Raw genomic sequence first — 118,473 nt, 5'->3', positions numbered from 1 at the left:
TGGAGGATGGACTTGACCTGAGCTGATGGAACCAGGTTTTGGCACAAGGAATGTGAGGTGCTGCATGGGTGAGTGTGTGGTTCTTGTGAGTGTGTGTACAGGTGCAGGCACAGGCTGTGGGTTAGCAAGCAGACACCAGCCACGTGTGTGTGTGCCTGAGATCACACATGCATGACAGGCGATGTCTCTCACCTTGTAGCATGCCCAATCCTCCAGTTGAGCAAACAGAGGCACAGAGAAGCTAAGCGACTTTCCCAAAGCCACACAGCTGCTGGGCAGCGGGGCCAGCACCTGAGCCCTACAACTCTGATGTAGCAGATAGTACACATTCTGTCTGCGGGATTTATTGGGAATGTGCATGGTTAGTGTGTGTTTGTGAGATGACAGTGGGCTGTGGGACTGAGCCCCAGAGCCTGTGTGTCTGTGCTTGTCAGTGTATGCATGGGGCCAATAGGGGGCCCAGCTGTCACCTGCCTTGGAGTTCTGACATGTCTCCACCTGTTTTGCCTGGCAGAATTCCCTCCGCCGAACCCTAGCCGTAGTTGGGGGCTGGGTGTGTGAGATCCCCCCCGCCCCCCAGGACCTTTAAGGTCAATAGTCAAGATTCAGTGCTCAACAGCTCTTCCCAACCACACCACCCAGGTTCCTGTCCACTCACCCACCCCGGTCTCCCCCATCCTCCGCTTAGAGTAGGGTTGGCAGGTCTGGCCCTGTCTCGAGCTCCTACCCAGGTCGCATGGCCAACCATGACCTTTTCCTTGAGAGACTTCTCGCCTGTTTTCTCATGAACCTGGGGCCATGGGAGAAAGGTAGTCCAGCAGACACAGCCCAGGGGGAGGCAGTCTGCAGCAGGGGTGATTCCTGGACTCGTGCGTCTCCCCTTGCTTGTTCAGCTGTAGGCTCCGTGCGTGGGGCTTGTGTTTCGTGAAGTCAACCTCACAGATCACCGCCCCATCTTGACAAGATGGACCCCAGCAGGAGTGGACTCTGTTCTATAAAGTCTCAGTATCTGCTGACAAGAGTCCTGGACAGGATTCGAAACCAGGAGTCAACATCCCCTGTTATCTTGGGCCAGCAGGCCTGATGGGAGCTGGCAGCAGGCAGATAAGAAGGGCAGGGCAGGGCAGGGCAGGGGCAGAGGCAGAAGAGAAGCAGGTTTGGGCACAGAGAGTAGAGTGGGGAAGAAGGGAGTGAGCAGAAAGGAGGAAGGAAACGGGAGAAGGAAAGGGAATGGGTGACATCTTGGTGTGTTGGGGATTTTTCACACACACCCTGTCCCCCCCCCGCCCCCCACAGCTTAGCTTCGGAGCACAGCCTCAGCGTGACTGGAAACCTTTAACATACAATTTTGTCCTCAGTGTGAATTCTTCCAAAGGGTCTCCTCTACAGGGATTTTATTACACAACAAAGTGTCATGAAATCTTGGCTCATTTCTCCCCCCCCCCCCCCACGTTTTTCTCACACAACAGCTCCAACGTAGCCCATCTAGACCATCTGCTCCCCACCTTTACCCGCTTCTCCTCTGGGCACTTTCCCCCTACCCCATGCCCTGACATCACCCACTTCTCCTTTGGGAGCCCCTCTCCCCTCAGCCTTTCTCCTTCTAAGACCCCAGTTCTTGGCCATTTTATGCACCAAGTGGTTAAGGAGAGAGCAAGATGAGCCTGTCGATGACCCACAAACATGACACCTTCAATGAAATGGACAGATTCCTGGATATCCCGCCAAAATGGACCCAAGAAGAAGTAGAAAGCCCGAATAGAAGTATAACAGATACAGACACTGAGTTATCAATAACATGTTTAAATTATCCACAAAGAAAAGCTCAGGCCCAGCCGGCATCACTGGCGATTCTGACAAACATAAGACTTAACACCACAAAACAACAATACTTTATAAAATATCAAGGATTCATGAGGGAGGGGCAGCAGGTGGGAGGGGAAAAATGAGGAGCTGATACCAAGGTAGAAAGCAAATGGTTTGAGAATGATGAGGGCAACAAATGTGCTTGACACGATGGATGGATGGATGGATGGATTGTGATAAGAGTTGTACAAGCCCCCAGTAAAATGATTTAAAATGAAAGACTTCATACCAAAGGGAAGAGCACATCTTAGTTTATTCTAGAAGGCTGTACTACCCTGACATTTCAACCAGGGATGACATCTGGGGAAAACGACAAATATCCCTGATAAAGATAGACACACAATCCTCAACAAGTCACTAGCAAATAAGACCCGTTGATATATAAAAAGAATCAGACACTTGGACCAGCTGGGATCTTTTCGAGGAATGAATGCTGGGTTTAAAATTCCAAAATTCAGTGATTGCAATGTATCCTACTGATAAGATAAAGGTGAAAAATTATATGCTCATCTCAATAGAAGAAAAAGGGGTAGTTAATAAAATGTAATTCCTTTCATGATAAATACACTCAACAAAGTAAGAATAGAAGGGAATTAACTTCCCCAACTGGATAAAGGGCATCTATGAAAAGCCCATCCCTAATGTACTAGTGGATTAACCAAAAACAAGTCTCCATAAATTGATGGAACACCAACTGAAATGTTTTAACAAGCTGATGAAGCACTCACTCTCCTATGCCAGAAATTTGGAAGAGAGGTACTTGACCAACTGACTGGAAGAGATCCATATTTGTACCCACTCTAGAGAAAGGTGACCCTAAATAATGCAGAAAGTATCAAACAACATCATTAATATCATATGCAAGTAAAATTTTGCTGAAGATTATCTAACAATGGTTGCAGCAGTACATTGGCAGGGAGTTGCCAGAGGTTCAGGCCAGATTCAGAAGAGGACTTCATTGCTGATGTCAGACGAATCTTGGCTGAGAGCAGAGAATACCAGAAAGATGTTTACTTGTGTTTTATTGACTATGACAAGGCATTCAACTGTATGGGTCCTAAAAAGCTATGGAGAGTCTTGAGAAGAAAGGGAATTCCCCCCTGCTTGCTTCCCATCTCTCCTTTACAAGACATCAAAGGAGAGCGAAGCCAGCAGGCAGAGAGGATGCTGACTCTGATCAGCAAGCAAGGAACCCAAATTCACTGCCATTGCTCTTAGCAACCCCCACCTACCCCCCTGCCCCCCCGTGGTTTTCTGAGACTGCTTAAGGGAGTAGAAAGCCCAGTCTTTTTCCTGTGGAGCTGCTGGTGGTTTCAAACTGCCCGCCATGCAGATTTCACCCAACGCATAACCACTACGCCACCAGGCTCCTAGGAGACAATCATTTCCTTTGAAGCCAAGATTCCTGCCCTGGAAATATTTTTGACTCAGTAAAACGTGAATGCCCAGACATGGAGATCTCCGAGGAATGCAGGCACCTCAGATGTTGAAAAGAGATCAGTGCTTTCTACAGCCAACCTGTTGAACTTTATTTTTTTAAACAGCCACGTCTACATTTCTTTGTCCTATACCTCATCAAGGAAGACAGAATAAAGTTCTCTTTGTAAAGCCAAAAAAAAAAAAAGAAGAAGAAGAAGAAGAAAGGGAATTCCAGAACACTTCATTGTGCTCAGGAGAAAATGGTCCACGGATGGAAAGGCAGTTGTTGGAACTGAACAAGGGAATACTGCATGGTTTAAAATCAGGAACGGTGCACGACAGGGTTGTGTCTTCTCCCCAAAGTTGTTCAATCTGTGTGCTGAGCAAATGATCAGCCTGGAGTCCACAAAGAAGAGTGCGGCCTCAGTATTGGAGGCAGGCTTTGGAACAACCTGTGATTTGCAGATGATGCAAGCTTGCTCGCTCAAAGTGAGGAGGAATTGAAGCACTTGCTGATGAAGTTCAAGGATTGCAGCCCTCCGTATGGATTGTAACTCAATGCATGGAAGCCCAAAATTCTCACAAGTGGACCAATGGGTCACATCATGATAAATGGAGCAAAGGTTGAAATTGTCAAGGATTTTGTCTTGCTTGGATCCACGATCAATGTTCATGGAAGCAGCAGTCAAAATATCAAATGATGCATTGCATTGGGTCAATCTTCACAGAGCTCTTTAAAGTGTTGAAGAGCAAGGATTTCACTTTAAGGACTAAGGTGCACCTGACCTGCACCATGGCACTATCAATTGCCTCCTAGGTGTGTGAAAGTTGGACATTGAATAAGAAGACCAAAGAAGAGTCAATGCATTGGAATTGTGGAGCTGGCAAAGAATAACCATGGACTGCCTAAAAAACAAACAAATCTATCATGGAAGACATATGGCCAGTTGACTCCTCAGAGGCAAGGATGGCTGGACTTTGACTCAAGTACTTTGGACATATTGTCAGGAAAGATCAATCCCAGGAGCAGGCATATGGGGATAACTGAAGCATAGACACCTTGATAATGAGGTAGAAACTGAGAGCTCGGAAATAAACTGGTGCAAGATGGTCACTGATTTTCTGCAAAGGCGCTGTGGCCACCCATGAACAAAATGTCACATTTTCAACAAAGAGTACTGGGAAAAATGATACATATAAAATACTGCACATGAAATCATGAAATTGGATCCCAACCTCAAATAATACAAAACTAATGAACTAAAAATGAATCATAGAAATTAACACAAGAGTTAAAGCTATAAATGTCTTAGAAGAAAATATAAGAGTAACTTGGACCTTGAGTTCCAAAATAGCTTCTTAGCTAAACACCAAAAATACCTGAAACAAATGAAAATAGATCATTTGGCCTACACAAAATTAAAAACTTTGTGTTGGAAATAATACCATCAAAGGGTGAAAATGAACGTACAGATTAGAAGAAAATGTTTACAAGTCCTGCACCTCACGAGGGACCTGCAAGATGCTCAAGAGTTATCATTTCGGTGCATGCAAATCACAGCCACGACATGATGCACCTCCGATGAGCCATGGTGACAACACTAAAAGCAGGGTAATAACGAGTGCTCATGAAGATGTGGAAACATGCAACCTTCAGGATTGCGCCTTGAGGTCTGCATGTTGCCTTCAATTCTTTCAGCTCAGAAGTGTGGAATGTGTTCTTCCCTTGCTGTTTTCTAACTCTGGGTCTTTGCACGTTTCATTATCATGCTTTACTTTGCTTGAGCTGCTCGCAACACCGTCTGATCAGGCCTTGACTTCATCATCGCTTCCATTGACTTTTGTGTGGAGGAGGTGGAGGTGGAGGTGGTGGAGGTGGAGGTGGAGGTGGAGGTGGAGGTGGTGGTGGTGGTGGTGGAGGTGTGGAGGTGGTGTTGGAGGTGGAGGTGGAAGTGGTGGAGATGGTGGAGGTGGTGGAGGTGGTGGAGGTGGAGGTGGTGGTGGAGGTGGTGGTAGTGGAGGTGGAGATGGAGATGGAGGTGGTGGAGGTGGAGGTGGTGGAGGTGGAGGTGGAGGTGGAGGTGGTGGTGGTGGAGGTGGAGGTGGAGGTGGAGGTGGTGGTGGTGGTGGTGGAGGTGTGGAGGTGGTGTTGGAGGTGGAGGTGGAAGTGGTGGAGATGGTGGAGGTGGTGGAGGTGGTGGAGGTGGAGGTGGTGGTGGAGGTGGTGGTAGTGGAGGTGGAGATGGAGATGGAGGTGGTGGAGGTGGAGGTGGTGGAGGTGGAGGTGGAGGTGGAGGTGGTGGTGGTGGAGGTGGAGGTGGAGGTGGTGGTGGAGGTGGTGGTAGTGGAGGTGGAGATGGAGGTGGAGGGTGGTGGAGGTGGAGGTGGAGGAGGTGGAGGTGGAGGTGGTGGTGAAGGTGGTGGAGGAAGTGGAGGTGGAGGTGGTGGTGGAGGTGGAGGTGGAAGTGGTGGAGATGGTGGAGGTGGTGGAGGTAGTGGAGGTGGAAGAGGTGGAGATGATGGAGGTGGTGGTGGAGGTGGTGGTGAAGGTGGTGTAGGAGGTGGTGGAGGAGGTGGAGGTGGTGGTGTAGGTGGAGGTTAAGGTGGAGGTGGAGGTGAAGGTGGAGGTGGAGGTGAAGTGGTGGAGATGGTGGAGGTGGTGGAGGTGGAGGTGGTGGTGGTGGAGATGGAGGTGGTGGTGGAGGTGGAGATGGAGGTGGAGATGGTGGAGGTGGAGGTGGAGGTGGTGGAGGTGGAGGTGGAGGTGGTGGTGAAGGTGGTGGAGGAAGTGGAGGTGGAGGTGGTGGTGGAGGTGGAGGTGGAAGTGGTGGAGATGGTGAAGGTGGTGGAGGAAGTGGAGGTGGAGGTGGTGGTGGAGGTGGAGGTGTAGGTGGTGGAGGTGGAGGTGGAGGTGAAGTTGGTGGTGGTGGAGGTGGTGTTAGTGGAGGTGGAGATGGAGGTGGAAGTGGTGGAGATGGTGGAGATGGTGGAGGTGGTGGAAGTGGAGGTGGAGGTGGAGGTGGTGGTGAAGGTGGTGGAGGAAGTGGAGGTGGAGGGGATGGTGGAGGTGGAAGTGGTGGAGATTGTGGAGGTGGTGGTGGAGGTGGAGGTGGAAGAGGTGGAGATGGTGGAGGTGGTGCAGGTGGTGGAGGTGGAGATGGAGGTGGGGGAGGTGGAGGTCGAGGTGGAGGTGGAGGTGGAGGTGAAGGTGGAGGTGGAGGTGAAGGTGGAAGTGGTGGAGATGGTGGAGGTGGTGGAGGTGGTGGAGGTGGAGGTGGAGGTGGTGGAGGTGGAGGTGGAGGTGGAAGTGGTGGAGGTGGAGATGGAGGTGGAGGTGGAGGTGGAGGTGGAGGTGGAGGTGGTGGTGAAGGTGGTGGAGGAAGTGGAGGTGGAGGTGGAGGTGGAGGGAGTGGAGGTGGAGGTGGAGGTGGTGGTGAAGGTGGTGGAGGAGGTGGTGGAGGAGGTGGAGGTGGTGGTGGAGGTGGAGGTGAAGGTGGAAGTGGTGGAGATGGTGGAGGTGGTGGAGGTGGAGGTGGTGGTGGTGGAGGTGGAGATGGACGTGGAGGTGGTGGAGGTGGAGGTGGAGGTGCAGGTGGTGGTGAAGGTGGTGGAGGAAGTGGATGTGGAGGTGGTGGTGGACGTGGAGGTGGAAGTGGTGGAGATGGTGGAGGTGGTGGAGGTGGAGGTGGTGGTGGTGGAGGTGGAGGTGGAGGTGCTGGTGGAGGTGGTGGTAGTGGAGGTGGAGATGGAGGTGGAGGTGGTGGAGGTGGAGGTGGTGGAGGTGGAGGTGGTTGTGGACGTGGAGGTGGAAGTGGTGGAGATGGTGGAGGTGGTGGAGGTGGAGGTGGTGGTGGTGGAGGTGGAGGTGCTGGTGGAGGTGGTGGAGGAAGTGGACGTGGAGATGGTGGTGGAGTTGGAGGTGGAAGTGGTGGATATGGTGGAGGTGGTGGAGGTAGTGGAGGTGGAAGAGGTGTAGATGATGGAGGTGGAGGTGGAGGTGGTGGAGGTGGAGATGGAGGTGGAGGTGGAGGTGGAGGTGGTGGAGGTGGAGGTGGAGATGGTGGAGGTGGAGGTGGTGGTGCAGGTGGTGGAGGAAGTGGAGGTGGAGGTGGAAGTGGTGTAGATGGTGGAGGTGGAGGTGGTGGTTGTGGAGGTGGAGATGGATGTGGAGGTGGAGGTGGAGGTGGAGGGGGTGGACGTGGAGGTGGAGGTGGTGGTGAAGGTGGTGGAGGAGGTGGAGGTGGTTGTGGAGGTGGAGGTGAAGTTGGAGGTGGAGGTCAAGGTGGAAGTGGTGGAGATGGTGGAGGTGGTGGAGGTGGAGGTGGTGGTGGTGGAGGTGGAGGTGGTGGTGGTGGTGTGGTAGTGGAGGTGGAGATGGAGGTGGAGGTGGTGGAGGTGGAGGTGGAGGTGGTGGAGGTGGTGGTGGAGGGTGGTGAAAGTGGTGGAGGAAGTGGAGTGGGAAGAGGTGGAGATGATGGAGGTGGTGGAGGTGGAGGTGGTGGTGGAGGTGGAGGTGGAAGTGGTGAGATGGTGGACGTGGTGGAGGTAGTGGAGGTGGAAGAGGTGGAGATGGAGGTGGTGGAGGTGGAGGTGGTGGTGAAGGTGGTGGAGGAAGTGGAGGTGGAGGTGGTGGTGGAGGTGGAGGTGGAGGTGAAGTTGGTGGTGGTGGAGGTGGTGTTAGTGGAGGTGGAGATGGAGGTGGAAGTGGTGGAGATGGTGGAGATGGTGGAGGTGGTGGAGGTGGAGGTGATGGTGGTGGAGGTGATGGTGGAGGTGGAGGAGGTGGAGGTAGAGGTGGTGGAGGTGGAGATGATGGTGGAGGTGGAGGTGGAGGTGGAGGAGGTGGAGGTGGATGTCGAGGTGAAGGTGGAGGTGGTGGATGTGGAGGTGGAGGTGGAGGAGATGGTGGAGGTGGAGGTGGTGGAGGTGGAGTTGGAGGTGGTGGAAGTGGAGGTGGAGGTGGTGGAGGTGGCGGTAGCGGTAGAGGAGATGGTGGAGGTGGTGGTGGAGGTGGAGGTAGTGGAGGTGGAGGTGGAGGTGGTGGTGGAGGTGGAGGTGGTAGAGGTGGAGGTGGTGGTGGAGGTGGAGGTGGTGGAGGTGGAGTTGGAGGTGGTGATGGAGGTGGAGGTGGTAGAGGTGGTGGTGGAGGTGGTAGAGGTGGAGGTGGAGGTGGAGGTGGATGTGGTGGTGGCAGTGGCGGTGGAGGAGATGGTGGAGGTGGTGGTGGAGGTGGAGGTGGTGGTGGAGGTGGAGGTGGAGGTGGTAGAGGTGGAGGTGGAGGTGGAGGTGGTGGAGGTGGTAGAGGTGGTGGTGGAGGTGGTAGAGGTGGAGGTGGAGGTGGAGGTGGTGGTGGCAGTGGCGGTGGAGGAGATGGTGGAGGTGGACGTTGTGGAGGTGGTGGTGGTGGTGGAGGTGGAGGTGGAGGTGGTGGAGGTGGAGGTGGAGGTGGAGGTGGAGGTGGTGGAGGTGGAGGTGGTGGTGGAGGTGGAGGTGGAGGTGGAGGTGGAGGTGGAGGTGGAGGTGGTGGAGGTGGTGGTAGGTGGAGGTGGAGGTGGAGGTGGAGGTGGAGGTGGAGGTGGTGGAGGTGGAGGTGGAGGTGGAGGTGGAGGTGGTGGAGGTGGAGGTGGTGGTGGAGGTGGAGGTGGTAGAGGTGGAGGTGGAGGTGGTAGAGGTGGAGGTGGAGGTGGCGGTGGCGGTGGCGGTGGTGTGTCATTGCATTGGTCTGGATCCATTGAGACACTGTGTACAGCAGAGGGAAACAGGAGCTCCGGCCCAGTCCTGCGCCCTCCTCCCAGTTCTTCCTGGTCCTGAGCCCATGGTTGTGGCCTCAGTGACTATCCATCTCCTGAGGACCTTCCTCTTTTCACTGCCCTCCACTTAGCGAGCATGATGTTCTTCTCGGGGACTGGTGTCTCCTGACAGCAAAGTATGTAAGACAAGTGTTGTCATCCTTGCCTCTTAGGAGCACTCTGGCCATTTTTCTTCTAAGACAGATGTGTGTCCTTTTGGCAGTCTGTGGTACAGCCCCACAATTCACATGCATCGATTCTTCTTCAGTCTTCCGTATTCAATGTCCAACTTTCACCTGCAGAGGAGGCCATTGAAAACACCATGGCTCGGGTCAGGCTCATCTTAGTCCTCAAAGTAACACCCTCACTTTGCAGTACTCTAAATAGATCTTGTGTGGCAGGTCTTACAAAATTCCGTGATATGACCTCCAGTTTTGTTTTAACCACCAAGGCCACATATTCCATCTACTTATCTTTCCTCTTTGTTTCCAACTTTCACATTCCTATCACCAGTAATTATCAATGCATCTTGCCTGCAAGTGTGATCAATTTCCGACTGAAGAAGCTGGTAGAGTTCTTCCATTTGCCAAGCACTGGCTTTAGTGGTTGGTTTGTAAATGGGAACAGTGGTTAAAGTAGCTGGGGCCCCTTGGAGGTACGTAGGCATTCCTTTGTCACGGACAGCATTGCGCTTCAATTCCACTTGGGTGTGTCCCTCCCACATGATCGTCCCACTCAGAATTGCCAATACCGGTCCACTTGAGCTCACGAGTGCCTAGGATACTCATCTCGATGCAGCCCATCGAACCTTTGACAGCCTCCAATGTGCCTAGGTTCGTATTCTACACTTTCCAGGTCCGGGTGATGCAGGAGCCTTGCAGGGACTCCCGCTCATTTTCAGCAGTGACCAGTGGCAAGTGAGGGTCCTTTCCATCCACATCATTAAGGTTGATTCTACTTTGAGGAGGCAGTTCTTCTCCAGTGTGTCCCCCACCCCAATGAGCATTAAAAAGTTTCTAGAAAAATCCCATTATTTTTAAAAAATACTTTTATTGGGGCGCTTACATCTCTTATCACAATTCATACATTCCTCCAGTGTGTCAAGCACATTTGTACATATCCTGCCATCATTTTCAAAGCATTCTCTTCCCACTTGAGCCCCTGATATCCGCTCCCCATTTCTTCCCACTGCCCCCGCCCGCCCTCCCTCATGAACCCTTGATGAGTTATAGATCATTTTCCCACCCATTATCTTTTAAGTCCCATTTTCTCATGACATTTTTGAAGCCCCTACCTTCCAATGTCTATATGTGCACACATGCACACACATCTATGTATACATAGGCTCACATAGTATGTGCAAGTAAAGGGGGTACCCCCCAAACCTGGATTTCTCTCCCCTCCACCACCCCAAAGCTATGCATTTAATTTTTTTTAACAAAACAACCTTATCACCTTCAAAGTACTCTCCATTACACTTTATACATTTGTCGAATCTGTTTCTATTCTTGGAAACCCTTTTCAAACTCATCTGTTTGGATGGCTGACAGCGCCTCCCTGTTTTTTCTTCACCTCTTTTACTCCGTCAATTCGCTGCTCTTTCTGTCCCTCTTCATTTGCAGAAACAAAATGAAGTTGCACGGAGTGAGGTCAGGTGAGTAAGGTGCATGGGGCAAGAGAGGCATGCTGCTTTTTTGCAAAAAACTGGGTACTGAGATGGCTGCGTGAACAGGTGCATTGTCATGGTGGCAAAACCATCCCCTGTCTGCCACAAATCAGGCCTTTCTTGTCACACACTGTTATTCATTTGTTTCAGAACCTCTAAATAGAAAACTTGACTAATAGTCTGACTTAGTGGCATGAACTCCAAATGCACTATGAGTTGACATTTTCGTACTTTCAGGAAGTTGACAGATGTCCAGAATGAGGCTTATCATCAATCAACTTTTCACCTTTTTTGAAATGAGAAAACCACTCATATACTTGCATTTTCCCCATAGCGCTGTCCTTGTAAGCAGTGTTCAACATCACAACAGTTTCTGCAGCATTTTTCCTAAGCAGGAAACAACATTTCACTGCCACATGCTCTTCTCTTAAGTCAGTCATCACAGAAAACAGTGTTCGAGCAAAACTACTTTTATGGAAAAAAAAATCATTGTGAACCGAGAGAACCTTCCCAGATGAGGCCACTGGGTACACTCAGTGCACGGTGCTTGATGCTTGCCTAGCAGGAAAGACATGTACTATGAATGCCCCATTCTGCCTCACACAATTCCGGTTTTTTGGGGGTATCCCCTTGTGTATTTTTTGGTTCGTTTATCTTTTAGTCTACAGGGTCTGGTACAGGAAGGGCCCCAGGGAGGAGGCCATGATGGCTGCACTGGGTGAAACCAGCCTTTGTGCCAGGCATGTCTGAGAGCCTCCACCCCGAGAGTCTCCTCTCGAAGCACTGCGTATCAGAATGTATCTCTCTGCTGTTCCCCAGGTTGCATCAGGCAGTCCATGGCCAATGTCTTCCTCCTGGTCTGTGCTTGTCAGGAAGTCCCACTGAGACCTGCCACCCTGAGTGACCGGGGTTTCCGTTTCCAGCATTACAGAAAGATGCAAGCCAGCTTAGTACAACCAGCTGGCACAGGCGTGGTCTTTTGACCAGAGACAGGTGACTAGTGAGTTTCCAAACAAAACAGAGAAAGCCATCCAGCCTGCAATCTAAGGAATGATTCTCTGTATCGGGACCTTGAAGGCTGCAAATCAGAGGCCCCACCTGCAGAGGCCCATAAAACGCCCCACCTTGCCACCTCCAAGAACTGGGGCCTCCTACCCAGCACCTAGTGGGTGGGAGTTCGGAACCGCCTTAGGTCAGGTTAATCATTACCCAGGCAGGGGGAACGCCTTTACTGTGCAGGTGGCTCGGAGCACTGGGGGGTGTCTATTGAGGAAGGGCTGCCTCCTCCCTCCTGCCCCAGCTACCTGGTTAGGTGCACAGAGAACCATGAGCCCCTCCCCTAGGAGTCCACACAACTGAATCCCCTCTTCAGAGAGGCTGGCTGGGCCACCTGCCAGAGACACCCCTCCTTCCCACACTTCCATCTTCAACCTGCCACCACGGACACTCAGGCCCCAGGCAAGCGCTCCACCTGGGGGCCCAAAGTGCCCCTCCGACTGGTCAGTGCCTTGGGTCCGTGTGAAGGGCCAAAGAGCACTCCGTACTTCTGCCAAACCTGGAGCTGCCCACCTCGTCCAGCTCCCCAGGAGCCCGCACCCCACAGTGGGCTGCCTGGTGCCCGTCTGGCCCTGGGACCGGTGGCCATGCCTCCTGTGAGGATAGGGTCTCTGCAGGGGTCATTGATCGGACTCCTGGTCTCTGGAAAGGAACGCAGCCCGATCCCTGTTGCTGTGGCTGCCATGTCGTGGTGCTCGGTCCTAGTGGCCCTGGGACATGCCTGCAGACCGGGGGTGGGGGGGTGGGGGTGGAGAATAGACACAGTAAATAAGTAAATGGCACAGCGGGTTGAACGGGGACAGACAAGGGCCAGGGACAAAGTCCTGTAGAAGGGAGTGAGTGAAAGTGAGAGAGAGAGACAGGGTGGAGACAGAGGGGGAAGAGAGAGGCAGACACAGAGACTGATATACAGAGTGTGCTTCCAAATGGGAGTGGGGGCATGGGGCAGTAAGATTAAGGGCCAGGGCACAGTTCCCAGAGAAGGTTTCTCAGTCCAAGGTTCCTCAGGAGGTTCAGGGAAATAGTTCAGGGCAGGGAGAAGGTGGGTGCCCAGGTGAGAGCTGCAGGGTCAGATAGGTGAGGACAAGAATGGGTCACCATCTGATATACGAGGGGGGTAGCCCACCCAAGACTGGGATTTTTTTGTCAAAGCTATGTGTATTAATCTGGGTTGGCTAGAGAAACAAATTCATACACACTCATGTGTGTGTAAGAGAGCTTTATATCAAAGAGCAATTGTACATTAAGAAAACATCCCAGCCCAGTCCAGGTTAAGTCCATAAATCTGATATTCACCCATATTCCATTCCAGTCTATAAATTCTTCTTCAGACTCATGTAGCACATGCAATGACACCAAATGCAGGAAAAAAGATCACAGACCAGTGGGTGGAGAGTCTTGTGGATTCAGTGGTGGTGGAAGCAGCTCAGCCCTGGTGTGGGTCTGCATGCAGCCCCATCAGCTAACTCCATGTGGCTTGTCAACAGGAATGTCTGGCAGGAAGAGTGTATCTGGCCTCCAGTGAGCTATTTATTTCCTTCTGGTCCCCAAATGAAGTCATCAAGCTGTGACCTGATTAACAGGCTAGACTCCACCCCTTCATAAGTTGACAGGAGATTCTGTAACTGCCATACTATATATTTAAATACTTTACAAAACAACCTTATCACCTTCAAAATACTTTCCATTACACTTAATACATTTCTCAACTCTTCAATTCCATTCTTGGAAACCTTTTTCAGACTCATCTGTTTGGTTGGCTGACAGCACCGCCCTCGTTTTCTCTTTACCTCCTCTACGTCATCAAATCACTGTCCTTACATATCCCTCTGCATTCACAAAAACAAAAGGACGTCACACAGAGCAAGGTCTGGTGAGTGAGGCATGTGGGGCAAGAGAGCACGCTGCTTTTTGCCAAAAACTGTGGCACTGAGATGGTGGCATGAGCAGGCGCATTGTCGTGGTGGCAAAATCAGGCCTTTTTTGTTGCACACTGTTATGCAAGCTTTTCAGAACCTCTAACTAGAAAGCTTAATTACTGTCTGACCTGGTGGGATGAGCTCGAAATGTACTATTTCCTTCACATAAAAAAAATTTTTTTTAAGAGCATCATCTTGATCTTTGATTTCACTTGACGAGATTTTTTGGACGAGGTGACGATGGCGTCTTCCACTGGCTTGATTGATGTTTGCTTTCTTGGCTGTAAGAATAGCACCATGTCTGTCACCAGTAGTGACCTTGGGAAAAAGTCTGGGTTGCTTTGGAGCTGTTCTTTCAAAGCACGGAATGTTTCCACTCAATGCTCTTTCTCCAGTTCAGTCAGAACCCGAGGCACAAAATTCCCAAATCTTCCATTAAAGTTCCCTGAACCGAGCTCCAAGATAGTCCAGGTAACTCCCCATCTCTTCATTGGTCCGTTGCTGGTCTTCAGAAGTACATGGATTTTGTGGATACTTTTGTCCTTCTGGAATTTGACGGACATCCCAAACGAAGTTTGTCATCAATCAACATTTCACTTTTTTTGAAACAAGAAAACCACTCGTACATTTGAGTTTTCCCCACATTGCTGCCCTTGTAAGCTGTGTTCAACATAACAACAGTTTCCGTGGCATTTTTCCCAAGTAAGAAACAACATTTCACAGCTGAAAACTGCTCTCTTAATCAGCCACCACCAAAAACGAGCTTCTAGAGAAACTGCTTTTATGAAAAAATTCACTGTGACCAGAGAGAACCTCCCCAGGTGAGGCCGCCGGGTGCACCAACTCAGAATGAGTTGCTCTATGCTCGCCTAGTAGGGAAAATGTGTATGATGAAAGTTCTCCCTAGCAGAGCTTCTTTCTATTTTGAGGGGGTATCCCCTCATATTTAGGAGGTGAAGGAACAATCTTGACCTGTACATTGGCAGTGAGTATTAGAGGGAGAGGATCGGGGTGTCGACTCCCCTCTAGACAGGACTAGCACACCCTTGTCCCTGTGTCTCACCCACAGTCCAACCCCTCCAGGCCATACGGCCCGGTGCCTGGGGAATATGTATGCTTAAAGGACTGAATTAGACTTCCTGCCATGATATTGTTTTTGCTTGCTTGCCGACACTGAAGAGGACTTGAAGCATTGACCGATGAAGATGAAAGACTACAGCCTTCACTATGAATTGCATCCAAGTGTCAGATAGCAAACATCCTCACACCGGACCGCCAAGCAACAGCATGATAAACAGAGAAAGGATTAGAGTTGTCAAGGGCTTAATTTCACTTGGAACTGTGGCCAGTGCTCCTGAACGACATGCTGACGGGGCACACCGCTGCAGAGGGCCTCTTGAAGGGGCTGAAGACGAAGACGACACTTGGAGGACTCGGTGTGCCTGGCCCACGCCGTGGTCTTCTCAGTTGCCGCATGCACCTGTGAAAGCTGGACAGTAAATAAGGGAGGCATCTCAGTCCCCAGGCTGATGGACGGAGAACACGGTGATGGCCCAATGACAATACAGTGTTGGGAGCAGTGCAGCTGGAACGCTCCCCAGCACTGAGGGTGGCCAGGCCTCGTCTTGGGGACTGCAGTCACGCTATAGGCCGAGGTAGTCCCTGGAGAAGGGCATCATGCTGGGCAAAGTGCAGGGGCCGCAGAGAGAAGACCACCTCACGGAGATGGCAGTCATAGAGGCCGCAGCAGTGAGGGGCTCACACACTGTTGTGAGGATGGTACACATGGGTCTCATGAGTCAGAACCAAATCGACAGCAATGAGTAACACAAACATCATTTTAGAAACACCACCCCAAGAGAGGCCAATAGAGCTGCAATTGTGGCTGGTGGAAAGCAGCAGAAGGACAACTGCATCCCTCCCCCCCCCCCCGCACGCCTCTCCCCCCCCCCCCCCCCCCCGGCAGCTGTGTCTTTTTCCATCCAGCCCTTCTCCCCTGCCCTGGCATCTCGGTGCTGGAGCTCCCACGCTCCTGCCACCTGTCCCTCTCTTACACCCACTCTAGCCAAGGCCTGCTCCTCCTCCCCATCCAAACCACCTTCAAAGCCACCAGGGCCTCCTCTGTGTCAGGGTTCAAAGGTACAAAGAGACTCCAAATCTCAAATATAATTTAAGAACACTTAGTGAGTTTTAAACAGAATCAAGACACATCGTCCAAATGAGGGAGGCCGTTAGCACAAGGCCATAATGGCGTCCAAGGGTTGGCAGACTCGAGGTAGAAGCAGGACAAGAGAGGACCAAGAAAAGTGTCGCAGAACCCTGCTTGACCACAGAGGGGGACATCACAGTGTCAGGTTGGGATGTAGGACTCGGGGCAGGCTCATGATGGGGGCATGGATTGTAAGTTAGACTGAAGAGCTTACAAGTTTGGTTCAGGGTACTCTGAGCAAGGTAGGCAGGGCATGACTCGTGACTATGTGACCCCAGTCTGGCAGTTTCCACCAAGGATGCACCCAGCCCCAAAGGGAAACTCCCCTCCCTGGGCTGGTCAGTGGGGTGGAGGTAACTGCTTTCCAATGTGCCCCAGGAGAACTGCAGTGCTGGCAAAGAATATTGCAAGTACCATGGTATAAGCTGAGGCACCTAATTTTACCACAAAAAACGGCGGGGCTTTTTCCAGCATAAAAAATGTGCTGAAAAAACGGCTTATAACCAAGGGGACAGCACTGGAGACACAGTGTAGGAATTGCACCTGACCTGATCCTGCCACACCGAGGCAAAGCACTGGGGGAGTGCAGCTGAACAGCAAGGGAATGGAGTGGCAAGGTCCCCAGGGAATGCTGAAGGTGGGCTCTGGGGTCAGGCTGTGGTGCCCCAACAGACTGGACTGGAAAACATTCCTAAGGGCCAACAAACCATCCTTGAACTAACTACAAGCTTTTCTTTCTTGATGTGTTTTGTTTTGTTCTCTGTCAGTGGTTTTTGTTGTTGTTTTGTTGTATACTGTTGCTTTGTGTTCCTCTGTCTTGTTTCTGTGCATGCTGTTATCTCCTCAGGTCTGTCTAAATAAGACAGGCTGCATGAACTATCTGAAGGAAAAACAACAGGACCGACAGTTCCGGGGGCACTTGGGATAGGGGGAAGTGGGGGAGGGGTAAGGAAGTGGTGCTAACAAACACAGGGACAAGGGAACAACATCTAGCTCAGAAGCAATAAAGCCCACAATGGAAGAAGCACACCAGCCCGTGCGATCACGAGGTGCCAAAGGGACCAGGTATAAGGCATCATGCAAATATATATATATACACACACACACACACACACACAATAGTGAATGAAGGGGAAAGTGCAGAGTGGAGACCCAAGGCCCAAGTGTCGTCCCCTAGAGATCCCCTCATAGAGGGGTTTAGGAGAGGAGATGGGTCAGTCAGGGTGCGAGGTAGTACCGATGAAGAACACAGCTTTCCCCCAGATCCTGGATGCTTCCTCCCCGCAACTACCATGATCCGAATTCTACCTTGCAGGGCTGGCTAGGGCAGAGGTTATGCACTGGTGCATGTGGGAGCTGGAGGCACAGGGAGTCTGGGGTGGATGATGCCTTCAGGACCAGGGGTGTGAAGGGCGATACTGGGAGAGTAGAGGGTGAGTGGGTTGGAAAGGGGGAACCGATTACAAGGATCTACATGTGACCTCCTCCCTGGGAGAGGGACAGCAGAGAAAGCGGGGAAGGGAGACACCGGATATGGCAAGATATGACAAAATAACAATCTATAAATTATCAAGGGCTCATGAGGGAGGGGGGAGCGGGAAGGAGGGGAAAAAAAAAAAGAGGACCTGATGCAAAGGGCTTAAGTGGAGAGCAAATGCTTTGAAAATGATTAGGGCAAAGAATGTACGGATGTGCTTTATACAATTGATGTATGTATATGTATGGATTGTGATAAGAGTTGTATGAGCCCCTAATAAAATGTTTTAAAAAATGGCTTATACTCAAGTATATACGGCAACCTTTCTTGCCCAAAGGGAAGAGGACTGGAGCAGTTAGGGGCGAAGATCAAAGACTACAGTATTTGGTATGGATTACATCTCCAAACAAATAAATAACCCCTTGATCTCTGGGCCAGTAAACAACATCATGAGAAACAGAGGCGTGATTGATGTGGTCACAGATAAATTTTACCGTCATGGGCACACTCAAGACACCAGCAGCGTGTTAGTCTGGGGAAGCCTGCTGGAACCGTCTCTCCAGTGTGAAAGAGCCTGGATGTCACTTTGGGGAAGAAGGCGGGCTGACTGAAGCCACCATATTTTCAACAGCTTCATGTGCATGCAAAGCCCAGGCGATGACTAAGGAAGGAGTCTTGGCGTATTGAATGCCATTGACTGTGGTTGGAGTTCTGGTGGTGGTTGGGCTGCTAAGCGCAGGTTCCATAGTTCAAAACCACCAGCCTCTCCAAGGGAGAAAGACGGGGCTCTCTAGACAGTTTTACGGTCTTGGAAACTCACGGGGGCAGCTCTACCCTGTCCAATAGGGTCCCTCCGAGTCAGCACCGATGCAGTGACACAGAGAGGAGAGAGTGCTGGCCAGGAAGACTGATCACAACATAGCCGGTCAGAAGAATGAGCAAACCTGTTCTGAAGAAGCAGTCAGGGTCACAGTCCCTGGAGAAGGACACCATGCTCAGTAGAGCTGAGACTGAGCCAAGAGGAAGGCTCTCGAGGAGACTGCAGACAGTGGAGGGAACAGCGGACTCCCGCACGACGGCGCCGGTCTGCTGTGCGTAGCGTTGACCAAGGGCAGCCGCCTCCTCCTTGACCAGACGCTTAGCTCTGTGCACAGTCTCCTGCTCAACAGCTCCAGCTGCGAAGGACTCTGTACTGAGCCCGCTCACAGAGCCCGGAATACAAATGACTGGCTTGCTTTACTGCCAACCCGAGGGCGTGAGCTTCGAGTTTGCCCACAGGGTCCAGCCCGCTCTGACATCTAATCGATGTTGAAGACTCTTGATACCAAGCTCCTGGTCTTTCACCCCCAGAGGCGTTGACCTGTCGCTCCTGGTAACCGACTGAACTGTGTCTCTCCAAATGGTGTTGTGTCTCCTAATGTGCACCCCTGCAGATGTAAGATCACCTGGAACTAGGCATTCCTTGTTGCTCAGCCCTGCACCACCTCCACAACCGTAGGTGCGTGGAGACCACGGTGCTGATTCATGGCACTGAGAGTCTTCCTCTTTCTCTAGAGATTAGTTGTTGCTGGTGTGGAAGAGCGAGAAGCTGGCAGAAAGGAGGGGCGATGGCAGGACTCTGGCAGAACTTGTAACCAAGGCAGGTGGAGACCATTTATTTCCAGTACAGACCTCCCCAACACAAAGGCAGGTGAAGGGCAACTACGGCACATTTCCTTATCGGTGGAAGAGACCAGAGACAGAAAGACAAGATATTCACACCACCCCCACAAGGACTGATAGGCTCTTGGACTTTGGGTCCGAGACCAGGGCACAGCATGAAGTCTGGAGTGGCCCGAGAGGGGAGGGACACCACAGTGGACCCGCCAATAGCAGCAGATCCTCCAGAAAGCCATCCTACGGCGGGAGGTCCGCCATTGGCGGAACACAGGGTTCAGCTCTACATTCTGCTGGCCTTTCAGACGAGCCCAGGACCCTTTGCACCTCTTTCCCAACGCGTCCCCTTCAATAGGCTCCCTCCTTCTGCTCAAATCTGTCCTCCGACTCTGCTCTGAAATTTGTCTCTCACCCTAAACCTTTCTTATGAGACAAGAACAAGAACCTGGAAGTGGAGAGACGCGCACTGAGCCTCCTCCCGGGACCCCTGGGGATGTGTCTAGAGTTAGCAAAAACCAGTCTTAAAATCCGCACTCTTGAGAAGAACTCTGTTTTACTTCTCCTAAGACTGATTCCACAACTCGTCTGTCACTTTGCTGCACTGTGGTGGCTTGCCTGTTGCCATGATGCAGGAAGCCACGTCACTGCGATTTCAAAGACCAGCAGGGTCACCCACCCAAGGTGAACCGGTTTCAGCAGAGCTTCCAGACTAAGAACAAATGGCAGCAGGGGATTGTCCATGACTGAAAACCTCATGACGAGCAGCAGCAAACGCCAGCTATGGTGTCAGAAGACAAACCCCTCGGGTAGGAAGGCACTCAGAACAGGACTGAGGATGGCCTATCTTCTCAAAGCAGAGTCAACCATCTTGATGTGGATGGAGGGAAGCTTGGGGGACCTTCTTTTGTTGGTGGGGTACAACTCAAAATGAGAAGAACAGCTGCCAGCAGACATTAATAATTGGAACTCGGAACACACAAAGTATGGATCTAGGAAAACGACAAGTGGAGAAAAAGGAAACAGACTGCCTAAAGATCAGTGTCCTCGGCAGGAGGGAGCTGAAGGGGACTCGCGTCTGCCATTTTGCGTGAAAAGGTCCTACGGTTTACTACGCTGGGAGTGACAAGGTCCAGAGGAATGCTGTCACATACGTCGCAGAAAGACAGCTCAAGATCTATCTTGAAGTCCAATGTCGTCTGTGATCGGATAACATCTGTGCACAGACGAGGAAATCCAGTCAGCACCACTATTATTCAAGTTTACACAGACCACTAAAGTTAGTGGTGACGGAATGGGAGCGTTCTACCAACATCTTCATGACGAGACTGGCCAAGCATGCAGGCAAGGTGCGAAAGCTGGAAGCAAAGGGCACGGAACCGGTTGTAGCTGGAAAGCGGACTGGGGACAGAAGTGCAACTGGAGATCACATGATAGAATTTTGCAAAACCAATGACCTCTTCATTAGCAATACTTTTTTCAACAACATAAAAAGTGAGTGACTACATGGACTTCTCCAGATGGAATACACAGAAATCAAATTGACTCCATCTGAGGGAAGAGATGTTGGACAAGCTCAATATCATTGGTCAAAATGAGGTCAGGGGCCGACTGTGGAGCAGAGCACCGATGCCCATATGTAAGTTCAGGTTGAAGTTGAAGAAATGAAAACAGGTCGATGAGAGTATATTCCACCTGAATTTGACCACATCTCAAGAATAGATCGGACTCGCTGAACACTAATGACAGAAGACCTGATGAGCTGTGGGATGACATCACGAGCATTATCCAGTTCACGATTGAGGGAAAAACGAGGAGCTGATATCAAGGGCTCAAGCAGAAAGAAAAGGCTTTGAAAATGTTGATGGCAATATATGTACCAATGTGCTCGACACAATGGATGAATGTATGGATTGTGATAAGAGGTAAGAGCCCCCAATAAAAGTATTTTTTAAGAACAAAAAATGTAAACAAAACAAAAAAGGAATTCTAATTGTCCCCAAAGGATAGATTCTAAACGTCTGTGCCACAACGACAAAAAAGACCAGTATCCATAAAGAAAGCAAAAGATCGTTAAAAAGACCAGAAAAACAGGAAGGAGCAAAGTGGATGTGAAGAGACTCTGAAACTTGCTCTTGACAGTGGAGTAGCTGAAACAAGGGGAAGAAATGATGAAGTATGAGAATTGAACAGAAAATTCCAAAGGTCAACTCGAGAAGACAAATGAAACTCTTATAGTGAAATGAGCAGAAATCCTACAAGGAAAGAGACACTCAGCATATCTCAAGCTGAAAGATTTGAAGGAAAAATTCAAGCCTCAAGCTGCTATATTAAAAGATTCTGGCTCTCTCTCTTCCGGTCCCTGGCGTTCCGGGAGCTGCAGGCGTCAGTGCAGACATGGCCAAATCCAAGAACCACACCACGCACAATCAATCCCGGAAATGGAACAGAAACGGCATCAAAAAACCCCGGTCACAACAATACGAATCTCTTAAGGGGGTGGACCACAAGTTCCTGAGGAACATGTGCTTTGCCAAGAAGCACAAGAAGGGCCTGAAGAAAATGCAGGCCAACAACGCCAAGGCTGCGGCTGCTCGCGCTGAGGCCATCAAGGATCTTGTGAAGCCCACAGAGGTCAAGGCCAAGATACCAATGGGCGTCAACCGCAAGCTCAGCCGACTGGCCTACATTGCCCACCCCAAGCTTGGCAAGCGGGCTCGGGCACGTATTGCCAAGGGTCTGAGGCTCTGCCGGCCCAAGGCCAAGGCACAAAGCAAGGCTGATGCTCCAGCCAAGGCCACGACTCCAACAAAAGCTCCCAAAGGCGCCCCTGCCCCGGCTCAAGCTCCCAAAGGCCCCCAGGCTCCCACAAAGTAGAGTTCTCTGTGAGGGCGAGAGGGACTGCTGTGAGCCCTGGGCTGCTGCCTGCATGGCGCTGGTGTCTTCTTGTGCTGTTTGCTGTACAAATAAACCCACGTGGCACTGTTAAAAAAATAATAATAAAAATTTTTTTAAATAAAAGATTCTGTGAGCAAAATGTTTAAAAGCTATGCATAGGAACCACTGTGAGAATCGTGTACAGTCAGGCAGTGTTTCTTTCTGTTGTGCATAGGATCACTGTGTTGGGCAGGGTTCTCTAGAGAAACAAAACCGGACACTTACGATTATGTATGTATAAGATAGGTTCATACCGCGAGAAGGAATAGCCCACACAGCAGTACAGAGGGCTCAGTTCAACTCACTTTCGTGCAATAGTTCATATCCTGGAAGTCCTTGGACTCACAGGGACTGCCATGTCCAAGGTCAAGGAAGCAGGCTGCAGAGCCCTCCCTCAGGCAATGCAAGCTGTCTGCCCACAGACAGCAGGGTGAGTCACCAACAGTCAGTAGCTCAGGGGATTAGTGAATTAGGCCCGGATGGAATATTGAACTCAAGCAATGCAAGGCAACGGAATCCACCAGTCTCAAGCTCAAGTGATGTACGCACCAGCAGTGTGGTGAAACAGTCTCATTGAAGAAGCCTCAAGCTCTCGTGACACAATCCACAATCCATGCATTGGCTGGGCCCCCAGGTAGTATAGCCCACAGGTTGAGACAGAGAACTAGCTAAAGCAGCAGCACACTGGTCCGATCACCAGAGAACAAGAGCGATGGGGGCAGGCCTGGCAAAGCCATCTATCTCTTTGCCCTCCAATCAAACTGTGACCTGATTAATTCCACATGTTCCTATTGGCCTGGTTGGCTCAATAAACCTAACTATCACAGTCACTTTTGGTCAGAACTGACTCAAAGGCACCTAACAACAACAACAACATGGACCAGATTTTGAATGATGCAGGAAGCATCAAAAGATGATGGACTAAATAAACTGTCACTCTATCAAAGAGAACTAGTCCACCTTCAGCCATGTTAAGAGACAATAAACGATCAGGAACCAATCATGCCGAAGGAAGAAGTTCAAGCTGCACCGAAGGCGTCAGCTACAACCAAAGCTCCAGGATTGGTGGAACACCAGTGGAAATGTTTCAGCCAGCACTGGAAGCACCTCACTGGTCAATGCCAAGAAATTTGGAAGACAGGTACCTGGCAAAATGACAGGAAAGAGATCTATATTTGTATCCATTCCAAAGAAAAATCACCCAATAGAAATATGAAATTATCTAATATCACATTCAAGTAACTTTTGCTGAGGATCACCTAGCAATGGTTGTATCAGCACAAGGAGCTGCCAGAAACTTAAGCTAGTTTCAGAAGAGGACATGGACCAAGTGGTATCACTGCTGACAGCACATGGTTCTTTGCGCAAAGCAGAGAATACTGGACAGATGTTTACTTGTGTTTTATTGATTAAGACAAGACATTCAACTGTGTGGATCATAACCAACTCTGGATAACATTGAGAAGAGTGGGAATCCCAGAACACTTCATTGTGCTCCTGCGGCAGCTGATGGGTCAGGACACGGTCGTTTGAACAGCACAGGGAGCACTGCATGGTCTAAAATCAGGCAAGGTGTTGAGTCAGGGCTGTGTCCCTTCACCGTGCGCATTTAGTCTGTATGCTGAGAAAATGATCAGAAAAGCTGGACTCTGGGAAGAAGAGCAGGGCATCGGGATAGGAGGAAAGCTTATTAACAGCCTGAGATGTGCAGATGACACAACCCTGCTTGCTGAAAGCGAGGACTTGCTGATGAAGACCAAGAACTGCAGTCTTCACAAGTCAGTGTAAAGAAAATTAAAATCCTCACAACTGGACCAATAGTTTATCATGATAAACGGCGAAAAGATTGAAGTTGTTAAGGACTTCATCTTGCTTGTATCCACAATCACAGTGGTCAAGAGATCAAAGGATGCATCACATGGGGTCAGTCTGCTGCCCAAGACTTCTCTTTGAAGTCTTGCAGAGCAAGGATGTTACTTTGCAAACTAAAGTGAGCCTGGTCCAAACCACAGAATTTTCCATGGCCTCGTATGCCTGTGAAAGCGGGATAGTGGAATACGGAGGGCCAAAGAAGAACTGATGCTTTTAAATTAGTGTGCTAGTGACAAATACGGACAGTGAAACGGGCTGCTCAAAGAACAAACAGATCTGTCTTCAAACAAGTACAGCCAGAATGCTTCTTAGAAGTAAGGATGAAGAAAAGGGAAAGAAGTGAGACTGGCAAGACTGCACCTTGAGTCTTGGGAGCTGATAAGACCGTGCTTGGTGAAGAAAAGGGGAAGCAAAAAGGAGACGACTCGACCAAGAGAACGATGCCAGACGGGGCAGTGTTTCAGTTACTGTCCGTCCACAGAGTTGCTGAGTCAGAACCGACTTGCTGGCACCTAGTGAAGAGAAGAAAGACGGACTCTCGTCCTCCTGAGACTCAGTAATGTCCTCAATATTCGTCAACAACGCTGCTCTTCAAATGCTTCAGCTCTTCCTCATTGTCCAGCGTCCAAATACCCTTCCTTTGGGGAATAACTCATTCTTCCCCATTTCAAAATGTTTTCCAAAGGCACAGTAATTAACACAATATGGAACCTGCATAAATATATACAAATAGATCAATGGAAAAGCATAGAAAGCCCAGAAATAAACCCTTATGTGGGAAGCTTATTTCTGACTACTTTTTGCAAGTGATTCAGGGAGGCAATCTTTTCAACAGATAATTCTGGGAAGCTAGACGCGGGCATTCGAAGGGATGCAGTCAGATTCTTACCTCACATCATATACAAGAATCACTCAAGATTCATCCAACATTAAATCTATAAAACTATAAATCTATCAAAACAATACGTCTATAAAACTCTTAGGAAGTAGCCTTGAGGGAAATCTTCATGACCTTGATGGGACAATTCTTACATATGACATCAAAGGCACAGACAATGGGGGGAAATGAGAAAACGAGTTGATCTAATTTTACAACTGCTGTATAGTTTGGAAGGACACAATGGAGGAAATATTTGTTCTTCTGGTAGTCCACAGTGCTTTCAGATTCTTCATCCACACCATGCTTCAACGGCATCACTTCCTTCTCCAGTTCCCAGCTTTCACAGGTCGACAGACGTGCCTTAGTCCCCCAGGTAAGCCCTCCGCTTCTTTTTCCCCTCCAACCTTCTGCAAGTGCATGCTTACTGACACAATATTCAGACTATACCCTCAATCAGGGGAGCTTTTGGGTTTTCCCCTTCTTTTTTGCCTCTTGTATTAAAAAAAAAAAACAACAATCTTTTTTAAAAAAAACAAAAAACCAATCTTTTCTTTGAAACTCTCCAAAGAAAATATTTAGAGCAAGTAAAAGGATTTAGCAAACTTGTAGGGTACACAAGGTCAGAACATGAATCACTTGGGTTTCTATAGACCAGCCCTGAGGAATCTGCACGGGAAATTAGGCAGGACCTCAGGCTGGCTAGCTGTTGACAAGACCTAGCTCCGAGCTTGTGGAATGCAAGCCGTTTCCTGGGGGTCAGACTTGGAAACTCCCGGTTCCTGCATGGCGCCCCTCACTGGATGGTTGTGACTTCACACACAGGACGTAACTGTGCTGCTTCAATTGTGATTACTTTTAGGACTTACTTTTTATTGATGTGCAATTCATGTGGCAAAGACAGGCCTTTATTAAAGGGTCCAATTCAGTGACATCTTTTATATTCACAGCATCTCATTTTAAAATATGAAGAAAGCCCACGGACGTCCCTAGTCCCCACCCTCCAGGTCGGGCAGGCACGCCCGGCTCCCTGCTCTCTGGAGAGCTCATGTAAGGGATGGTGCCACTTCTGTGCGGCCTCCTTCCACTTGGAGCAATGTTTCCGAGGGCCATGCACTTGGCAGCGTGCGTCTCAAGGTCGTTTCTTTGGACTGCCCGGTAGCAGCACCACACTCTGTTGGGAAAGAGCCCTGGTGTGGCAGTGCCTGCATGCTGGGCTACTAACCCAAAGGTCAGCAGTTCAAAACCACCAGTCCCTCCTGAGAAAGACCAAGCTTTCTACTCCCGTAAAGAGTTACAGCCTCCAAAACTCACAGGGCCAGTCTACCCTGTCCTGTAGAGTCGCCGTGAGTCAGCAATGACTTGATGGCAGTGAGATTGGTTTGGGTTTGGGATAAACACCGATGACAATTGGGCTGCGCTCGGACCTTTGGAGGACAGTGAAGAATGCCAGTGAACCCCGGTGTGCACCCACATACCTGTTTGAGTACCTGCTTTCAATTGTTTGGGCTATAAACCTAGGAGTGGAACTGCTACGTCCTCAGGGGCTCTGGTGGCACTGTGGTTTAAGCACTGGGAATGCACACCTCAGGGTCAGCTGTTCAAACTCACCAGCAGTTCTTCAGGAGATGGTTGAGGCTTTGCCTCAGCAAGATTGACGGCCTCAGAAAGCCCAGAGTTGTGAGCTGGCCTCTCCATGGAAACCATTCCACTTGCAGTAGCTCTCGAGTCAAATGCTTAGGAATGAGTCTACCAGAGACATGCAGAGAGTGAAGGCAAGTGAGCCCAGGTGGTGCAGTGTTACACATTTTGGCTGCTAACTGGCAGGTCAGCAGTTTGAAACCACGAGTCACTCCCAGAGAGGAAGGAGGCTGGCTTTCTGCTTCTGCAGAGTTAGTCTCTGAAATCCCCAGGGCCAGTTCTGGTCCGGCCTGTAGGGTCTCTAAGTTGGCATTGCTCCCACGGCGGGGTGCTGGTCCAGTGATGGTGAAGCTGAGGGGCAAGCACAGGGAAGACGTGGCCAGATGAAGGCTGAAGAGCACATTACAGCAACACACGCCTCGAATGCCTCTGGGCAGAAGGGGTGCCACCAGCCCTGGCACTGGGATTTCCCCTGCAGGATGGGGCGCTGGGTCCAGAGCTTCAGGAAAGTCTATTTGGTGGAAGCTGTGTTGCCGGAAGGACAGTTTTGCAGCCTGTGTGAGTTTTTCTCGGAAGGGTGGAAGTGGGTGTGAAACTGTGTCCTGACAGTGGCCAGGGGAACAACAGAATCCCAGGGCCCACCAACTCATGGATTCATTTCCCAAGTTCCCAGGAACCCACTTTGAGAAATGCTGCCACACTTGGTGGGAAAAGGAGGCCATCACGGGCATGTGCGCCCAGCTGTTGTTCCGACTGTGGACACCAGGTGCCGCCAAGGGCCCGGAAACGCCCGCAAGCCTCTGGGTCCAGGAGGACAGCTCCCAGCAGATTCCAGGTTTCCAGGTGCTGCAGGGACCTTATCCCCACCCTGCACCCTGACCCTGCCTGGCAGCTCTCCTCACCCGGACAGGCTGGGATCTAAGGGGTCCCCCTCAGCTAGGGGCACATGGCAGACAGGGGAAGTCGGAGTGGCCTGTTTCCTCCCTCTGGGTGGCTCTGCCTCTTTACATCCCCTTGGTCCCCAGGGTGGCTTCCCAGGCTTGTTTGGGAACCCAGCAGGTCCAGCCCCCTCCCCCCAGAGGCCACACTGAGCCTGGCCTGGGGCCCTTGCCACTGAAATAAGAAACACCCAGGTCAGCTGGTCCCCACTGGACCCCAAAGCTGTAATTACAGGCGGAGGCGGAAGGATTACTTCAGGGGAGGGCAGAGCCCCCCAGGGCCTGGGGCAGCTGGGAGATAACATTCAGGACTGGCTGCTGGCCCTGGGCAGGGGCCTAGACAGCGTGGATTCTGAAAGAGACTGGGTGCCCAGCAGGCACTCCTAGCTACACGCCCTGCTTGGGACACGGTCACCCTGACCGCTCTGGGGCTGGTGTGGACACAGCACTGCCTCTTCCTGGCCCCACCTCGGGCCCATGCCACTGTAGTGAGACTGGGCACCAAACAGGTGCGCTGCCCTTGAATCGGTTCTGAGTCCAGGCACCCCAGAGCCCGAGAGCTACCGTACATCTTTATGGGAGCAGACTCCTTTCTCCCTAGGAGGGACAGGCGGGACCGGACTCCAGACCTTGTGGTTTGCAGCCCAACACGAATACACTACACTACCACAGGCAACTTGGGCTGTGGTCGCCCTTGGTGGCATCAGCTGGTGGGTGGGGTCTCTTTCCCCAATTCTCGCCAGCTCCAGGGTGGTGTGAGAAGGGGCCAGCCTCGTACCGGAAAGTCAGCCCAGTGCCTGGCAGGCCAGACATTCCATCCAGCGTCCCCCCCACACTGACTGGGGAGTGTGGTCAGCCCTGCCGATGGGTGGACAGACAGCTGCAGCAGGAGCCAGTAGGGTGCCTGCAGATGTCACAGCGTGCCTTGGAGAGCTAATTGGGGCGAGGGCCCAGGCTGAGTGAGATGTGGGAAAGGCTGTCCAGCAAGGGGCCGACACATGCCCAGGAGGCCCTGGTCAACAGGAAGGCACTATTCCTGGGAGAGGGAGGCTGCTGAAAGCACTGGGGCTATGCATGTTAGTGCCCCCCACTCCCACATCCTTGGAAGACTCCCTGGGCTGGGGCAAACTCTCCCAGCCGATCCCAGTGGGGCTCTAGCCCAGAGGCGGCCTGGGATTAGGAAAGCCAGTCCTGGCCGAGCCTTGCTGGGCCTGCTGGGAGAGCTGCCACTGACTGGGGAGGCCCACACATGCATGGGCGTTTGTGCAGCAGGGATGTAGGCTCAGCAGTGCCCCCAGCCATGACTAAGGACCATCTAAGCCCCCAAGACCTCACCCCCTCAGACTGCCTGCTGGCCAGGGAACCCCACCTTGGTCCTCCACCCCCAGCACGAGGGGCTGTCTGCCCCACAGGCCAGAGTGACCCCAAAGCCCAGCCGTGCGTCCTAGGAGGCTGTTCACGGTCTGCGCTCCCGCAGTGGGAGCCTGGGACCTCCAGCCCAGGCCTGGAGCTCTTTCCAGTCACATGGGGACGCTGCTCAGGGAGTCTGCTGCTGGTGCACTCCTAGTTCCAAACATGTGCGCCCCTGCCAAGCCGGGGACAGGAGGGGCCGCTGCAGCTCCCCTCAGCTATAAAAAGCCCAGCAGGCCACACAGAGGTCACTCCGTGCCAAGGACAGGAGCCATGCTGACGCTGCTCCCTGCTGTGAGGCTGCTGCAGGCCCCCCTAAGGGGCCAGGTGCTCTCCAGGGCCTCCATCACTGGCAGGCCAGCCAGGACACCCACCTCCCCTGGGGTAAGTGGCCTCTAGGCACTGAGGGCCCCTGAAGCTGGTGGGGTCGGAGCAGGGCCAGCTGGATTTAAGGCAGGAGGGCCTTATCCAGGTGCCAGGCATGCCGGGGCGCATGGGCTCCTTCATGTGAGCAGGGCTGAGGAGGTCGCCCACCACGGCAGGTCCACCTGCTTGGTTGGCCTCAGCTGTGGTGAGCCATCGAGGTGACCTCCCCAAGGTCACAGAGCTAAGAGTTGAGGCCAACCTAGGCCTGGACTGCTCCCCACCAGGCAGGCCTGACTCTGGGGGCCCAGCTGGGCTATCAGGAAACCAGTGAAAACCAGTGAAGGGCCTCAGGTGTTGACCAAGAGCTACTGAGAACCAGAGACTCCAGTCCAGGCGGGTCTCGCCATTTCTCTCTCTCTCTCTCTCTCTCACACACGTACAGAGACATGCTCACACATATACACATGTATATGCAGACACACATTTATACACTGATACATACATGCACAGGCATATACATATACCACTAGACACATTTACACACACATACAGAGATACAGCCATATACTCAGACTCACACACACTGACAAACTTGTACTGAGACACAAAGAAAGCAGTCACGGGGACCACGGGGACGGCCATGACTTCATCCAACTCAGTGACCCACGGGGAGGGCGGCCCTATCAGGAAAGGTCCCATCCAAGTCTTTACATAAGCAGACAACCACACGGTCTCCATGAGCAGCCCGTGGGCTTAGGGAGCAGCCAGGCACAACTCCCCCCTCTCTGGATGGCCTGTGCTGCCATCTGCGTCACCCTGAGCCCCCACGATGCTCAGAGACCTGGTGGCAGGGGTAAGAAGGCCAAGAGCATGTCAGGAGGGGCAGAGGTGGCCAGGCATGATGGGTGGGTGAGTGGGCATCTCAGGAAACAGTGGGTATGCCCAGGGCTGGGCTGGCGCCTCTTTGGCCAGCAGGCCCTGCCCAGCCTCCCAGGCGAAGTAGAGGCCCTGACCAGCCCTCACCTGCTCCTCCCCTGGCAGGAGCAGGCTGTGGGGATGGCCACCTTCTTCGTGACCTTCCTGTTTCCTGCCGGCTGGGTCCTGTGCCACCTGGAGAGCTACAAGAAGAGCTCAGCGGTGTGACGACGCTCCAGCATCGCCGCGGGGCGGACAATAAAGCCCGAGTTTCCGTGCTCGGTGTGCGTGTATGTGACTGCTGTGCGGTGGGCGCCCCAGAAACAACCACAGAGAGAACCAGGCAGAGACGTTTACTGAGGGGCCCTGGAAGGGGCTCCCACACTGGGTTCAGGGGCCCCGCCCCAAGGCATGAGGGACAGTCACAGCCAAGAGGCCCCTAGGTGAGGATGTCATAGGCCTGCTGTCCCACCAGCGTCTCCATGCTCCGCACGTCTGCGCACCACACCTCCAGGCGGCCCTTCATGCCCTTGATCTGTGCACACAGGACCACAGGTGTCAGCCTCGGTGGGGCAGCAAGTACTCCCCACCTCTCACCCTCTGCAGCGCTCGGGCCCCGCTAGCTCTTTAGGGCGGCACTGGTCAAACAGACACGAGAGCCAGGGAGGGGGGACAGGGTGACCCCAGGAGAGGGGTGAGACTGAGAGAGGGGGTGGAGGAAATCCACAGGATTAAAACCCAGCAAATGCAAACAAGACGGGTTTGAGCTCAGATCACAGAGATGGGGCTGGGTTTGGTCAGAGCCCCAATCTAAGGATTAGGAGGTGCCACCAGACAACTCCACTGTTGTCACAGTAAGCTTTTAAATGCAGGGTTCACACCTCAGCTCGTATTGAATTGTTCTTGGAAAGCCTTGATCCGGAGAGCAGTAATTAACTCCCCACAATCTCTTGCCTAATACTCCGTTCTTCCCCAAGTGGCGCCCATCCAAACACCCCAGGGCAGACAGCCCATGGCCCACCTGCTGCAGGTCCAACACCCGGGGCTGCACCCACGTCATGTGGACACGCCGATCCACCTCATCGATGCTGCCCCTCACCAGCCCCACCGACAGCGCCTTCATCACTAGCAGCTCCACCTGTGGGCAGAGCGGGGCGGGCTGAGGCCACTGGAGAGACCAGCAGGTGGACACACCAGACCCCAGTGTCAGACGTTGAGTCCCGAGAACACACCTCATTCACGGGGATCTGGGCGCTCTGGGCGATCTCTTCAAACGTGAGCTGTCGGTGGTTGGCGGGCCGCGTGAAAGTCATCTGAGGAGAGAGTTGCCGCCTGCTCTGAGGGAGCTTTCAGAGCTGGTCGTAAAAGCGCCCGCCCTTCCTCTGAAAATCCATCATGTGGCCCACGGTGGGCCTCCATGTCTACAGGCGCCCCAGCCCTGTGCTTCTCCTCTCCCTTGCAGTGAGCGGCCAGCCGGGTGGTGAGAAACCCAACAGCCACCCAGCCACGCCCCCAGGGTTCCTCGGCTGGCTCAGCTCAAGCCCCCACGCTCACACCTGCCCCTACTGTCAGCGTGGCTCTTAAAGAGCAAGCTGGCCATGCTCACGTGGGCCCAGGTCAGATCTGCTCGCCTCCCTGCCAAGCCCCCCCCCGGGGGGGGGGCAGGACGCAGGGCAAGCTGTCGGGGCCTTGGTTGGGGGCTGCGGGGCGGGTACAGAGGCCACGCACCTCCATGAGGCAGAGCAGCTGGATCTTCCTCAGCAGCTGAGCTTCATTGGCTGCCAAGTCGGGCTGTGAATGAAGACAAGCAGAGTCAGCCCTCTGGGTGCGCCCCCCCACCAGAGTGTGGAGAGAGCCCAGCACAGCCCGCTTCAGGGAGTCAGCATCAGTCCCCTGCAGAAAGTGTCACGAGGCTGCCCCACAGCCCCTGCGAAGGAAGGGCCCCGTCAGCCCAGGGGGGCTTCTCTGAGGGCCAAAAGAGAGCCAGGCTCCCTGCAGGGCCAGGCACAAGCCCTGTGAGCACCGGCACACCCTCTGCAACCGGGCCACACTTCCCTGGGAGCTTGGGCTGTGGGGTGGCCATGCTGCCACTAGCCCACAGGCTCCCTGCTGCTGGGACCAGGTGGCTGCACAAGTCTCTTCCCAGGCAGCCACCTGTCCTGAGGGACACTGACCCAAGCTGACTGGGGGCCCACCAGCCTGGGCTGTCTGCCTGGCGGAGCCCTGCTGCAGGTGGATGTCATGATTGAGAAACAGCACACAGTTGCGCACACCCAAGGTCTGCCAGCAAGAGCTGCCAAGGGCGCCATGGTTGTCCGCTCCGCTTCCAAGACCTGCTCCAGCCTCCTGGAAGCAGCAGCGGAGGTTCCTAGCACATGGAGGGAAGCTTCACGTTCCTGGGTTGAAGATGCATCCCACTCATATGCTCCTAAGTGAAAGTCATTCCCCTCAATGTCCCCCCATCATAATGCCAAAGTGAAGGTGCTGTTTCCAAACACATGCTCTCTTCTTACTCTACGCTTGAAGGTCAACTGCCTGAAGGTTGTCTGCCATCCAGAGCAATCAGATCCTACTGTCTGTCCCACCCTAAGTAGGGCCCCTGCTCCCTTCTGATCAGGATCTTAGATTGCTCCCCTGGAGAACAGCTCAAAGACATCTAAGGTAAAGCCAACTCAGAGGTGATCCATGTTGGGCTGCCATCCTGACTCTAGAGCCTGCCCACCTTGTTACCCACATGTCTTCCTGTCCATGTGTGCCTCTGGTGCCTCCCTTTCCTAATGCGTGGACACCCCACGATCATCCCCGTCACGTGTGTTTCCGTTAAAGACGTACTTACCGTGGCCCACATGCCCGAGATTACGGCCTCTGTCTGTTCAGGACTGGTTTCTGAAGCAATCACGGGGGTGAGCCCTTACATGCCTTTGCATGTGTGATGTCTCCTTAATTTACTCCTCTATTACACAACCGCCCCTTAGACCCATTTAGTGTTGGGCTGGTCCCCTACACCCACGAAGAAGCCAAGAGCCTCAGGAACGAGGCCTGGTCCCAAACGCCTGAGTGGCAAGAAATGGAAGGGACCATGTAGCTGGAAGGTGGAGTGTAAGTCAGAGGAGCAGTGGGGTGCAGGCGGGAGGTGGGCAAAGAGTGCAGGTCAGGCAGAAAAAAGACAGGGTGCAGATGGCAGAAAGGATGCAGATGAAGGCTGAGCACACATGGCTGGTGGGTGCGAGTCAGTCACAGTGCGTGCCCAGCTGGGCTGTACAGAGCCAGAGATACCAGGGGCTCTGTCACCTCCCCTCAGTGGGCTCACCTGTTGGCCCCAGGCGGTCTTCAGGGCCTGGAACTTCTCCACATGGCCACTGTTGAAGGCGTACAGGGTGTCGATGAGCCACTGCCGCTCTGTGCCCCGCAGCGACTCCAGCACAGGGTGCATAAGCTAGGAGGGGCAGGCAGTCAGCCAGGGTCCCCACAGCATCCCCACCGCCACGAGGAACCTGCTCCGGCGACTTACCAACTCTCCGAAGTTGAAGACACCTTCACCGAGCAGCCCCGCGAGGCCCAGCGTGAAGGCCCGCTCCTGCTGCTCCGAGACTGGGGGACAACAGCCATCAGTCAGTCACGACACCAGCCTCAGGCACCGCACTCACATCAGAGAGCACAGGACCCCTCCATGGCTCCCCCAGAGCCTCTCTCTGGTGCTGGGCCACCATCGCACCTGGCACCACACCAATCCCATGGCCAGCACCTCCCTCCTTTGAGGTTCTCTTTAAGGGAGGTTTGGGTTCCTCAGACCCAGCCCCACTCTGTGGGGAGCAGACCAGCTGCTCCTTCTCAGGCTCAGCTGTCTGTGGACTGGCCGCAGGCCCTGCTCTCAGCCACTGCAGCCCCATTCTGGGCATTTTCCTAGTAAAGCCACATTCCAGTTCTAGGCCCTTTTGGCCTCTTCAGCTACAGAGGCCAACCTCCAAAACCACCTGCTTGGGGAAGCCTGCTATCAAAGTGGATTCTGTAAAAGCAGTACTACAATGTAAGGCCTCTATTGAAAGAGGTCTGTGGGGGCCGGCCCCAGTCCCAACTATGTGGAACCCCCACCCCAAGAATGCACTTCAGAGGACAGCACTGAAGCTACAGCTTGGGGAGAGGGGCACGTCTGATCAGAGCACACAGGAGAAAGGAAGAGGGATGGAGAGGGAGGGAAACACATCCTAACCCACCAAGCCCTAAGGACGATATTTCTGCTCAGAGCAGACAATGCAGAGGACCATAGGCTTGCCCCCCCCCCCCCCATAAGACACGATGTCCCTCACTAATCCATTTACTATGGGGACCAACACTGGAGACACAGTGCGGAAACTGCACAATCTGACCCCACCACACGGGGGCAAAACACTAAGGGCATGCAACAGAGCAGCAAAGGGAGCCAAGAGATGAATCCCCAGAGAATACTAAAAATAGACTTTGGAGACAGAGTGTGGCACCCCATCAGACTCAATGGGAAAAAACTCGTAAAGGTCAACAAAGGCCAACAAACAGACCTTGAGCTATTTATAGGCTTTTCCATTTTTGTCAGTGGCTTTCTTTTTGTTGTCATTCTGTTGTTGGTTTTTTTGGGTTGGTTTTGTCTTCCTTTGTTTTGTTTGGCTTTGCCTGGTTTTGCACTTATCAATGTCTCTGCATGTCTATCTAGATAAGATAGGGGGGATAAACAATTTGCAGATGAAAAGAATGGTTCCGGGGGAGATATGGGAGAAGGGAGGAGGGAGAACGGGGAGGGAACCCAGGAACAAGGGAACAACAAGGGAACTAAACATCAATGTAGAGAAGGGCACAGGATGCCTAGTGCGCCTCAATCAAGGACAATGCAGCAACGAGGAATTACTAAACCCGAATGAAGGCTGAACATGATGGTGGGACAAGAGGGAAATAAAAGGAAATAGAGGAAAGAACCAGGAGACAAAGGACATTTATAGAGCTTTAAATACAGGCATGTACATATGTATATATGTTCATATATAATGGGAGGGAAATAGTACTATGTACTCATATCTATATGTTAAGAAATAAGGTAGCAGATGGACACTGAGACTCTAATCAAGTACTCCCTCAATACAAGAACACTTTGTTTGGAGGGGGAAAACGAGCAGCTGATATTAAGGGCTCAAGTGGAAGGTAAATGTTTTGAGAATGATGATGGCAACAAATGTACATATGTGCTTGACACAATGGATGTATGTATGGATGTATGTATGGATAAGAATTGTACAAGCCCCCAATAAAATGATTTAGAAACAAGCCAAAAAACAAAACACTGTTCTAATAAGCTGGCATTCCATGATGCTCACCTTGCTGACACGATCACTGAAGACAAAGCAGGTACATAAGCAAATGTGGTGAAGAAAGCTGATGTTGCCTGGCTATCAAAAGATATAGCATCTGGGGTCTTAAAGGCTTGAGAATAAAAAAGCGGCCATCTAGCTGAGAAGCAACAAAGCCCTCATGGAAGAAGCACACCAGCCTGTGCGATCATGAGATATCAATAGGATCATGTAGCAAGCCTCAAAGACCCAGACAAAAAAAAAATCTTACCATTGTGAATGAGGGAAAGTACATAGTGGAGACCCAAAGCCCATCTGTAGGCAACTGGACAGCCCCTTACAGAATGGTCACAGGGAGGAGACAAGCCAGTCAGGGGGCAGTATAGCACCAATGAAACAAACAACTTTCCTCTAGTTCTTTAATCCTCCCACCCCACCCCACCCCATCAGGATCCCAATTCTACGTTACAAATCCGGCTAGACCAGAGAATGTACACTGGTACAGACAAAAACTGGAAACACAGGGAATCCAGGACAGATAAACCCCTCAGGACCAATAGTGAGAGTAGCGATACCAGAAGGGTAAGGGTAAAGTTGGGGGAGAAAGAGGGAACCGATCACAATGATCTGTATATAATCCCGTCCCTGGGGGACTAACAACAGAAAAATGGGTGAAGGGAGACATCGGTTAGTATAAGACATGAAAAAATAATAGTAACTTATAAATTATCAAGGGTTTGTGAGGCAGGGAGGGGGAAATTGAGGAGCTGATACCAAGGGCTCAAGTAGAAAGAAAATGTTTTGAAAATGATGGCAACAAATGTACAAATGTGCTTGACACGATGGATAGACAGATTGTGATAAGAGTTGGACAATCCACCAATAAAATGATTTAAAAAAAAGATTTAAGGCCTTATCATTAGATATCCCTTGTGACCCACTTTAAATTTGAGTTCTATCTAATATTTTCTGCTTCCTTTTCAATCAAGGTTTTTCTATATTTTATTATTGATCTTAGGGTTGTTTGTAAATGTTTTTCTATATATGAAATCCAAGACATACTACTGAATTGTATCGTTTGTAAATTATATGCCAATAAAACTGTTTTAAAAAAGATTCATTCAACACACTTCCCTCAGGCCTACCGGCCATCTCACTCTCCCTCAAGGCCTGGAGGCCACAGCAGGGCTCCTGTTAAGGCCTCCGAACTGGGGGGCCCCCAGTGCTGAGACAGGCTGGGTCTGGGAAGCCTCACCGCCCCACAATGGATAAGGACACGACATGTCGGGACAACCTGAGCCTCGGAGAGGACCTGGGAAGAACCTCCAACAAGCCACTCCCCGCCCACGAGTCCATGCGGACTCACAGCAACCTTGACTGAAGGCCTACGGGAGGCATGGCCGTCTGTACCTGGCAGGTCCTTAATGTCAATACAGCCCAGGAAGCGCAGGGCGTCCTTGTAGTAGGCCGCGTGGTTCCCGATGGTCTGGTAGTACTTGCTGGACAGGTCATAGAAGCGGCTGTGCACGGACGTCACACCAGGCAGGTTGTTGAGCATCTCTTCAACATCCTCAATGGTCTCCTACACAGGAGGCAAGACCGCCCTCTCAGGCCCCACGCTGCTGGAAAACTCACTGCCATCGAGTCAATGCTGACTCACAGACACCCCCGAGAGTTCCCCAGACTCTAACTGTTCACAGTGGAAGAAAGCCCAGTCCTCCTCCCGAGGAGCTGCTGGTGGTTTCCAACTGCGGACCATGCCGATGGCAGCCTGACTCGTAACCACAATGTCATAGGGGCTCCTTACAGTAAGTTAAGAAGCCGTATGAACCACAGGCCAAGACTAAGGTAGCACAGAACATTTCAATTCCTTCCAAACGAAGCAGTGCAAAGTGAAGCAGGTGGAGTGTGCTTTGCAGAGCCCAGGTCATGCACAAGATCCTGGCCCAGGACAGAGGCTACGAGGACCCAGCAGCAAACAGGCAGCCAGAAGCGGGCATGAGGCATCTGTCAGCAAGCAACAGAAGACTAAGCCTGCCCATCGGGGAGACACAAGGGACACCGAGAGCGACCACTTGACCTCATGTGCTGGGGTGCTGGCAATGGGGCACTTTCTGGGGTGAGGCAGAGCGCCTATACAGAGCCTGGAAAAGGGCAGGCATGTGCCCCACCCACAGCCCCCCAGACACACAGGAGCCGGGTACTGGAGGTGGACAGCTGACACCCCCAGTGTCAAACAAACAAAGCCACTGTATGGGGCGAGTGAGAGCCCGCCTCCCACTCATCCCCACCCCCATCAGTGAACCCCGGGCCAGGCATGCTGACCGCAGCAGCTAGGGCGGCTCAGGCTCTCCCATGTGGGCCAGGCCAGGGCAGTGCCACCCATGTGACAAAGGAATTTCAGGACAATGAGATCCGGAGCAACATGGAATCTTTTCCCCAGTATTGCCTTGAATGCTACAATGACCTAAGCACCCTAGATGCTTTTTCTGGTGGAACAAGGGGTCCAGGCACACGATCTGCCTCATCAGACACCCCATCCCCAAAGCAGCACCAATGCAAAAACACCACCACCAATGATACCTCGGAGGTGGGTGCCAAGGACGGGAAGTGGGGAGACAAGACAGGGGGCCCACGCAGTGCTTTGTGCTGTTTTGCATCTTTCCTATGAGTCATAATTAGCTGAAGACAAATGACTAAGGAGGGAGGGAACAAGGGCTTTCCTTACAGGCTTAAACCGTTTCTATAACCACAGAACAGCGGGAGTTGTGGTGGCCTCACCTTCGTAACCTGCAGGTCCCCGATGTTTAACTTCAGTGCTCCAATGGCCGTCTTACACAGGATCACTGCCTCGTCGCTGCTTTTCACCTGCGCATCAGACAAGGGCCCACAGAGGCAGGCAACCATGTGCCGCATGCCCAACATGGCACACACGGCAGCCGGCCCGAGGAGCACCAGGGATCCAGACACTCACCTTCTCACGGGTCTTTTCCAGAAAGGTGAGAGCCACGTTAGGGTCTAGAGAAGGAAGAGGACAGAAGTCAGGAGATCCGGAGCAGAACTTGCGCTCACTTGCTGCCCGCTTTAGTGGGGCCGTCACTGGGGTCAAACCATTCCGAATCGTGCAAATTTCACCAGGCGGCTTTTGCCGTGAGCGCGCACAGCTCAGTGAAAGCTCATTGCCGTGCTGTGAAGCCAGCAAGCTCACCTGTCATCTGCCGGACGACATGGAGGATGATCTCCACGAGGGACAGAGGGTTCACTCTGAAACAGAAGCCACCCTGAGCCAGCGCCGACACCCGCACCACAGAGTCAAAGACAGAAAGGGGTTTTACCTGTGTTCAAACTCACTGATGAAGTTTTCGTAAAGCTGTGGGATCAGAGCAGGAGAATCGTTACAAGGTGTCTTTCCAAACCTGACTGAAAGGGATGCACAGTGAGCCTGACACCACCACCGCTCACTGCCCGGGTCGGTAAAGGTGTGGCTGCACAGGCCCCTGATCTCTCTCACTGGCTTAGCTGATGTCACTGCCTCTCAAATACGACTGGAAGAGAGCTGCCTCCTCAAGGCACAGTGGCCTAGACACCATAGGTGGAGCAAAGCTTTGGGGACCTCACTGAGAACAGCTGTAGATACCTATGAATAATTAGGTGTACAAAGCAGGAGTGGACAGTCCCAAGCATGAGTCGAGGAAAACTGGGAGGGGTCAAAAGTGAAATGGACATATCACAGAGGGACTAGCACTGGCCACCCTGAGCCGGACAACCACATGGGCTGGGAAGACAAGTCTAGGAGGCATGGCACCATGCCCACCATCAGGAGAAACAGCTGGCTGTCAACCTCCCGCCATTTTTACAGGGGGTTTCCTGGTTTCCTAAGGCGCAGCTGGGAAAGCACTGGACCATTACATGCAGAGTCAGCAGTTCACACCCGCCAGTGCTCTATCTACTCCAGGGCAGATTCAGTCTCAGGAACCCTAAGGACCAGCTCGACTTGGGTCCCATTTTTGTTCCCCTCAGTTTTCCACATTTTACTTTCTCGCTTCAATCATAATAGGATAACCAAGTTTTGTCTTAACTTGAGTTTATCCAATTCACTTCCAGGCAAGGAAACACTGCTTCTTAAAATGGTCCTACTGTGTGCTCTCTGGCCACCCAGCCCTTGCAAGGCGTTATCGTCACTCTCCTGCCACTACTTCATGGAGTCTCGGTGCAGACTTAGCTTTCCCATGGCTTCCCAAATTCGGCTGTGTTTTCCCCATAGAATGAGTCTGCCCTTTATTGCACTGCCACCACCTTTGGGACCCTGAGTCTTATCAGCACCGTCACCCCCAGAAGTGGTTCCCTGCTTTCCATCTTTTCCAGCACTTTTCCTTTGGGCGGCAACCTCAGAACTTGCATTTAAACTCTCCCCCATTTTCCGTGGCACTATTAAGTGAGCACTGGGCTGCTAACCACAAGGTCAGCAGTTCACAAACACCCGTCGCTCCTCAGGCGAAAGATGAGGCTATCTGATCCCAAACCAATTTACAGCCTCAGACGTAAGTTGATTATGTTCGCCACGAGTCAGAATCCACTCACTGACAGTGGATTTATGTTCCTCAGAACAGAATAATGCCTGGTCTGTCATGTTCCTCATAATTGTTCCTAAGTCTGAGCCCACTGTTCCAGTTCCTGTGTCACCGCATCTCGTTGTGGTTTTCCTCTTTTTCACTGACCTTCTACTTATCAAGCAAGACGCCTGTCTCCAGGGACTGGGTCCTCCTGACGCCCATGTGAACTTACATGACTCACTTACATGTGAGCTTAAACCCCAAAATCTAAACCCATTGCCAGCAAGTCAATTCCAACTCCTAATAATCCTATAGGGCAGAACAGAACTGTTCCTTAGTCTCCAGACTACTACTTTACAGGAATAAACAACTTTCTCACAGAGCAGCTACAGGCTCTGAACTGTCCACCTAGCATTCAGCAGTCCCACACGTAACCCACAGTGACACAAAGACTCCTTCTAAGGTATAGAAGGTAACACTAATCAATATCTTAGCTCGGAAGTCAAGGAAACCCCTTTAACTTTCCAACGTCTGGCTTGCTATCCTCCGTTTGTTACAGAAAGAATTGATCCCACACTTGTAGAAGCAATACCATTTAGGGATGGAGGCAAGATGGTAATGAGGCCGGACACACGTCGACTGTCTCTTAGGGCTGTCCCATCTGTAAGACTAACCAAGCCAACCATGTGTATAAGGGAGCAGAGTCGCAGAAACATGGCCGGCTGCATGAAGAGCACTAGGGCGCAGAGCACCCGCACTTCCCCGCAGAACCAACAGTGCCGAGCGGCTCCCAGCAGACTCGCAGCCCCTGCACAGCAAGCAAACGCAGCTCCATTACAGCCAACACCTGTGCTACTTCTGTTACGGCAGCCCTGAGAAGCTCACTAGCCACTGCCAAGTCACCACTGACTTGCAGCGCCCCAAAGAGGGGAGAACTGCCCCCGTGGGGTTCCAAGACCGCAAGTGCTTGCAGGGGTAGAAAGTTTCTCCCCAGAACCTGGGACAGCGCTTACAACATAAGTGAAACGGTGACTGAAGTCTAGGGTATGGATGGATGGCTTTTCCCATGAGATCTATAGATAACTACCCCACCCCACCCCCCAAACTCCAGGAAAGAAAGGCCAGGCAATGACATCATTTTCTACTGACCAAGTTTTCAAAGTGCTCAGCTTCAGAGGCAGCACAAACACAGCCCTCTCCACCAAGAATCTCCGTGGGGCAGCCCTCCTCTGTACTATAGGGTCGTCATGAGCCGAAACCAACTCCACAGCAACTGATCTAGTCACAAGCCAAAAATGTGCTCCAAACACATAAGATGTTGAACAGTATGACGCAGGGACACGCCAGGCAATGGAGTCATTTGAGGCTTGGATTTTTAGATCTAGGGAAGTGAAACTTACCAGCCTCAACCATGGCTATGCTATGGTTAACTTTTCAGCATCGAAAAGCTGGGGCCAAGAGTAGTGCTTACTTCCCAGGGTGGTTATGAGAGTGGAGTTACTATTATAAGGTCGCCAAGACTATGCCATCCACAGTGATTGTAGAGCAGTGCAGCTCACCAGTTAGAAGCCCATGGATGATTCTGAAGAGTTCTCGAGGATGCGTGCACACCTGACCTCCCCTAGGAACTGTCTGAGCAACGTCTGCTCAAGAGAAGTGGGTCTCAGCATGGACCGCAGGCTTAGGAAGCCCATGGGGCAGTTCTACTCTATTTTACAGGGCTGCTATGAATTAAAACCGACTCGGAGTTTTGGTTACGATGGCCAAGTATTTACCTTAATGAGGCCATCTCCTTGGGCAAAGCAGGGGTCCTGAACGAAGTCAAGCACTTGCAGTGTCAGCTGATGCCACAACCTGAAAAACAAAGGTAGCACGCTCTCAGCCTCCAAAGCCTCTCCACCAGGGACCACAGAGCAACAGCATCTGCTGCACATGCTAATGAAGCCCAGTCAGGACTCCAGGCTCTGCCACATGACTTACAAGAACTCGTCGATCTAAGACTCCGTTTTCTCAACTGTAAGGAGGGCATCGCTCTGGATGACCTCAAAAGGTTACTATGAGGCCTGACTGGAAAAAAATAACTTTGGGATCCAAGTTTTCCATTCACAGCGTGTCTCTGTGGAGGACTTGGACTGATGAGGCTCAAGTTTGTTAGAGATGGATAGGGTGAGTAGATGGTCAGCCAGCTCAGAGGCTGGACATTTACACATTCCGTCCAAACACAATCCTGCGAACATGATGCACAGAAATGCTTCCAGAACTCGGCCCACCTCCCGGCTCCCACCGCCCTCGCACGTGCCCGCCCCCGGGGGACCCCGGGCCTCATCCTCTGCCCGGGGAAGCGGGGCCCCGCGGCTCGGACTCACTTCTTTGTGTAGAGCTCCTCCAAACGGTGCCACACGGCGGCCTGGCCGGGTCCGGAGCTCTGGCTCTGCTGTAGGAAGCCCGGGACGTCCTTCATGGTGGCAGCAAGAAGCCAGGTCAGTGACACAACCAAATCCACCACCGAGACGACAAGGACCGGCGACGGACGGAAGTGCCCACTCACTTCCGGCGCGCCACTCCGCTCGGGGGAGGCCGGGAGCGCCGTAGCCCGACGCCAGGCGGCCGCTGGTCGTCAGGGTAACGCGCGGCAGAGCGCGCGCGCGCTGGGGGCGTGCGCGTGCGTGGCGGGGCGGGGCGAGCGGGCGTGCACGTGACGCCGGCACGCTCGCCGCCGTGGGGAAGATGGCGCTGTCTGCCCGTCGTGCAGTCCCCGCGCTGGGGAAGCGGCTTCTCCCGGCCCGCAGACTGTGGGGCGCGGGAGGTGAGCGGCCGCGGACGACCGCCTGCCCTGGGGTGGACCGGGCCGGGCGGTGGCCTCGGGCGCGCGGAGCCTGCGAGGTGGCGGGGAACGTCCGCTAGGTCCAGACGGCGACCGGCCGCTCGTGGGGCGCTGTGTCACCGCCCCGAGCCGGGCTTCCGCGAGCTTTGGTCGTAGATCGCGTTCTGCACCTCGCCGGTTTTCGGGCCGCGCATTCTGGAGGGCTCCCTGTACTAGAACCGTGTCCGTACTGAGGGGTGCTCCAAAGCAAACCTCACGGCCGTCGACTCTAGACAGGGTGGGACTGCCCCTGGGGCTTCCGAGACCTGCCTGCCTTTCTCCCGCGGAGGCGCTGGTGGTTTGGAACTGCTGACCGTGCCGTTAGCAGCCCAGCACTTAACCAGTACGCCACCAGGGCTCTACTTACTGGAGATGGTGCCCGTCCTGTCCCTAGTTATTACAAAGCGCTGCAGGTCACCTTGGGGTCAGTTCCTAGCGGGGGGGGGGGGGCCGCTGGGAATGATAGACCTGTTTGACGCCCCTCCCCCAAAGCCCCCAAGGAGCGCCCAGTTCCCTGCCCATGGCCACATCCGTGTTACCTAGGAACTAAAGTTCATCAATGTGCCTTACAGAGCAAGAATGGAAACCAGGCTGGTTGGAGATTTCAGTCAGTCGGCATAATACTTACGGCCTGTCACCTCACACAGTACAAACATCAGTGAGGAGATGATGCTGCGGGAGGGGGAGAATCCTTCGTTCTCCCAGAGACCTTTCTTGGAGCTCTTGGCTGTGGCTGACACCGATTTTGGATGCTGGGGAGAGGAGGGTGCAGACCAAGGCCCAGGAGAACTGGCTCCGGGATGGCTGCTCCCCAGTATTGTCTGAGAAGCCATTGCTTAGCACAGCTTGGATATCTGACGCTTGAATTTCTGGATAAAATTTCTACCAAAAAAGTACCCCTTGCTTCTGGCTCCCAGGCAGCCCCTGACTCAGTCGGAGGAGTGTCAGACCACAGACTGTCTCCTGATCCCTGTCAGACCAGGAAGATGGGTCACAAAGTGCCTCAGGCAGCAGCTCTTTTCTGTTTTCTCTCTTTTAAAAAAAATTTTGTTTTCTCTTGAAAGGTCATCGGAGCTGTAGTGTCTGTACAGACTACTGCTCCCACCCCACCCCCAGGGCAGTGCAGGGCTTCCCTCCCTGCAGTGCAGGCTCCTGCCAGCTCCCTTGCTCTGACCCTCCGTGCTGAGTGACTTGACAGGTGAGGCAACCGAGTGTGTGCTTATTGGTGCTGGTCCATCTGCTCCCTCAACCCCAAAACAGCCTCTCCCCCTCACTGTCTCATCTTGGCCCTCCAGAGGCTGGTTCCTCCAGTGCATGCTAGAGTCACGGTGCTAAGAAATGAGCATGCCACCACCCAACCCTGAGTCATGGGGCATGGAAGAGGCTCTCCGCTGTCAGATGACAGGAGGGAGAGTTTGTAATCAGTTGGCACGGGCAGAGTCTCAGCTGTCAGATGATGTGGGCAGTGTCTGTATAGTCAGATAGTATAGGGGAGGGTCTCAGTTTTTGACCTTGTGGCCACTTGTTCAAACCTGATGTCTGGTCCTGGGTGTTTCTTGTGGGCCCCAGTGATACCTAAGCAAATGGAAAGGACTGGAAGGTGATGGGCAGCTAGGGGCCATGTGGTAGTGGTGATGGTGGTGTTAGGTGCCATCGAATTGATTCCGACTCAGCCACTCCACGTATTGCAGAACCAAACACTGCTCAGGCCTGTGCCGTCCTCAGCTGTTCTGGTGTTTGAGCCCATTTCTGCAGCCACGGTATGAATCCTCCTGGAGGGCCTTCCTCTTCTGTCACTGCCCCTCTGCTTTACCAAGCATGATGTCCACTGCAGGGATTGGCCTCCTGACAGCATGTTCAAAGTATGTGAGACAGAATCTCGCCGCCATCCATGTCTCTAAGGAGCATTCTGGTTGTACTTCTTCCGATCACATCTATTAGTTCTTTTTGAAGTCCATGGTACTTAATAATTTTCACCAGAACCACAATTCAAATGCATCGATTCTACTTCGTTCTTCCTTATTATTCATTGTGTAACTGTCACGTGCATATGAGGTGATTGAAAATACTATAGCTTGGGTGAACCGCGCCCCCTCTCCCCCACCCCCCCACTACTTCGTCTTCAAAGTGACATCCTTCTTCCACTCTTCCCAGATGTTTGTGCAGCAGATTTTCTCATTGCGGTGCGTCATTTGCTTTCTTGGCTGCTGTTTCCATGAGCACTGGTTGTGGATCCGAGTGAAATGAAATCGTGACAATGTCAGTCTTCCTGACTGTGAGGCTTTGGGTCGGCTTTATATAGAGTTGTCATCCAACTGCAGGCGGCAGCCCTTGATCTCCATCAGCAAGTGCCTCAAGTCCTTCTCATTTTCAGCAAGCAAGGTTGTGTCATCTGCATATCAAAAGCTGTCAATAAGCCATCCTCCAATCTTGATGCTATATTCTTGATATAGTCTAGCCTCTTGCATTAGTTTCTCAGTATATAGATGGAACAGGTATAGTGAAAGGTTACAACCCTGACACATACTCCTGATTTTAAACCACGAGTGTTCTGTTGTGCAGGAGGCCTGGTGGCATAGTGGTTTTACACTGGGCAAAACCAGCTCTAAGGTCAGAAGTTCAAAACCACCAGCTGCTCCATGGAAAAAAGACGGGGCTAGAGTTACAGTCTCAGAAACTCAGAGGCAGTTCTCCCCTGTCCTGCAGGGCTGGTAGGAGTCAGTATCAACTGGAGGCAGTGAGCTTGGTTTTGGTGGTGCCATTGTCTTATTCTGTTCAAGTGGCTGCCTCTTGATTCCTCTAGGTTCTAGAATGGCCCTTCTCTTCATTGTTTTCCGTAGTTGTTAGCCACATAGTCGAATGCCTTTGCATAGTCAACAAAACACAAGCGTATTTTTTGTATTCTCAGCTTTCAACCAAGGTCGATCAGACGTCAGCAATGATATTCCTCGTTCCACAGCCTCTTCTGAATTCGGCCTGAACCTCTGACAGCTAGCTCCCTGTCGTGTACAGCTGCAACCATTTACCTTTAGGAAAACTTTACTTGCGTGTGATATCAGTGATATTGTTCTACAACGTGAGCGTTCTGTTGGGTCACCTTTCTCTGGCATGGGCACAGATAGGGGTCTCTCCCAGTCAGTTGGCCACATAGCTGTCTCCCTCCGAGGCATGACCAAGTGAGTGCTTCCAGTGTTTCATCAGCGTGCGGAACACTTCAGTTGCTAGTCCATCCACTCCCGGACCTTGTTTTGGCTGGTACCCCCTGCAACTTGGGCTCCTTCCCTGTTACCTCCTGACGTGGTTGCACATTAACCAGTGCTTTGTGTACAGTGACTGTCTATCTGCCCAGCATCTTTGGATGCTTCCTGCATCACTTGCTATTTTGCCTGTGGAATCTTTCAAAGTTGCAACTGGAGACTTAAGTTTTCCCCTTAGTGCTTTGGACTTGAGCTACACTGAGCATGTGCTGCTACTTTGACTCTCTCACTCCAGGTCTCACTCCAGTACTCTGTCCTCTCAAGCGGCCCTTTGCTTTCCCGGTAGCACTCTGTCCATCCGCTTTAGCCATTCTGCTTTCAAGAACGAGTTCCAGCGTGTCTTGTGACAGGCACTTTGGTCTTCCTGATGCCCTCGGGCAGCTCACCAGGTCTTCTGGCATTAATCTTCAGTGCATCAAATCTGTTTTTGAGATCTTTTCTAACTTCAAGTGGGATATACTCAAGGTTGCGTTTTGGCTCTTGGGGACTTAAAATTTTTTTTCTTCAGCTTCTACTACTTGAACTTGCCATGTGAGCACCTGCTTGTCTGTTCTACAGTCAGCCCCTGGCCTTGTTTTGCCTGATGATATTGAACTTCTCAACATCTCTTCCCCATACCTGCATTTACTTTGGTCACACGTGTGGTTGCCATTTACATTGTTGAAAAAAGGGACGTACAATGAAGAAGTTGTTGACCTTGCAAAATTCTGTCATGTGATCTCCAGCTTCGTTCCTGTCACTAATCCTCCCTCCCCCCAGCCGACATGTGAGAGAGCCACAGCCTGGCTCCTGCCAGCCCTGCCTCTGGGGGGGAAGGCTACTTCCTGGTCCATGTGCAAAGGGATAGTCCTGGGCCCACTGGTGCTGACCTTGGGCCAGCCTCAGGGTGCAGTGTGGTTAGGTTCAGAGGAACTTCTCCAGGCCCAGGGCAGCTTACATGACAGCACCCGTGTGCTGGACACTCAGCACTGCCCAGGCTGAGCTTCCTCTTGTCGTGGGCCCTGTGAGAGGCCACCCTTCTCACCACCCCTGACCTTGCTGGGGTGTGGGAGGGCTCTGTGGAGACTGCCAGCAGCCCCGGGCAGAGCCATCGCTGTCACCCCTGTGTTCTGAGCCACTCTACAGGCTCCTGTGACCACAGTGGGGGGCAGGGGGAGAGGCACCTCTGATGTTTCAAGCTGGGCTGCCGCCTGCAGCGTCTTGATATTCTGCCTGTGAAATGTTGCCCTGCATGTTAGAGGGGCTGACTGGGTTGTCGATGCCCCAGGGCTTGTTACTTGCCCACTGCTGCTGAGAAGCTCTGCCCAATGTTGACAGGAGCCTGTGCACTGGTCCGTGACAAACCTGCATCCCACATGCCTTCAGGGTGGCTGGAGGGAGGACACACCCTGCAGGACACACACTTCTTCCCCGTGGAAGCTCCTGCACCCAAGGGGGGCATCTGCACCTTTTGGGGGCTGCTACACCCATAGAGGGACTCCTGCACCCCAGGGGAATTATATAGCAATTGGGGGCTGCTACATATACACCCTTGAAGGGGCTGCTACAGCTGGGGGGGGGGGCTATTGCACCCAGAGGGGGCGCTACACTTACGGTGAGTTGCTATATCGACGGGTTCCAGCGCCCCCAGCAGGATCCTACACCCAAGGGTACTATTCTGTCCCCGTGCGGAGGCTGCTACACCTATGGGAGGTCGCTGCATCCACCGGGATCCCGCACCCAAGTGGGCTGCTGCACCCAGGGGCGCGAACTGGCAGCCACACCATGAGACATGGGGGCTGAGGCTGGTGGCGGCACCTGTACATGATCCTGACTGAGAGGCACTGCCAGCCCTTACAGAGCGAAGACTGTCCTAGTGGAACAGCTGCCTCATGGGGGAGGTGGTCTGTTTTCTGGAAGTTGAGGCTCCCTGCTGGGGCCCCTCCAACTCTTGCTGTGTGGAGACTTCTTCAGCAACAGGTGTCACTGCAGGGGCAAGTGCAGCACTGAGCTCTGAGGGCTGGCCGCCAGGTGTGGTGGCGCAGCCTGTCTGACTGACCGTAGGGTACGTGTCAGCCTCTGTGCTTGCCGCAGGTACCCGGGGATAGGGAGGAAGCAGAAAAACGGCCCGAGCCAAGCCACTGTGATGAGCAAGCTGTGCCGCGTTTCAGAGACGGGCCGTCTTGGCAGTGGGCAGTGTGAGTGGGCTAGTGTCCAAGGAGACGTTTCAGACTGGGGGCGGGCCATTGCCTAGGAAGCAAGCAGAATGGGCACCGTTGAGGAAGAAGGATCCCATCGACCCAGGACATCCTAATTGGGAGGGATGCCACCATGGGATGACATTGGCTGAGGGCCTGCATGGCATGAGGCTGGGCCCTGTATGTGCCCGTGCCACGAATCGGCCACTGTCCGCCCTTCAGGTGTTCATTCTGACTGTCCCCGTGGGTGTTGCAGGTGGAGGATGGCCCCTGTCGCTCATGGCCTGCACCGCAGGGGGAGGGGGTAGTGCCAACCAGCAGCTGACCCTGCAGGAGGTCGCCGAGCTGATCCGGACCAGAGCCTGCCAGCGGGTGGTGGTCATGGCGGGTGCTGGCATCAGCACCCCCAGTGGCATCCCCGACTTCAGGTGCCTCTCATCCCCTCCTTCCCTCCTCGACCCCTGGCCCCTGTCCTCTCCTGCCCCCGCCCCCATCCTTAGCTCCCCCCCTCTGTCCTTGTCCTCCCCCCCACTTCCCTGGGCTGTCTCTCTGTGTAGGTCTCCAGGGAGCGGCCTTTACAGCAACCTGAAGCAGTACAACCTCCCATACCCCGAAGCCATCTTTGAACTGACCTTCTTCTTCCAAAACCCCAAGCCCTTTTTCACCCTGGCCAAGGAGCTGTATCCTGGGAACTTCAAGCCCAACATGACTCACTACTTCCTCCGGCTCCTGCACGACAAGGGGCTGCTGCTGCGTCTCTACACCCAGAACATCGATGGGCTTGAGCGAGGTCAGCCCCTCCTGCTACATCTCCCTCCTTTGAGGCTGATCTCCGCTTGGGAGTTTCAGGTTTCCTTTTAGGTGGTGGTCTTTGTTGTGGGGTCTTTTCAAACAGAGACATCATGTCACCTGCCCCCCCCCCACCGTACATGTAAATACATCCTCCCAAGACACAGCCTCTCCGACCTTGCCAAGGCACTCACTGGCCTCCCACCTTCCCACTCAGGACCCACGCTGCCGGCCAGCAGCTCCAGGCCTCTTCCCGAGTGACCATCAGGCCAGAGCTGCACCCCAAACAGTAACATAATGGTTTCCAGTGCCGTGATTACTTTCTGGGGCGGGGGGGGGGGCCTAGGGACAAGCCCAGGGCCTGGGTGATGCCCATAACAAGCATGCTGAGGCCTGGGTGGGACTTGCAGCCTTTGCATCAGTCTCACTGAGAGGCCTCAGGCTCAGGCAGTGTGAGCGGATTACCAGCCACCCTGTCTGAACAGCACTATCCCTGTCACTTCCAAGGTGTTACCCGGCACACTTACAATGGAAACCGTCCTAGGTGCTGGGGGTCATTCCATCTGGGCCGGTGGCTGTTTGCTCACTAACCCTGCTCAGTGCGCCATGCAGTGTTGCCTGCAGGCGGCATGGGCAGGCCTGGTTCACTAAGGTTTGAATTGCAGTGTCTGGCATCCCCGCCTCGAAGCTGGTTGAAGCCCACGGCACCTTTGCGTCTGCCACCTGCACTGTCTGCCTACGAGCCTGCCCTGGGGAGGACTTCTGGGTGAGTGTGCCCAGAGGCTGCCCCTGCAGCCCAGGCTGGTCTGGAAGTGGGAGAGCCCTCTGTGAACCCACAGTGCAGCACAGGCTAGTGCAGAGCTGAGGCAATACAAGCAAGGGTAGGGACATGCTTGTCCCCTCAGCTGGCTCCGCCTAGGTGCGCGCGCACTGGAAGCGCTGCAGCGAGGGGCTCCCATCAGAGCTCCCTCTGGGGAGCCACACCGTGGGACATCTTGCATCAGGCCTGCGGCCTCATTGGTGACCAGAGTTTTGCCTTCATCTCCCGCAGGCACTTGAGATGTGTCTCGTTTTCACTGGGTGAAAGGTTACGGAGCAACCTGCTTTTCCACCCAGCAGTTTCATGGGCTTCTGCCACACTGATCGCAGCCCCTGCCCTGGCCAGCACCCTTTTCACCTCCTGCCTGTGCCCGGCTGCCCTTTGACCCCAGAGGGTTGGTGCGCTTCCTGATGTGACCCCTCCCCTTTGAGGCCTGTTGGCTGAAAACTGGGCCATTGGGTGTGGCTTTCATGATGAAGTAATGTGGCACTGAGCATGTTTGCTTTAAGAACTCCGAAAGGTGGAGCTGGCTGTCTTGTAATGGCACAACCAGCCTGCAGAGAACTCCATGCTTCCCACGGGACTAGGCTGCCCCTGAGACTGGAAAGAAGGAGGCATTGCTGGGCTGGGGCTGCTGGCCAAGAGAGGCTGGGCAAGGGACCAGAGTGAGGGAGCGAGTGAGGAAGTGGCTGAGCATCCCCGCTCACTGGAGCAGCCCCCCAGCCCTCACTATCGCCTAGGCCCCGAGCCATGTCCTCTGCCTCCTCTGCCTGTATCCCACTATGGGCCAGTGCTGCAGTGTCGGGGTGAGGGGGGGTAGGGGAGGTTGGGTTCTAAACCACTGTTGTGAAATGCCAGTCAGTTCTGACTGAGAGTGACCCTGTATCCAGCGGAACAAAGCCTTGCCAGGCCCTGCACTGTCCTCACCCCCTGCCCTGTGAGCTCAGTGTTGCAGCCACTGTCAGGCCATCTTGCTCAGGCTCTTCGTCTTTAAGCCGCCCTTCACCTTGACCAAGCTCGATGTCCTTCTGAGGGTCGGGCCGTACTTCTAAGGAGCACGTTAGCTGTACTCCTTCCCAGACAAATTTGTTCTTTCTACCTGTGCAGGACCATTCTGTTGTGGGTCAGAACCAGCTCAATAGCAGGCAGCACAGACACCTGTGTCTTCCTGAACTAGAAACGAGTCTCTGATGGAGTTTGGGGGCCTCCTTTCAAGGGTAGGTGCGGGGCTGCTAGCTGCAAGGCCAGCTCTGCATGCCCACCAGCCACTCCTCAAGAGAGAGAGGGAGTGGGGGGTGGGGGTGGGGGAATCTGTGTGCTCCTGTAAAGACTTTCTGTCTCGGGAACCCAACCTATCACAGTGATGGTCGGAATCAGCTCAATGGACAGTGGGGTCGGTTTGATTTTGTTTTGTGTTATTATATAGCGATCTTTAAAAAGTTACTACCTCCACAGAACTTTGTATGTTTTATTTAATGTTTATTTAATGTTTACTCAGGCAGGAAGGGGTGGCAGGAGGCTTTCCAGCCAGTCTGCCCCAGGGAGGCCTACAGAAGCCTGGGGAGGGCTTCCATTGGCAACCCCAGCTTGGACATCTTTCTCCCTGAGAGGCATGCCGCCCTGCCAGAGCCTGGCCCTGCCCAGGCTGCACACTGAGGGCAGCTGCATCTGGCAAGGCCTCTCTGTCCTACCGTCCCTTACACTGTGGCCTCGCTCTCATGGTCCTGCCAACACTTTGTGCTTTAGGAAGACGATTCTTTCTCTTCTGTGTTGTCGTCGTCGGTGTGTAGCTATGAGACGTCTGCATCCTAGGGCCTTCTCGGGCCTGCATGCCCCTGAGGCAGGGAGTTGTGCTGGACGGTTTCCCAAGGCTTCCTGGGTTGGAAAGGCAGCCTGGACAGCATCAGCGGCAGGCGTTAGTGCTGATATGAAGGATGGAGACCACCCCCGCCCCCGCCCCCACCCCCACCCCCACTGGACGTGTGTAGCGTAGAGATGCAGTAATACTCACTTGGTGGCTTAGTATGACACACTGTGAATGTTGATCACCTCAGCCTCACTTATAGCAAGAGTGTGTTGGAATCTGTCGTAATTGTTTTGAAGTTCATATGAAAATGGAAAGATTATAAAAGTTCTGAAAAAAGACAGGCCGATCCTATTAAGTGTCAAGAACACATTAAAGCAACAGTAATGAGCAGGCAGAGAGTATTGAAAGGGCCACGGGCAGTCAAAGGAGCACGCACCTCCATCTGGGGGAAAATGCAGCCGGAAAGCGCCTTTGGAGCAGAGATGGCGAGACCTCATCTCGTATACTGTGGGCATGTTCTCCGGAGGGGCCAGTCTCTGGGGAAGGCCAGCATGCTGGGAAAAAGAGGACGCCCCTCCAGGAGACTGGGTGACACCATGGCTGGCTGCAGCCCTGGTCTCAGACGTCAACGTCAAGGCTGGCGCAGGACCGGGTGGAGGTGTGCTCGGTTGTCCGTGGAGTCCCTCTGGTCAGAATGGACTCTAGCAGGCAGGAACCAGCCCAAGAGAGGGACGGCCGGCACCCTGGCACAGCTCGGCTCCCAGCACGTGCAGCAGCAGGCTGGCATGGCACACACAGAAGCGTGCAGTCGTCTGGTAACGGGGCGACGAGTCCGTCATACAGAGGAAAATCTGCATCTGCCCAGATTGTGTTGCCTCCGAACGTGTATCCCGGTGGATGCGAGCGTGAGAACTAACTGGGAGGGCGAAGGCCTCTGATCTGAGAGGGAAAGAGACGGTGACCCTGTGCGTTCCAGCGGCTCTGAGAGGGCATGGGTGAGTTCCCCCTCCCCTTCCCAGGCCCCAAGAGACAGATGCCAGGCAACCAGGCTGCCATGAGAGTAAAGAGAAGCTAGCATTTCTCAGTGACTGTCAACAAATGCCTTTCTCGGTGGAGACATGTCTTTACAAAACAACCCCAGCCCACACTGTCCACCACTGGAACTGCCCTGTGACCTTTCCACGGCCGGCCACCTTTCCCACACAGCACTGAGGGGTGGGGGTGGCGTGGTCAGCCAGTAGCCATTGCACCACATGGGCTCCTTTGAAAACAAGATGCTCCAAAGAAGAGCCCAGGCCCGGAGAAGAGACGCTTCCATAGCTGTGCCCATCCTGGTGGGGAAGGCATGCTGGCCGAAAGAACCATCAGACAAAGACTCAATTCGGTGAGATCCCGTCACGGCCACACACAATCCAGGAGCTGGCCTCATGCAGAAGGTGGACCGCAGTCATCCCACCTTCCATTTGGCAGCCGGTGGCTCCTCCTCAGCCAAGCCAGCCGGGAGAAGGGAAGGTGGGGGCTTTGCTCAGGACAAACGTGGAGACAGCTGCAGAGGTGCCCCTGGGCCAGTACCCCTGGTGCCAAAGGGGGTGGCGAGCATGCCACTCGAGCCAGTCTCGAGTTTTATAGGGACAAGATGTCCAGGGTCTGAAGCCCCTTCCCTCGCTGCCCAGGCCGCCGTGTTGGCTGACAGGGTGCCCTGCTGCGGGGTCTGCACTGGCATCGTGAAGCCCGACGTGGTGTTCTTCGGAGAGCCGCTGCCAGAGAGGTTCCTGCTGCACGTGGCCGACTTTCCCATGGCGGACCTGCTGCTGGTCCTCGGCACCTCACTGGAGGTCTGCATCGGGTGGTGGGAAGGGGGCAGGGCAACAGCAGAACTGGCACTTCTGCGTTGGCTCTAGGGCACTCGGTCTGCCTCTGGGAGATGGGCAGGTTCAGCTGGTGAGGAAGAGGGCAGGAAGGAATGCGGCCCAGATGAGCCAGGCACAGGTGGATGGGGCAGGAGGTGTCAGCCCCAGCGCCTGTTGGGTCCTTTGCAGGTGGAACCTTTTGCCAGCTTGTCTGAGTACGTCCGCCACTCCGTGCCCCGAGTGCTCATCAACCAGGCTGTGGTGGGCACCTTCGCGTGGCAACCTAGGGGCAGAGACGTGGTGCAGCTGGGGGACGTGGTGCATGGCGTGGAGAAACTGGTGACGCTGCTGGGCTGGACCAAGGAGCTGCAGGACCTCATGCGGCGGGAGAGGGAGAAGGTACCAAGGATGGGCGGGGCACATGGTTAGGCTCTGGGTGGCCTGTCCTAAACACCAGTCAGTGCTGGCAGCAACAGCATGGGGGAGGAGGGGCACGTGGATGTGAATGGCAGCTGGTAGGTGTGGACGGAAGTACGAATGTGGGTCTTGTTCACTGTGTCTGGGCTGGTTATGTGCCCTTGAGCTGGGTGGTGGTGAGGCCCTCAGCTGGAGGGGAGACAGAGCCGCATTTGCTGGTTGGCGGTCTACACTCCAGCACTGCTGGCTTGTCCCCACTGTTTAAAACAAACCTGCCCCCAGCAGCTCCCTTCTCCAGGCAGCACCTGGCTCTGAGACACAAATGGGAGCTGGGGTGTTAAGGTGCTCTCGTTGAAGGCACGTCGTCACCAACATCCTCTGTTCCCAGGATTGGGCACTTAGGGACACAAGTGCTGGGAAAGAAGGCCACCCAACACCAATGTCTGCTGGTTCTGCCGGGGTCACAAGGAGACCCCCAGTAGGACCGTATAAAAGTTTCTGTATGTGCATTTCTTTGGAACATTAAGTGTCATGGATGCACACAGCAGGACACGCCAATCCAAGTTTCCATGTGTGCAGTTCACCCATCCTCATCTGCCTGCTCTGTGCCCTCACCCCACCTCCCGTGAATGTCACTCAGTGCTCCTGGAGGCCTCTTTAACCTTGAGTTGCTTTTTCCAGTTTGAGCCATCAAGGTTTCTGAAGAGAACATAATGCTCAAGTCAGACAGTGTTAGTTAGGCTGAACAATGGCTTGGTTTTGAGACGGCATCAGGGGACAGTTCTGGTTTCAGGCTTAAAGATGACCCAGGGCAACAGTTTCAGGTGCTCATCCAGCCCCTGGGGCTCCAGAAAGCCTAGAGTTCGTGAGAAATTTAAAATTTCTCCTGTAGCACCCCCTACATCAGGATTTTATAGGATCTTTGATCAAAACCTCGAGTAGTGGAAGCTGAGCACCATCCAGTTCTCTGGCTTCGTGGCGGAGGAGCCCATTCCCAAACCCACTGCCCTGAGTTGGCTGAGACTCAGTGACCCTGGATCGTGCTGCTGGGACCGCTTCACCCTGCTCCTGCGTAGCTGCTGCCTGGACACCTGGCAGCGGCACTGAGGGCTTTGCACATTGGGCACCCTCCTCTCAGCTGCCGGCGGAGAGAGCAGAGGTTGTGCAGGACGGACCCCAGCATCACACAGGTGGAACAGAAGCACTAAGGACATGAGAGCAGTTAGCTGGCACGTCACGTGAGACCCTCCATCTCCAAACCAGGGAACAAGGCCCCACACCTAGCAGCTCCACAGCGACTCTTCTGTTTGGTGACTGAGTTAGCTGTCACACAATGTCTTTTGCCAATCCAGCTTTTCCAAGCGCACAGCTTATCCTCAGCTGTGCATGTGCAGTGCCCCCTTCATTCCATCTGTCCAGCGCCTTTAACCCTCCTCCTCTGCCCTCGTCTCTGCTGGGCAGCAATAAACTCCATAGTGGGCTCCCTCCCTTTAAAGACAGCATCGGTGTGCTCGCCTTACTCCACTCCCGTCGGCAATCTCCATCCACACGATACCAACTCGCCCTGCTGGCTGAGTGTGTGCATGTCGGTCCGAGTGGTGGCCCGTCATATGTCTACCACTGGGGTCCCTCTGCCTGTTGGTGGCCATTTGGTGGTTCCCACCCTGTTTTAGGAGTGGCACTGCTGAGCTTCGTTCACCTGTGTCCGCGGGCCCATCTTCCTTTCCTCTCATGACGCAAAGGCGTCCACATCAGGAGTGGCGCACAGAGCATCATGGCCAAGCTCATACACTGTGGACAGCCACTGGCCACCTGAGACCTTTCTCCCAGCAGCAGGCAACAGTGTGCACAGGGGTGGGTGGGTGGTAGGTCCTGCTTTCAGAGATTGCCTAAGGCCTGCTGCCACCTGACTGCCACATTCCTGTGTTGCAGCTTGACACGGGGGACAGTTAGGTGTGATGTCCCTGGCTGCCAAGGAGGCTACGTCGAAGGAAACCACATCTACTGAGCTGACTTCGTGCCAGGACGTCAGCAGGCATGTGGCGTGGGACCCCAGGACCAGAGCAGGCGTGTCAGCACCTGAGTACACAACGGACGCTCCAGGCTGGCCTCTCTGCACAGCCACCCAAAGAGCTATCCAGCGCTCCTCTAGTGGCCCTCGGGAGTGGAGAGCTGCGGGATCTCAGACCAGCCCTTGGCATTGCCCTGTTGGATCTGATGGCAGCCTCGAGGCCAAGTCGGTCCCCAGTGTGTCCCCCAGACCTGGTTATCTTCAGGGTCTTCCAGTGGCTGTTTAAATTCAACAAACCTGTCCCCCTTTAGTGGCATAAACTGTAGTATAAAAACTGGGCATCTTTTTATTTCCATCTTCATAAAGAACCAAGCGTGGGCGTGAAGGGGTAAGAGCCCCAGCTGTTGGCTTGCCTTCTAAGATCCCTGCATCCACCCCAGCCCTTTCTTCAGAACACTGCTCCACGGCATTCTGGCAGTGCCTGCCCATCCTCCCACCACTTCCCCTCACTGCCGACCCAACCTGCGATGGATGAGGGCCAGGTCTCTAGAAAACATAGACATCTGGTCAGAGGGGTTTTCTAAGGGGAAGGAAGCAAGTTTCTAAAGTTCCTTTGCTCGCACAATGCAGACATACCACACGTGTTCTCACGAAGTCTTTATTCTAGGACAGTGGTGTCCTTGTGGCCGGAGAAGGGTCATTCTTCCCAGGGACGTTTCAGTCTGGGGTCAACGTTCGCACCTGGGGGGCAGCACCCTCACAGGGTGCGGGGCGGACACTTTCCTCGAGCTCCCATTTAGCACAGGATGAGCCCTGCCACCACAGAGACAAGAAGCGGAGCCAGAGGGCAGACGAGCAGCCTTGGGCGGGGCTGGGGCCTGTGCCAGGCCGTCCACAGGCAGCAGCTCCAGGGCAGGAATGCTGGGCCTCAGTCGGGGTCCGAGTCGGGATCCGAGGAGAGCTGCCCCTCCAAGGTCTGGCACATGGCATCCTGCAGAGACGTGAGGTGACCGCGGGGACTCATGCCCATGGGCTGGATGACGCGGTGCCTGCAGAGAAAGTCTCATTGGGCAGCTGCTCTGTCCAAGGAGCTGGACCCCCAAGCCTCCTGGCTTTGAAACTGCAGTCGCCCCCTTGCCAGCCTCAGATGGCACGCAGGGTGCGAGCTGTACCTGGAGAGCCTGTCGAACATGTTCACCAGCTTCACCGCCTCGTGCTCCTTCTGCTCCTCCGTCATGCCCTCCGTGGGGTTGGGCGGCTTCTCCTCTACGCGGCCCGTCACCGGGTTGATGCTGCCTCCAGGAGAGCAGCAATCAGCACCCGCCTCGGGGAGCGGCCGCCACACCCGCCTGCCCGCCCGCCCGCCCACATCCCTGCCAGCCAGGCCCACACCTGGCTCTGGCCTCCTTGTACTCTTCCGTGTCCGTGTCCTCGTCCTCTGAGTACTGGCCCGGGGTGTGGTTCCCTGCCATGAGGCCACGGGCAGCCAGGAGGCCGGCAGCATTCCCATAGCCTGTGTACTTGACAAATCGGGGTACTGAGGGAGGGGTGGGGGGTCAGTTGGGTTTCGAGGGGGGTAGGGGTGGGGTGGGGCAACCAGCTCCTACGCACCGCTCTCAGCACACAGCACAAACAGGAACTCGGCAGCCACACGCTTCACGTCCGTGTCCAGGTGTGTCATGAGGCGGACCAGCCTGTTACGCAGTAGCTCCCCGACCTCAGGGCGGGTGCTTACATCCCGCAGCGGGGGCAGCACCTGGAGGCAGCTGTTTCTCAGCACAAGAGGGGCAGCCTCCAAACCCAGTCCAGCCCAGCCCGCCCCCATACCTGGGCCTTCAGGAACTTCCTAGCAGGGCGGTGCACCCGGGCACACTCGGTCAGCACACTCAGCACGGGGGCCACGCTCTCCTTCAGCCGATGAGTCTGTGGACAGGCGCCAGTCACCCGCCCAGCCCTACCACTGGCCAGTCCTGGCAGTGAGGGCTTAGACGGCATGGGGATCAACTGTAGTGGCATCTGCTTCAAGAAACCCTGCAGCCCCAATCAACCAATCTGTCCTTTTGCCATCTGCACACCTTTTCTGATGGGCAGGGTGGCGGTCTGAGCAGTCTAGCAAACAAGCCTTCAGCCGTGGCCCCTCAGTCAGTGTTGGCTGCCCAAGGGTAAATGTGGCAGACAGGTTCCCAACAGGCTAATGTCCCCCGAAGCACCCTCCCCAAGGCAGTGGGTTCTGGAAACTCGGTATCCAGGCCTGTACCACTGCAAGTTCCCAGGGGTCTGCTGAACCCCAGCCTCCTGAGGGACACATGCCACACACACACGTTCTGCTCAGGGAGGCAGGGGCAGCACTGGGTACTGGGCTTGACTACTGACACAAATCCCAACTATCACAGGTCACGGGCAACAGGGTTGCTATGTACGGACACCAAGAATCTCGGGGTCACACCAGGGCTAAGGGCTGCCCAAGACTTCCTAAGGAGACAAACTCCAAGACCTAGCACCCCACTAGACTGTACGCCCAGCAGCATTCCCTCAGAAGGGCTTCACATGCTGCCCAGGGAACCACTGGGTACATCCAAGTTACACCAGAGGTCTGCCTGCCAGAGCTGGCAATTACAAGACAGGAAAAAGGTGAGCCCAAGACCCCCCCACCCCAACACACCCGCCTACCTGGTCCAAACGCCGCTCCAGGAAGCTGAGGAGGGCATGGATGACATCCATGCTCACACCCATAAACTCCAAGGAGCCAGGGTGCGGCTCAGGGGTGAGGGTGTCCAGGCACTCGGGGGGCAGGTTCCCTAGGAGGTTCACCGCGTGCCTGTGGATACCCATGGCTTTGACTGGGCCAGTGTCCCAGCAAGTCCCCAGTGCCATTCTGAGGGGGTACTGGTGGCACTAGGGATGCCCATACCCCAGATAGGTGAAGTGGGACTCTGGGGAGGGCCTGCCTCTTGGGCATTTATCACCCCCATCCCCCTTACCCATGAAGTTGCTCGGTCCTATCTCCTGCAGCCGACAGCATCACACAGTGGCGAAGGAGAGTGCCCAGGTGCCGGTACAGGGCAGCGTCTTCCTACCAGAGCAGATTAGGGTAGGAGGGCGCCTCACTCACCCTGCTACTGCCAACTGATGTGCTCCCATCCAATGGCCCCGCAGCCCGTCCTGACTCAGTCCTTCCACTGCACAGCTGGGTAACAACAGCCTTGGCTCCAGTTAGGGGCACCAACAGACCCCCTAGGGTGCAGGCCACACGCAGCCTCCCCGTGTACCACACACCTGGGGCTCCCTGAGGGCTTGCGGCGCAGGCCCTCCCTTCTCAGGAGGGATTCCAGGAGACTCCACATGGCATGTCCCAAACTCAAAGGCATCTGTGGGCTGTGCCCTCACCTCATCCACTTCCCTCTTGACAGAGTCGAAGGTGATGTTGAAGAGCACCTTGAGGATCTCCATGGCCCGCTCTGTCTCCTGGGCAGGGAGGGGCTCCAGGGCGCTGTCCTCCAGGGCTGGGCCCAAAGTCAGCTCCAGAGCAGCGGTCAGCAGGCGCACCCCCTGTAGCTCCCGAAACAGCTGCTGGCGCACATCAGGGCGCAGCGCTGTCAGCAAGAAGAGGAGACGCAGGTCAAAGAACCGGACGTCGTGCGGGACGCCCTGCTGGCCGTGCAGCTGTACCCGCTCGGCTAGCCTCACCACCAGGCCGGCCTCAGCGGCCAGGACCTGTGCCGCGGGGCTGCTCAGCACCAGGTTGCACATGCACTTGAGTGCCTCGAGCATGACGTCCATGTCCGGGGGTTCAGAATCAGGCCCCTCAGTGGTCGAGATGCCGGCGTGGCGGGCCAAGGCCTGCAGGCTCGGGCGGTTGGTGAACCGGTCCAGGCAGTTGCGGTCGCGGGACAAGATGCGCAGGCTCTGCAGCCAGGCGTTGCATCGGGAGGGCGGCAAGCCCTGCTCCAGGGCCGACACCAGCAGCCCGGCCAGCCTCTGTGGACAGAGAGGGGCTGTTGCTCCACCGGCACCAGCGTCGTGGGCCCCTCGGGTCCCTCCAGCTCTCTCCCCTCACCCCCCAGCCCTGGCCTCACCCCCACCCCGCTCCCGGCCGCACCCACCTTCCGGTCCTCCTGCTGGGCATCCTCGAAGGCGAAGCTCTTGGAGTTCTGCAAACAGACCGGCCCGGGGCTCAGTCGTCCCCAAGGGAAGGACCGCACTAGCAACTGGATGCCCCACCCACGCCCCCGCCGACTCGGCCCCGCCTCGCGCGCCCCGCCCTCCCCGGAACCGGCCGGTCCCCGGTGGGCGCTCACCTCTCGGTTGTACGTGCGCAGAGCCTCCATCATCGCACTCTCCTCCCCCGACTCCACGGCATCTGCAACCGCCCTGGGCTCCATGGCGCCCCCGGGGCGGGTCGGGGCACTCCGGCTCTCAGGCTGCAGACCCTCACTCCGCGGAGCCCGCCCAGGCTGGGAGCCCCGCAGCCAGGGCGCGGGGCGGGAGGTGGGGGTGGGGATTGGGGAGGGGAGGCCGGGACCGGAAGTCCGCGCTCCTGTGGGCGTGGCCTGGGCTGCGCGCCGGAAGGCGGAGACAGGAAGTTAGCGCACCTCTGGGCAGGGCCTGGCCTGCGCGGCGCGACCGTGGAGCCCGCGAGTTCGCGGGGCTAACGGTACCCAGGGGCTCACGGGGCTAACGGTACACAGCCTCGGAGCCCCTGCAACAGAACAGGCCGGGTTTGGTTCTCGGTCAGCCTCAGAGTAAGTGTCGCTCAGGGTCGAACTCTGAGACCTCTCCCCCGACCGCGCAAACCCCAAACACCACCAGATTTTAACATTGGTAAAGCGGGACACCATTGATAAAACTCATATCCTGGTGAAATAGCCACATGGTAGCCGAAAACTGTATACCGTAGCTTTTCGTGCATTCTTTCAAAAAATCGGGACTTTTTTTAAAATGCCGCGGGACGCGGGGAAAATTGTTGAAAATCGGGACGTCTGGTCACCTTACACATGGATTCCTACGTGAGGCTCCTGAGGCTGAAAATCTTCCATGGAGCAGACACCCCAACCCCCATGTCCACCCACCAGACCTCTGCGATGAGGGGACAGCCGAGGTGGGACGTCCAGTCTGAGGGCTGGGGAAAAGAACAGGTGCCAGGAACAGCAGAGTGTCAGGCTGGCACAAACGGCTGCCAGGAAGAGACTGCAGAAGAATGGTGTGCATGACCACAGTACGGTGGGGCAAGATGACTGCGGGGGTGTGGAGTTGTGGGAAACTAACACGGAATACAAGGAGGGCTATATTCCCTAATTTATAACAGGGAATCTGGAAAGCTAGTATTCTACAGTAGGAAAGCGACCACTTTGGTTAAGTTAGAGATGAAGTCCAAGTACATTACCCTGCTTTAAATAGCGTTCCCATAGATTCTCCGCTATGTTGCCTTAAAGTGAGCACAGAGTTGATGTTAACTCCCTACAGAAGCAGACATCCTGTTGCTATCTTTTCCCAAGGTCACCTGTCCCCATCCCCCCTCCCCCTCATACCTTCCCCCATGCAGGTATTAGGTTTCCTCGCCTGTGAGCTCAGGGTCCTTACTGTAGATTCCACCCACCTTGTGACTTATGTAACTATGGCATATGCAGGTCCTATGGTTACCTATAAATATCCTAAGACAGTAAAGATTCGCTCTCCTGCCTCCATGTGGGCCATGGAGAGGGACTGAGGTGAACATGCTACCATAACATGTGTCTGACTCCTTTATTTTACTCTCTCTCCTATCTTTCCTATTCTTTATGACTTCACTGTGATCTTTCTATATTATAACTGTACAGTTGTGCCTATTGACGCTTCAGTTGTTGGAGGCTGGCTTCTTCTGACTGGGAGTGAGGGTCAGCACAGGAACGAAGAGGGGCTTAACAGTGTGTGGGAACCTTATTACAAGTCACCCAGACACGGTCCAGATGGACCTCCACTTCCTTTTCTGGAAAGCAGATGAGAAAAGTGCCTATCTAAACTGTCACTGCAGATAAGGCAGCAAGGTCAGCCACCTTAACCTAACAGTTTAGGTTCTATATTCATCTTCTTTTTCTTTTTGAATGTACTGATTGTTTTGCTTTTTCTTGACACACACTAAGGTTGCAGAACTAGAAAATTCTTTCAGCCTTAGAATCCTAGATACACCGGATGCTCTTGGTCATTCTGGAATTGTGTGTGTGTGTGTGTGTGTGTGTCTGCTTATTTAAATTCAGCTTGGGTGGAGTCCCAATAGTTCAGTGTACCTCTTCCACATTCCAGAGGCCTCTGTCTACCTGGTTGCCAGGGCAGGTGGGGCACCTGTGCACAGGGTCTCGGGGAACTCAATTGAGCTCTCTAGTACCTAGTCTCTTGAAGAACTGGGATTCATTCTTGGGTTTTTTATTTCAGATTCACATAGTGTTTTTGTTTTAATTTCCTTGATGACTTAATGTCAACTTGTGAAGCTTCTCCTACCCCCACCCCAAGTATTGCATGAAGGCTGTGAAATTGGAGCAGGCAAGTCCTGGGTTATGAAAATTTTAATTTATCTACCTCATGTATCATTTATTTTTGTAGCCATAGTCTCCATTTCTTATTTGAATCGACTTGGCCCCTTCCCAGACCCTGTCTGAAACCTGAGGGTTGATGTGTTCATGGCAGCCGCTGGACCTTCGGGATGTTTCTGTTGTTGCCTTTTTGTTTCTCTGAACCTCCTTTCAGTGCGTGTAATAAAATAACGATAATAAATGATTGATGAAGCGGTGCTTTCCTAGTATGAAGAAAGGGTGGAAGAGGAGACTCCCGGGCAGAACACACACTCCCCTCGACAAAGAAATTGAAAATGTGCATCGAGATTGTTACCAAAAAAGCTCTTGTCCCTGTAGTTCGTGCACCTGACTTCTTAAGATCCAAAAAGAAAAAAAAATGTTGCTTTTGTGTTTGTTTTGTTTTTTGCCAAGTTGTGCCTTTCCTTCTGTATCGAAGTGACCAAGGTTTACACGGAGGAAGGAGCGTGTGTTAAAGTGGACACCCCACAGGCTGTGCAGCTGGATGATGCCTTGTGAATGTATGCGCTGCAGCGAAGCCTGTAGTTGTACCTGCTGATGCTGTCTGTCTGGAGAATAAACCTGGTTTGTTCTGCCCTCCCCCCCCCAAAAAAAAGTGCCCATCTAAATGGTTTGTCATAAAGATTAAGTGCAAAACATTCAATAGTATTTGACACAGAAAAATGGTTCATAAATCTATTGTATTAACAGACCTCTTTTTGTGTGGCTACTTTGTGCAGGGAACACCTCTACTCCCATCCGGGGCCCTCTGGAGACTCAAAGGGTTATTATCTGCCCTTGGTAAGAACATGCAGAGATGGCCCTGGGTCTAAAAAGATCGGGGCAGAGATTTTAGTTTTGCTGGCAAGCAAAGTTGGGGCAGTGAGGATTATTCTGCAGAAAATCACCTCCCCTAACAGAGGGGAGGGAGGAGGGGCTTTTTCTACAAAGTTGAGAACAAAGAAATGCATATTCATAAGATTGGGGAGGTATGCATTATTCATAAGGGATTGGGCTAGCTCTAGGCAAGGATGTGGCTGTTGGACCCCTCAACTTTGAAACAGGCTAGCAGCTCAAAATAAAGTGGTTGCTTGGCATGCATTCCAAACGTTCTGAGGTCAGTTGGAGCACAAACTCAGGTCTCCTGCGCTTACTTGAAGTCAGGTTCTGACCAGCTAGCGCTAGCTTTGAAGGACAACGTCCTAGGGGTTTATCAACTACTTGGTCCCAAAGGGAGCATCTTTTTTTTTTTTAACTTTTTATTAGGGGCTCATACAACTCTTATCACAGTCCATACATACATCAATTGTGTAAAGCACATCTGTAAGGGGAACATCTTATCAGCCACTTATGAGGAGAGAGTGAAGGCTGTTGTGGCAGTTAAATCTGGTATCAACTAGACCCTATGTTAAAGTGCAGTGGTGAAGTCCAACCTGTCAATCAGATCACAGCCTGGTGAGGCCTGCTTGAGGAGGTGGCTCTTTCTATGAGAAAAACAGAAGGTACCTTCCTGTCCATCACCCTTCATCATCCACTTCTCTAGGATTCCGTGGCTGACCCATCTGAGCCATCCGATGCTGGAAGCTGTCACCCACTGTCTTCTAACTGAGCTTGGATCCATATGACTCTGCACCTTCCAGCCTGTCTCCCTGTACCCCACTGAACCTTTCTGCATCATCTGCCTGCAGCTCTATGAGTCTAGAAGAGTGCTCAGGCTAGTGTCAGGCCCACGGACTTGAGTGGGACAGGGCTGTGCACCTCGATATGAATTTGCTCCTTGATAAAAAGCTCTTTCTGATACATACATGACTCACTAGGTTTTTCCTTCTTTTTTCAGTAGACAACCCAGACTAACACATTTATCTCTACACCAATTTATCTGTGCAAATGAGCTTCAACATAAAGGAGGGGAATTTCCCATTTCCAGCTTTCGTACTTTAACCAGCTGTCTCAGCTCTTTGTTACTGACAAGGTTCAAAATCATGAAATACTGGTTCCTACTATAGGTTTTCCATCACTGGTCTGTCAGTTTGACATACTGGGATGGCTTGTGTATTGCTGTGATGCTGGAAACTATGTCACTGGTGTTTCAAATTCCAGCAGGATCATCCAAAGTGAACCAGTTTCAGAAAAGCTTCCAGACTAAAAACATTACAAAGAAGAAATAGGTAGCACATGTCAGAGGAATTAGCCACTGAAAATATGGAAGCAGCAGAAAACTACCTCATGAATAGCAACAGAACATTGTCAGACAGTGCAAGATGGGCCTGTAAGGTCCGAAGGCACTAAAACTATGACTGAGGAAGACCTGACTTCTCAAAGTAGAGTTGACCGTAAAGATGTGGATGGAGGATATTCAGGATATTCATTTGCTGATGGGGAACAACTCAACACGAGAAGGAGCAACTGTGAACATCTATAAATAATTTAAACTTGGAATGTACAAATATAAATGTAGGAAAACTGGAAGTTGTCAAAAATCAACTGGAACATATAAAGATCAATATCCCAGGCATTAAAGAACTGAAATGAATGGGTATTGGCCATTTTGAATCAGAAAAGACACATTAAAGAGGAAGGCAATGCATTCATTATCAAAAAAGGACATTTCAACCTCTCTCGAGGTAGATGAAACCTATCCACATACAAGGAAATCCAGTCAATGTAACTATTCCAATGTCTGCATTAATCAATAAAGCTACTGGTACAGGAAATGAATTTTATAAATGTTTTTCATCTGAAATTGATGAACCATGCAATGAAGATACATTGATTAATTATTAGCAACCGGAATGTAAACATTAAAAACAAAGAAGAAAGGGTCAGAAAATATGGCTCCGGTGGTAGAAAAGAAGCTGCATATTCCCAGAGAGAATTTTGCAAGACCGAGGATTTGTGTATTGCAACACAAAAACTACTCTGCGTGTGGACTTTCCCAGCTGGCACACACAGAGATCAAGTGGACGACATCTGTGGGAAGAGATGACAAAGAAGCTCCACATCAGCACCTACAACTAAGCCAGAGGCTGAGTGTGAAACAGACCACCACCTGCTCAAAAGTAACCTTAACTGGAAGCTGAAGCAAGACAATCCCACAAGAGCCAAAATATGACCTTGAGGCTATCCCACCTGAATTTCGAGAACTTCTCAAGAACAGATTTAATACTTTGCACACTAATGACAGGAGACCTAATGAGCTGTGGGAGGACATCAAGATCATCATACATGAAGAAAGCTAAACGTCATTTAAAAGATAAGAAAAACAGATGAAAGTGGATGTCAGAAGAGACTCTGAAGCTTGCTTCTAATTGTAGAGTAGCCAAGGCAAATGGAAAAAAAATATGAAGTTGAAGAACTGAACAGAAAACTTCAAAAGGGCAACTCGAGAAGACAAATGATTATAATGAAATGTGAAAAGCCCTAAAGTTAGAAAACCAAAAAGAAAAATTCAAGCCTTGAGTTGTAATACTGAAAATTTCCATGGACAAAATTTGAATGACGCAGGAAGCATCAAAAGATGGAAAGCATACAAAGAGACACGGTACCAATAAGATTCACCCATTTCAAGGGGTAGTCTGTGAGCAAGAACCAGTGGTACTGAAGGAAGAAGTCCAAGCTGCGTGTTGGCATTGGCCAAAATCAAGTCTCCAGGAACTGATGGAATACAATTGGAATGTTTCAACAAGCTGGTGAAACACTGGAAGCACTTATTCACCTATGCCAGGGAATTTTTAAGACAGCTATTTGGCCAAGTGATAGGAAGGCATCTGTTTTTGTACCCATTCCAAAGGAAAGTGACCCAACAGAATGCTCAAACTATAGAAAAATATTGATATCACAACATTTTGCTGAAGATCATTCAACAATGGTCATGGCAGTACATTGACAGGGAGCTGTCTAAAATCTAGCTGGATTCAGAAGAGGATGTGGAATAAGGGATATCATTGCTGATGTCAGGTGGCTTTTGACTGAAAGCAGAAGCTACCAGAATATTTGCTTGTGTTTTATTGCTTATGCAAAAGCACTCAGCTATGTGGATCATAGGAAACTATGAATAAACTTAAGAAGAATGGGAATCCCCAAACACTTCACTGTGCTCCTGTAGGATCTGTCCATGAATCATAGTAATTTGAACAGAGTGAGGGAATACTGCATGGTGTAAAACAATGCATCTACATGGAATAAAACACTATAGTGCATCCGGGTTGTACCCTCATCCTACTTCAGTTTCCACGTGAGCAAATAATTAGACAATTTCTGTTATATGAAGAAGACTTCAGCATCAGGATTGGAAGAAGGCTATTAACCTCAAGTATGCAGATGACACAACCTCACTTGCTGAAAGTGAGGAGGACTTGAAGCACTTGCTGATGAAGATTAAGGATTGCAGTCTTCACTATGGATTATAACTCAATGAATAAAAAATTCTCAAAACTGGACCAGTAGGTAACATCACGATGATTAGAGAAGAATGTCAAGGGTTTCATCTTGCTTGGACCCACTATCAGGGCTAATGGAAGCAGCAGTCAGGAGACCACACAATGCAGTACTTTGGATAAATCTGCTGCACAATACCTCTTTAAAGTATTGAAATGCACGGATATTCCTTTGAGGCCTAAGACGGGCCCCACATGCATGTGAAAGTTGGACATAGAGGAAGGAAGAAGATACATTTGAATGATTGTGCTAGTAAAAAATATATTGAAAATACCATGGACTTTCAAAAGAACAAACAAATCTATCTTGGATGAAGTACAGCCAGAATGCTCCATAGAGGCAAGTATGGAGAGACTTCATCTCGTGAGCTTTGGACACTTTATTAGGAGAGACTAGTCCCTGGAGAAGAGGGGCAGAGAAAAAGAGGAATACCCTTGACAAGGTATATTGACACAATAAGGGCAACACCTGGCTCACACATAAGGGCAGTTACGAGGAGGGCACTGGACTCGGCAGGGTTTTGTTGTTGCATATAGAGTCACTGTGAGTTAGAAATGACTTGATGGCACCTGGTGGCATAGCCACTACTTGTTGGGCTGCTAACTGCAAGGTCAGTGCTAGCCACCAGCTGCTCTTACGGATAAAGGTGAGGTTTTCTACTCTCATAAAGAATTACAGTCTTGGAAACTCACAGGAGCAGTTCTACCCCTTAGGGTCACTATCAGTCTGAATTGACTGAGTGGCATTGATTTTGAATTTGTGGAACAACAGCTGTACTTTATAAAAAGCTATGGATAACCTTAAGAAGAATGGGATATCCAGAACATTGTACAGAGACCAAGAGGCAGTCATTTGAACAGAACATGGGAATACTGTGTGGCTTGAAATCAGGAAAGGTGTGTGTTAGGGTTTTATCTTTTCATCATAGTCAAATTATATATATATATATATACTTTTGAGTATGATATACATTCTCTATATATACACAATAGATAGAGAGAAACTAATTTGAGAAGCTGAATTATATGAAGAATATAGCAGAGTCAGGACTTGTGGTAGGCTTATTAATAACAACCTTAGACATGCCGGTGATACAACGTTGCTGAATACCAATCTAAGGCTGCAGATTTTATTATGATTGCAATTCCATGTAAGGAAAACAAAAATCCTAACCACTGAACCAATAGCAATAACCAATAACCAACATCATGATAAATGGAGAAAAGATTGAAGTCAATATTTCACTGCTTGCCTTTACAATCAATGCTCATGGAGACAGTAGTCAAGAAATAGAACAATGTATCACACTGCGTAGATCTGCTGCAGGGATGTCACTTTGAGGATTGAGTTACACCTGACCCAGTCACCGTATTTTCAATTGCCTCGTGCATGGGAAAGTTGGACCAAAAGACCGATGGGAGAGTCGATGCTTTCTATGATGGTGTTGGGGGCGGGGGGGCGGGGAGGGAATAGAAAAACCAACAAAATCTATCTTGGATGAAACAGAACCTGAATGGTCCTTTGAAGTGAATATTGCAAGATTTTGTTTAATCTATTTTGTACATGTTTTCAGGAGAGACTAGTCCCTGCAAAAGCACATTATGCTTGGTAGAGAAGCGGTGAAAAAGAGGATCTCTATCAAGGAAATGCATCGACACCGCAGCTGTAACAATGGACTCAAATAGGACACTTGTGAGGATGGGGCAGGGGCGGGCAGTGGGCAGTGCTTTATTCCGCTGTCCATGGGACGGCTATGAGTCGGAGCCCAATCTATAGAAACGAAGCAAAAACCGACTCGGGGCCATCAAATCATTCCAACTCACAGCTGCCCCATAAAATGAACTTCAAGTCACTTCCCCTTTCATTGTCCCAAACTTCCGCCGTGGTCACAATCCGCAGCCGGAAGTTGCGCCAGTCGATCGCGGAAGGGGCGGGTCTTGCGGCGGGCGGGGCCGGAAGCGCAGCCACGTCCGTGCAGGCAGTGGTGGCGGCTGCTGAACTAAGGTCGGCGACCTCACCGGAACCGCGCACGATGGCGGATTGGACTCGAGGTGAGGGCGGGGGCCAGAACCGAGGTGTCAGCGCGGGAAGGGCGCGCCGTGGCGGGCAGAGAGGTGCTACGGGTCCTTCGGGGCCGCGCGAGGCGGGACTCGGGCGCTGAGGGTCCCGCCGCCGCCCCCGAGACGCTCCCGCGGGAGCGGTGCACTGGGACCGCTCTCGGCCGTCTGCTCCCGGCGTTCCTTGCCCGCTTTGGTGAAGCGGGGTCGGCTGTCGATGAGTGAGGAGTCGTGGACGCAGACCCCTGGCGCGCTGGCTCCCCGTCTCCCCGCTCAGAGGGTCACACGGACGTTGCTGATGTGGGTGGGGGTGGGGCGTTTCCTGGTCGCTATGTGGGTGGACCCAGTGTGTGGGGTCCTACCTGTGGGGTCACCTGTCACCGGCTCGCCGCCACCCTCATGGGAGATGACCCAGGTTACCCTTCATGTCTGGTGGACATGGGCACCTGCTGACCCTTTAAGGAGCCCCCGGGTGTTGCCCATCCTTTGACTGATTGGACAAGCCTGCCCCATAGTGCCCTTGGGCCACCCTAATGCATCCCACCTGGTGGACACTGAACGGAGACATGTGTGCAGTGCCCTATGAGCTAACGTAGACTGGATTGCACCTGCTCCGCAGGACACAGGGAAAGGGCCCAGGAGGTTGGCCCGAGGGCCCACTCCCTGAACTCTGGGCTCCAGACATCCATAGATGCTGCAGTCTCTTTCTCTCCAGCTCAGAGCCCTGGGGCCGTGGACGAGCTTCTGGACGTGGAAAACAAGCGGCTGGCAGACCACCTGGCCTCCAAAGTCACTCGCCTCAAGTCGGTCTGTGCCTTTGGACTAGGGGGCAGAGGGAGGAGGGGCACAACCAGCTGGGAATGGGTTCCAGGCAGTGTACTGCCCTCATCTCATCCACACTCATCTGCCATGCTAATCCTGATTGACACCTGGTCTTGCTGGTAGCATCTGTGTATGGAAAGGTGGCTGGTCTCACAGGAGGGTGGGGACTACCTGGGACTCTGACCCTGGCCTGAACCTGCTCTCTCTTCCCTGAGCAGTTGGCCCTGGACATCGACAGGGATGCAGAGGACCAGAACCGCTACCTGGACAGCGTGGTAGGGGCCCACAGCCTCCCCTGGCGCAGTTGCCCCCTGCCCCCCCTCTGTAGTCATCTCTGATCCCCATACCTCTGATCCTGCTTCCCTATGTTCAACTCTGTCCCCTACCTTCCATCCCTGCCCCTCACCCTTGTCCCCACCCCTGCTCCCTCTTCCTGGCCTCCCGTGACGGGCAGCTCCCTCCAGGACTCCGATTTCTCGAGTGTGACGGGCCTGCTCACTGGCAGTGTGAAGCGCTTCTCGACGATGGCACGGTCTGGGCGTGACAACCGGAGGCTTCTGTGTGGTGTGGCCCTGGCCTTGCTCGTGGCCTTCTTCATCCTCTCCTACCTACTGTCGAGGGCGAGGACGTGAGGAGCGGGCTTCGGGACTGGATGGACAGCCTGGCTGACGTGACGACCATGAGGCACAGCAACTGGTCAGCCTGTGGAAGACACCCTCCTTTTGAGGGCAGCCCCTCCCCATGAGTGGCCTGAGGGGCCCAGAGTAGGTTAGACTCAGATGTGGGACCCTCTGTCCCCACGGAGACAGACCACTCTCTGCCCAGCCTGGGCCCCGGGGTAGGATAAAGGAGCTGAAACTCAAGCATGGACACGTTTCCTTGTGGGGAGCTCCTCTGATGGAGGGAAGCCGGGCCACTGCAGAGAGCACTGCTCCACCAGAAACTCCCCAGCTTCTGTGTGAACATCCCCCTGCCCTCTCAGTCTCTCCACCCACTCAGGTGGGTTGTGCCCCGCCACCACGTGTTCCCCTTCCCACCCCTCTCAAACACAGCCAGACCCAAGCTCACATGTCTTCCTGTGGGACACTGAGGACAGGTCTCCAGCCAGTGCCCTGCTTGGCCTTGACCGGTCACTCAGCTTCCTAGTGACACTACTACTATGAGGACCTTGCTCTGGGGCCCAGCCAGCCAGAAGGACTTTGCCTCAGAAGGCCACTGTGGTTCTTAGCACCAGTATCAGCCCCTCAATCCCAGGAGAGTGACCCTTCCACCTTACTTACCACCCTCCTTGTCACCTGCCATATCACATCTGGACTAAAGACCCAAAGCCTCTTGAGTTCTTTCCACCTCCTTATTTATCTGAACGCAGTCATTTTCCTCCTCAGCCACTTCACATGCTTCTCCTGTCATTGAGAGGATGGTCTGCCCTGCCATTACAAGCTGAGGCTCCCTGTAGCCTGGCCATCTACACTCCTGGCCTCTGTGCAGACTCCCAGCCTCTCAATCCTCTGGTTCCACCCAGTGGGTGTGCAGGCGCTTTGAACTGTAGATTGTACCACTCCAGGTATGTAGGTACAGGTAGAGAGCAAAGAGAGTGCCTTAGGTGGGATGCTTGCCTCTGAAGAAAGCCAGAGGTCTGGCAGCCAGGCTGTCTCCGCTGCCCTCGGGTCAAGCAAAGATTGTCCACTGTGAACAGGGATAAGAGGCCCATTGCCGAGCATTTTTCCTCAGTGCTTCCCTTAGCCCTCCTCTGCTCATGCTGTTGGTGCACAGACATGGCTGGCTGATAGTATTTAATCCCGGAGGGAACTGGGCTCTGTTCCCACATATGACCTGGGGTGTGGGTGTGAGTTGGCCTTGTCTTGTGGATGAGACCTGACTCCATGAGATCTCGGCTGCTGATGCCGTGTGCTAGTTTGCTCACACCTGATTTGTTACTCTGTGTGTAATAAACGCCTGCTGACGTCACCATTACAACAGCGTCTGGTCTGCGTTCTATGAATGGTCCTCGCCGAGGACATGTGGATATAATGGTCTTGTGGCCCAGGCTCACATTGACCAGGTCACGTAGTGCCCTGCAAACAGCACGTCCAAGCCCAGCTCTCCTGCCACCCTGTCTGCACCTGGGCTGATCAAATGTGGGAACCAAATGCATTAGGTTGCTGGCCTCGCTGAAGCAGTGCAGAGTTCTCTGCACGGGTTGCCCAGCCCTCCCTCTGAGCCATCCACTACTGCTCCTCCCACCTCCTCGCAGTCTCCCACCTGTCACGAGGCCCAGGCTTGATTCTTGTTTTCATCCCTTGGGAAATAGAAGTTCCTATATTTTCCTCACCATTGTCAAAGGCCTGAGAACACTTTTGTCCAGACTCTGCATTTAAACATCCCAATATGAGTGTTTGCAAAGCGGAGGGTCTTCAAAGGGTTTTAAAACAAAGGCCAAGGATTGGGATGTTGGCAGGAGCAGGTGTAGGGGCCAGTGGAGTTTGATATTTTAAATCTGCACAACAGAAAGTCTGACTCTAAAATGAAAGGCTTTACTCTGATACCAGGGAAAGTATCAATTTTATAGTGATACAATGTTATTACTGCTGTTTTTTTAAAATGGCATGTGTCTTTTATTTTGCTCCTCAACTCTCAAAGTCTGTTTCTTTTTATATGAGACTGTACTTCATATTTCTTTTATAACATTGGTCTGACAGAATCGTTGTCATATGATTAACTTATTGTAGTGTTTTCCGACGTGATCCTTCTCATGAGATGCTTGCCAGTTTCATTTACTTGAGTTTTATCGACTCTGTGAAGGCATTCGACTCTGTGCTCATGTGGAAGCTGTGTATGGATCAGTTTGGGGAAGAGAACAAGGACATCGTGCATAGTTTAAAATCAAGAAAAGTGTGCAGTAGGGTTGTATCCTTCCACCATACTTATTCCATCTGTATGCTGTGTAAATCATCAGGTAATATTATATGAAGAAGGTGGCATCAGGATTGGAGGGAGGCTTATTAACAAACTGATCTGTAAATGACACGGCTCGCTTGCTGGAAGGGAGAAGGACTTGAAGCACTTGCTGATGAAGAGCAAGGATTGCAGCCTTCAGTGTGGATCATAACTCAATGTAAAGGGAAAAATTCCTCACAACTGAGCCAGTAGGTAACATTGTCATAAATTAAGAAAAGACTGAAGTTAAGGATATCTTCTTGGATCCATAATCAGTGCTCATGGAAGCAGACATCAAGAGATCAAAGTCAAGTTGCATGGGGAGTAAATCTGCACAAGACCTCGTTAAACTCTTGAGAAGCAAAGTGGTTACTTTGAGGACTAAGGTGCTCCTGACCCAAGCCATGGTATTCAAAGTTGCCTCATATGCATGTGAAGTTAGACGTTGAGTGAGACTGAAGAAAAATTGGCGCATTTAAATTGTGCTGGAGAAGAATGCTGAGAGTACCATGGACTGCTAAAAGAACAAACAAATCTGTCTTGGAAGATGTACAACCAGAATGTTCCTTAGAGGCGAGAATGGTGAGACTTCATCTCATGTACTTTGGACATGTGATCAGGAGACATCAGTCCCTGGAAAGAAAACATCATGTTTGGGAAAGTAGAGACACAGCAAAAAAGAGGAAGAAGACCCTGGACAAGATGGATCGCTACAGTGGCTGCAATAATAGGCTCAAACATATGAATGATCATGGGCATGGCATATGACTGAGTGGTGTTCTGTTGTACTTAAGGCCACAATGAGTTGGAACAAGAGCATGATGCCATAGCTGCAGGATGGTGCTGGGATAGAAGTGGATCCCAGAGGGCCCGCTTCATGCAGCCTACGTGACCCTCAGGGCCTAACACACACTATCTTCATGTAATGAAAGAGCATGTTAGGTTTGGTCCAAGTCAGATGTACCGCCCACCCCTGTGTACCTACCGTCCACCTGGCTCAGGCTTGAATTGGTGCATGCCCCTTAGCCTTCATTGGCTTCCAACCTCCTGTAGGGGGCCTTTAGGCATGGAGAGGAACAACCCCCTGTCCTGCTACCTCACCAGCACTGCTGTGCACATGCAACTTAATAACCCTGGGGGTCAGGCCACATGGTGACTTGATGTGCCATAGTGAGGTGTTCTGTCTCTACTAAGGCCCAGTAACAGGCTAAAAGTTGTTTCTTAAACAGAACGTCGTCGTCTGCAGAGATGACAGAGCTTAGCTCTGAAGTACAAAGTGTCTGCACAGTCATGCGCCAATAAGGGCCTTCCGGAGACTCCTAACTGCATCTCTCCCCGCCACTGACACTCAGGGACCATTGGATCTGTGGGATCACATGGCCCTAGTGCCACCACAGCCTAAACCTGTCGCAGATCCTTTACTGATTCTGAGTCCCATTGAAAACTAGTCGCTTATTGAGTCACCTGATAAGTAGACTGGAACGGCACACCCAAATGAAGGATATGTTCCCTCCCCAATCCAGAGAGTCCACTAATAAACTGCACTCCTCTTAGGTGGTGGGAGGCGCCAAATGCGACATCACCTTCACTTTAGTTGGAATATCTAGACATGCCCCACATCACTGGACTCCTCAGTGGATTGCACTGAGGTGGAAGACACAGTCACTGTCCCAATAAGAACTAGTCAACACTCGACTAGTTCAGGAGGGAGCATAGGAGCAAGAACCAACAGTGCTGAAACAGGCTAAGGCCCCAGGAATGGATGGAATACCAATTAAAATGTTTCTACAGGTTGGTCAAACACTGGAAGTACTTGTCTGTGCCAGGAAAATTGGAAGACAACTACTTGGCCAACTGATAGGAAGAGATCCATTTTTTTTACTTATTCAAAAAAAAAAAAAAAAGGTGACCCAAAAGAATGCTCAAACTATATAAAAACATCTTAACACTTAAGCAACAATTTGCTGATCATTCAACAACATTAGCAGCAGTGTATTGTGGGATCCAGACCCACAGGTCTTTCAGAGCAGTGTGGGCAATTAAGGAAAACAAGACAGAAAAGACAGGTACAAGGGCTCACCTCTGATCTTGGAATAAGACAGCGAGTTTATGGAAAGGTGAGTGTATATAGTAGTGAGGCATGCAAGCCTCCATCGGGCACATACACAAGAGATTGGGCAAAGTGTGAATCTGAGATAGCCTGAGTTTCTTTGGAGGATACTTCATGATAAATTTCGGGCATCTAAGAGACAAAGGAGTAGTTGTCTCCTAGTGTGTAGGGACAAAGGGAGCCTGGCAGCTCTTAAAGATAGGCATCTATTAGCTGAGTAGCGGGGAGTCAGGTGTCTATAGGATAAAACTTTATCTGGGGAAAGTGTATTATCAGTTTCATCTGTATTCTCGAACGGAGGTTTTCCCTCTAACTGTGGTTCTCAACCTTTAGGTCGTGACCCCTTTGTGGGTCAAATGATACTTTCACTGGGGTCACCTAAGACCATTGGAAAACACATATTTCTGATGGCCTTAGGAACTGAGACAACACTCCTCTATTGTCTCCAGGCGGGTCCACCCACATGCAGATAAGCCCACATAGGAGTGCCCGGCGTGATGACATCATCATGCCAACCCCATCATATACACCCCATACAAATGCAGGTGTATGTGACAGGGTTGGTGCCTCATGTACTTATGTGGACCAGTCACACGTGTAGAGACCAGCTACTGTGTAGAGAGCAGCTGTTCTGTTAAAAGCAGCTACTGCATTGAAAGCAGCAGGATTGGAGGTAAAACGACACTTCATGAATTATAATTACTGGGTAAATGTGAAATCATGTAGTGTAAGATCAACGACGGCAAAAAAAATAAATTCTGTACCATGGGAATTTAATCTGGATGCTGAATGGTCTTTTTATATTCAACTGTGGTTGATGTGAATATGCCCCCTTGTGATAGTTACAGGTATGTAAAAATCAAAACAACAGAGAATGGTAAATCATAGGAAACTTTAAGAAACTGTATTGACTGAACTATATATTATTTTCATCAGCAAACCATCCCATGACAATGGATCGTGTAGAGAAGAATGCTAAGAAAAGAAAACATCGTGAGGATTTTTTACAGTGTGGTTTCCTTCAATAATTACAGCGGGAATTGAGAAAGTGCAATGTGTTATTTGTTGTGGAGTTCTATCGACCAAATCTATGAAGCCGAACAAAGTATAATGCCATTTTGATAGCAAGCATCTGAGCTTTGCCGGCAAGGATACTAACTCTTTTATAAGCAAAGCTGATGGACTCAAGAAAGCCAGACGTGACCCTGGTGGCAAGTACTGCAAACAAAATGTAGCAGCCGTTGAAGCTTTGTATTTGGTGGCACTCAAAATATGAAACCTCACACCATTGCTGAGGATTTACTGTTGCCAGTGGCCAAAGACATTGTTGGAGTTGTGATCAGAGACAATTCATTACGAAAATGAGTGCAATTTCCTTATCTAAGGACACTGTCCGCAGAAGAATGGATGACACGTCTGCTGGTGTTCTTGATCAGGTCATCCAGGAAATTAACTCTGCTCCACCTCCGATATTTAGCATCCAGCTTGATGAATCTACAGACGTTGCAAACTGTTCACAGTTCCTGGTTTACGTGAGGTATATTAATGATGGCAACTTTAAAGATGAGTTCCTGTTTTGCAAACCTCTTGAAATGACAACTACTGCACGTGATGTATTTGACACAGTTCTGAAAGAGCATAAGATCTTTTGGGAAAAGGTTTGTGGTGTTTGCACAGATGGTGCTCCTAACAGTTGTACTAGGATGTCTATCTGGATTTGGTATTGAATGAGTCGCCAAAAGTCCTTGGAACTCACTGTATGTATGATTCATCGGCAAATATTAGCAACGAAGACGCTGCCACATGAGTTACAAGAAGTAATGAAAAGTGTCATTAGTTCTGTCAATTTTGTAAATGTGAGCACTTTAAACAGTTGACTGTTTTCGCAACCGTGCAATGAATTGGATGCGCCGAATAATGCTCTGCTATTTCAAAGTGAAGCGAGATGGTTGTTGAGAGTAAAAGTTTTAAAACGTGTTTTTGAGCTTCGTGATGAACTCCAAACATTTTAAAATCAGAAAGTAAGAGCACAGTTTGAAGCACTTTTCAGTGATAAAAACGAACTGCAGAAAATAGCTTACTTGGTTGCTATCTTGAATGAGTTAAATTTATCACTTCAAGGACCAAATGCAACATGCCTCTATTTGTCTGAAAAGATCTGATCATTACAAATGAAGCTTCAGCTTTGGCAAAAAGAAAAAAAAGATGAAAATAAAATTTACGTGTTGCCTACTTTATCTGCTTTCTTTGGGAACATGACATTGAACCAGACAAAAGGATTATGATGATAATTTCTGTGAAAGAACACCTGCACATGCTTGCAGATGAAATTCATTGTTCTTTACAAATCTACCTGACAATTTATTTGCACTTTCCAGAAGCCCATTCACAGTCAAAGTTGAAGATGTTCCTGAGACAGCACAAGCACTGAACTTATTAACAGTGATTCAGTGAGAACTGATTTCTCTACAATGCTAATTACAAAATTCTGGATCAAGCATTTGCAGTCATATGCTCTTCTGTCTGCGACCGAGTTGTGCCTTCTTCTTCCATTTCCAACAACATATCTTTGTGAAACAGGGTTTTCCAGCTTGTTGGTTATCAAGTCTAAATACAGAAGCAGACTTGTGGAAGATGATCTTCGTTGTGCTCTTGCAGAGACTGCCCCGAGAATTTCTGATCTGGTGAGAAAGAAGCTATCTCAACCTTCCCACTGAGGTTGGCTTTTTACGCATATGTCTCAAAATGTAGCAATGTAGTTTACTGTTGCTATATTAAGACTGTTACCCATGCTACACCATGCTTCAAGACAAAATTTCATCTTTTTGTAATTAGAAATAAATATTTCACAATATATAATTACATATTGTTTTGTGATTAATCTCTATGCTTTAATTATGTTCAATTTGTAACAATGAAAATATATCCTGCATATCAGATATTTACATTACAATTAATAATAGTAGCAAAATAACAGTTATGAAGTATGGGGGAGTGCAGCGGAACAGCAAGGGAATGGAGCGGTAAGGTCCCCAGGGAATGCTGAAAGTGGACTTTGGGGCCAGGGCATGGTGCCCCAACAGACTGGACTGGAAAACACTCCTAAAGGCCAACAAGCGATCCTTGAACTAACTACAAGCTTTTCTTTCTTGAAAAAAAGAAAGAAAATAATTTTAAGGTTGGGGGTCACCACAACATGAGGAGCTGTATTAAAGGGTAGTGCTCTAACACTACCATAGATCTTCCCAGCCCTGTGGTCACCAGTGTAAAGGTTAGGCCGCTTACACTTTCATCCAGGTCTTCAGTTTCCCACAGCACCTTGACAGGGAGCTGCTGTTAGGTAGCAGGATAGGGGGTTGTTCCTCTCCATGCCTAAAGACCCCCTACAGGAGGTTGGAAGCCAATGAAACCTAAGGGGCATGCGCCAATTCAAGCCTGAGCCAGGTGTGTGGTACACCTGGGTTGGCCCAAACTAGGCCAGGTGAGATTAATTCAGCCAATGGGGTCAAACCAGTACCATTGACCACATCTCCCATCAAAGGCCTTAAAGGTCAGAACCTGGAGACCACTGCCCCTTTCCCTTCAGCTGCTCCTCCACTTTCTGCTTGGCTGTGCCACGGTCTCTCTTGCCTCAGGTTCCCACATGTGGATGTGCAGTCCCATGAGGATGTCTGTGTTCACTGACTGTAAAGCCTGAAATGTCTATCTTGTAGAAAAACCCACTTGGATCACAAACCAGGCTTTGGCATGAGTTCTTTCTCATGTGAAGCCAAGAACCAAGGTATTTCCCACCAGAGAAATCTAACACTGCCCTAAATTCAGGCAAGATTCAGAAGAGGACGTGGAATTAGGGACATCATTGTTGATATCAGATGGATCTTGAATGCAAGTGTTAGGTTTCTCAAGTGGGTAAGATCTCGTTCTTGGCTTCACACAATGAAAGAATTCACGCCAAAGCCCGTTCTGTAATCCAAGTGGGTTTTTATGAAAGACAACTTTCAGGTTTTACAGTCTCAAAGGGGTCCACACTGGGCACGAGCGATCTTATGGAAAAGAGCACCCACACATGCGGAACTGGGGTGGGTGTGTCCCAGGGACCAAGGGGTTCAGGAAGCAAGAGGCAGGAGTGTGCAAGGGCAGCAGAGGTTGTGGGCCCTGAGGTAGACCCAGAGCAGGTGCATGTGGGCCCCAAGCTAGTCTGGGGCAGGCCTTGAGGGGGCATGCCCAGTGGGGCATGTGTGCCCCTACCCTCTGACCCACCACTTACCAGGAGTAGGGTAAGAGAGAGTAAGAGAGTATCCTAGTGCATGCTCCCTGTCTTTATTGTAGCCCACCCCATGACTGGGGGAAGACGGGGTTGAAGGTAGTGGTTGTCTTGATTGGCTGGGTTGAGCCCACCTAGGTGATGTCATGAGCCTGGGCCTCATTTGGACTGCCAAGGTGTACTTCCCACCTGGCTCGGGGGCTTGAGTAGGAGCTTGCTCAGTTTGGGGTCTTCATAGGTGTCTAATGGTTCCCTGATTTCTTCCCAAGCTCCTTTATGGGGTGACTTTTGCAGGCATGGGAGGGACTACCCTTCCGTCCCTAAATTGTGTTCCTAATAGAAACAGGAATACCAGAAAGACATTTACTTGTGTTTCATTGAACATGCAAAGGAGTTCTACTGTGGGAACCATAATAAACTATGGATAGTGTGTGAGGCCAGTTGACCGGACCAGTGACAATCATCTATGTTTAAGAACGAGCTTTGTATCAAAAAGTGATTCTATATCTAGAAAGTGCCCCACCTAGACCAACTTGCTCATAAGTCCAGTACAAGACCACGAGTCCCTCTTCAGACTCATGCAGACACGTGCAATGATGAAGAATGCAGGGAGATCACAGGCTGGCGGGTGTAGAGTACTGTGGATTCACAGTCAGTGGAAACGTGGAAGGGCTCCAGAACTCTTAGGGTCAGTGACCCAGGCCCAGAAGGCAGGAAGGCAAAGGGGCGGGGAGGAGGTGGTTCCTAGGGTACTTATGAGATGTGCCACCCACCCCTGGCCCCCAAGAGACAGCATCAGGCTGTGACCTCATTGACAGGGTTGACTCCACTCCAGCCAGGAGTATCTAGCTGACATAAAATTTGTATGTACTACCTTTATCTCTACGATGTTCTCTGTCTGATAACGAGGTGATTCGCATCCCTTGACTGAGGTCAGAGGGGGTTACAAAGGGGTGTTTTCTTGATAGACTTCCTCAAAGGAGGCAGGACAGTCATAGGAGCTTATACGGATTTAAGTGAAAACCGCATGGGTCAGAAAATGGCCAGGCAAGCTGTGCCGCGTGATTCCATCATGACAGTGCATCCTCTGAGGGTGGCCAGGGTCCGAGGAGGGCCGCGGTGGGAACCGTACCCGATCCAGCCTCCAGCCCCAAGTGCCTTTTCCAGATGTCTGTTCCCAAAGGCCAAAGAACATAACTCAAGCCTCTTGAGGGTGCCCGTCTTGGCCTCATTCTTGGGGGACGAGATTCGAGAGATGGCAGCAGCACCTCCTACGTGTGTAGACCTGGATGACGAGGGAGCCAGCAACCCCTCCCGCAGGAGGGCTGGCCCTGGCAATGAGCTCCAGCACAGACGCGGGGCAGGGCCGGGCCGTGCTTCGGCTGCATACAGCGGACCCTAGGACTCAGAACTGACTTGACGGCACTAACCACCGCAACATGGACTCTAGACTTTCAGGACCCATGGGTGGTGAGTGTCCGGAGGAAATCATCGAACCCCGAAGTCTTCTCAAACCGGAGTCGTTTAGCTTCACTAGAGAAAAACTGTCTGCATAGAAGGGTTACATTGTTTTAAGATCCAGATGGGGTCATATTGACAGCACAACATAGTGACAGACGTTGAGATGGAGCTCGGGCCAGCGAGCTGACGCTAATGGGGAGGAGCCGCTGAGAGAGGAGTCACAAAAGGGAAGGAGTAAAGGGCGTGTGCAGTCCACGGAGCACCCTCAACAGTCAAATCTAACGAGTGACCGTGCAGCCGGGTCCGCATTTGCCCTCTGTCCTTCGCGCTTCCTCTGCTAAGGCCCCTGACCCTAGAGGGTGGGTCCAGGCAGAGCATCCTCTGACCCCTCAGCAGCAGAGGCAGCTGTCTTAAGGCTGAGAGGCTTGGATGGCACAGAGTGGACAGCCCCCCAGCTTGTCCCTCAAAGCTGTGCAGTCAAGCCTAGACCCCAGGCTCGACTGGTACCTGTATGTCCCCCGCCTCCCCGTCCCAACTGGGCCTTTTCCTTCCTTTCCTGATCCCCTCCCAGACCCAGCCTGGGGCCACCTTCCCTGCGCACTGTCTGCCGCAACGGGGCAGAGTTACCTGAGCCTCAGTCTCTGAGGCAGCAACCACATTTGTTAGGCTGGGCGTCCACACAGCAGGGCGGCTGCTCTGAGGGCAAGCCAAGCCAGCCAGCCAGTTAGCTAGCCCGCCGGCCGGCCGGCCAAGGCAGAAGCCTTCTCCGTACTGTGACCGCCTCCATCCCCACTGCACATCCTCCCACCAAGAGGAGTGATGCAGCCCCGATCTCCGGCTGGACTCTCACTCGGAGAGAGGCAGCATGGAGGATCCCTGCTCTGATGGCTCTCTTCAGACCCCACGGGGGTCCTGGGAAAGTTTGTCCCCAAGACAACTCATCATTAATGGAATTAGTGATTTATTAAACATCTGGGCATAGCAGGAAATAAGATTAGCAAATGGGAGTAGTATAGGAAAAGTGACCAGTCACAACTGTCCAGGCTCTTGGCCCAAGGCCTGGCGGCCAGTGGTGGGCAGGGCAGGGCCTCCAGTAGCAGCCGGTGAGTTAGTAGTGGTGCGGACATGCTGCTGTCAAAGCTGCAGCACCTACTCGACGTCCACCACCAGGGGTGTCATGTAGTCAGAGTGCTTGATGCCGAAGGTGACCACAGGTGCACATGGCCGAGTCAACGTCACCTGGGGGTAGGGGTGGGGATGGGGGGTTGTGAGAAGAGCCCCTGCCTGCCCACACTGTGGCTGGGGATTCTCTGACCCTCCAGAGCCCACACCCTGTGGCCTGACCTATGGCTCGCAGGCCAGCCTTGGGCTGGTCCTGGGCACTCAGGGCTCTGAAGACCCTTCCCTGCCCCTCACCTCACCTGCTCTGAGCCTCCTCAATGCCTTGACCTCTGAGCCATGGAGAAGGAAGCCCTGCTGCGGGCTCCCCCAGGTCCTCAGAACCCCTGTGGGCTGGAGGTCCTCCCCACTCTCCACTCGCTCTAGGCTGGGATCCCCATGCTCTTCCTCCCAACCCCCACCTTCTCTGGGCTGTGGGCTCCTGGTCCTGGCTTGAGGGTCTTGTCCCCTGGGGGCTCCACACGGGCAGCCATGGTGTACTGTGGGGCCTTCAGCTTGGTCAGCTGTACATCAGTCTGGCGGTAGGCAGCAGGACCTGGGGTCTGGGGAGCAGGGTGGCTCAGAACGGAGGGGCAGGAATGGGCAGCTCCAATACCAGGGCCGCTCTGCCCACCCCAGCCATCACAGAGCTCATGGCTCTGGCCGGGTGTGACGTGCTTCCCACCACCTCTCTGTGGCACTGTGCCCACCCTAAAAAGGAGCCCGCTCAGTGACCCCTGTCCACCAGTCATCCCTCCTGTCCTTGCCTTGCTGGGTGCTGGCTTCACTCCTTCCCAGCCCCTCCTCGCCCTGCGGGGGTTCCGCCTGCTGCCCTTCCTCTCAAGGGGGCTTTTGCAGACAGGGTCTTTACTTACTGCGGACTTGCAGTTCCAAGTGGGTGCATGGGGGCACTGGAAGGTGAGAGGCAAAGGGACCGAGGGGTGCTGAGGGGATTAGGGCCTTTAGGAGAGAGTCTGGGCTCAGAGAGCCTTGACTTACCCTCAGAGGCCCTGTGGGAAGGGTCGGAATGTGGGTGCCAGGGGCAGATAGCACCACCCAGCCCCCCGCCCCAGACACTCGCCTTGTGCAGGTCGTCACTGAAGCTGCCCAACTTGCTTCGGCCCTTGATGGAGAAGGAGGGCTGGGCAGTCTTGCCCACTGTGTGAGGCCCCATCACCACAGGCAATGCATATGCCGCGGGGCCTGGCAAAAGGGTAACCCTCAGCCATGGACGCAGCTCTGCCCCACAGCTGAGACCCGGGGTCTTGCTAGCAGTGGGCACCAGCCCTGCACCCCAGTGGCCCCCTAAGACCCACAGCCAGCAGCTGTGGGTGACTTGGCACCTGGGGTGCTGTCCACACGGAACGTCCTGGTCCGGGCAGAGATTGAGTGGCTGGGCGCCGAGTCGAACACGTACTTGGTGGATTTCTCTGGGAAGTAGTCGCCTGAGAGGAGCCTGGGCGTCAGGGCAGCTGCACTGAGGCCCACCGGAATGGGTGCCCACGTGCCAGCACACTGGGTCAGGCCCAGCACTGGGTGGTGGCGGGTGGGGGTGGAGGGGACTCAGGGCAGGAAGGAGAGGGCCTGAACTTGGAGAGGGGGTCGGGGGTCTCAGGTCAGGTGTCTCAGGCCAGGTTCAATGCAGCCCTCTTGGGGGAGGGAGGGGGACAGGCTGAGGCGGGACTTACCAGGGCCTGGCGTCAGGATGGTCTTTGTGTGGTAGCGGCCCAGGATGGAGTAGGCAGGGCCGAGGTCCTTGCCTGTCCTCAGGATCCTGGAGTTGACGCTGTAGCGGGGCCCCGGGGAGCAGTTCTCCGCCAGGAGTAGGGGGGCCCCTCGGAAGCTGTAGGCTGGGGCACGCAGCTTGGTAGGGGTGTGCTTCACAAAGCCTGTGGCAGGGCAGGCTGTCCTTAGCCTCTGCCCTCAGGGCCCCCCCCACTATCTCCTCACTCACCCCCAGCTGTGCTCAGCACCTCCCAGCTCCCGTCCCTCCCCACTACCTGTGGTCGCTGGGATCAGGTACTTGGGTCCAGGACTGCTGTAGAGGGCCATGATGGGCCCCCGGGGGCGGTGGGGCCGCCAAGCGCCCACCCACACCTCCTCTGCCATGGCTCACTGTTGGCATAAGGCAGCAGCAGTTCCCCTGGGCTCTACTCCCTCCCCTCCGCTCCTGCCCTCCCTCCAGTCAGAGTTGAGGGCAGCTTGAGTTGGGGGGCAGTGGGAGTTGGGGGCGGTGGAGTTGGGGGCAGTGGGAGTTGGGGCATGGTGGGAGTTTGGGGGCAGCAGGAGTTGGGGCATGACGGGAGTTGGGGCAGGAGTAGTTTAGGCAGTGGGATTAGAGGCAATGGGAGTGGAGCCCAGTGGGGATTGGAGGATGTGGGGCATTGGGAAATGGTCTCTGAACAGGAAGCCAAGATGAGACGTTCAGGTCCGCCCCTTCCCTGTGGGTCCCAGCACCATCCCCAGGTGTTTTTTCCTGCAGGAAGTCCAAGGAGCTGAGAAAGGACTGCGCTTAGCAGTGGGCCATCACCTCTCCTGACAGCCACGCAGGCTTGAGTGGCTCAGTGGGGTTTCAGCCCCACCGGCCTCGGGGCCCACGGCCAGAGCATGGGGGAAAGGGCTTCTCTCTGGCCCCTCATGAGGTGGGGATGCACTGCCCACGCTCTGGAATGGCCTCTGTGGGCTCGGGTTCTAGATCCCTGTCTCTGTGACAGGACAATGGCCGCCAGGCCACAGGCCTCTGGGAGGCTCTGGCCACATTCTCCCTCCGGACCCTTCCTGACCTCGTGGGGTTCAGGAAAAGGGACTGGAACAGGGCAGGGAGCATGGTGCTAAGAGCCTGTGGACCTCAGCCCTTGAGCCAGGGCCAAGGTCAGGGTCAGCCCAGGGTCTGAGTTCCACCCTGCATATGTGGCCAGCCGGTGGGCTCCTCCGCAGTGCTCCCTGTCTGTGACTCTTCTGACCTCCTCCCAGGGCTTCTGCTCTGATGGCCTCTAATCCCTGTGGGCCTGATTACTGGTGATTCCTCTGAGCTCGGGTCTGGAGTGATAGCTGGGGACGCTGCTCACAGGCAGGTGGGGAGCAGGGCCCATTTGCAGACGCCTGGGCTTTCTAGGGTTCTTTTTCTGTGCCCCACTTATAGTTCCCTAGTGGTGGTTTGCTGGCCCATGCACCCCTCCCTCTGTGTACCCAGAAGGTATGGGCATCTGTGTAGGACTCTGGGCTGGGGCTGGGGCAGTCCCTGGGTGGAAGAGACAGATCTGGAGACAGAGCTGGGGGAGGCTTTATTGACATTGACGGAGCGCATCGAGGTCGTATTGCACGAGGGGAGGGCTTGGGGCTGTGTGACCAGGGCTGCTTGGGGCCATCCGGGGTCTATTCAGGCACCATCTTGACTGCCCAGCACTTGCACCTAGAAGAGAGAGAATGTGAGCCAAGATACCAGGGTCCTTTGATAGGAGACCATTCATTTGTCAGAGCCAGAGGACAGGGGGTGGCTGGGGAGGAGATGTGGGTGCCAGTGAACGTTCAGGTCGTGGGGTGGGCAGTCAGTCTCGCATGTCCCTAGGCCAGGGGCTGCAGGCCCTTGAGGGACGGGGTGACGGGCCCCAGTCACTTACCAGCAGTTTGACCAGCTCTGCCTTGTGCATGGGCTGCAGGCCGTCGATGCACATTTTGAGCTCATTCATCGCAGACTTGGCATCAGCGTTGACGTTGTACTGGCCCAGGGGCCCCTCGTAGAGCTCCTCTGCCGTCCCCACCAGCAGCGTTTGCAGGAACTCCATGAAAAACTCATTATTGTCTTGCCCATTGGCCAGCCCTGTTGCCGGGTGAGAGATAGCAGAAGTGGGACCCCACACTGACCCCAGTGTGGCAATCCCAGCCCTCCCAGGAACCCCGTCCTTCCCCGCGTGTGGCGCCTGCCCCCAGACTGCTCCTCCAAGTCCCTTGGAATCACTAGGCAGTGATAGTTGAGGCTGGAATGTGGCTGGAATACTTTGGAGCCAGGTGGTCTGATCTGGGTCTGGAGTGTTGGGGTCCAACTGGGGTGCAGCTGGTTGGGGCTGAGGCAGGGATTGGACTTGGTGGGGACTCGGCCAGCACTAAACCTGGGCCCAGGCCTAGGTCTGTCTGTGGGTGGCTTGCAATGGCATGGCAGTATGGAAGAGACAGTGTCCCAGAGGGGTGCCTGCCACCCAGACACCCCCCCCCCACATGGCATGTCCTAGCAGCACTAAGTCTGTCCCCCCTCCTCTCCCCCCATGCACAAACTCACCACAGAGGCAGAGCAGGGTGAGGGCCGCCAGCAGGAAGGTGTTGCTGCCCTTCATGGTGGGAGGCGGCTACAGCTGTGGAGCTGTCTCAGTCGGGCTCTGGGTTTTATGCCTCAGTGGGTGGCACCAGTCCCTGTGAGCTTGTCACCCTGCTCCGCCCCACCCCACCCCCTGGCACTGCAGGTGAGAAGTGGTGAGACAGCCAAGTGTCTGACTTCACCCTGGCTCCCAGGTCACTCCCATGTGGGTGCCAACAAGCCCAGGGTGAAACTAGGGGTGGGCCCTGCGACTCTGGGTAAAGAGTTGAAACTGGAAGCTGAGGGGTGGTTCTGGGATTGGAGAGAACATGATGGCTCTTAGCTCAGGGCCCAGGAATGAGGCTTTGGGCAGGGGTCTGCGGGGCAGGTGCTGAGTCCTGGGGCTTGGCATTTCTGAATGCCACCCCCCACCCCATCCTGCCCTGAATCCCGGTGTCAATTCAGGAAATAAAGGGGACACTCTGTGGCCATGCCAGTGTGAGAAAGGCCCTAGGAGGTGTGGATTATGATAAAGACAGGAGACTGAAACTCCTCCCTCCCTCACCCCCCCCCCCCCCAGTCCCTTCAGGAACTGCAGTTCAGGGGTTTGGGGACCCTGGCAACCCAACCCGCTCCTCTAGTCCTCTGCTGCCACCTGGTGGCTCATGGTGTCCCGCTGGCCCCAGCCCGATTTCTTCCCATTACTGGGGCCCTCAGGAGCTGTTCCAGGAGGAGACTACCAGTAACACCTGTGGATAGCGTCCTCCCACCCAGGCTTCCCCTCTCACAAACATGACACAGAACCAAAGGTGATGGGGTCTGCTTACACAGACTCGTGGTAACACAAAGTGGCTGTGGTGGCAGGACCTGCTTACACACAGACTTGTAGTGACACGGTGACAGAGTTGTTGGAACCTGCTCACACGTGGACTTAGAGGGACACTAAGTGACAGTGGTGATGGGAGCTGCTTACATGCAGACTGACCCATTGAACTCTCTAGGGTGTCATCTTCCTGGGAGCAGGTCGTGCGCAGTGGCTGGTGGGTCCCAACCAGGGACCTGCGTTAGAGGCTGAATGCCTACCTGTCGAGCCACATCGCCCATAGAGTGTTCAAATTGATGTGTGGGCGCTGGAGAGCTGCACTGTACACACAGCTCTGAAGTACACAAGAAACCACGTGCACTGTGGCAACAGAGACGGCAACGTCCCCTCGAGGTGAGGCGAAGCTCACAGGACAAGTTGACGGTTTCAGGAACCTGGGTGACCGAAACCTGCCCCGCTCCCTGGGCACCTGGGTTAGGGTTGTTGAGAATTTGTTAGGAGGCCCATGGCTGAAAGAAGAGGCGGTCAGTGGGCAACCTGGTGAGGCTAACTGATGTGGGCTACACTGCACTGACCAGAACCCTACAAGATGAAGAGATTTTTGAGCCTGTGAGCTGGTGCATATTGCTGTTGACTTTATGGACGGCCTGTCCTGATTTGACTTTGCTTATGGATGCGGACTCATAAGGTTCCAACTGGAATGTAGATTCTTCACATCAAGGGGCACTCTTGTCCCCTCAGAGCACAGGTTGATGGAAGTGGGCAGTAAAAAATTAGATACCTCAAATGGGCAGATGAAGACACGAAGTGGCTGGCTTACACACTGTCACAGGTGGGGGAATATGCTCTCGGGATTATAGGATCGGGGTGTAGATGTTCACTTAACTGCAACTGCTAGGCATAGAATATTGTTGTTTTGTTTACTTCGAGAATATTATGTTTAGATGAGGCTGGAACGTATTGAATTGTATAATCTTAGTTTTATCCTGTTAGGTACAGATACGAGTTTATTATTGATTCAGAATTATATATGGCTACAGAGTTGTGTAAATGTGTCAAGTTGACAAGGGGTGGTCTGTGGCAGCTACGAAATCTCCTGTGAATTTGAGCAAAGGGGTGGAGTCTAGTCTGTCAATCAGGTCTTAGCCAGTGATGACTCTGTGTGGGCATGGCTTTCTGAGGATTCTAGGAACTGCTGTCTTCCTCCCTGGAGACAGGACATGCACTCCCGGCCTTCCTTTTCCTACTGTTGAGACACTCAGAGAGCTGGAGGAGACACTTGGAGACCCATGCCAGTCTTGAGATGCTTCCACTGGCTCCACCGGACCCACAAGACCTTTCACCCAGTGGCCGGTGATCTTCCTGCATTTGCATCATTGCATGTGCTGCCCGAGTCGAAAGAGGACTTGATGGACTAGTTTCAGACATATGGGCTAATATCGGACTGATGGACTTAATCTGAACTGGGATGTCTCCTTAATTTGCAATTAATCTCTGATATAAGGTTCTCTGTCACACACATGATTTGTGTAAGATTTGTTTCTCTAGTCAACTTCGATGAACACAATCCCTTTCTAAATATATCCATATAAAAGAGTCACTGGTCTTGCTTCTCTAGAAAGCCTAGCCTACTCCATGTGTGTAAGGACTCTCTCCATTTGGTTTCTGGAAGTTGATTGTGATTCCCTTTTGAAGTCTACTCTTGTTCAGATTCTCATCTTTCTTGATGTTAGTGAAACTTTCCTCTAGCAACTCATCAACATTTTTTTCTGTGCTTTTGGTTGCCTCCTCTTTTTGTAGAATTTGGATCACAGGTAAGTCATTCCTTTTTATTATGTCCTACATAGATTTTATGGTTTATTTGAAATTTGTGTGTTTTTCAGTTTGTTTCCTCCAGGTCAGTAGGTTAGCATCTCAATTATTAAATCTTAGTCTTCTGACCTTTCAATGTATTATCTATTTATGAAATCTTAGTATTAATTTTCTGGATTTACATGTGATATTTTTGTATGCTTTATAATGTTTTGAGAATTAAATCAGTTTGTTCTTGGATGTTTTCCTGAATCCCTCTAAAGTTGTTCTACATTTTCCTTGTATTCATCGGCCGCTTTCCTAGTCTTTCATTGGATCCAGTGAGGGAACTCACATACCATTCCTTTGATTTCCTTATGGTGCAATTCCAAGGCTGTTTCTTCCTCAGATAAATCTGTTGGAATTGCACTTGGTAACTTATTTGACTCAATCTGCTTGTTTCTTCTTGTGAACTGAAATGTCTGTTGTTGGGTTGTTTGTGATACTGTCAAGTTGTTTGCAACTATGTGTATCAGAAGAAATTACTGCCCAGCCCAGCACCATCATTTTGTTATTATATTTTAGCCCATTGTTGCAGCAACTGTGTCAATCTTGTTGAAGTGCTTCCTGCGTTCTCTGACCCACCATTTACCAATCACGATGTCCTTTTCCAGGAAGTGCTCAGTCCTTTTCATGTGTCAAAAGTATGTGAGATCAAGCTTTCCAGTCCTGGCTTCTCAGGAGAGTTCAGTTTGTACTTCACCGCAGACAGATGTGTTTGCTCTTTGGGCAGTGCTTTGCACTTTCAGTATTCTTCAACGAGATCCTAATCAAAGGCATCACACACTCTGTGTCTCCCTATGCATTGCCCAGTGTTCACATGCCTATGGTGCTATGGAAAATACAATGGGCATCTACACCTATGCTTTTGTAGGGAGGGAACATCAACTATGTGCTCACTTAAAGGCAGCAGAGCTGTTAGGGGAGAATCAGTGGGAATGATACTTAAAGCAGGATAATGTGTTTGGACTTTATCACTTACCAAAGTGGTGGCTTTCCTGTCATGGAATACTAGCTTTCCAGATTCCCTGTTAAAGGTTAGGGAATAAAGTCCTAGTCATATTTCCCACAGATGATGCCTCCTCTGACAAAGGAACCAGTGTGCATAATTCCTACTGACAAATCATAGCACATCTCCACTCAGAGAATAAACTACAAGAAACACCATTACAACAAAGAAGTTGGCTCTTTGAAAATATATTGATAACATCAATAAGCTGACATCAATAAACCAATGGCAGATATAGCAAAGGAAAGGCTTGAGAAAAAGCAAATAGTAGGAGTAAGAAATGAAATGGATGACATTACAAAAGAACTAAATGAGATTTTTTTAAATCACAGCATTATAAAAAATCATATTCCAATTATTTTAAATATAGAAGAAATGGAAAAATTTCTTGAAAGGCATTATTCACCTAAATTGCCACAGTCTCTGTGTTAGTCTGAGTAGACTAGAGAAACAAATTCATAAACATGCATATGTATATAAGGGAGAGGTTTATATACAAGAGGAATTGATCATTGAGAAAACATCCCAACTCAGTCCAGTCTAAGGCCATCAGTCCGATATTAGCCCATATGTCCGATACCAATCTATAAAGTCCTCTTCAAACTCATGATACACATGTGATGAAACCAAATGCAGGACGATCACAAGTCAGTGGGTAGAAAGTCTTTGGGTCCAGTGGCGTTGTAAGTATCTCAGTGCTGGCAGGGTCTCTCTGTGGCTTCTCCAGCTTCCGAGGCCTGGTTGCATCCATATGGCTTGTCTTCTGCAATGTAGAAGCAAAAGAATATGGACAGTGGTGCCTGCATGGGGAAGGAGGAAGACACCTCATCTAAGCACTAGGTAGGTCCGTGGAAGGCACGCTTGGTGACAGCTAAAGTCCAAGATCCATCCGTCTTAGCGTCTCCATGTGAATGAAGTGGATTCCATTTGAGCTTCCATTCAGAGCCCTAGGTTGATGGTGGGAGACAGGCCTAAATGCATTTGAAGTGGACTCTGCCTGCCTCGTGGGTCCTTTTGGCTGACCCTGGGATGGACTGTGATCTACCACCACCACCTCACCACCACCCTGCCAGGCAGGGGCAAGCTGTCTGGTCTTCAGCAACTTCAAGGCACCGAGGAAAGGCATGCTGAGGTGGAGTGGGGTAGGGGGGTGTACAGTACCAGGGCCACGTGACCAAGCCTTGAACCGATCTTTATTTAATCTGCAATCGTGCGGCAGTACCTGCAGAACCACCAGCACCTTCTCTACCAAGGCCACCCCCTCCCACAATGCTGATGGAAGATCCTGTCACTTCACCACCTCTGGGTACCCACAGTTTGAAGAAAATCCCATAAAACATGCTGAAGCATCGAATTGTCTTGTTCATGCTTAGGTTTTATTCTTCACTGCCATCAATAGTCAGACATGTACATGGGGATGAAGGTGAAAACATACACCCTTCCTTCCCACCCTCTCCCTCCACACATGCGCTCTTCCGGAGGGGGGGGCGGTGGAAGGGGAAGGAACCACGGGTGGGAGGGCCTCCTGGAGGCTCTCAGAGGGAAGAGTCACACTCTCCAATCTCTCTTAAGCCATACAGCAAATATGGAGTCAGAGGGCAAATCGAACATATGTACGGTCAGCAAAGGAGTCCATGTCACTGGTCCAGGGTAGCAGATGTCTATCAATGTCCTGCCAGGAAGATCAGGTCATTTGTCCATTCTGGAGGGGCAGTGGGAGCTCTCTTCGGCGAGGGCACCCTGCTAAGTAGTGAGCGGCTGGTGTGTTCTCATTGGGCGGCTGCTTCTAAGTCTGTGGGATCAGTGTCTCTGCTGATGATGGGATTTGGGTGTTACTTGTCACACCACCTCAGCGAGTGTGTCTGTGGTTAGTCTGGCGGGGTACGGTGTTCACTCTCACTCTCATGCACACGCACAAACGCATGTGCCAGCCATGTGTACATGCCAGGGTCTTTTAAAAAATTATTAAATATAAACAGTGAATTTTAAAAATATATTAATTTGATGCGGGGGAGGAGGTGAGGCTGTTGTTGGAGATGTGAATCAATGACCGCCACTGTCATGTCTTGATAATTTAGAAGAGGCTTTACTCAGTTATAAGTGGACTGCTAGATCTCAAAGCAATTCTTTGATGGCAGTGCTGAGTTCACATCTCAGTTCATCTTTAAGGTTGAAAAACTCACTTATCACCTGTCTGGGGTTGAAGTAAGCATGAACAGAAGCAGAAAGCAAACGTAATGGGTTAATTGTGACCTCAAGAGGAATAAGCAGGCATTGCAAGGTACATTTCTTATCATAAAAGCAACAATACCAAATAGATTATAACGTTACCATGACAAGATTAACTACAACATCCAAGGGAACAAGACTGAATCAGAACAAGCAATATATTGAGGAATAGTCAACACTAATTGGAGTGTCCTGAACCTGTGAACATGGGAGTATTTTCTAAAATGAATCACCAGCAGACTTTCCCATCAGGGGAGGGAGAACAGGCAGGTTGACCAGCAGTCAGCTTTCTGAGATGGGTGGAAAGAACAGGCAAGTTACTTAGCAGCTGACCAAAAAGGAGTTTCTTTTGCTAGTCTGCCTCATGTTCTCTGCTCCCCACAAATAATCCTCCTTTTGTTTTATGTATAAAATTCAAAAGAACCACCAAGGCTGCATGATTTTCTTTCATTGAGAATCTGTTTTTAGCTGTCTGATTTCTAATGACATGTTCCCGTTTCCTAAGCTATGAGAAAGACTTTGCAACGTTTCCTTTTTAGCAGATTGACATCTAATGAGATGTTTCCCTTAAATCTCTGCCAATGATATCTATGAGAGCCCAGTCCTGGAAGGTTACATTACATGGATAAGGGGTTACATAAAATCTGCAGCACTCTAATGCAGTGTAACATCTTTCATCTTGAAAGGCCATACATACTCTGCTCTTCTAGCCAATGAACAGTCTGTTGTAGTCGTCCAGTCATTTCTGCATAAGTATGTTGAGCTATGGTAGGCTTTCTGAGTGTCTCTCCGGTACCATCCGCAATGCCGGAAGAGATTACGAGCACCAGGAAGGCAGCCATTGCCATTCCCACGAGTCTGCGAGGTCTCCTTGATGTCTTGGGCAACGGTAGCAAGGAGAGGCAAGGGCTTGGGGTTGTCTTCCCATTCTCCAAGTCAAGCCATCAGCCGTTCCTTCCTTCCTGGGTCGAACTTGCCTCCAGGGGGTAATCCATTTACTCACGCCTTCCCCTGAAAAGACACAAAGCAAATAGCCCCTCTGAAGGGCAGTTAGCAAATCCAGATCCCAGATGCCATTGCCCTTGGATCAGCTTTCTCTGTAGAGGTAGAAACGTGTTTATCTGCCCGAATGTTAGACGTGTGTGGTAGGGAGAAAAATTTTTGAGTTAGTAAAGCTAAATCAAGCTTGTCATGTACAGAATCACCTTTTGCCCCACCCCTTCTGTTTTAATAATTGAGGTTTTGGAGTGCCATGTGCCCATTTGACACGAGCCTGGTCTTGGGGTCGTGAGGGACGCCCGTTAGATAATGAAGGTCCCGTTTGCTGGTGTAAGCGGAGCCAGTGCCTGTTTTCAGATGTGTTGCGGTGCCCACCACAGTGAAACAGGACCGTAAATTGCTGATGACCTGTTTTGTGGATTCACCAGCCATGGCTGACGCCCATAAACATTCTGAGCAAGAATCTGTAGTAACGTGTACAGCTCCCAGGCATCCAAAGGAGGTACGTGAGTGACATCCATTTGCCGGAGAGCATTTGACTGGTCTCTACGTGGATTAGCTCCATCAGGTCCCTTGCTACGTGAGGCTTGCTGACAGTGAGTGATGGATTCTCTGAAGCTCTGTCTGGCTTGGGCCCACGTTAGATGATACCTTTGTCTTAGGCAAGCAGCATTGCTGTGCAGTACACGATGTTCAGCCTCTGAGAGTGTGAGAGTAGCTAATGCCCTTTGAGCCAACCTGTCTGCTGTGGAATTTCCCATAGAAATCGGCCCTGGTAGCTGGGTGTGCGCCCTTGTGTGCCCGACGAAGAACAGATGGAGACGGGGCCTTATTTGAGTTTGGAGGGTGGCGAACAACTTGCCAACATCAGAGTGTGGATGTGGCTTCAGCTCCACTGCTTCACTGGAGGAACACACTCGTACTGTACACACTGAATCACCGGTTGCATCGATAGGCTGCTGTACATCTGTGAATAGTAGAACGAGCGGACATTTCTGTTTTCTGGGCAGAGGTGTGACAGTTTGACAGGGTCGAGAAGCAGGACCCCAGTAGGCCGCTATGCGTTACTGCAGCCTTCTGTCAAGTCAGTGGGGGCTCCCTCAAGCGGCTTATGGGATGAGACTAAGATGCACGGAGTTCATTTATGAAACTCCCAGAGCTTTCCTGGAGGGTGACAATCTCTAAAAAAGAGTTTTTATCTGAGCTGAGGTATATGGCAAAATTATGATTAAAGGATCATACCCACTCACTTGTTGCTAGTGATGCTGGCCTTTAGCAATCCGCTGACTAAGTGAAGGGTGGAGGACCTGTTTGGAGGGCGCACATTGGCTGTATTCAATCAAATTAATGGCTCTTAAATAGATTTCTTTTTAATTACAAATCCAGGGGAACTCCAATAGCTGAGAGCTTATTCCCTCGGGCCTTCTCTTATCAGCTCTTGAACTAGCTCATGCCAAGTGTGCAATTCCCATTTGAGAAGGAACCACAGCTCCACCCATATCGGGGCTTCAGACTTCCAGGATAGTTGAATGGGTGCGGGCCTCATGACAGCAGTCCGGATGGGAATTTTCTAATTGAAAACGTTTATATTTAGAAGCAATCTTGATCGGAGGATGATCTCCTTGTTTTTTCTGAGACCTCCCCTTTATGGCTGGATCAATGCCAGGCCGCTTCTAGGAGCAAGTGACCTTGAATCTCCCCCACCCGTGCGGAGCTGACCAGAACTGGCTGAAACAACTAGCAGCAAGTGGCTTTGAATCTCCCACACACACCTGTGGAGCTGACCAGGGCTGGCTATGTAATCTGTCAGCAGCTTTGCAAGTTTTTCTCCTTCTTTTACTCATGGCCCATTTTGTGCATGCCCATCTGGCTCAGTGCCTGCTTTGTTCTCGGCCCACTGCTCTGCACCAGGCACGAATATGCCCGGAACCAGGAAAACACCTTACATTCCAGAAACCCGGACATACCTGTCCATATATAAGCACCACCCCTGTAGCCTGCAGTGCGACTCCTCCGGCCCAGACACTGTGGACCATGGGACTTCGCCCAGGCTGGGTTTTTCTCTCCAATAAAGCCTGTTTGCTCTAATTCTACTGATTTGGTCTCTAGCGCCTCTTGACTTCCTTACATCCCCCTTTATATCTTATTGTCCTTTTGTTGAAATCAGAGGTAATGAGCATAACTACAGGCTTAATGGAACCCAAGTGCCTTTCAGGCCCTATGCACTGTAGGATGTTACTATGCTGGCGTGTTTGTTCCTGGTTAGTTTGTCCTAGCCCTCTATGTAGGAACCAGGAGGCCGCTCCTTAGACCACTGTCCATGGCTCATGGCTGTGACCTTAGCTCCAGAATCTGAAATTCCTAAACACTTTCTGAGAGGTAAACTGTGGGGGAGGTCAGATGCTCACATCCTCCCAGAGGTCAATCAATTGCCAGACTATATGGCAGGCCCCACTCGCTGCTGTTAAAGACAATGGACGCCTGCAGACATCTATTTGGTTCCAGTAGGTGGGGTTTACACCCTACTGATAATGGTTCCTATGGAGATCTAGGGAATAGGTCAAAGTTAAGCCGCCATCCTAAACCTAGGATCTGCCCATCTTGTCACATGTATAACCCCAAACCCTCCCCTTCCTATTGCATGTATGTCCCTAGAACATCCCCCTCTCATTACTGTATTACCCATAGGACAGCCCCTTCCAGTGACGTATGTCCTCACCTGTAATTACGGGGCTTGCACATCCCCAGAGAATATAAAAGGCCTGGGCTAGCATTAAATCTATCTCTCTTCCTCCACGTGGACCATCTAGCGGGCCAGAGGTGAGCATGCTACTATGAAACATGTCTGACTTCATTTATTTCAATACTTCTATCTCTCATGCTCGCTATAATTTTACTATGATCTTTACTTATAATTGCTGTACAATTGCGCCTACCAAACCTGTAATGATGTGCTAGGGGCTGGCTTCCCCTTACCGTAAACTGAGACACAGGACGAGAACAAAATCAGGACAAAATAGGTGAAGTCAGAGACAGCTTTACTGTAGCAGAGAGAGAGAGAGAGAGAGAGAGAGAGAGAGTGCTCCCAGGCAAAGTCCCGTGGTCTAGCAAGTAGCCAGGGAGATCGAGGGCTTTGTCTGAGGCCCAGAGTTTTTTTTTTAATTAATTAATCTTTTTATTGGGGCTCATACAACTCTTATCACAATCCATACATGCATCAATTGAGCAAAGCACCCTTATACATTCATTGCCCTCATCATTCTCATAATTCACCTTCCACTTGGGTTCCTGGAATCAGCTCAGTTTCCTTTTTTTTCCCCCCTCCCTCTCCTTCCCCGCTCCCCCTTCCCCCTGCACCCTTATTTAGTTTATAAATAATTATCTTATCTTACATTGCCCGGCGTCTCCCCTCACCCACCTTCCCATTGCCCATCTCCCAGAGAGGAGGTTACACACAGATCTGCAAGATCGGTTCTCCCTTTCTACACCCCCTTCCCTTCCGGTGTCGCGCCTCCCACCGCTGGTCCTGAGGGGTTCATCCGTCCTAGATTCCCTGTGCCTCCAGGTCCTCACTGCACCGCTGTACATCCTCTGGTCTAACCAGGTCCGCAAGGTAGAATTGGGGTCATGATAATTGGGAGGGGAGGAAGCGTTCAAGAACTAGAAGGTTTTGAGTTTCATTGTTGCTACACTGAACCCTGGGTGACTCATCTCCTCCCCTCTACCCCTCTGCAAGGGATGTCCAGCTGTCTACAGATGGGCATTGGGTCCCCATCACGCACTCCCCCTCATTCACGGTGATGTGATTCCCCCCCTCCCCTCCCGCCTTTGTTGTTTGAGACCTGGTCTCCTCTGCCCTTCACAATGACCCGTGTTGGTGTTCTGCTTCCGTGTGGGCTCTGTTGCTTCTGGGCTAGATGGCCGCTGGATTGCTTTCACGCCTTTAAGTCCCCAGACGCTATATCTTTTTTATAGCCGGGCACCATCAGCTTTCTTCACCACACTTACTTATGCACACATTTGTCTTCAGCGATTATGTGAGGAAGGTGATCACACAATGATTGTTTTTGTTCCTTGGTGTCTGCTACCTGGTCCATTCAACACCTTGTGTTCACTTAGGCTGTGTGCTTCTTCTCAGTGGGCTTTGTTGCTTCTGAGCTAGATGGCCGCTTGTTTGCCTTCAAGCCTTTAAGACTCCAGATGCTATATTTTTTTGATAGCTGGGCACCATCAGCTTTCTTCACCACGTTTGCTTACAACAAATGTCTGTCTTCAGTGATCATGTCGGGAAGGTGGGTATCATGCAATGACCGTTTAGCTGGGCGAGGTGCTATTGTATTGAGGGAGTGTGTGTGAGGAGGCCCAATGTCCACCTGCTACCCTACTACTGAACCTATACATACATGCACATAGGTCTATTTCCCCCATAATCATAAATATATTTAATATGTACATGTCTGTATTTAGGCTTCTCTGTATGCACTTTGCCTCCTACTCCTTTCCTCTATTTCCTTACACTTTCCTCCCATCCCACTACCATGTTCAGCCTTCATTCTGGTTTCAGTAATTTCTCTCAGTTACCTTGCCCTTGGTCACTCCCTACCAGTCCTCCCAACCCCTTCCTCTGGTTTTGAACCACTCGTTGTTCCCTTGTCCCTGTGTTGGCCAACACCTCCTCCCTTCCCCTACCTCCCATGCTCTCATGTCCCTCCAGGACCGTTGGTCCCATTATTTTCTTCTCTCATTGTTTGTCCAGCCTATCTTGTCTAGGTGGACATGCTGATATAGTAATATGTGCATACAAATGAGGATGACTTTGACAGCGCCCAAGTGGCACAAAAGAACATGGCTTCGACAGCAGCAACACCGACACGCTGATAAGCAAAAAAGTCACTAACATACAAAATTTACAAGGTAAAGAAAAAAAATATATAGCAAAAAAAGAAAAAAAATTGCTAGTAGTTCAAGGTCTGTTGGCCTTTAGGAGTGTTTTCCAGATGAAACTTGTGGGGTGCCACGTCCTGGCCTGGGGCCCAGAGTTTTTAAATGAAAGTGGGGAGAGAGGGATCCGTACCGCAGCAGCAGGATTTATGATTCCGGATATAGTTTATCAGCTCCTGAAGGTTATCAGGGAGTCAGGCATTCCAGGCAGTTTTCCGGTCCCCTCTTTCCGGTCTCCTCATTACAGGGCTGGGGGGAGGGGCAGCTGCTGACCTCCAGAGACATGCAGGGAAGTGGGCCCTGACCTGCTTCCGCTCAGTCCAAACCCTTTTCTTCCCCAATCTCCAGCTTCACGTGGGGAGGCTTTTGCTTGACCACGATGGTGTCCCAAGATACTCCATGACCAATGAGGTCAGAAGGAGGCAAAACTGTTAGATCTCTCTGGAGCTAGAGTTATACCTCAGTCCTTGGCCCCGTGCAAGAAAGAATTCACGCCGAAGCCTGGTTTGTGATCCAAGTGAGGTTTATGAGAGTTAGAAATTTCAGGTTTACACGGCACCCACAGGACCCCTCCTGACCATGCAGCCTGGCAGAAGCTGCTCAGCATCATGCAGACAAAGTCTGTCTCCCGACTCTAGACTCCTGCCTTTTCAAGGATTCCACAGGGAGGCGTGGTGGACAACCTCTGATCGACCCATTGCCTGAATTGAATTCACCTGGCCTAGGTGGGCCAATCCAGGTTTAGTGCCCACCCATGCCTACTGGCGGGAAACCTGAACCTCTGAGCATGTGCAGTGCACCACTCCTTGTTCTCATGCTTGGCTCTCTGGGCATGCGTTAATGGACATTCCCCATCCCTACGCTGGAACTACCGAACAAAATTAATTGAGTTAAGCAATCATCCTTCATTATAGACCAAGGTACTTCAGATTTAACCACTGCCCGAATTTTTTCTTTTTAACCCTGATCAATAACTCCAGGAACAAGCCAAACACCTTGAGAATTTAGGTTGGACCTTCCTAATAAACGCCCTATATAAGTGGTTTAGGCAAGTTTTAATCCTTTCTGGTTTGATTACAGCGTTTAGCTTTTCCCTATAACCTGGATCAGTAACTGCAGGGTCACTTTGAATGCCTTGAGGATGCCTCTTTCAAGTAGAGGCTGCCCAGGTTTACTTTTACCTTGACCCATTGTCCTCTTTAAAATACTTGTTCTATTATTATTACTATTACTACAACTTATCTGCCAATCACCCAGTCGGATCCACACTCCAAGCAATTTCCACTAGCTGCTGAGATCATGGCCGTCCGGGAGGTGAGCATTCAAATGCTTTATCTTGTCTGATGTCTCTTTCATTTTACCCCTCAATTACACAAGTGCCCCTCTGACCTATTTGATTGTGGAGACTGGTACCTCACATTAGATCTTTTTCTTATATTATTTATTTGTTGGGGTTTTCTGAATCAGACTGTGGCAAGCTAGGTAAATAATGCCTTCCTAGAAATTTATCCATTACTTCTGTATTTTAAAAATTGTTGGAATACAATTTTTCATAGTTCTGCACGATTATTTTAAAAATCTCATTTAGTAATTTTTAAATGTCGCCTACTTAATTTCTTATTCCTACTATTTGCTTGTTCTCAGTCTTTTCCTTCGTTAGATCTGCCATCGGTTTATCAATGTTGTTAATATTTTCAAGGAACCAAATGTCATGATGACTTTTCTTGTAGTTTATTTTCTGATTCTTTGATGTCAGCCCTGAGGGTTTGTTTTGCTGCTGTTCTCCGAATTATTGGAGTTTATGTGTCAATGTGTTTAATTATTTGGTTGATGTCTGTAGTGATTGGTATAAACTTCCCTCCAAAAATTGTGTGTACAGTGTCCCAAAGGTTTGAAATGTTGTATTCTCATATTCAGTTACTTCAAGGGATCTTTTTATTTATTTATAAATCATTTTATTGGGGTCTCCTAACAGCTCTTATAACAATCCATATATCAGTTGTATCAAGCACATTTGTACATATTGTTAGCGAGCGAGACCCTCACCTAGACCACTCACTGAAACAGAATCAGACAGATTCGAATCTGGGCTCTCACCAGCAACTGAGGCAGGCTCAGTCTGTAAGGCGAGAGCCCCAAACAGCTTCAAAGGGAAGTTATTATACTTCCTTGTGGGGCGTCTTGCCAAGCAAGGGGAGGGGGAAGGCAAGTTCTTGTGTGAAACTGGCAAAGCATTCTCAGAAAAGTGAAACAAAACAGTTTTTAAGTCTAGCAAAGTAAGTTCTACAGTTAAGGTCAGTTTGTCCAGTGGTCTGCCAAACGATACTGTAGGTAGGCTAGGCTGCTTGGAGCGTAAACATCCTGGGCTGGGCTACACCTGTTTCAGGCTGCAATTAAAATTTTTTCCATTTCTGACCGGGGTGGGGGGGCGACCTGCCTGTTACTGGTACAGGGCATCCATTCCTGACCGGGTGGGGGGCGACCTGCCTGTTACTGTTACAGGGCACCCATTCCTGACCAGGCAGGGGGCGACCTGCCTGTTACTGTTACAGGGCACAGTGTCACACATATGTTGCCATCATCATTTTCAGAACATTGTCTTTCTACTTGAGCCCTTGGTATCAGTTCCTCTTTTTCCCCTCCCTCCCCATCACTCCCACCCTTGTGAACACTTTGATAAATTAATGTTTTCATATCTTACACCATCTGCTGTCTCCCTATACCCACATTTCTGTTGTTTGTCCCCTTGAGGCGGGGGTTGTTATACCCTGATGATTTTGTTAGGTTCCCCCTTTCCCTCCCATCTTCCCCCACCTTTCCCTACCCTCATGGTATTGCTACTCCCATTATTGTTCCTGATGGTTTTCTGTCCTGGATTCCATGTGTGGAGATTTCTTGCCTGTACCCATGTACGTGCTCTGGTTTCTAGCTGGATTTGTAGGGTACATCTGGGGTCATGATGGGGAGGGGCGTTGGGGGAGGTGGGAGGGCGCATTAAAGAACCAGAAGAATGTGGTGTGTTTTCTGTGTGCCATCCTGTGCCCTGGCTGGCTCTTCTCTTCCTCGTGACCCTTCGGTGGGGGGGTTGTTCAATTGTCTACAAATGGGCTTTGGGTCTCCATTCTGCACTCCCCCTCATTCGTATTGATATGATTTTTTGTTTTGGGTCTTCTGATGTCTGACACCTCGTGATCACACAGGCTGGTGTGCTTCTTCCATGTGACTTTGTTGCTTCCCTGCTAGATGGCCACTTGCTTAACTACAAGCCATTAGGACCTGAGATGCCATATCTTAGTAGCCATGCTCCATCGACTTTATTTACTGCCTTTGCTTATGCGCCCATTTGGATTTCAGAGATCTTGTATGGAAGGTGAGCATCACGGGATGACAGGTTATTGGAACACATGGTTCTTGCATTGAGGGAGAACTTGAGTAGAGGTCCAATGTCCGCCTTCTATGTTGATAATTAGCATATAAATATATGTACGGACCTATAGCTCTATCATTATATATTAATATATTCACATATTTACATGCCTATATTTATACCTCTGTAAATGTCTGTTGATGCTTAGTTTTTTCCTCTGTTTCTCACAATATCTTTACATTATTTCTTCATTTATATGGTGAATATATAAATATTGTTCAATTTTAATGTATTTGATTGTTCTGTGGTTGATTATTAATTTTATGGCACTGATTTGAAAAGATGGTTTGTATAATTTATTGATGCTTGCTTGATGACCTGAACTATGGAACAAGTGTCATGTCATCAAGAAAATAAAGAGAGATTTTTGATGGGTAAAGTGTTGCATGCAGGTCTAAGATCATTTTTATAAATTATTTTGCTCATTTTCTGTTATATGTGTTGATTCCTTTGAAATGAGGGCTAGGGTTTAGAGGTGAGGGTGAAGGTGATGGTTTTAGGGTGATGGGAGCTGTTAGGGGTTAAGGTTTAGGGTTTATGGGTTCGGGTTTAGGGTTCGGATTCGGGTTCAGGGTAAGGGTTTAGTTATGGTTTAGGGCTTTGGGTTAGGGATAGGGTTTAGGGTTAGGGTTTATGGGTTCGGGTTTAGGGTTCGGATTCGGGTTCAGGTTCAGGGTAAGGGTTTAGGGGTTAGTTGTGGTTTAGGGCTTTGGGTTAGGGATAGGGTTTAGGGTCTAGAGCCTAGGGTCGGACTCGAGGTCATGAGTTAGGGTCAGGGGTTAGGGTTAGGGTGGAGGTTAAGGGTTGGAGTTGGGGTTTGGTGGTTGAGATTTAGGGTTAAGGGTTTAGGGTCGGGGTCAGGGTCAGTGTCAGGGTGGAGTTCAGTGTCAGGGTCAGGAGTAAGTGGTCAGGGTTTAGGGTGAGGGTGGAGGTTAGGGGTTGTAGTTGGGGGTTTGGGGTTAGAGGTTTAGGGTTAGTGTTAGGGATAGGGGTTAGGGTTTGGGTTCGAGTTAGGGGTAGGGGTAGGGGTAGGTTTCGGATTAGGGTTTGGTTAGGGTTCGGGTTCGGTGTTAGGGTTAGTGTTAGGGTTCAGTTTATGTTCCGATTAATGGTAGGGTTCGGGTTCCGGTTTCGGTTCTGTTTTGGCTTGGTTTAAGGTTTGGGTTCAGGTTAGGGGTAGGGTTAGGGTTTAGGGTGTTAACCTTCATCCCTTATATACATGATGACAAAGACATAATATGTCCCTGTATGTTTTATAATATTTGCTTAAACCAACAGTGGACACAGGAAAGACTGATGGTGCAGCTGATGGACAATTCTAGACGCATCAGCTCCGGAGGCCCTGGAGCAGCTAGACCCTATGGACAGCACCACGTGATACAGTCTACAGCGATGGACAAGGCTAGGGAGGGGATGGTGGTGATGGTTGCATAACATTAATTAATGTAATGAGTGACCCCAAATTATAAACTTAGTTATTTCATGCTTTATATATGTACATTTCCAGGGGCTCTGCTGGTGTATTGGTTTTGCGTTGGACTGTGATCTGCATGGTCGGCAGTTTGAAACCACCAGCAGCTCCTCATTAAACAGGCTGGGCTCTCTGCTGTGATAAAGTTGCAGTCTCAGGAACCCACAGGGAGGCGCTGTGAGTCAGTATTGCCTCGATGGCAGTGATTTTAGTTTTGGTTTATATCTATATCATCCATACACTGGTGTAGTTGTAACAAACTGTACTTTGTAACTGCGCCTTTCTATTGCATCCACTTCCTTCCTGATCTCCCTCACGTCTGTGCCTCGGTGCGCTGCCCTAGGCAATTCTGCTGCCTCTTTGAGGGCTGAAGTGTGCCAGACCCAAACCTTGGTATTTTCAATTGACTGAGGTATGTGAAACTTGGACAGCGAATGTGGAAAGCCAAAGAAGAATTGATGCATTTGAATTATAGTGTTGGCACGCAGTCTTGAGTGCACCAGCTATAGTGTTGGCACGCAGTCTTGAGTGCACCAGCTATAGTGTTGGCACGCAGTATTGAGTGCACCAGCTATAGTGTTGGCACGCAGTATTGAGTGCACCAGCTATAGTGTTGGCACGCAGTATTGAGTGCACCAGCTATAGTGTTGGCACGCAGTCTTGAGTGCACCAGCTATAGTGTTGGCATGCAGTATTGAGTGCACCAGCTATAGTGTTGGCATGCAGTATTGAGTGCACCAGCTATAGTGTTGGCACGCAGTCTTGAGTGCACCAGCTATAGTGTTGGCACGCAGTATTGAGTGCACCAGCTATAGTGTTGGCATGCAGTATTGAGTGCACCAGCTATAGTGTTGGCACGCAGTATTGAGTGCACCAGCTATAGTGTTGGCACGCAGTCTTGAGTGCACCAGCTATAGTGTTGGCACGCAGTCTTGAGTGCACCAGCTATAGTGTTGGCACGCAGTCTTGAGTGCACCAGCTATAGTGTTGGCACGCAGTCTTGAGTGCACCAGCTATAGTGTTGGCACGCAGTCTTGAGTGCACCAGCTATAGTGTTGGCACGCAGTCTTGAGTGCACCAGCTATAGTGTTGGCACGCAGTCTTGAGTGCACCAGCTATAGTGTTGGCACGCAGTCTTGAGTGCACCAGCTATAGTGTTGGCACGCAGTCTTGAGTGCACCAGCTATAGTGTTGGCACGCAGTCTTGAGTGCACCAGCTATAGTGTTGGCACGCAGTCTTGAGTGCACCAGCTCTGGGCATTGCATGTCATTTTGGTTGGTGTCTGATGCTTGTTCTTTTCTTCTATCTTCTTTATTTATTGTTTTGCTTTTGCATGCATAGACAGACACACCAGTCCTCAAAGGGGCATCTTTAGTTCTTGACACTTTACTTTGTACATTGAAAACTCTCTGGTAAAAGCATGGACACCCTTCCCTCAGACTGAGTTTCCCAGAAACGGGCTAGTTCTGCGAACAACTGTACCCTCTAAAAGCACAGATCGCCCATTTCATTGTTTCTAGAACCAGAACAGACTGACCTTGTACAACGAGCAAACAGTCACGTACGCCCCTTTGAGCAAAACCGCACCTTATGCTAACTCTCCAGAAGCTTCAACGAGGGGGGGGGTGTATAAAAAACCCTCAAGCGCTCCCCTAGCGTGGCTTCCACAACTTCACTTTACTGTAGGCTGTTGAACCTGTCCGCTTGTCCCCAATAAAGCCTGCCTTTTTAATCAGTCCTCGGAGAGTATGGTCCATCTCTTCTCGTTTCATGCCTCTGTTTACCTAACAAAACAAAAACCCATTAAAATGAATTCATAAAAACCAAACTAAATCAAAAGGCATCATGTGTTAGTGAATTGAAAGACATAATATTATTAAGAATAAGTAAAATTTACCAAATTGATCTATAGACTCAACGCAACTTCTATAAAAATTACCTGATTGGGACTGGCCCGGACAGACCCCATGACACCGAGGCAAAACACTGAAGGGATGTGGCAGAGCAACGGGGGGAGCAGATCAGGGAGCTCCCAGGGGAGTACAAAGGATAGACTTTAGGGCCAGAGCGTGGCACCCCATCAGACTTGACTGGAGGACACACCTAGAGGTAAAAAAAAAAAAAATCAGACCTTGATCTATTTAAAGCTTTTTCTTCCTTTCTCAAAATTTTTTCTTTTTATTAAATTAATTTATTCTTTGCTGAGTCATTGGTTTTCTTTTCTGTTGTCATCATTGTGTTCTCTTTTGTTGCTTTGCCTTGCAATATCAGGGGAAGCCAGCCCCTAACACATCATTACGGGTCTGGTAGGCGCAATTGTACAGCGACAATAAGTAAAGATCATAGTAAAGTTACAGAGTGCATGAGAGATAGAAGTGAAGTATTGAAATAAATGGAGTCAGACACAATTCATGGTAGCATGCTCACCTCAGCCCTGCTTGGTGGTCCACGTGGAGGGAGAGAGAGATTTAATGCTAGCCCAGACTTTTATCTTCTCTGGGGACGTGCAAGCCCCCTAATTACAGGTGAGGACCCACGTCACAGGAATGGGCTGTGCTCTAGGTAACACAGTAATGAGAGGGAGTGGTCTAGGGACAGACATGCAATAGGAAGAGGAGGGATTGGGGGTACACATATGACAAGATGGGTGGATCCTAGATTCCTGATGGCAGCCTAACCTTGGTCATCCTTTGGCAGGTTTGGCCTCTCTGGGGTCTCCTACAAGGAAACAGACAACTACTATCCTTATCAGAAGGGAGTAGACCCTACTTGTTGTGGCATAAACAGTGGTGTCTGCTTGCTCTAGATGGCTGATAGCTCTTAGGAAGAATAACCCCTGATCTACTCCTGATGACTTCCAAGTGTATAGTCTTTCGCTAGCAGCTAAGTTTGGCATATATTTGGGGGAGACAGCTTGGGAGAAATCCTACTGTTTCCAACATTGCTATGCCTTGTTTTTTTGGTGCATATTATTATCTCTGCAGATCTATCGAGATAAAATACCCTGGATGAACAGTCTGGAGGAGAAAACAACGAGACCAATGGTTCCATGGGGGCATGGGAGAATAGGAGGTGGGGATAAGGAGGTGGTGTTGACCAACTCAAGGTCAAGGTCAAAAAGTGATCCAAAATTAGTGGCAAGGAGGGTGTAAGAGGCCTGGTAGGGATTCAGCAAGGGCAAGGTAACCGAGAGAAATGACTGAAAACCAAATGAAGGCTGAGTATGATAGTGGGACAAAAAGAAAGTAAAAAGAAATAGAGGAAAGGACTAGGAGGCATAGGGTATTTATATAGGTCTAAATACAGGCACATACATATGTAAATATATTTATATATGATGTTGGGGAAATAGATCTACATGCATATATTTATAGCTTTAGTATTAAGGCAGTCAATGGACATTGGACCTCTACTTAAGTACTTGCTCAATGCAAGAACACTTTGTTCCATTAAATTGGCATTCCATAATGCACAGCTTCCCGACACAATCGCTGAAGACAAATGTGTGCAAAAGCAAATGTGGTGAGGAAAGCTGATGGTGCACGGCTATCAAAAGATAGAGCGTCTGGGGCCTTAAAGCCTTGAAGATAAACAAGCGGCCATCTAGCTCAGAGGCAACCAAGCCCACATGGAAGAAGCACACTAGCCTGTGTGTCCATGAGGTGTCAAGGGATCAGGTATCAGGCATCAAAGAACAAAAATTCAGCTCTTTATTGTTTTCTCCTGTTTGCTGTAGCTATTCTACGATCCAGAGCACGTTTCACGGTCCCTTTGGACTTTCACTTTGATCTTTTCTTTCCATTCTTTTTTTAGAAAAATAAATGCTAGTTTTGATTTTATCATCAGCCATTTTTAAAACATGAACTTGCATATGTAATACTCTACGCACACATCGCGGTTTTTAACATTAGTTAATAAAAGTTAAACACACAACATACATCCTTACCAAAAAAAAAAAAATCAAAATGAAGACTTCAAACTTTTAAGAAATCATTTTATTAGGGGCTCATGCAACTCTTATCCCAATCCATACATACATCCATGGTGTCAAGCACATTTGTAAATTCATTGCCCTCATCGTTCTCAAAACATTTGCTCTCCACTTGAGCCCCTGGCAGCAGCTGCTCATTTTCCCCACTCCCTTCCCACTCCCCCCTCCCTCATGAACCTTTGATAATTTATAAATTATTTTGTCATATCTTATACTGTCCAACATCTCCCTTCACCCACTTTTCTCTTGTCCGTCCCCCAGGGAGGAGGTTATATAGAGATCCTTGTAATTGGTTCCCCCTTTCCATCCCACCCTCCCTCCACCCTCCTGGTATCACCACTCTTAGCACTGGTCCTAAAGGGATCATCTGTCCTGGATTCCTTGTGTTTCCAGTTCCTGTCTGTACCAGAGTACATCCTCTGGTCTAGCCAGATCTGTAAGGAAGCATTTATGAGCTAGAGGAAAGTTGTATGTTTCATTGTTGCTACACTGCATCATGACTGGCTCGTCTCCTCCCTGAGACCCTTCTGTAAGGGAATGTCCAGTTCCCCACAGATGTGTCTTGGGGCCCCACTCTGCACTCCCACTCATTCATAATGATATGATTTTTTGTTCTGATGATGCCTGATACCTGATCCCTTCGACACCTCATGATCGCACAGGCTGGTGTGCTTCTTCCATGTGGGCTTGGTTGCTTCTGAGCTAGATGGCCGCTTGTTTACTTTCAGACTTTTAAGACCCCAGATGCTATATCTTTTGATAACCGGGCATCATCAGCTTTCTTCACCACATTTGCGTATACACCCACCCGCTTTGGAAGACTTAAAACTTTAAACAAAGCCTTACTAATTTAAAAAAATTTTGTGTTGGGTACTGTTTTATACACACGGTTAATTTAAAAGTTTTCCTTTTGGGTGCTCATGAAGAAAGCAGCAGTAGAAAATAAAATTGTTGAGGGTAAAAACAGCAGAATGGGCAGTGTTGTTATGCTGGAAAGGCAATGTTAAATGTTAGTTCCCCCTCCCCACCAAAATTCAACATTTAAAATATTTAGTTCAAGTCACAGGATTTTTCTCAGTAGAGACCTTGATGCGATGCATAATTAGCTGCCTCAGATGGCCTGGCTGGAAGGACACGATCCCTTTAGGGTGGAACGGATTTTGGCACAGAAAAGAAGTCTCAAGAACATGATTTTTAAAAGGGGCAGAGAATCAGAAGAGAGAAATAATAAACAAGAATAAATGAACTACATAGTAATTGCAATCAATTTAAAAACAAGTGTTTTCCAATGGGTTACTACATGCAGCACTAAAAAGCACAGGCGATCATGGGAAGAGTTGGAAGGAATTAGGTTAAGCGAGGTAAGCCAATCTCAAAAGGACAAGTGTAACATGAGTCCCCTGAGGTAAATGCAATCAGCACAGCAGGAATAGACGAAAAGACACTTATCTCAAACTATGGGGGGTGGGGGAGAAAAGCATTGGCAGTCGGTGGGAGGTCAGACCAAACCCAGGGAGGTACCTGTGAATCCAACATAAAGAAGGGGGGAAGAAGGAGGGAGAATGTGGGTAGGGAGAAACTGAGATGATGGCATGTGGGGAACAGGTCACTAACCCACCCAGGGGGAGTGTATTGGTTGTGTTACAGACCCCACCATGGCTCACCCAACCAAGAGGGCAACGTAACATGTGGAGGAATGCATGAAAAGACTGGATTACAGGGCCGGCCCAGCCAGAGCAAGCCTGACCCCACCCTGGAGTGTCGGCTGCAGTGAAGGACACTAGACCTGGTGGGGGAAAGGAACGGACCTACCATATCCAGACGGAAGCAAACCAAGAAGGAAAAAGAGAAAGGGCAGCCCAAGCCCGGAGGAGGAGGTCCCTGCATGGAGCTGCTGGGGCACAGAGAGGACTGTGGGACTACCAGCAACTCAATACCTGTTGTCCGCTAACTGGAGCATACAGGGCCAGAGGACAATAATGAGGACACACGGCGGGGAGACAGTGTGGGAATGGAGCACAACAGATCAGCAATTGGAGTAAAGCCGGAACACAGAGCCCCTGAGGAGCCTCAAGAATGGACTTCGGGCTGGGACGGGCAGCCCCCAAATCTCCTTCAGGAACAGGGGGGAGGGTCTCATGGGGACCAGCAAACAGACTGGACCTATGTACCTTTCTTTTCTTTCTTTACTCTCATCTTTTTCTCTTAACCCTTTCTTTCTTCAACTGTATGTTTTCTTATTGTTCGGACTAGGACATGGATGGGTTGCCTAATTATATGGTTGGACCATCGGAGGGAAACCTGGGGAGAAGGCAATGGGGCCAATGGCCCCAGAATGCAGAGGGGGAAGAAGGAGTTAGGGAGAAGGGTGTGGTGAGAAGACGGCATCATGGACAGGGGAAAAACTAGGGAAGTGGAACCAGCATCTAGGAGAGGGTAGAGATCCTGTATCAGAGAAACACCGAAGTAGTGGAGAGGAAGCACTAAGAGGTGAAAGAGGGGGGAAAGTGATGGCAGGGCAGGAGGAGGCAAAAGGAGACAGAGGCAAGCTCTAGGAAGCAAACACACGGATAGGGAGATTAACAGAGGTGTGCACTTACACAAATACACTAATCCATAACAATCATGGTATTGGCCTATGTACATATATTTATAAGGCAAGATACTGAAGCCGCAGACAGACCTTGGGCCTCAGCGGCTCATACCTTCCGTCAAATACAATAACACTTTGTTCTAACAAATTGGCATTCTGCGATGCTCAACCCCGTGCCCCCCCCCACACACACACATGATTGCTGAAGACAAAATGGGTGCATAAGCAGATGTGGTGAAGACAGAATGTTAGATTGGGGAAGGGAACATGAGCTCACCTTGGGCACACGGAGGAATTACAACCAGTTGAGATGCAAACAACACAAAAGGAGTTTATTTGCTAGCTCGAGCTAGGGCCTTTTTCCCTACACTGCCCTGCGCTGTGGGATGTACCGTCCCAAAGGGAATCAGCCCCTAGTTATTTGTTCCCTGGGCTTTTAATGGACCAGGGACGGGGGGCAGTCCAGTGTTGCTGTTCTTTAAACTTACTGGAGAAAACTTCTGGCATCAGCGTTGTGGTTGGCGAGTAGTTCCGCGCGTATTCTCTTGACTGGTCAATTGGGGGTGGTGGTTGCTGCTCCCTACTGGTCAGTCTGGACAGGTGATGCCTTCTCTGACAGAATTACCTCAGTGTCCAGGGGAATCTGAAATTAGAGCTTGAGCCTGCCCCAGACTTAGGGTTTATATGGCCTGTCATGGTGCTGGTGCCGGCAGTTGTAAACCAGGACCCCACAAGAGGATGGTGCCCAGCTATTAAAATATATAGTGTCTGGGGTCTTAAAGGCTTGAAGTTCAACAAGCAGTCATCCATCAGTGAAGCAACAAGCCCACATGAAAGAAGCACACCAGTCGGCGTGATCGTGACTGGGCAATGGGCATCAGAAGATTCATGACAAACAAACAAAAATGCATTGGTGAGAATGGAGGTGGGTTGGAGTGGAGACCTAAAGTCCATCCATGGACAATGGAAGACCCCCTTACAAGAGGTCACAGGGAGGGGATGAGTCAATCAGGGTGCAATAGAGCACACTAATGGGTCATACCCCTGATCCCCGAAGGCCTACACAGACAGACACACACACACCCGCTCTCACAACCTCACATCCACCTCCCAATCTAGACTAGACGGGATCATGTACATAGGTATAGGGAAGAGAGAAAATTCACAGCACATGGAACCAAGGAACAGGAATGGGACTAGAGATATCAAAAGGATAGAGAGAAGAGCGGGAGAGGTGGGGAGAGAGGGGGACACTGATCGCAATGAATGGCACATAACCACACACCCCTATCCAGGAGAAAGAACAACAGAAACCAGAGGGGAAGTGAGACAGCGGTCGGTTTGTGATTTGAAAATAATTAACAATCTATAATCGATCAAGGGGTCATGAGGGTTGGGGTGGAGGGGAGGGGAAAAAGAGGAGCTGATCCCAAGGGCTCATAGAAAGGTAAATGTCTAGAAAAGAACGATGGAATATATTGGATACAATTGATGTATGGTTTGTACAAGAGCTGTAAGAGCCTCAAGTAAAATGATTAAAAAAATAAACCGTGTGTTCTCGTCATTACAGAACACTGTCTCCTTCTACAGCAGAACCTTGGTCCAGAGCTGCTATTGCAGCGTGGATCTAATTTGCTTGGATGTAGTCTCATCGTTCAAATATTTTGATGTGTACCCGAGAGCATTTAGAAGACCTTCTACCCGATTTGGAAGGTGGCCCTTAAGAATTTTGCTATAATCCTCCATATCAGTTTTGGAAGTGTTGGCAAATGCTCCCACTGGATGTGTGTGGTCATAGGGTATGATGACGCCCACCATCGCCTTCAAGCAGAAGGACACCGTCTCCTCGTCTGTCAACCTGCTCCTGTGTTCCAGTGGCTCCAGCATGACTGCACACCCTGATCATTGTGGGAAACAGATTTCTCTCAAATTGTTCTCCCCAAATATATGCCAAACCCAAGACGCTACTTGCTACACACGGTAAATGACTGTACACTAGAAAGTCAATGAGAGTAGGTCAGAGGTTATTCTCCTTAAGGGTATCAGCCATCTAGAGCAACCAGACTGTATAATCTGCCTCACCTTAAGTAGGGCCCACTCCCTTCTGATATTGTTCCCTTGAAGATGTGCCCAGAGGCAAGCCCGGGCCACTCAAGAATGACTGAAGTTAGGCTAAAATATTGAAACTAGGATACTCCTCTCTTGCCACAATGTACCCTTATTCCCTCCCTTTACTATTGTGTGTACACCCCTAGGTCATCCCCCTGTCCAGTTGTTTGTATTGCCTATGTTACAACCCCTCCTATGACATAGATTTTTATCTGTAATCAGAGGGCTTGCATGCCCCCAACGATATAGAAGCTTCGGTTAGAAATAAAACTTCATGCTCCCTCTCCTGCCCGTTCATCTCCCATCTCTACATGTACCACCAAGAGGAGCTGAGGTGAGCGAGCATGCTCCCATGAAACATGTCTGACTTCTTTATTTTACTCTCTCTCTCCATGACTTTACTATAATCTTTATATATCTTAACTGTACAATTCCGCCTACGGAACCCATGAATAGTTGTGAGGGTCTGGCCACCGCATAGCCCACGGTGCTGCGTCCGTCTGAGGGTCTTCTGCTGGTCACTTTGTACTCTTGGACACAAAGCTTGCTGTGGTGTCACTTGAGGACTCCAGCACCAGGGTTGCTTCCCCATAAAACAGAGACCTTCAGTTTGCCCGCTTATTATTGACTTCATCCTCTCCTTCTGCGGACACATGGCTCATCCCCATAAGACCCAACGCTCTTCTGTAAGACCGACACCATTCTGAATGGCAGGATTTGCCATCTGGAGTCATCAAACCAGAGTGTGAAGTGAAGGATTTCTGCAAAGTGTTGAGCAAGAGCCTGCTCTCTGGGTGTTTGTCGGGGCTCCCAGTAGACCTTGTAATGCTGCTTCTAACCTCTGAGAAATTAATAAAATGCCTTTAATTTGCCTGCTAGTGGGATCACTGCGTTCCATGCCTTCTCCTGCAACTTCTCATCCGCTGGATGCTGGGTCACCTCTCGAACTGCGTGGTCAGCTCTTCTATATGTCTGAAGTCCTCCAAGATACCTTCTGTATCTTTTAATACTACATTCACCTGATTCTAAATTTCCTTCTCAGACTCTGTAGGCTGAGCATGTTCTAAATTAAGGGGAAATTCGGACCCTGCTCAAGGTTTGTGCATGACATTTAGGAAGATTCCCCATGTTAAAGTACCTTCAACCAGTGCTGGCTGGTGATTCGGTCCTTGTCCCTCTACCTGCGTCTCTGATTTCTTGTTAAATATTTCAGCTACCTTAAAGGTTTCTGCCTAGCCTTGATCCTGGGACTCATGTCTCCCTCCATTGGTGGGAACCCCGAATGCTTGGATGTTCGGCAAGTTCACTCTGTTAGCTGCTGCACCTGCCTTGGGGTGCACCGCTCCACCGTTCATCGGCCCTGGGCTTTATGGGGGTGTCCCCATTGGCCGGACCTTTGTAGGGGTACATCCAAGCTTCCGCAAGGGCAGCTCTTTCCAGTCTTTGAAAGTGACCTTTTGCTTTATTTGTATATAGTGTTCTTGATGTCCCCCCACGGCATCAGATCTTCTGTTCATGTTCAATGATTCAGATCTATTATTGAGATTTTCTCAAAACTCGGGTGGGATTTATTTAAGGTCATATGTTGGTTCCATGGTGCCCACAGCTCACCCCCAGCTGTGAGCTCCCTCACATGGTAGGTGTCCTGGGCACAGAGGCACTAAGAGGATATACTTTTCATTTGGGACAGGTGCTGGGCACAGACCTCAGCAACCTGCCTGGCAGTTACCCCACCACCACCACCAACAGACTGGAAGTTCCCGAGTGTGTTTGTGGCAGAGGAAGGGGGTCCCTGCACATTTCTCTGTGGGTTAGCTGAGAGAGGGGCTGCAGGGTCGGTCTCCACATACTTCATCAGGGAAAGGAGGACCCCCAGGGCAGTGCCCCAGCAGACCCGTGCTCAATCTGTGCCATGTGAAATGCTGTGGGTAATTCCCTGCTCCATGACACCTACACTGACCAAGTCTCCGGCAGCAGCAACAAGTTCAAGGACCAAGGGCTGGGATGGAGTCTTCATTCGTGTTTTTCATTTCAGTAAGCCTTGAATGCTCTTGTTTATTGTACTTTCTCTTGCAGTGATAATATTATGAAAACCTAAGATCCTCTGATCGTGGGTTTTATTATTTACAGTCCTCGGGTCACACACCAGACACTTCTATTTCTGATGGTCTGGCACCATCTGATTTCTTCATCACACCTTGCCATAGCATCTGTATTTCCAGTGAACATTCATGAAAGCAAATATTGAGCAGAACCGCATCAAAAGAACGAATTTCCCCTCCCTGGTACCATGCGCCATACTTAGGGTAAACAGAGGGGAAGAGAACAGAAACTCAAACTGTAGGGCAACAACTCATGGCCTGCGGTTGAAGGTGGATCTGTGCTTGCATTGACTCCTCAGACCAACAGTGTCTGGAGTGCCGTGTCTTTGGGAAAATTTTTTTTCTTCTACCTATCTCTGTTTTTAAAAAAATTAATAAATCTTTTTATTGGGGTTCATACAGCTCTTATCACAATCCGTACATACATCAATTGAGCAAAGCACCCTTATACATTCGTTGCACTCGTCATTCTCATAATTCACCTTCCACTTGGGTTCCTGGAATCAGCTCAGTTTCCCTTTTTTCTCCCCCTCCCTCCCAGCTCCCCCCTTCCCCCTGGTCCCTTGATAGTTTATAAATAATTATTATATCTTATCTTACACTCCCCGGCATCTCCCCTCACCTACCTCCCCAATGCCCATCTCCAAGAGAGGAGGTTACACATAGATCTCCAAGATCGGTTCTCCCTTTCTATACCCCCTTCCATCCTGGTGTCGCCACTCCTACCACAGGTGTTGAGGGGTTCGTCTGTCCTAGATTCCCTGTGTTTCCAGATCCCTACTGCACTGCTGTACATCCTCTGGTATAACCAGGTCTGCAAGGTAGAATTGGGATCATGATAATTGGGAGGGGAGGTAGCGTTCAGGAACTAGAGGAAGATTTTGAGTTTCATTGTTGCTACACTGAACCCTGAGTGACTCATTTCCTCCCACTACCCCTCTGGAAGGGATGTCCAGCTGTCTACAGATGGACATTGGGTCCCCATCACGCACTCCCCCTCATTCACGGTGATGTGATTCTCACCACCACCCCGCCTTTGTTGTTTGAGACCTGGTCTCCTCTGCCCTTCACAATCACCTATGTTGGTGTGCTGCTTCCGTGTGGGCTTTGTTGCTTCTGGGCTAGATGGCCGCTTGTTTGCTTTCAAGCCTTACACGTCTGTCTTCAGTGATCATGTCGGGAAGGTGGGTATCATGCAATGACAGTTTAGCAGGGCGAGGTGCTATTGTATTGGGGGATCATGCATGAGGAGGCCCAATGTCCATCTGCTACCCTACTACTGAACCTATAAATATATACACATAAGTCTATTGCCGTCTCTGGGAAATTAATGATGTCATCAGTGCAGTCGCCTTTACTCCAGGGGGATGATTGACAATGTTGCACTTTTTGGTTTATATGTGTTTTGGGTTTCCTGATTTTAGCTTTTATTTTTCTCTTTGTTTTTGTTTGCTTGCTGGTACTAGTTTAGTTAGTCCTATGGTGGTTTGATTTTGTCATAAGACAACCGCCAAAGTAAACCTCAGTCGTGCATATTCCATGGACAAGCTTGTGGGTTCTGGGCTCCTACTTAACTGGAGCCCAATCCAAGAACAGATAGTTCTGATAACATGACCCTACCTGATACTTACCTTCATGAAATGACAACTGAACATAAGATTGCTACTGCAGAGCGTGGTGAAGAGAGCAGATGGTGCTCAGCTATCAATTGGAATAGTGTCTGGGGTCTTAAAGGTTTGTATTCGAGAGACCTGTCATCTATGTGAGGATTCAACTAAGTCCACACGGAAGAAGCACACTAGCTTGTGTGATCCAAAGATGACAATAACAAAAGTCAAATATGACGAAGGGAAAGTGTCAGAGCTAAAATTATAAACACCCAGTTTCTCAGTGGCAGCCCAAAATCCATCTGCAGAGTATCTAGCAAGAGTAAACTGCTGGCAGATCCCCTCTAGCCATAGGCCAAGATCTGGATCAGTCTTAATATCAAACATAGATCATTATAATCCTGATTATGTTGGATCAAGCTTGATACTTGGTCAGCTGACCTCCCCCAGTCCCAACTTGAATTTGCTCAAGATGCAAGGATCTCTTGCTTGTTCCATGACAAAAATTTATTCCCTGGCTTTTTAAATGTTGATGGTGGTCGTGTGTTTCTTACTCTGTTGTATTTTTATCTTTATATTACCATTGTTTTATCCTTACCACTTTATTTCATTTTTTGTCTAGATTGTTTCTTTTGGGTTTACCAGTTTGTGAAGCACAGAAGGAGTGAATGCATAGAGATAAACAAGGGTTTTGTCAGAGTAAACCAGTCTCAGACAATCACTGGGTCCATAGGCGCAATTGTACGGTTATAAAATATAAAGGTTATAGTAAAGTCATAGGAGATAGGAGAGAGAATAAAATAAATGAATCAGACACATTTTATAGTAGCATGCTCACCTCTGCCCCTAGAGGTGGTCTGACATGGAAGTGGGAGAAGAGAGTGTCTTTACTGTCTTGGGATATTTATAGGTAGCCATAACATGCATATTCAGTAGTTACATACGTCATAAGGTGGGTGGTAACCACAGTAAAGTACCTGAGCTCACAAGTGAGGAAACCTGCATTGAGGGAAGGCATAAGGGGGGATGAATGCCTTGACGGGAGGCAATAACAAGAATGTCTGCCTCCATAGGGAGACAGGATCAACCATGTGCTCACTTAAAGGTAGCATAGTTGTTAGGGAAGAATCTGTGGGAATGATATTTATAGTAGGATAATGTACTTGGACTTTATCTCTAACTTACCAAAAGAGTGACTTTCCTACAGTGGAATACCAGCTTTCCAGATTCTCTGTGTTATGAGTTAAAGAATATAGTCCTAGTCTTATTTCTCTCAGTTTTAGTTTCCAACATGGTTTGTAGGGGATTTAGGGGATGGGGGGGCAGGGTCAGCAGGGAAGGGTGAGGGGATTTAAGGAGTAAACAATGAAAGCAGGAGAGCACTAGAATTGAATGTGATTACGCAGCTCATTTTAAAGGCAATTTAAACATGGGTGTAAAAAAGAACGATTGGATTGTATGATATGTGGATTATGTGCCAACAAAAGTGTAAAAAAATTATAGAAGTTACAGAAATGTGAATGCAGTGAAGAAGAGAAGTCATGTAATATGACTGCAGGATGTGTCTGCACATGGTAGATGCTTGCTATAGGTGGTTTTTCTAAACTTATAACATGAAAGGGGTGGCTTGAGATTTACTGTATTTGGAAAATACGCACTGAATTTCAAACATATTTTAAAAATAATGTTAAATATTTCATTAGTAATGTTTCAAATTTGATGTTATGTTAAAATGATTATGTTTTATATCAGGTTTCATAAAATATAATATTAGAATTTTATAAAAGAGAACTATTTGTTCTTAGATTAGGGTTTGTAATTCAATGTGAGCTCAAAATCCACTAGATCCATTCATGTATCTAAAATATATTTTAGATACATATTTCCCTGGTGCACTTTAGAGACAGCATTATCAGCTTATTGAGAAATGATTTAAGTAACAGCTACAAGATATTTGGTAATTGTAACTATAGTATTGTTAATATAGTCAGTGGCATGTGATTTTAAGGACCATTGAGAAAAGGAAAATATACATACACAGGAAAGCTTCTAGACAAAGCTACATGGGATGTTGACTCACTCAGGTTAAAACCTCAAGTAAATGAACGCCGTGTAAGAAATCAATGCGGGTTAGACACAATGCAAAAACACCCATAACATTCGTGTCTGCAGGACTAAGATAACCCATATAAGTTTTTAATTTTCATCGAGCCAGAAATAGAACTTAACTGTCTTTTACACTTAATGTTTTCACTTGTGAATATTGCATTTTTTACTCTTTTTTTGACAGATGATTTGAATCCTCAAACGCCATCAGTTTCCTATGAACCCGAGAGGTCAGTATCCAGTTCATTAATATAACATGTTCTGTAGGACTGACAATTATCCTGATGGGTAGTCAGTCACTAGAGTAGAAAATGAAAAGAGAGTTTTGAGCTTTAAATTTCACTGGTCCCCTCTCAAAATACACTGTTGTTGCAGTTTTAAAAGTGCTGTCTCTTCATACTACATCCTAAGCACTTTTCGATGGTACATTAGGCCATGGATGGTTTTCTATGGAGAATTGCTTGAATCTATGCAATGGCATGATGTTGATTCTGCCCAGGGCCCCTGAACTTTTTTCTCCAATCCTTAAATCTCTCCAAGTCCTAAAGTGTGGTGCATTTATTTCTGAAAGCCCAGAAGGACTGGTTATTAAAAACAAATGAATAAAGCTCTCCATTTTCCATTTCCATCAGGGTTACCGTCCTCCCTCTCTGTGAGGTGTGATCGATAATGGTGATGCAAGTCATGCCCTGCTCATGTGCTATGCTTTGTGGGAACCCCACTGGATGAACTAGACTCTGCCTCAAACACACCTGTAACCTGAGGACTTAAGACTGAAATTATATGGTGTCTGAAGAAGCAAAAGACAGCTATACCAAGAATACGGAACTGTCGGAAGGCAGACTAACATTTTATTACTACTACACTTCCTGCTTGTTGTATTAAGATATGCATTATTCTGGCAGACCTGTGTCTGACATTGTCAGTGAATGTTATTGTAAGTTTTACGTGACCACCACTCCCATTGTTTGTGCATGGCGTGTTCAGACATGTAAGGATTTATTTTGTAGAGGTGAATGAGCCAGGTATTGAGATATATAGTCTACATTTATTTACTCTTCCTCTCTCAATAGTGTTTTAAAAATTAGAACCATGAGCTAATCAATGACACTGAAAAGAGAAGGTCCTTGTGCTCTATGGAGATGATCTATAAGATTGTCTACCATAAATTAACAAGGACATCTCTACGGTGAGCCAGAGGCAGATGAAATAAAACACATAGATTCAGAAGTGGATTTTGGGCTCCTACTTAATCCTAGTCCT

The 118,473-nt window shown here is 50.7% G+C and overlaps 6 protein-coding genes and 1 pseudogene across 10 annotated transcripts; 2 read left to right on the top strand and 5 right to left on the bottom strand.

Moving 5' to 3' along the window:
- Positions 1–30,346: 30,346 nt before the first annotated feature.
- On the bottom strand, positions 30,347–42,432 carry PSMD13 (proteasome 26S subunit, non-ATPase 13). The gene is made up of 13 exons (XM_075545116.1): positions 42,245–42,432; positions 41,654–41,732; positions 38,661–38,695; positions 38,534–38,589; positions 38,300–38,343; positions 38,107–38,193; positions 36,736–36,907; positions 33,522–33,601; positions 33,321–33,446; positions 31,739–31,801; positions 31,243–31,323; positions 31,032–31,148; positions 30,347–30,545 (listed from the first exon to the last, which is right to left on the bottom strand). The coding sequence occupies exons 1-13, from the start codon at positions 42,337–42,339 to the stop codon at positions 30,450–30,452; spliced, it is 1,131 nt and encodes a 376-aa protein (XP_075401231.1). The 5' UTR covers positions 42,340–42,432; the 3' UTR covers positions 30,347–30,449.
- A 123-nt stretch (positions 42,433–42,555) lies between these two features.
- Positions 42,556–56,203, top strand: SIRT3 (sirtuin 3). 4 transcript variants are annotated; one of them, XM_075545113.1, is made up of 8 exons: positions 42,599–42,684; positions 43,806–43,939; positions 48,432–48,603; positions 48,733–48,965; positions 49,630–49,730; positions 53,265–53,426; positions 53,631–53,840; positions 54,751–55,585. In XM_075545113.1, exons 3-8 carry the CDS (start codon positions 48,455–48,457, stop codon positions 54,808–54,810), a joined length of 915 nt encoding a protein of 304 aa, XP_075401228.1. In that variant the 5' UTR covers positions 42,599–42,684; positions 43,806–43,939; positions 48,432–48,454; the 3' UTR covers positions 54,811–55,585. The 4 variants fall into 4 exon arrangements, with proteins under 4 accessions (XP_075401227.1, XP_075401226.1, XP_075401230.1 ...); XM_075545112.1 differs by lacking the exons at positions 43,806–43,939; positions 54,751–55,585 and adding an exon at positions 55,791–56,203 and having other exon boundaries at positions 42,556–42,684; XM_075545111.1 differs by lacking the exon at positions 43,806–43,939 and having other exon boundaries at positions 42,556–42,684; positions 54,751–55,584.
- Positions 56,204–56,511: 308 nt separating this feature from the next.
- On the bottom strand, positions 56,512–60,376 carry RIC8A (RIC8 guanine nucleotide exchange factor A). The gene is made up of 10 exons (XM_075545110.1): positions 60,168–60,376; positions 59,973–60,020; positions 59,257–59,847; positions 58,851–58,942; positions 58,540–58,687; positions 57,697–57,792; positions 57,481–57,625; positions 57,262–57,406; positions 57,042–57,161; positions 56,512–56,918 (listed from the first exon to the last, which is right to left on the bottom strand). The coding sequence occupies exons 1-10, from the start codon at positions 60,249–60,251 to the stop codon at positions 56,798–56,800; spliced, it is 1,590 nt and encodes a 529-aa protein (XP_075401225.1). The 5' UTR covers positions 60,252–60,376; the 3' UTR covers positions 56,512–56,797.
- An 8,373-nt stretch (positions 60,377–68,749) lies between these two features.
- On the top strand, positions 68,750–71,707 carry BET1L (Bet1 golgi vesicular membrane trafficking protein like). The gene is made up of 4 exons (XM_075545109.1): positions 68,750–68,902; positions 69,624–69,715; positions 69,949–70,005; positions 70,195–71,707. Exons 1-4 carry the CDS (start codon positions 68,884–68,886, stop codon positions 70,360–70,362), a joined length of 336 nt encoding a protein of 111 aa, XP_075401224.1. The 5' UTR covers positions 68,750–68,883; the 3' UTR covers positions 70,363–71,707.
- Positions 71,708–81,651: 9,944 nt separating this feature from the next.
- On the bottom strand, positions 81,652–83,769 carry CIMAP1A (ciliary microtubule associated protein 1A). Of its 2 annotated transcripts, XM_075547931.1 has the most exons (6): positions 83,661–83,769; positions 83,349–83,549; positions 83,004–83,105; positions 82,742–82,863; positions 82,083–82,223; positions 81,652–81,741 (listed from the first exon to the last, which is right to left on the bottom strand). In XM_075547931.1, the coding sequence occupies exons 1-6, from the start codon at positions 83,767–83,769 to the stop codon at positions 81,652–81,654; spliced, it is 765 nt and encodes a 254-aa protein (XP_075404046.1). The 2 variants fall into 2 exon arrangements, with proteins under 2 accessions (XP_075404046.1, XP_075404047.1); XM_075547932.1 differs by lacking the exon at positions 82,083–82,223.
- A 1,270-nt stretch (positions 83,770–85,039) lies between these two features.
- SCGB1C1 (secretoglobin family 1C member 1) lies at positions 85,040–85,991 on the bottom strand. The gene is made up of 3 exons (XM_075547930.1): positions 85,937–85,991; positions 85,281–85,480; positions 85,040–85,072 (listed from the first exon to the last, which is right to left on the bottom strand). The coding sequence occupies exons 1-3, from the start codon at positions 85,989–85,991 to the stop codon at positions 85,040–85,042; spliced, it is 288 nt and encodes a 95-aa protein (XP_075404045.1).
- Positions 85,992–110,897: 24,906 nt separating this feature from the next.
- LOC142446192 (CYFIP-related Rac1 interactor B-like) lies at positions 110,898–112,119 on the bottom strand (annotated as a pseudogene).
- Positions 112,120–118,473: the final 6,354 nt, after the last annotated feature.

This window comes from Tenrec ecaudatus, chromosome 4 (assembly GCF_050624435.1).
Source record: "Tenrec ecaudatus isolate mTenEca1 chromosome 4, mTenEca1.hap1, whole genome shotgun sequence".
NCBI lineage: Eukaryota > Metazoa > Chordata > Mammalia > Afrosoricida > Tenrecidae > Tenrec > Tenrec ecaudatus.
The sequence above is the reverse complement of the archived record's forward strand: the minus strand, read 5'-3'. Positions and strand labels throughout refer to the sequence as shown.

Bases quoted from the DNA above. Each gene is read 5' to 3' on its own strand.
- PSMD13 (XM_075545116.1), bottom strand. From the start codon at position 42,339: ATGAAGGACGTCCCGGGCTTCCTACAGCAGAGCCAGAGCTCCGGACCC. The intron at 38,194-38,299 runs GTGAGTGTCTGG...TCTGATGCGCAG, and splicing joins TGGAAAAGACCCGTGAGAAG to GTGAAAAGCAGCGACGAGGC. The intron at 33,447-33,521 runs GTAAGTCGCCGG...TGCCCCTCCTAG, and splicing joins TCTTCAACTTCGGAGAGTTG to CTTATGCACCCTGTGCTGGA.
- SIRT3 (XM_075545111.1), top strand. From the start codon at position 42,606: ATGGCGCTGTCTGCCCGTCGTGCAGTCCCCGCGCTGGGGAAGCGGCTT. The intron at 53,427-53,630 runs GTCTGCATCGGG...GGTCCTTTGCAG, and splicing joins TCCTCGGCACCTCACTGGAG to GTGGAACCTTTTGCCAGCTT. The intron at 53,841-54,750 runs GTACCAAGGATG...TTTCTCCTGTAG, and splicing joins TGCGGCGGGAGAGGGAGAAG to CACCCCCTACATCAGGATTT.
- RIC8A (XM_075545110.1), bottom strand. From the start codon at position 60,251: ATGGAGCCCAGGGCGGTTGCAGATGCCGTGGAGTCGGGGGAGGAGAGT. The intron at 60,021-60,167 runs GTGAGCGCCCAC...GTCTGTTTGCAG, and splicing joins TGCGCACGTACAACCGAGAG to AACTCCAAGAGCTTCGCCTT. The intron at 56,919-57,041 runs GTACAGCTCGCA...CTTTCTCTGCAG, and splicing joins ATGTTCGACAGGCTCTCCAG to GCACCGCGTCATCCAGCCCA.
- BET1L (XM_075545109.1), top strand. The intron at 69,716-69,948 runs GTCTGTGCCTTT...TTCCCTGAGCAG, and splicing joins AAGTCACTCGCCTCAAGTCG to TTGGCCCTGGACATCGACAG. The intron at 70,006-70,194 runs GTAGGGGCCCAC...AGCTCCCTCCAG, and splicing joins ACCGCTACCTGGACAGCGTG to GACTCCGATTTCTCGAGTGT.
- CIMAP1A (XM_075547931.1), bottom strand. From the start codon at position 83,769: ATGGCAGAGGAGGTGTGGGTGGGCGCTTGGCGGCCCCACCGCCCCCGG. The intron at 83,550-83,660 runs GTAGTGGGGAGG...GCCCTGCCACAG, and splicing joins CCTGATCCCAGCGACCACAG to GCTTTGTGAAGCACACCCCT. The intron at 82,224-82,741 runs GCGAGTGTCTGG...CCTGCTCCCCAG, and splicing joins TCAGTGACGACCTGCACAAG to ACCCCAGGTCCTGCTGCCTA.
- SCGB1C1 (XM_075547930.1), bottom strand. From the start codon at position 85,991: ATGAAGGGCAGCAACACCTTCCTGCTGGCGGCCCTCACCCTGCTCTGC. The intron at 85,481-85,936 runs GTGAGTTTGTGC...ACCCGGCAACAG, and splicing joins CACCCTGCTCTGCCTCTGTG to GGCTGGCCAATGGGCAAGAC. The intron at 85,073-85,280 runs GTAAGTGACTGG...TCTCTCTTCTAG, and splicing joins CAGAGCTGGTCAAACTGCTG to GTGCAAGTGCTGGGCAGTCA.